General features: G+C 39.6%; 2 protein-coding genes and 3 long non-coding RNA genes across 10 annotated transcripts; 4 read left to right on the forward strand and 1 right to left on the reverse strand.

Moving 5' to 3' along the window:
- Positions 1-5,206: 5,206 nt before the first annotated feature.
- LOC124859066 (kinase non-catalytic C-lobe domain-containing protein 1) lies at positions 5,207-96,599 on the forward strand. Of its 6 annotated transcripts, none has more exons than XR_007036004.1 (31): positions 5,211-5,902; positions 14,493-14,691; positions 17,059-17,117; positions 21,965-22,111; positions 24,341-24,458; positions 24,552-24,685; positions 28,815-29,426; positions 29,921-30,035; positions 33,191-33,262; positions 33,373-33,692; positions 45,630-45,707; positions 45,893-45,977; positions 51,531-51,726; positions 51,911-52,590; positions 53,906-54,044; positions 61,255-61,514; positions 65,554-65,909; positions 68,191-68,287; positions 68,383-68,480; positions 70,984-71,168; positions 79,010-79,120; positions 79,196-79,343; positions 79,544-79,702; positions 80,996-81,202; positions 81,351-81,433; positions 82,480-82,633; positions 84,876-84,998; positions 87,805-87,864; positions 88,072-88,229; positions 91,870-92,103; positions 92,228-92,366. XR_007036004.1 is itself a non-coding variant. In XM_047351554.1 (31 exons), the coding sequence occupies exons 1-31, from the start codon at positions 5,312-5,314 to the stop codon at positions 92,454-92,456; spliced, it is 5,874 nt and encodes a 1,957-aa protein (XP_047207510.1). In that variant the 5' UTR covers positions 5,214-5,311; the 3' UTR covers positions 92,457-96,599. The 6 variants fall into 6 exon arrangements, 4 of the variants coding, with proteins under 4 accessions (XP_047207511.1, XP_047207508.1, XP_047207509.1 ...); XM_047351554.1 differs by lacking the exon at positions 91,870-92,103 and having other exon boundaries at positions 5,214-5,902; positions 33,373-33,434; positions 33,534-33,692; positions 92,228-96,599; XM_047351555.1 differs by having other exon boundaries at positions 91,870-92,370.
- On the forward strand, positions 34,607-41,230 carry LOC124859067. The gene is made up of 3 exons (XR_007036006.1): positions 34,607-34,893; positions 41,012-41,075; positions 41,163-41,230. It is a non-coding gene; the product is annotated as an uncharacterized LOC124859067 (long non-coding RNA).
- Positions 96,600-104,101: 7,502 nt separating the features above from the next.
- On the forward strand, positions 104,102-105,331 carry LOC124859554 (homeobox protein vent1-like). The gene is made up of 3 exons (XM_047352415.1): positions 104,102-104,585; positions 104,664-104,881; positions 104,991-105,331. Exons 1-3 carry the CDS (start codon positions 104,324-104,326, stop codon positions 105,240-105,242), a joined length of 732 nt encoding a protein of 243 aa, XP_047208371.1. The 5' UTR covers positions 104,102-104,323; the 3' UTR covers positions 105,243-105,331.
- A 2,178-nt stretch (positions 105,332-107,509) lies between these two features.
- LOC124859294 lies at positions 107,510-110,974 on the forward strand. The gene is made up of 2 exons (XR_007036061.1): positions 107,510-107,942; positions 108,042-110,974. It is a non-coding gene; the product is annotated as an uncharacterized LOC124859294 (long non-coding RNA).
- Positions 110,975-111,281: 307 nt separating this feature from the next.
- LOC124859293 lies at positions 111,282-112,273 on the reverse strand. Its single transcript, XR_007036060.1, has 2 exons — positions 112,119-112,273; positions 111,282-112,017 (listed from the first exon to the last, which is right to left on the reverse strand). It is a non-coding gene; the product is annotated as an uncharacterized LOC124859293 (long non-coding RNA).
- Between the last annotated feature and the right edge of the window lie 31,906 nt (positions 112,274-144,179).

The raw sequence follows: 144,179 nt of genomic DNA on the forward strand, positions 1-144,179 counted from the left end.
TAAAACATTTACCTCAAAAATGTTTATAGAGCGTGAAAAGAAAGTACAATACATTAATAAATTAAATAGTTATGAAATATGTTTCTAAATTATTGTGCTTGTGAGGTAAGGTAAGGTAAGTTTATTTATATAGCGCTTTTCAGTAACAAGACATTCAAAGCGCTGTACATGAGGAAGAACAATTACAATACAATCACAAAGAAAATAAACACAGATACAGACACAGAAAAAAAAAAAATCAAATGACACTAATAATCCTTGGGAGTAATAATAATGAATAATCCTTCCAAGTTTACCGGTAGAAATTGGTTCCAAGCCACTCTTAATAATAAAGCATCTTATGCTAAAAGAAGATGATAATATTGATAGTCTCATCATTCCACTGAATTCTAACAAGGGAAGCTGAGTCACTGGTACAAAACAGCTTTAATCCACGTTTTCAGGTGCTAATAATATATTGCTTTTATTGGTACTGGAGTTGAACTAAGTAATAACAGTCCATTGTAGTTTAATAAGGAAAGCTGGGTCATTGGTGTAAAAGCAGCTAAAGTCCAAATTAATAATGATATTTGGTTTTCACTGGTAATCCATCTGATAAAACTAAAAATCAATGAAAATGTAATGAAATACTAATAATAATTGGCTTTTGCTGGTAATTTTGTGAATCAAGAACAAAATGTCAACGTTCTTTTAATGTTTGAATTACCTCATATTTCATTTTGTCTATGTTTAAGCTGGCCTCTTGTTTTCATTTCTCTCCTTTTTAACTGCGTTTTTATTTTATTTCCTCACTCTTTCTCCATGTTATTGATCATGAAAAGTGAATGATGTACATTTAGCCTGAACGCTTAATAATAGGTAGTCATGCTTTTGCCATGACACATCTATTAATTTACAGTTTTTTGCAAAATCACAATATTTAATCCTAATGATCTAATGACCTCCAAAACAACTAGAATTTTAGCAAACTGTATAGTCATAATTTACAACCAGTACAGAAAGTGGGTCTTTCCAAAAATCTAACAGCTGTCTGAGAACAAAATTCAATTTAAATCTCTACATTCCCTTTAGGATGAATTCAGAGTGTGCTTTCGAAAATCAGTCTGTCACCACTTTTCTTTGTTTCTACCAGATGAGCCATGGGAGTCTCAGACTGCAAATGAACAATTTACTTTGAAAGGCTTTAGGAGTATGAACAAATGTCCAAGGTGAGCTTTGACATTTTGGACTATTTACAGAACTCTTTGAAGTTTTGCAGTGGAAGAGGGGGGTAGGCATGACACAAACTCCAACCTATGAACAAACAAGGATGTTAAAAGGGGATGTAATATACAAGGTAACACTAAAAAAAGAGACAGCTGATTGTCAGTTGTAGTTTTGCTGGCTATCCAGGATTGCCATCTAGTGTTTAAAAGCAGGAACTTATTCTAATAAAGAAGACACCAGTTTTATGAGTGGCGTTTGGAACAAGACAGGTTAATAGTCAATTTCAATGCATCAACTGGATTATATATGAGAAGATTTACTATGCACTGATCTAAAAAAAAAAAAAGGCGGCCAGGTAAAAGATATACCAATATGTGAATTAATGAAAGCATAATTAAATACTACCCTTGACAGATTTTCAGTAGGGCTGACATATTGGCCTTCACATATGCTTATTGTTAGCCTGCTTTAAGTAGACTGAACTCATATAATTCTGTTCCAGTTGTACAGACCACTCAAAACATTTTTACACTTGAGTTACCTTCCCCCAGATGTACAATCCCACGTGGATATCCAGATCAGTAGGTAACCTTGAAATAAGTGCCTTGCCCAAAGCTACATCAACATGTGGTGGAGGAAGTTGGAATTTAACTCACAACTTTCCAAGTGCCAAGTTCTTTGAAATAAGCTACATCTACCCTTTTAAACATTCTGAAATCATTTTTACTTTGCCTTTAAGACTATTGTTCTCTTGCAACATCCAGCTAGGCCCAAGATTTAACCATCTGACCCAAACTGGCTTCCTCAAATAAAAGTTAAGATGTTCAGGAACAGCTCAGGCTTTGTTAGTTTCGGGGTTGTTTCTGAAGGTGTGGCTTCAGCCACACCATCAGCGGTTCATATGGACAAGCCAAATGCCTTCAGGAGAAATGTTCTTTTGATCAGGTGAGATGAAGAATGATGGTTTTGGCAACAGAGACAAGAATTATGTTTAGATGGTAAGGCTTTCAAATCGAAAAACACTGTGCCAACTGTCAAGCATGGTGGTGGTAGCAACATACTGCAAATTTGTTTTTGCTTTTGTTCAGGGGTTAACATACCATTTTTTTACTAAATCACATTCATCTCTGAGATCTCAGAGATGAATGTGATCCAGAGACATTAAACTGTCCATTCCTATTCAGTTGGACCTTTTTCTCCAATTTTCTTTGAATTAACAATGAGTCAGCTCAAGTAATTAGAGGAGAATCACTAAACTCTAACCCAAACGTATGTGTAAACTTAATTAGGTCTTTGTTTTCTTTCTTCCTGTGTGACTGGGAAGTCCAAGGGCGAGGTTTATTAATGTTTGTCCTGCTCTAGCACACTTGACTCACTCTGCAGCAGCTTTGCAAGCACTGAGTTTGTGGAGTTACACTGTTTTGTCTGCAAGGCCTGATGAATATGCATCCCCTCCTCCCCCTTTGCTTTCATGCCTTCATGCCTGTTTCTTCACGCTCACAAACACACAGAGCACATTGCAGACATTTGCACAACAGACATTCATAAATCCTACAGATACTTTGGTCAACTGACCTTAGAGAACAAGGGCTGTAAAAGCTGAGATGTAAAGCAAGGCGAGGCCATTTAAAGACCTTACAATAAATAAAAGAATCTTAAAATGGATCAGAATTCAGTGAAGGGAACTCAAAACCAGTGAAATTTGCTCAAACATGATTGTTAATAGATGTGCATCATAATTTTGTACCATCTGCAGATGTGTGATTAAAGACCTGCTGACACCAAAACAAAGTGCGTTATAGTAATCCAGTCGTGTGGTCACAAAGCCATGGATTGCTGTCTCCAAGTGCTTTTCGTGAGGATGGGTTTTATCATCAGACACATCTTCTCGTGGTACTGGGGGTTGAGTACTGATTCTATGTTAGCTTTTGTTGCCTAATTCTTGGACGTTTTGTACAGCTTGCTCTTTTTACTATGGAACAAATTATTTGATTGAATTTAGATTTTCTTTTTATCAAAGAACTGGGAAAAGTTTTAGTTTTCAGATGTGCAAACCTGGTACAGAGATACGCCAAAAAACTTGCAGCTGTAACTTCAGCGATGGTGCTCTGAATAGAAACACAAGGCATATTTTCGAGATTTGCATTTGTAAAATGATTTGAAAAGTATGTATCTTTCTCATTCACATTTAGGCATTACTTTTTGCTGGTCTATTACATAAAATCCCCCAAAAATAGATTGAAGCTTATAGTTGTGACAAGACAAAATATGAACAATATCCTCATACTAATCCTTAGAGCATGAATGGTCTTGGCTCTAAATGCATCTCAGTTAACTTGCCAAGTATGGACCATCTGGACCCCTTTGGTCACAAGAGATGGTTTTCCTTAGTTTTCCCTCAGCTAGAATGGTACAAGAGAAGCATATTAAATTTCTCTGGAATCAATTCCCTGCAGTATGTCCCTTACTCTGCCACATAAGTATGGGGAAAAAAAAACACAACAGAAAAAATACACTTAATAAAAACTATCTTTCTAATTTGCTTCAACTGGTGCTTCACCTTAAGAGATTCAGATACTTATGGCAACAAGAAGTTTTGAGGTCTTTGTAGATTAGCAGCTAATCTGTGTGAAGAATAAACACCTTTTGAATGTATCCCTCTCTTAGCTGCTGGATGGTGCCAACAAAAATCCACCCACACTCCTTTGTTCTCTGTAATAAGTGATGAGAGGATACTCTAAAGGGTTTGTATGATCACAATAATTGCCTGGTTGCTAAAGGGAAAGTACTGACTTCTCTCAACATGGCAGTGGTCTCTCTCGTATGCATGGTCAGAGGCAGCCTTTTTATCACTTACTGACAGCATCACCTTTTAGAAAGTGGGATATATTAGGCAGCGATTGAACTCTTTGTAAAGTTAATGTCTTAGAAGAAGGAAAAATGGATAAGCATAAGGATTTGAGCGAGTTTGACAAGGGTCAGATCGCAATTGCTAAACAGCTGGCTCAAAGTATCTCTAAAATTGCAGCTCTTGTACGGTATTCCTGATCTCCTCTTGGCAGTATCTATCAAATATGGTCCACAGAACAAACAGCAGAAGTCAAGGCTGACTTTTGTGATCTGATTCAACTGATGAGCTAGACGAACTCAAACTGCTGAAGAAATTAATGTTGGTTCTAAAATAAATGGGTCAGAATACACAGTGCATCACAGTTTGCTGGGTAGGGGGGCTGCATAGCCGGAAACCGGTCAGCATGCCCATACAGATGCCTGACCACAGCTGGTCCGCATTTCAAGTTTTGTTAAACATTACATGGATGGGTCAGTCCCCACTTATCTGGGGAACACATGGCGGGGGGGGGGGGGGGGGGGGGGGGGGGGGGGGGGGGGGGGGGGGGATAGCTCCACCTACCCCTCATTGCTGCAGACCATGTACAGTCTTTCATGGAATCAGTGATCCCTGACGGCTATGGCCTCTTTCAGCATGATAATGCCCCCTGCCACAAAGCAAACAGTGTTCAGGAAGTGTTCAGGAATAGTACAACAAAGAGTTTGAGCTGTTGTCTTGGCTTCATCTCCAAGAGTTAAGGGATCTGCTGCTCAGACTTTGGTGCCAGATACCACACCTTCAGGGCTGTTTTGGCAGTAAAATAGGGGCCAACATATTTTTAGGCAGGTAGTCATAATGTTATGCTGAGAATTTTGCATGTTATTTCAGTGCATTTTTATGCCTTTTATCTAAATTTACAAAGATTTGTCTTACATCTCTGCAGTTATGTGGCTTTAGCCTAGTCTTAGAAGGATTTGCTCTTCTTGATTCGTGTGCCTCTTTAGATGTCATCAAGTCATTAGTACAGCACAGTATTAGCATTATTCTCTTTTTTAGGGCATTTTTAAAAAACTTTTCCTTTTGGAAAAAATTGCTGTGAAAATTCATTCTTTATAACCCAGCAGAGTTGTTATTGTCAGATAATATTTATTAAAGAAAAACAAACGAACAAAAAACATCCGTGCATATAATGCTTAGGAAACTTTGTAGAAAGCCCGTTAAATGTAAATGATATGACCAGTGGAAATGTTAATAAAATAAGACCTCTAGCAGAGCATGTTCACAGAGATAAGCGGGGATAATGGTCTAAGTGATAAATATGAGTCACTCAAACGAGGCTACTGTGAGCGGGGGCGAAGAGCCAACTGTGGCATTCAGGCAGCAGCGTTTCCCTCTCCGCCTCGTCTGGTTCTTGTACATGCAGGGAAAGATCCATCCGAAGCTCGGGATAGAACTGAATATTTTTGCCTTGATCTGAGCCTTGATCTGAGCCGTGACAGCCTCAGAGCCCGGCCAGCGCCCCCACCACCAGCAGAAGCAGCAGCGCGCTGCAGGCAGGCAAAGAGGACGCATTGCTGCACTTTGCATCTTCTTTATGGCGTTGCTTATTTGGACGCCAGTGTCCCGCAGTGGCAGTCGACCGGCATCGAGGGTTCAAGTTCCCCTACAAAGGATGGTGGTGTCCTAAGAGCTGAGACATGCCCTTTGTCTCTGCTGGAAACGTCGCTGGCTGCGCTCCTTGAGGGAATCAAAGTTGGTGCAATGGAGACTTCCGGGAGTGATGCTGCTGTCACATACTTAGAGAAAGCTGTGGAAAGAGATGGGTATTATGATCTGGAGCATCTCCCTCCACTGCTGGAGGATGAGGTGAGGCTGTAGATTTTACTGGAATAGGTTTTTAAGGTATGGTATTGTTCAGAACTGAATAAAAAATTTTCATTCTTGGCTGCTCTAGGTGTTCCTAGTAAGTAAATTTTACTTTTAAGAAGGTATTACTATATTCTTAAGGGGAAAGTCTGCAAAGGAGTGAAACATGAACCATTTATTATCCTTGACCCAATAATATGGAGGACCAGGAGAGTCACTGAAAAAGAAATACAACATTTTCAAATTTTACATTTAAATGATGCAATTAGAAATCCAATTTGAAGAGTTTTGTAATTGTAATAGAGGAATTGTAAATTATATTTATTAATCCATTATTAAATACTGCAATTTGAAAATGTATTTTCAAATCCTATTTCTAAATAGAGATTTAAAAAACATAATTCAAAAATCTGATAATAAATACCATTCCTTATCAAACATTTAAAAAGGTAATTCCTTTTTCACCTTACATTTTCAAATCCTTTTTGTAATTGCATTTTCTTTTTACTTCACCCTCTCCATTTAGCATTTCCGTGACCCTTCTAGTTCCTGAGTACATTGAAAACCAAATTAAACCAATCACAGTTGCTCTTCAGATGTGACCAGCTCTCTCATTGGTTAGATAAACAACATCCAAGTGTGGCTTTCTAACCAATGAGAGAGCTGATTACATCCAAGAAGCAACTGCGATTGGTTTAATTTGGTTTTCAGTGTGCTCAGGGACACGCAAAAGCTAAATTGAAAAGGGAAAGCGTTAAGAGAATGCACAGGAATAAAACTTGATTCATTAAAAAGTGATGAAGACATTTTAAATGTTTATTTCTGCACATTTTGGATATTATAGTGTACAGCTATAAAATTACTAACACAGACATTTTATGTTGCTGACTTGACAGTTATCTAAGAAACATAAAATGGCTTCTTTGGCTCTCCAAAAGGAGGGTATGCCACAAAAGACCATTCCTATAGATGATGGCTGTTTACACAACATAAAAATATGAGCAAACACATTAATGGGAAGTTGAGTGGAAGGAAAAAGTGTGGTAGAAAAAGGGCACACGAAGTAAGGATAACCAGTTCATTGAGAAAACTGTTAAGCAAAACCCATTCAGGAGTTTAATAGAGAGTCCCGAAAGCGTGGACTGTAGCTGGAGTCAGAGCTTCAAGAGCCACAACACACGGATGTATCCAACAACTGTCGATATACTGGTCCTTCTCAAAATATTAGCATATTGTGATAAAGTTCATTATTTTCCATAATGCAATGATGTAAATTTAACATTCATATATTTTAGATTCATTGCACACTAACTGAAATATTTCAAGTCTTTTATTGTCTTAAAACAGATGATTTTGGCATACAGCTCATGAAAACCCAAAATTCTTATCTCACACAATTAGCATATTTCATCCGACCAATAAAAGAAAAGTGTTTTTAATACAAAAAACGTCAACCTTCAAATAATCATGTACATTTATGCACTCAATACTTGGTTGGGAATCCTTTGGCAGAAATTACTGCTTCAATGCGGCGTGGCATGGAGGCAATCAGCCTGTGGCACTGCTGAGGTCTTATGGAGGCCCAGGATGCTTCGATAGCGGCCTTTAGCTCATCCAGAGTGTTGGGTCTTGAGTCTCTCAACGTTCTCTTCACAATATCCCACAGATTCTCTATGGGGTTCAGGTCAGGAGAGTTGGCAGGCCAATTGAGCACAGTGATACCATGGTCAGTAAACCATTTACCAGTGGTTTTGGCACAGTGAGCAGGTACCAGGTCATGCTGAAAAATGAAATCTTCATCTCCATAAAGCTTTTCAGAAGATGGAAGCATGAAGTGCTCCAAAATCTCCTGATAGCTAGCTGCATTGACCCTGCCCTTGATAAAACACAGTGGACCAACACCAGCAGCTGACACGGCACCCCAGACCATTACTGACTGTGGGTACTTGACACTGGACCTCTGGCATTTTGGCATTTCCTTCTCCCCAGTCTTCCTCCAGACTCTGGCACCTTGATTTCCGAATGACATGCAGAATTTGCTTTCATCCAAAAAAAGTACTTTGGACCACTGAGCAACAGTCCAGTGCTTCTTCTCTGTAGCCCAGGTCAGGCGCTTCTGCTGCTGTTTCTGGTTCAAAAGTGGCTTGACCTGGGGAATGCGGCACCTGTAGCCCATTTCCTGCACACGCCTGTGCACGGTGGCTCTGAATGTTTCTACTCCAGACTCAGTCCACTGCTTCTGCAGGTCCCCCAAGGTCTGGAATCGGCCCTTCTCCACAATCTTCCTCAGGTTCCGGTCACCTCTTCTCGTTGTGCAGCGTTTTCTGCCACACTTTTTCCTTCCCACAGACTTCCCACTGAGGTGCCTTGATACAGCACTCTGGGAACAGCCTATTCATTCAGAAATTTCTTTCTGTGTCTTACCCTCTTGCTTGAGGGTGTCAATAGTGGCCTTCTGGACAGCAGTCAGGTCGGCAGTCTTACCCATGATTGGGGTTTTGAGTGATGAACCAGGCTGGGAGTTTTAAAGGCCTCAGGAATCTTTTGCAGGTGTTTAGAGTTAACTCGTTGATTCAGATTATTAGGTTCATAGCTCGTTTAGAGACCCTTTTAATGATATGCTAATTTTGTGAAATAGGAATTTTGGGTTTTCATGAGCTGTATGCCAAAATCATCCGTATTAAGACAATAAAAGACCTGAAATATTTCAGTTAGTGTGCAATGAATGTAAAATATATGAATGTTAAATTTTCATCATTGCATTATGGAAAATAATGAACTTTATCACAATATGCTAATATTTTGAGAAGGACCTGTATTTGTGTTAAACGACTCCTGGACCAGAGACAATGTCACAACTGTCTTACCTGAGGAAACAAAATCCAAGCTGTTTGAGTAACACTTTCTACACGTAGTGATGCTTTGTGGTGCCCTGTTATTCGCTGGTCTGGATTGACTGTGTTTTTTCCAGTCCAACTTCAGCGCAGCCATCTATCAGGAAATTTTAGAGCACTACCTCCCTACTTTCCTCTGCTAAGGAGCTTTATGAAGATGCTGATTTAATTTTCCAGCAGGTATCAGTACTGACTTTAATGACAATGGTAATATTTAGTTTGATTAGCAAACTGGCCTAACCTGAACTCTACAGAGAATCTATAAATTATTGTGCAAAAGGAATATTAGCAGCAGCATAGATAGTAAACAATATATGCTCAAGGTCGCTGTTGAAGCAACCTGGGCTTTTTTAACCCCCCATGTCACGCAGCACTGATATAGCAATTCATGCAATAAGAGCATAGACTAAGTATTGAGTGCATAAACTGTACATTAATGGATATACGTTTCACTAGGCCAACATTTCTGTGTTGAAAATATTGTTTTATAAGTATCATCTAATATTTGAATTTTCTGAAAAACTGATTTGGGGTTTTCAAGAGATTATCCTCAAAAATTGTCAAATGGGTCTTGCGGTGTAACCCCTAATTGTGATTTTACACCAAAGTTAAGCAAGATCTTGTTCTCTAAAATCAGTGACTAGGCTAACTATTGTTTTTGATACAAGCCAATGACATATTTGTTTCTGTTTTTATGCATTCAAACTATGGAAGTAAAATAGTCTCATTAGAATCAGACATTTTTTAGACATTGAATTTATAACACTGGATGTTTATCCTGTGCAATTATGTATGTGAATTTTTTTTGTACTTAAAATTTGCCAGCAAAAATTCACCTGCAGAAATTCACCTGCAAAAATTCACCTGAAAAAAGTTTCCTGCAAACATTTGCCTGCAAGTGCGTTGACCTTCTGGTGACTCAAGCCAAAGCAATCAGCACTTGATCGAGTCGAGTCGAGCGTCTTTTAGCCAATCAGATTACGCTTATTTGATCACGTGACACTCCATTGCCTTGGGCAGAGGCGAGTCTCTTAACAGTTTGCTGGATAGTGGCTTACTGAAGATCAGTGATGAGATTCAAATGGGTGTTAATTACCTGGCGTTTTGTAATAATATATTTTTGGCAGAAAAATCTCATCATTTTTCTAATTTTATTTTCTTCCTACTAACGTTGTTTCAGTGTATATATACTGGTTCTACAAAGGTTTGGTGTTCACCAGCCAATAAGCCAGCTTCAAACTGTTTCATTTCACCACTAAAACATGTCAACAGTAAAAGTTTCATTTTCTTTTTATTTAATTTCTGCTACGGATCCAGTTTTTTATGATTAAGCGAAATATTCGTTTCTGTTTAAAATCGTTATTTTTGTAGATTAAACCTGGAACCTGAAAGGTTTGGGAGTTTCAAATACATCACTCACAGAATTGCCATGAGCCTACCTTGAGTTCTTGATGAAAGCAGTTCTTGCCTCCAGTCCAGCATAGACTCAGTGCTTGAGGTAGCTGAAACAGGAGTAACTGGTGAGCAACTGGCAAGGGTGTTGGAAAATTCCTCCAAGTATGCCAATATTTTAAAAAAGATACAAATAATTGTAAGTGCAAATAAAAAGTTTACTACCGTGCTTCTGGGTTCAAAATCAACCTACATGATTGATTTTGAACCTGGTATAATGTAGTAGCCTCCCTCTTTCCATGTCAGAGTTCCCATTTCAGATTGCACTCGATTAGATTTTTATTGGATCTTACTTACTGTTTTAACTTCTACATGAAAGACAAATTAAAACTCCAACTAAACAGTTTATTACTGTGCTTCACTGTGTTTTACATATTTAGCCGCAATATTAAGTTTGAACTCGGGGCTGCTTGAAGACATCTCACTTTCTTAATCAGAATTCCAGCTTCAAGGTGTGTGCTATTCATATTTCACTTTGAATATCAGAATTCCTATGTGTGCCAAAGTTGTACATTTTATGTTCTAAATTATTTTTCTGGCCTGAAAATTAAAACTTTGAGGATAAACACACCATTAATTTGCGTACAATTTGTAATCCAAAGCTTATTGAGCAATGAGGTCTGAGCATCAATTTTGGGCAGTTTTTTTTTCTGTGTTTGATTCACCTTGGAAGTCAGAATTAAGACCTGGGAATGACATCACACAGGAGATGCGTGTGTTCTCGTTGCAAATTGGAAAAGCAATAAGACTTGCCTCAGAAATCGGAAATCTGGAATAATGTCACCAATGCTCAGTGGCCAGACTATCCCGGTATCAACACAAGCCTAAAAAACACATTTCTTTATTGTTTGTATTCAAGAATACAAGGATATTCTCACAGATAGAAATTTTACAGTACTCAGTACGCAGTACTCTACCTGTTGAAGGACATACAATCCATCAGACTTGCTAATGAACTATTTGTTGCTGTGCTTTTTTTGTGCTTAAGAACATCAAACTTTATAATTGGCTTTGTGTGGGAAACCATGATCCCAAGATCAGTGGCCTCTCCTTTCACTTTCACACTTTCGAAGTTCAACGATTCAGAGCAAATCATGAGTCTGTTGAGAACCTTGGAGCTCTACTTATTTAGGCTAGCACAGTTAACTTGAGCAGCCTGAGAGAGTCTAGTGTTCCCCTGCTCTGTTCTCAGGGGAAACTGTCTATTTCTGGGGATGCTGCTACTTCTGCTGCATGAAATGGTTCATCTCTGCCCTGTAGTTTTTCTCTGCACAAATTGCACAAATTTATCACACAAATTTTACATTTCCTAACTACCTGGTGCCACTTTTCTGTAAATATGTTTTGTGTGGCACTTTGCTTACAATCACGTTATTCAGTTGTTGCCAAAGAAGACCTGTAGTGTAGGTGGCAGAAAATGTTATGTAAATTCCACTTATGAGATGCTTTAATTGCCAGTCTTTGAAAAATGTAAAATATATGTTCATGTACTGGATGAATTGACTGTGACTGCTTTGTTACACACCTTACACTCTAAACATCCACCCCTGTGTCTGAGTGACAATCAGCTTTTGTGTTCTGAGCCTACAGAAGATCCTGTAATAATCAGACTTCTGCATTATGCCAGATACTGTCTGGGATTTCTGGGATCATTGCGCCTGCCAGGGTAAATGGTGCCACTTGGTAATGGATCACAGATGATGCAGTGTGTTCAGTGTGGGTGTGTAGATTCACAGTTGTACAACTGTGTGTCTGCACTTTATGTAGGTGCATCATTTTTCTTAGTAGAACAAATATTGGCCTCTGCTGAAAATTTCCTACATCTGTTAGCAAATTCAGGTCATTGTTTCTTGGTGCTCAAAGAGAAATGGGAACATATACATTTCTATAAATTAGGAACTCTAACTCTTATTTTATTTACCAGAGTTAGTTTTTGAAAATAATGCTGTTGAACATTATCCATGGCTGAAATGTTATACTGGTATGAAATCTTAGTTTTTAATATTTTGGATATGAGGAGAGTTGGCGGAACCTCTATAAAACAGAATCTGCACAACCATATATATAAAGTGATGACAGCTGCACAATGGCTCAAGACTGGAAATAGAAATGATTTTTCAACAAAAATACCTTTCTAATAGCACTATTTTAAATGGTTGTGTGGCTACTTTACATAGAACAGGGTGGAGTGAGTAGTCTTACTTTCCTTAAAATCAGTATTTCTCTGTTGTCAACAACCCTTCCCACATGATAATGAAACACTGGGTGGAAAATAACTTGTGATATGTCAGAATATTGCCTTCAATGAAAGAAACAATTGAAGGGGGAGGGATGGATGCACAACCCAGCCAACATATGCATGTGCACCCAATATCGTTTTTGCTCAGGCTGGATGGGTTCTAAGTGGGCCTATGCACACAATGGGCATATCATCACCCTATACTGGTGCTGCGTGTGTGTCAAATGAGTTTTAACCCTTTATTATCATCCAGTCTGCAAATTCAGAAGTTGGCATGTGTCTGTGTTTTGGCCAGAAGCTTAAGGCATTCAGCTGAAATTTGGCTATACATGACTTATGTGTAGGACTTGTATGGTTCCCACTTTTTACCTGAAGTTGGTCTGCATCAAATCTGTACACTGAATTTATTTGGGACCGTAGTGTTAAATGCTGACAATCCCAAAAGGAGGACTATTTTTCAGTCTATTTATTGCTCATGTAGGCTACATATGTAAAATCTGGCTGGGAATGAAGTGTGTGCACCAGATAGCTTTGGCTGAGTCAGCAGCCAGAACATCGAAGCTACGGAGGGTGTTGATGGTCCGGCTTTTCTCCCTGTACCAACCTGTACCAACAATAATATGTAGCTGTAATGTTTGAGCCAAATAGACACCAAGTCAGCATTTTGACTTACCTTCAAACCACTTCATATGTAGCAGAAGCCTGATGTGATTTTAAGATCCAAACTGTCCACAAACTTATAGAGTTTGAGTGGTCTGACAGATGGTGTCCTGAGTTTTAAAGACTATGTCATTATAGTACAGGTAAACCCTCAGAAGTAAAACAAGGAATGATAATGTCTGTGTTTGTGTGAAAAAGTGTGGTCATTCAAGAACTGCTCCCAACAACAGAGTAACAGTATCTGTGAGAACCAGAGTAGAAATGACAATGTTTATCTAAATGCTGCCTAAATTTGCCACAAATAAATGTTTGCTTATGATGTATAAACTACTTTTTAACTGGTTGGGATCACTGCTGAGTGCTTTTAAATCCCTGACTACTGCTCTTTGACAAGATTGGTCCTCATCAACAGATTAATCACCACCATAATCTTCACCTTATTAACCTACATTTAAGTTGCAAACTTTGCTATCATGACTTCCATCTTTGGTGTTAAGTACGGTATGTATATTGTCACTCTTTGACAACCTTGAGTTGTGTGTTTTGATATCTTGTGCTCATTTTATTTATTTTCTGAAAATTATAGTGAAAGCTGCATGCTGTCACAGTTGGTAGCAAACTGGCTGTAGCAAGTTTTAGATAGATGTCAGGTCAGTCAGTCATTAATCAATCTGTTCAATATTGTTTGTTAATTCAAATCAGTAAAATTTCTATTAAATTGACTTATTAGTTCTGATAATTTCCTGTAAAATATATCCAGCACTCCTATGTAAAATACAAAAAGAGCAAACATTTTCTTATAATTGCTATCTTCTTTGTGCCTTTAAAGACAAATCCGGCTTCCAGCTAGAATACATACTATATAGGAGATTTTTTGAAATTCAGACTAAGGATTTGCTTTCATTGTGCATACAATTGACATGTAAGGAAATAAACTAAACAAAATTTTAACTGAAAGTTGTTCAGTTTCTGTTAATTTTGTATGGTACCATGCACTTTTTGCTAAGGAATTTTGCGTTAAGGCTTTCATACTTCATCTGTGCTGCTTCTGCAGGAAAATCAGCATTATTTCCATCCAACGAATCCTATGTAGTACCTAATTTTTCCAAAATCCAGGTATCAAGTTACCGTTAGTCTCAGCATCCATCTGCAAAGAGGAGTAACAAGCGTCATAGAGTTGTACTTTTCCGTTTTTAATGTACGTTTTTAGTTTAATTGATCAGTTATGCTTGAGTTAGCTATGAGGAATAGAATAAAACAGTGACTGTTAGGTGATACACTGTTGTATGCTGTACTCTGAGTTTACCAGAACATACTTGTACCGTATGTGTGTTTACCTCAACAGGAAAATGTTTCTCTGGCCGACATTCTTTCTTTGCGGGACAGCTGCCTCAGTGAGGAGGAGATGTGGGCCGTGTGTGCAGAGTGTGTCGTGGCCCTGCAGAGCATCAGACCCACCCACCTCTTCTACACTTTATGTATTACACCAGACACTCTGGCCTTCAATGCTCATGGGAATGTTTGCTTCATGGAGCAGCTTAGCGGTGAGTCAACAGAACACAGACACATCTTTGTCAAATGTAAGATACATTTTGCATGTGGTAATGTTCTTTGCACTTACTCAAAATATAAATACTTTATTTGGAAAATTTAAGTTTACAGGACAAATCCTACTCACTTACTGGATATAGTTTCCGGTTGTAGTGCAGCCAATATGTGGGCTTTTAAATCCTACGTGCTTGCTAGTGCTTAACACTTATACAAAAAATAAGCTTTATTCCAATATTACATAACAGACTTGTTCATAACTGCAACAATAAGTGCTCTAAATGTGGGTTTGTCCAGATTAAAAGCCAGTTTTTGATTGAAGGAGAACTGTATCAACATCAGTTTTCCAATTTCACCAGATATGCAGTTTTTTTTTTTTTAAGTTTGCTCGTGCTCTGATGTATAAATGTATAAAATGATGTGCAAAACACATTGTATCAAAAACATTTTGGTATTCTTCTTCTCTCTTCTTGTTCCTCGCTTATACCGGCACATTACAAGTGTTACACTCTGCTGCATCGACTTGTTCCATGACCCGCTTGCAGACATCAGAAAGTGATTAGTATTGATTCGATGATCTTAGGTTGCCATGGGAATTGTTGTTGTGGCAACAGCTTGGATAAAGCCTATCGGCACTCATACCGTGTTGCTTAGTCATCTTTTCATACTAACACACTGTATAGAAGAGATGGCACCTGTTGAAAGTAATACATCACAGATTTAAGATGCAATGTATGCACATTGAAGAGATCTTTTGAATATTTGGTGTGCTAAAATGATTAAGTGTTGACCCATTACATTGGGTTTATCTGTTGGATATCATTGAGGGAAAAGTTGAAGTTAGTTGAATCCTTTAAAGGAATATATTAAAATTTACACAACTTTTCCTTTTCAAATTTGTTTTAGCTGGTAGCTACTTATTACTTATATTCATTTACATTAGAGATAATGATAATGATATTGATAAAGCCTTTTCTGTGTAGCCAATAAACAACCATGGATTCATTCAACAGCAACTCTGTGTAATAACTTGACTTTCTATCTGCACACCAGTGGCCACAAAGACATGTCAGTACTGTTCATTTTAGCTTATTAATTACTGCAGTGACACCAGGAAGGTGGCAGGATGAGTATGTGGGTGCTGTGGCGATGTTCACATCACGCAAAGTGAGTCAGAGCTACAAAATGTCCTCTGATAGTCATCATGCAGTGATGATAACAAATAACTGTTAACTTTCCCCATAAGACCTGACATCGCAAGCTGTTCCGTTTTGGATGAAACTCCTACTGGCCGTGCTCTGTGGGAGAGATCTGATCGGGAGAGTGTGTTGAATCTGTGAGATCGCTCAGCTCATCCTACCTGTTGTGCTAAAGTGCCAGAGGCACACATGACTCACACACCATCACCCTAATATAAACTGCATCAAACATATTGGCTATTATTATTTCTCCTCTTTCATGCCTATTTGTGTTTGTTGCGATTTGTCCTACCTTTAATACCTTTACTACTTCTTTCTAGGTCATGTTCTTTGAAATGTCAACTACCTAGAAACGAAGTGAAAAGCAGAGGAGAGAATGAATGAGATAGGGGAGAGGACTTAAAAGACATGAAAGGAAGTGAAGAGACATGAGATTCCTGGAAATGTAAATTTAGGATGATCTTAAATGGTTGCAAAAAGAAGAGAATGGACCAAAGGAGGCAACTGTAAAGAGAAAAGAAAGGGGAGAAAAGTTGGAGGAAAGAATTATGAAATATTTAAAAAAAAGGGTTAAAATAAGCTAAAGTGAAAAAGCTAAAGAAGAGATTTGGGGAATAAAACACAATACATAGAAGAATATGAGCTCTTCGTAGCCTAGAGCTAAAAACAAACGGAGAATCATCATGACCCACTTTACTCCGTTATTCTTTCACTTCCTCCCTCCTTTTCTCCACACCACTTGTATCCTATTCCAGTTGAAATCTGCTTCAAAGTGTTTATCACAATGCTGCTTTGTACCTTCATGTACTTGTTGTAGCCAGTCTGAGCAGTGACCCATTTCAGAAGGAGGACAATGAGGAGGATGCATCCCATTCCCCATTTCACATTCTGATCCTGTAGATTCAAAGATAATCCACACGAATTATGCAAATAAATGAAAGCAGCTCCCTTTGATATTTGGACTGCAGTGGTTAAAAAAGCTTCATCTATAAATCTCAGATTGATGTATTGTTATACATAATAATCAAGAGTTGTATGAGTAGATTATTGAGTATGAGTTAATAAGTTGCTATATTTTCAAAAATGGCCATTCTCCTCTTGGTGCTTTGCAGTAAAGGTCAGACATGTTTACAAGTGACGTTTTTGGATGTTTTTGACTCGTAGATGATCCAGATTGCTCCTTTGTCCCTCCGGAGTTTGACAACATGGGCAGTACATTTGAGGTAAGACAGATGTGCTGTCACAGCAACATCCACATTCATCCACAAACACAAGTGCACCTTACAGCCAGGGGCAAATATATAACATTTATAAAGAAAATGGAATAGTTGATTTATTTTTCCTCACTAAAGCTATCATCCATTCTGCCGTATGTTTATTTCTAGGTGCATTCGACTAAGCAACCCTTAACCTACTTTTCCTGAAACCTAATTTTCTGGAATGTTTTATCTTACCCAGGCCATTGTGTCAGTGCTGTATACCCTGAGAGGGTCATCTCTCTTCTGCAAGAGCATTGCTTTTGTCTGAACACAATGCTACTAAAAAACCTTCACAGTCTGTTAATCTGTTAAATTAAAGTTGTACATCAGGAATACTTTTCATTGTTTGCAAACTCATTTTTCAGACTGGTTTATTCATGCAGCTTCAGTTATCGGAAGTGACATCTGCCACAGCAGCGTTCCGAATGGGGATATAGATCAGACTAATAAAGCATCAATCTCAGATTGTTTCGTAACAGTTACCCTTCAAAAGCTAAGTAAAGCTAAGAAATCTCTAACTTTGTAATTTTAAATTAATTTTGCCGATTGTGGAATCCTGTTCAGGTATTTTATTACTTTATTATATTTATTAAAGCCTGCACTATGTGTCCCAACGGAGCAATATAATTCCATGGAGTTGTGTGCCTCATTTGTTTTATACTTCGCATATTCAGTTAATGATAAAGACGTTCCAGAGGGGCTGTGGTGGTTTTACATTGTGTCTCAAAACATAAACGCTGTCAAACATTCTAATATCATTTCTCATTTTTAAAAAATAGCTTTGAGAGTGTTTACTCTTTCTGCCTCTACTAGGGTAATTTTGTGGAATTATTGGTTTTTACAGTTTAAAATATGGAGCAACAGGATCCAAGATATTTAGCCTGGTTCCTGCAGTCAAAGTGGTCCACTGTTACAGTCCGTGACTCTTCTGGTGAAAATGGTGAAAAAATGTTTTTCCTAAGTATAACAAAGAAAAGAGAAAAATAAGAGTTTGCATTAGTATATACCCTCACATGGTCAACACTTTGTGGAGCTCTGTTTTTGCAACAATTGCAGCTCCAAGGCTCCTTGGTTTTGTCTCTAAGTTTTACCCATGTAACTGCTTGGATTTTACTTCTTTGCTCAAGGAAAAATTGCTCTAGTTCTTTCAAGTTGTTACATTTTCTCTTAGGAGAGTTTTTGAAATTTTTACGACCCATGACTTTTCTTTTCTGAATGAGAACTTTACCCTTGACATTTTTGAATGACCTTTGAATGCGTGGTAGTAAAAGGAAACTGTAGAAACAAACAAAAAAGAAATCTAGGTAACTAATAAAGGAATTAATTTTATGCGCTAGACTCTCCCACAGTCACCAAACTGGCTGCCCTACTTGCTTCAGGGGGCCTCGAGTCCAGATGTCTGGCGCTAAAGTCAAAGGCCCTGAGATTTCAAATGCACTTGCTTCTAATAAATTGACATCATTACCTCTATATTTCATAGTATAGTTTTCCTTAATACATTATGCTCTCCTGTAGTATTTTTTATAATTCTACATTTTATTTCCTAACTTCTGTCCTTATTGGAAGGTTTTCTTTCATTTTATGACATGTCAAAGCCCACCTTGGTCTATTTTTAAATAAAGCCTTATCAAATATACACTTTGATCAGTGTTGTTATCCCTAGGAAAAAGCAAAACTGTGTTTGAGAAGATAACTGATAGACTACCACATACAGTTTTTTAATGGCTAGACTGAACATAACTCAAGAATCTAGCTTCAATTCATGCATGACAAAAAATCCAGTTTTCAATTTTTATCAGTAGGTGGTATAGTTTTACCTGTTTTTTACATTAATAAATCATATGGTCATCTTCCATCTTCAACCAGAAGATGGAAGATGAAAAATACTTTGAAAACTACATATAATTCAACAGTGTTACTGCTAGTTTCATTTAATCCAATTTAATTGCACTTCGGCTCTTTTAATATCATAATACACTTAATATTATGAAAACTATTTAGTTTTAACTGATACATTAGCATGTTTATAGATAAAGGTGTGCTTTACCACTGAGGCGGTACTAGTGGCATGTGAAATAGTGTTGTGATTATGAATCTGAGAATATTATTTAATATTTAATATTTATATTTTTATATTTTATCAGATAATATTTCGGTCTGTTAAGGGTTGTCCTGTGAATACCAGCCCAGTAAGGCGATGGTATTAGGACAAAATAGAAAGGTGTGAGACGAGCTCTGACATTATTGAACAGCATAAACTCTGCACACATGGAATGAATTCACACAATTTCGTAAAATACAAGAATTTATTAACAAAAATAAGTCAACTCAAAGTCAAACATATTTCAATCAACAAACTCTTTACTATGTTAAAACAATCCAACTAAACTACCAAGCAGAATTAAAGAATAATGAAGACTAATGGACTATGTACAATATAAACAAGTTGATCAAAGATGGTTGAAATTATGACCAAAAGAGTGATGCAACATTACCATGCAATGTTTATATTTGAGAACCAAGGATTATCTTGAAGAATCTGGAAATTAAGTCAAGTTAGGCTTAGAACCAATTTAGGCAATAATCAGCAAACCTTTAGACAACCATTCACAATGCAAGATCAGATAAAATATTATTTTTATAAAATAATGTTTTAAGAATGATTTGCTGAATATAACTAACCTTCCGGATGACTAATTATCAACGGTGTCTCATTAGCTGCCTTTATTTATTAAAATAATATTTAAAGAAATATTATTAAGGGAATATTTTGGAAAAGAGCCAAATCTTTCTGGAGAAATAGGGCTTAATGGTGTTTACTTAGTTATCAAATTTAGAAAAATTATGTTAGGGAAATATTATTTACTGGATTTAAAACTAAACCATTCTGGGTAAATATTATTTAGCAGCAAGCACGTGTCCTTAGCTGTTAGCTGTTGAAGCTAACAAAGGAAGCTGATAGCTTCGCAGCAGAATCAAACACACACCTTTAAAAATACAGTCAATAAAAGGGTTAAAATGCATAAGCGCGGACGGCGTGTTATGATCAATCTTCTGTGTTTAAAATCACCCTTCAAGTAAAGTTTGTCTTAACTTTAAAAACACACAAACAAAAAACAGGGTGGAAGAGATCGGACCATTGGGGTAAGTGGGGTTTTATGTGAACAGTGGCATCATGGGAAGTTCGCTGTTATCCCCAATTCCTAAGTTGTGCCGGAAGTAGGTTAATGTAATTAATTTTGAAAGTTCCCAACAATAGATTCTAATTATATACATCTAGTGTGTACTATACTGCAATGGTTGGCTTTAGTCTGTCAAATTGCAGTGTAAAACAAGTTCAACTAGTCCCTCTTCCTGTTCCTAGTCACAGAAATATATTTACTGTAAAACCGGCCATGCTTCACTGTCACTTTTCTTGTTATTATCTGAAGGGTGATCGATATGCAGTATAGGAAGCATGACTGTGTTGCATCTTAAGTTTGCTTTGTGTTTTTACACCCTAAAAACGGCTAAATTAAAAAAATCCTGGGTTATGTTGTTAACCCAATCCTGGGTCAAATATGTACCAATTAAGCTCCGGGTTGACTTACAACACGTTTGGGTTATAGGTTTCACCCAGCAAAACTGGTTGTCATCCCAAAATGGATGAAAGTGACTAATATTTAATATCAAAGCTAAGAGTAGGTTGAAAAGAATGACCCAAAACCTGGATTATTAGGTTACAATCAATGATAATGATCAGATAAAAAAGACACCAACCTCATACTGTCTAAAAGGTCTTTAACTGGCAAACAATTGGAAAAATAATTAAAAGTAAATTTATAAAAACAAAGGTGTAACGTCACAAGGAGGGCAATACATGAAACTGGGTTTAAAGAATGAGATGAAATTAGATTTTAGTAATATTTTGGGCAAAACTAAGAATTGCCCCGTTTTCGCTTTTACAAATAAAGTGAAGTTTTACAAATAATAAGCTGTTTTAGTGACTTTGTTATCAATGTAGAATATTCTGGTGAACGCTTGCACCAAAAGCATTGCAAATCTCCCCTTTTCCATATAAAATAAAGTGTTTATAAGTGTTATAGAGAAATTAATCTCTGAGGCAGAAGCTTACCTTTGCATTGTTATTGGCAGATGGCTAGCCCGTGGCTTTCTTACAGAGTTTCATTTTACCCCAAATACTGCTACGTAAAGAATTTAAAAGTGGTAGAAGCTTCTTCATTGCCTCTGTAACCATGCGACAAAAAGTCTTTATTAGCCATCTGTTAATGCTACAAGGCAACTCAGTTACTACTTTCTTTCTAACTTCAAAATAAAAATCTCAAACATAGATACAACAAGCTGTTAAAGAACTCACCTTTATGTCAGGGGTTCATGATAATAGCTTTTACCCACTTCACCAAAGTCCTTTTGAGAGTCATGTTTGGTCATGCTTCACATAATAAACTTCACTTTGATGAGAAATGTCTTGGTGCTTTAATATTGTGACATCTCATGCCACTAGATGTTGTAGCACTATTACAATATTGACCAATGCTTTGGTTAAAGTGTGAATGGGCAAAATTCACACTACTTGACAAAAGTAAACATTATCTTAAAGGAACAAACTCGTTTGAACTAAAGCCATTAACACAACTCACTAACATTAACATTATTTTACAGCATAAATGGGATTTAATTCAAAGATATTTGACTTAGATCTACTATCGGTATTGCAACCCTTGGTATATTCATTCCATTTCATCAAAAGGAATGATACAAGAGGATTCTGCAACATTTAAATGTTTCTGTTCCTATGTCTCTGGCTGCAGGGCCATATTTACTCTCTGGGCTCCACAATTTCCGCTGCACTGAACTTTGTCATTGAGCCAGAGCTTGAGGCTGAGCTGGGAGAAGAATTTCAGAATCTGTTGCAGCAGATGCAGGAGGAGAAGCCTGAGGACAGACCTGAGCTGGAGGTACAAAAACATCAACAGAGACATGTTGAAAAATCAGATGCCTCACTTCAACTACTATGTTCAAGTTTATGAAAAGTGAAAATTGCATCTCTAATTGATGGATTTTTACTGATCCAAGATGAAAATTACCTTAAATCAGTGGTACATCGTACAGAATCACTCTAACCTTTAACACAATGAGGAAGTTTTTCATTACTGTAACTAGGTCCACCGCCACTTTTTTCCTTTATTGTCTGGGCTTGTAGGCAATGTAGTAAGTCTATGCTCCTTAGCAGCACCAGGTCGAAATTTAACATAAGTGCAAATAAGATTGGGCCAGCAGCCTATGAGATGGAAATTCCTACACTCTAGTTCTGTTTCAGTAAATCACAAAAGTATGATTTAGCTAATTTGAGTCACAAAGTAAAACTCAGATTATGCATTACAGTAAAAAGGTCATGATTATATTTTATTTCTTGCTATAAGCTGAATTGAATGTATAATTATTTATATGTTCTGATGAAAATTAAAAAGAGAGATCATATTTCTCCTGTTTTAGCTTCCCTTCATTGGCTCCCTTTTAAATTTAGAATAGAATTTAAAATTATCCTCCTCACATATAAAGCCCTTAATGATCTAGCTCCATCATACATCAGAGATCTGATTGTTCCATATGTTCCTAACTGAGCACTTCGTTCTCAGACTGCAGGTTTACTGGTGGTTCCTAGAGTCTCTAGAAGTAGAATGGGAGGCAGATCCTTTAGTTATCAGGCTCCTCTCCTGTGGAACCAGCTCCCAGCTTTAGTCTGTGAGGCAGACAAATTGTCTACTTTTAAGGCTAGGCTTAAAACTTTACTTTTTGATAAAGCCTATAGTTAGAGTGGCTTAGTTTATCAGGGAGGGAGCCTTCCTCCTTCCCTGTTGGTTGGAGTAAGGGGGAGTCAGGTTTAGCCTAAACCGGCTCAGTTATGGTTGAGGTGCAAACACACCCTCCATTTCTGCTACCTGTATGACCCCCTCTCTTTTCCAATGGTTATAATCAGTCTGACAGAGAGAGGTATCCCAATCCTTGTGGTTTTTAGTATAACAATGACCATCAGTGAGCTCTAGATGGACAAACTGTCTACAATTAAGGCTAGGCTTAAAACTTTCCTTTTTGATAAAGCTTATAGTTAGAGTGGTTTAGGTTATCCTGAGCCATCTCTGTAGTTATGCTGCTATAGGCTTAGGCTGCTGGAGGACATAACGACCACTTTCACCCTCTTTGCTACATTCTCACACTACTCTCCAATTTTGCATTATTTGCTGTTATTTCAGCTTTTAACCTTGTTCTCTCTTTTCTCTTCCTAGAAGCTACACCTGGCCTGACTCTGTGTCTACCTGTAACACCTTTCTGGAGAGGGGCATCGTCCGAGCTTCTGCTGGCAACAACTTAATGCTCACCCTCTACCGATGATCCACATGGCCCTGTCTTTTAGTGTTTAACCCTTTCTCTCTCCTAGACATGGCGATTGACTGAGCTTTTACTGTAATTAATTATATGTGCTCTCTTTCAGACTCTAACCTTGAGTTTATCTGTTCTTTCTTTCTAGGTGAAACGACTAAAGGAGCTACATCCATTAACATTTACTTTTCCTTCCCATAGAAAGTACTCCTGGATCAGTGCTTCTGTGTTGTTTTGTGTCTCTGCTCTGTTCTCTCAAACCCCCAGTCGGTCGTGGCAGATGGCCACACTGAGCCTGGTTCTGCTGGACGTTTCTTCCTGTTAAAAGGGAGTTTTTCCTCTCCACTGTCGCTACATGCATGCTCAGTATGAGGGATTGCTGCAAAGCCAACTCCAGTGACTGTCCACTGTCTCTACATGCTCATCTGGGAGGAGGGAATGCTGCAAGTCACTGACTGGATGCAATCTGCTGGATTTCCTTAGATAGAAAAACTTTTTATCCAATTTGAATAAATAACTGAATCTGACTGCACTGTTCAATGGTTAGGATTATTTGGAATGTATGTACCTGACTTTTGTGAAGTGCCTTGAGACAACATGCATTGTGAATTGGCGCTATATAAATAAAACTGAATTGAATTGAATTAAATGTTGGTAATCTGTCCAGTTGACACGAACAGAAGTATGTTTTATAAGACTTAAAATAAAGATCCCTTGGAACACAGAAATATTACTTTTATGTTAAAAAACACAAAGGAAATGTGTTTTCTGAATGTTGCAGACCTTCTAGTCTAATTCTCCCATAGGACATTCTGTTGCTGGCTGAAGAGCAGCTGTCTCACACTTCTTCTGCAGCTGTGTGCCGGAAATTGTCTTCGATGGGGCGAAGAGTACTCTCGATTGAATCAGTTTCAAACATTCAAGGTTATTAGATTTATCATACCGGGGATAGCTGATAACATTCTGGTTTCCAGGGTGATTTTCATGCCTCTGATTGGTGTCTTTGTGCATTCACAGATGAACAAGAAGAATCCTGGGAGGCAAGATGGCAGTATTCCAAAGCTAGATGTCATTTGAAAAGACTAAACTCAGAGGATAAGACCAAAGACCTGTCGGACACCTTTGTGGCAAACAGTGTGTCCAGACAGCAGGTAGTGGTTTTTGCCCTGCCTTTGCTTTACAACCCTGTTCCTCCGATCAGTAAGCTCAGGATGATATGAATCCATGTGTGCACCTAGAAAACATAGCAGAACAACTTTAATTCAATTCAGAAAATGCTTAACTAATCCCAAAGGGAAATTAAATGTAGTAACTCAAACAGAAGTTTCTTTATAGAACCATTATAGATGGTGATTGCTGTGGGCAAAAAGGATTTCCTGTAGTGATCTGTATCACAGCACACCTAAGGAAGCCTCTGACTTGTTATATTACAGTCTTTTGAGAAGTATGCAGGGGATCCTCACCTATATTCTTCATCTTATGAATCATTTTTCTTTTCAAATTAATCTTTAGACCTTTCAGAGCAGTCCCAAGAACAGAGTCAGCCTTCATCATCAGCTTGTTCAGCTGGCCACTGTTTCTGATGCATCTACCTTAACAGATGACTTAAGAAGACCATGAAACTCAAAAACAGCATTTTTTTGTGGTTGATAAGGTTAGACGTGACAATAAATATCTCTAACTCAGTATCTGTGTTGATGGCTCCCCGTCCAGCTTGCCCTGTTTTCTGTGCCATCTTAGCACCAGTAGCTTTACCTGAGTTAGCCAAGCTTATTGGTATGGTGAAAGTCTCTTCTTTATTGAGAGCCGTTTCATTCAAAATTAAATAAATAAATAAATACTGCTATTGATAAATTATTAATAAATATACTAATAAATATTCCATAAATAAGTATCCCCATGAAATAAAACAAAATAGTTATGTTAAAAGAAATTTTTATTTTGTTTTATTTAATTCATTTCAAGATTTATTTAATTTACTTAAAGATTTATTTATTTATTTCATAATGCAGTTTTATTTTGTGACACTTTTATTTTGTAAAGCTACTTTACATATTTCAGTGACTTTTACTTTTTAACCCCGTTTTTCATTTTAACCCCTTTTTATTTCATGTTCTTATGTTCAAATGAGGGGTGGAGTTTTATCTGTGGGGCGGCACTGGGACAGCAGGGCCGAGCTCAATTCGTGGCTGTGGCCTGCAGAAACATGGCACTGCCTGCCAGAAGACAGCATGCCGGAGGGAGCCAGGGAATTTTGCGAGGAGGAGCCAGACTTGCCGTAGAAGCCTGCCACGGCGGTTTGTGCAATAAGTCTTCGTCATCCTTTCAGCACGTAGGGCTATTTATTTTCCATCTCAAGTAAATACAGCCACCTTATGTTATGGGTCTAACGCTTTTTATTAAATAAAAGCCAATAATGACATCATCATTTAAAAGTAATTACTGGCTAACAGGCAACAATAACGACAACCCGTTTGCCGATAATCAGCATTGGCTTTCACAAAAACAGTGGCATGTTAAAGGCTATTACAGCTGGTCTGGCACCCCATGGCAGCCTTGTGGCCAGGGACTTTCACAGAGTGCCAACGTATTTTTAAGCATTTATTTATAATTTTCTGAGTGACAATTCAGAATAGCCGCTCGTGCTCTATAATAAACCGACTGTTTGTGCAATAAGTCTTCGTCATTCTTCCAGCACGTCATACAAACACATAGTGCTATTTATTTCCCATCTCAAGTAAATACAGCCACACTATGTTATGGGTCTAACGCTGTTTATTAAATAAAAACCAATAAAGACATCATCATTTAAAAGTAACAGCCTGTAACAAAAATGACATCCCGTTTGCAGATAATCAGTATTGGTTTCCACAAAAACAGCAGCAACCACCGTGGCAGGCTTTTACGGATGGTGTGGCACCAGGGGAGCCAGGGGCTTCCTCGCAGAATCCCCTGGCTCCCTCCAGCATGCTGTCTTCTGGCAGGCAGTGGCTTGTTTCTGCAGGCCACTGCCACGAATTGAGCTCAGCCCTGCTATCCCAGCGCCGCCCCACAGATAAAACTACACCCCCTAATTAGGATATAAGAACATGAAATGAAAAGAGCTTAAAATTAAAAACAGGGCTAAAAAGTAAAAGTCACTGAAATACGTAAAGTAGATTTACAAAATAAAAGTGTCACAAAATAAAACTGCATTATGAAATAAATAAATAAATCTTTAAGCAAATCAAATAAATCTGGAAATGAATAAAATAAAATAAGATGAACATTTATTTTGACATAATTATTTTGTTTTATTTCATGGGGATATTTATTTCATGGAATATTTATTATTAATTTATCAATAGCAGTATTTATTTATTTGTTTAATTTAGAATGAAACGGCTCTCCATACTTCTTGCTTTCTGAACATTTTATCAACATATTTGTTCAAAACTGGCTTACAGTGTATTGGTTTCAGTCTGCTCACTGTTGAAAACATTTTGTTGACCTCCGGTAAGGTGCCTACTTATTTCAGAAATGTCATCCCCCTTCTTTTAAAAAAAGACAACTTGGATCCTTCTCTCCTTGACAGTTATAAAGCCACCTCTAATCCTCCATTTCCTGGTAAGATCTTAGAGAAGGTTGTGGCCCACCAACTAACTGCTGCTCTGGATCAGCACAGCATTCTTGACCACTTCAGTGAGGTTTTTGTTGATCTCATTCAGCTTAAGCAGCTCTTTTGAGAATATCAAATTACATTTTGATGCAGAGAGACAAGAGAAACTGTTATGTCCTGTTTATGTTGGACCTGACCTCTGCTTTTGATACAGTTGACCATAACAATCTGCTCAATAAGTTGATATGCCTGGTTGGTGCTCTTATCATACTATCTGACAGATATTTTTTTTGCCGCTACTTCTAGGTACAGATCTCCCCCTTATGCAGTCCATTCTGGTGCACATTCTGTTAACCTATAAGACATCTTTTATCACTGCTATGCAGATGCTATGCAGATGATATTCTGCTGTACACCTCATTTCACTCAAATGAAATGTCTAAATTCCACAGTTTGCTAAAGTGCTTAGATTCATTTAAATGGTGCCAGGTAGACAAATTGCCTCAATAAAATTAATACAAAACGGAAAGAATTATCTTTGCACAAGAAAAATGCATATCTATAAAGGAGAGACTTTGACCTCTTGGTTCTTTGGCAAAGTTCTCTGTTAGGAAAATTGGCATGACCTTTGCCTCTGCTTTTACTTTCGAAGCACACGTCAGATCTCTGATTTGTTCCATCTGAGAAATATTGCCAAACTAAGATCCATTGTCTCACGTCCTGAACTACAAATAATAATTCATGCTTTGTTTGTTGTTGCATTACGATTGGATTATTGCAATGCACTATAGTCTTAGCAAAACCTCTCTAGAATGATTGCATGTTGTTCAAAATCCCCCAAGTTTTCACATGTGATTCCAATCTGTTGTAACTACACTGTCATCAGCTTTATTTTAGAATGCAATTTAAGATATCTTTACTGACTTTGAGAGCTCTGTACAGACACCCAGTTAATCAGAGAGTTTCTGCATCCATATGTCCTTGGCAGGTCCCTGAGGTCCTGTGAAGAGGGCCTGCAGATGGTTCCCCATACTAAGATGAAAACAAAAAGGAGACAGATCATTCTGTTCAGTGGCCCCCAGACTCTGGCACTCTCTTCCTTTGGACTTGAGATCGGTAGACTCTGTGGCCTCTATTAAAAGCCAGTTAAAAACATATATTTTCGAAGCTGCTTTTTATTAATTTCCCTTGTTTTTTATGCATTGTTGGATCATGTGAAGCACTTTGTATTTTATATTGTGAAAGGTGCTATATAAATAAAGTTTTACTTACACTAATGTGCGGCCTCATACACATAACCTCGGGATTGTGCGGAACTTTTATAGCTTGATTCAAGAAAGTCAAACCCTTCTTTTATCATGAGATATGCAATGTCCTTTGAATAAAAACGGTCACACATTCTGTAGCCATATCAACAAATGATCATTAATAGTTCAGCTCTTTTTATTGTATGGCTGTTGCTTTGTCATTGCTGATAGTTATTACAGATGAAATCAAGTTTCAGTAGTGTTGCTTGGAAACTATACTATCACTATTATGGAGTAAATGTGCCTCTAAGACTTTTTAAAATACCCCAATAATAGAGAGCAATCTTTTCTCTGTCATTATGTTTCGCTGTTTTAATTTGTACTATTGATTCCTTCAGAAAGGTTGACACAAACAACAATACTCTCCTTCTGCAGGTGTGCGGGACATGGGACTCCTCTCTATGGGCTGAGGATATGGAAAGTGATGAGGCAGACACCATGGTTCTGACAGATGAGATCGATTGTCGGTCTTACAATAGCTCCCCAGTGAAGAGGAGATCCCAGCAGAAGGTCAGGGGAGCAAGGGGAGCCCTAAATCGCTCCTGCTCGGTGCCGGACTCCAACAACCCCCCCTGTGTCTCCACTTCACCTCACGGAGATATAAGTATTCCTGTTTCTGACCTCACAGAGATAGGAGCGGATGAACACTTGGGCTCAGGGTCTGTGTGGAGTAACAGACTTCAGAGGCTGAACCGGGGGAAGTCCTGTGAGTCCTACCCTCACAGTAGAACTCAGGACCAGGAGAAGGCATCACAGGGAAATGATAATCTAGACTGTTGCACAGAGGAAAATAATTATCAAGACTCTGGTAAAACCATGTCAAGGGGCAGTATTCAGGACTTTGTGTCCTCCTGTACTTCTTGCTGCAAACTGGAGATCGTGCAAAACTCCTCGGAGGATGAGGGCATCACAAAACCCAACCTTTCCATTTCTTATAACTACATGACCAAAAGCATGCTGTGCCTCAATGAAGAATCTCAGGATGAGGTTAGCTGCTGTTGCAATACACTTTCAATTTTCTGAAGTTGATGTTGCACCACTGAATATCCTTAACATATAATTTGACATATATTTATATACATTTTAAAAGCGTACTTGTTTGAAAGTAGAGCTTTTAGCCTTTTGGGGTATGTTGCAGTACCAATGCCTTCCTGCTTACATTAGTGTTATCTGTTAGTATTTTTAATGAAAAGACTGTGATGAAAAGACTGTGATGAAAATATATTTTCTTTTGTTGTTGTTTCAGTAGGCTTTCATCCCTTTTTGGACCTTTTTTTTACATTACCAATGAAGTACTCCAATTGCATTCGGATTAAGATGCAAATATATCAATTTACCTTTTTTTCTGCAGCCTTTACGTTCAATACCTCTTACATGACACAAATGCTAATCCTTGAGTTAATTAGGCCTGGCAAGGGAACAGGTTAAGCTCTTCAGTCATTAAGTCTTTGCTTTTTTGTTTGTTCTTGTTTTCCGTCCAGTGGATCTCTCTTAGGGAGCTACTGATTCATTGTGGACGGAGGCTTACGGTTAATGAGCTGTGGGCTCTGTGTTACACCTGCCTGTCTTCATTGCAAACATATACTGACTTTCCAGGTATTTTTTTTTCTCTCTCTTTCTGAATTCTTGTGTTAAGGCTTCAGCTCGTACAATAACAAGAAAGATGCTCCAATCCAGTTTTTTGGGGATTCTTAATCCATCCTGATATTTGAATCTGTCAATACTGATATTTGAAGTTTCAGATCACTTTAACTTCAATATTTAGCACTTTTTCAGTCATGATGTCATATTAGCTAACATGCATAAACCACACAGGCATTTTAAACTAAACTGTTGCATTTCGGGCCCTTACCTTTATATTTATGCAGGATTGATGATTACAAATTGAGCCTCATATTGACGATGTCTACAGGTCCTTCTCAAAATATTAGCATATTGTGATGAAGTTCATTATTTTCCATAATGTCATGATGAAAATTTAACATTCATATATTTTAGATTCATTGCACACTAACTGAAATATTTCAGGTCTTTTATTGTCTTAATACGGATGATTTTGGCATACAGCTCATGAAAACCCAAGATTCCTATCTCACAAAATTAGCATATCATTAAAAGGGTCTCTAAACGAGCTATGAACCTAATCATCTGAATCAACGAGTTAACTCTAAACATCTGCAAAAGATTCCTGAGGCCTTTAAAACTCCCAGCCTGGTTCATCACTCAAAACCCCAATCATGGGTAAGACTGCTGACCTGACTGCTGTCCAGAAGGCCACTATTGACACCCTCAAGCAAGAGGGTAAGACACAGAAAGAAATTTCTGAACGAATAGGCTGTTCCCAGAGTGCTGTATCAAGGCACCTCAGTGGGAAGTCTGTGGGAAGGAAAAAGTGTGGCAGAAAACGCTGCACAACGAGAAGAGGTGACCGGACCCTGAGGAAGATTGTGGAGAAGGGCCGATTCCAGACCTTGGGGGACCTGCGGAAGCAGTGGACTGAGTCTGGAGTAGAAACATCCAGAGCCACCGTGCACAGGCGTGTGCAGGAAATGGGCTACAGGTGCCGCATTCCCCAGGTCAAGCCACTTTTGAACCAGAAACAGCGGCAGAAGCGCCTGACCTGGGCTACAGAGAAGCAGCACCGGACTGTTGCTCAGTGGTCCAAAGTACTTTTTTCGGATGACAGCAAATTCTGCATGTCATTCGGAAATCAAGGTGCCAGAGTCTGGAGGAAGACTGGGGAGAAGGAAATGCCAAAATGCCAGAAGTCCATTGTCAAGTACCCACAGTCAGTGATGGTCTGGGGTGCCGTGTCAGCTGCTGGTGTTGGTCCACTGTGTTTTATCAAGGGCAGGGTCAATGCAGCTAGCTATCAGGAGATTTTGGAGCACTTCATGCTTCCATCTGCTGAAAAGCTTTATGGAGATGAAGATTTCATTTTTCAGCACGACCTGGCACCTGCTCACAGTGCCAAAACCACTGATAAATGGTTTACTGACCATGGTATCACTGTGCTCAATTGTCCTGCCAACTCTCCTGACCTGAACCCCATAGAGAATCTGTGGGATATTGTGAAGAGAACGTTGAGAGACTCAAGACCCAACACTCTGGATGAGCTAAAGGCTGCTATCGAAGCATCCTGGGCCTCCATAAGACCTCAGCAGTGCCACAGGCTGATTGCCTCCATGCCACGCCGCATTGAAGCAGTCATTTCTGCAAAAGGATTCCCGACCAAGTATTGAGTGCATAACTGAACATGATTATTTGAAGGTTAACGTTTTTTGTATTAAAAACACTTTTCTTTTAGTGGTCGGATGAAATATGCTAATTTTGTGAGATAGGAATTTTGGGTTTTCATGAGTTGTATGCCACAATCATCCGTATTAAGACAATAAAAGACCTGAAATATTTCAGTTAGTGTGCAATGAATCTAAAATATATGAATGTTAAATTTTCATCATGACATTATGGAAAATAATGAACTTTATCACAATATGCTAATATTTTGAGAAGGACCTGTAGATAAGGATTATTGTCAGTTACAGGGCAACAGTTATTAAGTTATTAATGAGCAGAGGTGATGTTACACTGTCTTTGCACATCTGGATAGCTGATGACCAGTCAGGGTTAACACGATGACCCCTGTTTACTACTGAGAGAGCTAAATGTGGGCATCTGAGATCAGAACTGGACCTGGGGCCAATGGAAGACAATGGCCTGGTCTGATGAATCATGTTTTCTCGTACATCACATAACTAGTTGGGTGGCCTGTATGTTGGTTACCTCAGAAACACATGACACCAGGCTGAACTGTAGAGAATAGGCAAGCTGGTGGAGAGACGGTAATCAATTGGTCCATGTTTTACTGGGAGACCTTAGGTGCTGCCATGCATATGGATGTTGCTTTGCTACTTCCCATCTGCCCAAGCATTGTTACAGACTATGTACACCCTTTCATACAAACAGTATTCCCTGATGATTGTGGGCAGCAAAATATTGTGCAGTGCCACAAAGCAAAAATAGTTCAGAAATGGTTTGAAGAGCACCTCAGTGAGTTTAAGGTGCTGATGTTACACACAGACTGAAGACAACATTTTATTTTCTTCTGTAACACAAAAGAGAGCTTTAGATGAGCAGTGGTGCAACACATCACATTGCTGACTGAGCTTCTCACCACTAACCTGCTGATTCTGCTGTAAAATGTCAGTTATATATTAGCAGTGTTCCAAAAGGTATAAAGTCAGACACAAGAAAATATATTGTCTTCTATATAAAGCAAAACACTGCTCTACAGCACAATTGCACCTACTAAACACAACAATATACTGTAACAATCAAAGATACAACACACACAGTGAATTAACTGTTCAAAATTAGTGGTGCCACATTACCTTGGCCTCCAAATGCCCCACATCACAATCCAATAAGCATCAGTAAGATGTGCCTAACAAAGTCCGCTCCATGGAATTCCCATGTGCTGCAAACAGTTTTGTACTAGATTCTACAGCACACCTTCAGGGTTCTAGTGGAGTCCATGCAATAACTGGTTTGACATGTTTTGACAACAAAAGGGAAATCAACACACTATTAGATGGGGTCATAATGTTATACATGATCTGTATATATGAAGAACCTGTTTATGTACAATTTATGATGTCCTGGTTTGGATCAATTCCATCTCTAATATGAATGGTAGTGAAAAAGTATTGTTCACCTTTATCTGTGTATATAATTTCTTTCTTTGTCACTAGCTTATTTATGCCTGGACACAGTGTATGTGAATTGCAAGGGAGAAGTGATTTTTCTAAAACCTAAAACCATAGGTAGGTTTAACTTTGTCAGTTTGTCTATGCTTCTTCATTTTTTTCATTTGTAAATGAGGGAAATATTGTTTGGAGTTCTGAATTGCTCTCTCCACCTCTCTTCTTCACAGAATCCCATGATGGGTTTTTTCTGGCACCTGAGTATCAGGAACATGGTATTGTAACTGAGAAGGTCTGTCTGTCAGAATTGCTTTTCCTTTCTTGTAAATTAACTTCTAAGGTTCGGCTGATTTTTGTTTTCAATATTTATTTATATCCTGTGAGTGCTCAGGTCTGTGTGTATGGAGTTGCTGCCATCCTCTGGGCGTCAGCCAAGTTCAGCTTATCACCTAATCAAAAGCTGGTGATGCCTCGTAAAATGAAGAGACTGCTTTTGGAGATGGCTAAAAGGACACCCATGGAGAGGCCGACCATCGCCACGGCTAAAAAGGTATTTGTTGGAATAACGATCAATTGGGCGCCAAGCAAATGTTCTTTAAGGTTTTCTGCAGGTTGAAGAGAAAAATAATGCTTTATTTGATACAGCATAACAAGGCAAGTGCATTTGTATTGCACATTTCAGCAACAAGACAATTCAAAGTGCTTTACATGATGACAATAAACATTTTTTAAAAGTACATTGCAGTGGCATGATAAAGGAAAGTAAAGAAATGTTGCACTACAGATTGAAATTAATGACCTCAGCTTTTTTGTAAAATCATAAAACTTAAAGAACCAGAAAAAATTTACATCTTTAACCCATTCATTGATCCGCTCGGTGCTTTCTTGGTCCATTTTTTTTCACCATAAAGTCAAATATTTCTCCCTGGTGGGGGAAGTAATTCCTTACTTTTTGGCCTATTATGCATCTGGGTAATGGAAGAGTATTCCTTTAAAACTTGTCCACATCTGGATCAAGAGTCAGAGCATTCTTGGCTTTCTGTAATGCCCCTTTTCCACTAGCTTGTTTTAGGCGCCACGGCTCCGCTCCACTTGGTTTCACTCTACTCAGTACAGTACCAGTTGTGTTTCCACTGACCCACTGACCGCTGCAGTTATGCCGGCTAAAGCCCCACCTCCAGCCATCACTGTAATGCGCTGTGCTGCTAAAAATTTTACTTTTTGAGATTTTCACATTAAAGTAATGTCATCTTAACGTTAATGGCTCTGACCCACATGCAGAAAGACTCAGGAGAATGTGAAACAGTTCTTAAGTTAGTTTATTTTGACACGAAAACAGGTCTTCTGGATCTGGGCTTGAAAGTGGCGGGGATCAGCTGCACAGGAAGAGAAAGTGGTGAGTTTGGTTGCCTTCATGAAAATAGTGAGGATTTATTAACGGAGTTGTTTGCTTACAGAGTGAAGACTTAGGAATCCGCCAGAGGAGGGAACGGGGCAGGAGGATCTCTCCGTATGGATGTGGTAAGTTCTCCGTTACATCACAGAGGTCCTTAAACCAAGGAATGGTTAGTGGAATTGAGTGCGGTGTTTGTTCAACTCACGTTGGAGAATGGGCAGGTTCGTTGGAGGGCAGCCAGCCTTAGTGGATCCGCGGAGTCAGCCAAAAAGGTACCGAGGACTGGATCGGAACCGGGGTCCTCTTCCAGGGCCAGAAAGCAAGATGCCGGGAACCTAGGAGGATCACACAGGAGGTGAGTACAAGAAAGCTTAAACTTCTAGGAAGATCACAACAAGAGTAATTCTTAGGAGGGCCAGAGTAGTTACCACTTAAGGCAAACACTCTGGTGAAGTGCAGGCTGCATCTCCCTTTTAATCCCCAGAACCCCAACATTAGACCCCCCCCTCTAAACGACCGCCACCTGGCGGCCCAGAAGACGTAGAGGGTAAGGAGGACAAATAATCAGAAACTAGTGAGGGGTTGCAGATGAAAGAGCGAGGCACCCAACATCTGTCCTCGGGACCATAACCCTCCTAGTCCACCAGATATTGCCAATTGCTGCCCTGCCAACGGGAGTCCACAATCCGTCGGACTGAACATACAGGGTGTCCTTGAAAGTCCCGGGCGGGTGGAGGGGGGTCGGCTGGAGGGCACAATGAACTCGTGAAGACCGGCTTTATTTGTGACACATGAAAAGGTAGGGTGAATGCGCATGGTAGCAGGAAGATGGAGACGGACTGCGGTGGGCCTGATAACAGCATCAATGGGGTAAGGACCAATGAAACGAGGGGAAAGTTTACATAGCCTTAAGGGGAATGTCCCTGGATGAAAACCAAACCTTCAGACCCAGAGTGTAATGGGGGGCAGGTCTTCGTTTCCTATCAGCAAAACGCTTATTCTGAGCTGCTGTCCTGTGGAGTTCCTGAACCGTGACGTCCCAGATGCGCCTACAACGGCGAATGTGGTGACGTACTGTGGGAACAGCAATCTCCTTCTCATCAGAAAGGAAAAGTGGGGGCTGATAGCCTATAGATGCTTCAAAAGGAGATAGACCAGTTGCAACCGAAGTGTGAGCATTGTGAGAATATTCCACCCATGGTAGAAACTTACTCCAGTCAACTGGGTTAGTTGAAGTGAGGCAACGGAGGGCCATCTCGGAGGACCGTCTCGAGCTCCTGGTTTCGGACTGACCATTTGACTGGGGATGAAGACCGGAGTTTAAAGAGACCTTGGCCCCTAATGCTAGACAAAACTGTTTCCATACTTGCTATGTGAACTGCGGGCCCTGGTTAGAAAGGATGTCCCGAGGGATGCTGTGGAGCCGAAAAACATGTTTAACAAGCAGCTGGGCTGTCTGAAACACTGATGGTAATTTTCTGAGGGGGATAAGGTGGCAGGCTTTAGAGAAACGGTCAATGATAGTGAGAATGGTGGTCATACCTTCAGATCTGGGAAGGCCTGTGATGAAGTCAAGGGAAATGTGAGACCATGGGTGTTGAGGGATTCCTAAAGGTTGAAGCAGACCCATAGGAGGTTGATTCTAGATCTTATTCCGGGCGCAGACCGCACATGCTTGAATGTAATCTCTGGTATCTTTATGCAATGACGGCCACAAGAACCTTCTGGAGATTAAGGCCACTGTGCGACTGATGCCAGGATGGGCTGAGAATTTAGCAGTGTGGAACCAGTGAATGACTTGTGAACGTAGTTTGAAGGGAACGAAAATTCGGTTCTTGGGACCAGTTCCGGGATCAGGTTCCTCCTGCTGAGCTTGTTTTACTCTCTCCTCAATCTCCCACGTAAGAGCACCCACAATACAACTGGGAGGAAGAAGGGGCTCTGGCTGTCGGTCTGGATCGTCAGAGGCAAACTGTCTGGAGAAAGCATGCGGCTCAATGTTCTTTGACCAAGGTCTGTGTTAGGTTTATGATTATTAATTGATTAATCTTGATCAATAATTATAATTACAAATCATAATCTGACAAATTCAATTTCTTAACCAAAAATCCTCATTTATGAATTGAGACCAGAGATGTTTCTGGTGTTGTAATTGTGGCTCAACGCCTCTAACAATTACAACCGTTAAATACTCCGTAATAATTAATAACTATTGCCGGAGATGTCACTGTTTAATCGACCGTTTCTGCCGAAACGTGTGGAACTTGAACCTTATTTTGACTGACACATCACTTTTTGCACACAATGAAACACCAAACGCTCTCTCTTTATCTATGTGAATATTTATTCATTTTCACCTACTCAACATGCAAAATTCTACAAACACAGGGGTAACACATCTAAATAAGCAAAATCAACAAACGGTAGTGGGTATGTATTGAGTCAGCCAGCAGTTTATGGCACTACAGACGAAGGAAAATGAGGATGTGAAAGGGGTGTGGTGGCGAGTGGTGGGGGTTGGAGCGCAGCTCCGACTGTCCTTATGGTCTTCTGATCATAAAACTTCCCCCTAACTCCTGAGCACAAAGGATTCTAACTTTTGGCGGCAAGCTAGCACAGTGAGATTGAAGACAAAGGGAAATGGAGGATTTTACCATGAGGTCGTTTTAACAGTCCAGTCTTGCAACGCACCCGCGTTCAGATAGTAAACACAAACAGCTCTGGGAACGCGGCGGATCCCAATATCAACATAACACATCAAAGTTCAATAAGCAAGGTTACATGCACATATTATTCAGAACACATGAGATCCTAACCAGCGATTCTGATCGCTTCTACAACCTCTGACCCTGCCCAAGCCTTCTAATAAAGAAATAAAAGATAACATAAAAAGATTGGTTTTACTTGGTGTCGTCTTCTTCCTGAGTGAGGGAATTCGAGCGAGGAAAAGTGGGGTTAAGTTAATTGTACGTCCACAATCAACTTCAGGGGAGAGGTCAGTCTTCGTCGAGCGGTCATTTTTGGTCTTCTTGACAAAAATGAAAAATATGATCTGACCATCAAAGTCGACTTGAAAATGAAACACGATAGCGGTTTGTCTCTCCGACACTCCGTGTTCTCAGTTACGTGTTAACTCACGTCTTCGATCGGCAAAGTGAAATCTCTGGCCTTCTTAGTCCAAAAACCTCAGTTATGAATTGTTCGTTGTCCAACGAGAGAGAATGAATGAACTCTGCAAAGAGCTCTTCTCTTAAAGTGGTGCGCTTCAGTCACTAGACCGGTTTTCTAGCAGAAGGCAAGTTTTCAAACATGAACCTATATAGCGCCCTGTGACGTCAGACTTGGGACGCCCAGTCTTATCAGTCGCAATGCTCGATGGGATATGTAAGAGCGGGCTGTCCTGGGTGCAAAATGGCCGATTTCATTGGAGGGGCACAGTGACGTCCAACACCGTGCAGATAATCCAATACTCAGCAAACAAGTGGTCCAACATCTGTAAGAGATATGCAGGCGAAAGCGGGAAAAGAACAGAGACCAACAGGACTGACGAGGGTCAAGGCGATTGGCTGTCTGTAAATAAGCTAGATTCTTGTGGTCAGTCCATACCAGAATAGGGTGAACAGCCCCCTCAAGCCAGTTCCTCCATTCCACCAAGGCGAGTTTGATGGCCAATAACTCCTGGTCCCCCACGTCATAATTGCATTCGGTCTGCGTTAGTCTGTGAGAAAAGAAAGCACAAGGGTGAAGCTTATTATCCTTTTCAGTTCTTTGAGATAGTACAGCTCCAACCTCGGTGTCTGAGGTATCAACCTCTAAAACAAACTGTTTAGTGGTGTCAGGATGAACCAGGATCGGGGCACTGGAGAACAGTTCCTTGAGAGACTTGAAAGCTTGGTTGGCCTCAGGTGTCCAGTTGAAGGTGGTTTTAGTGGAGGTAAGAGCAGTGAGGGGGGCAGCAGTTTGACTGTAGTTCCTGATAAATCTACGGTAGAAGTTGGAAAAACCTAGGAAACGTTGAAGCTTCTTGCTTGTGTCTGGAGTAGGCCAATCCAGAATGTCTCTGATGTTCTCTGGGTCCGAACGAACCTGCCCACCCTCGAGGATGAATCCCAGGAAGGTTACTGATGACTTGTGAAACTCGCATTTTTCTGCTTTAACAAAAAGGCTATTTTTCAAGAGGCGTTGGAGAACGAGTCTTACATGGTGACGGTGCTCCTGTAGATCCTTTGAATATATGAGAATATCATCTAAATAGTCAAAAACAGAAATGTTCAGAAAGTCCCGGAGGACATCGTTAACCAGGGCCTGAAAAACTGCGGGAGCATTGGTCAAGCCAAAAGGCATTACAAGATATTCAAAATGACCTAGGGGGGTTTTAAATGCAGTTTTCCATTCATCACCGTGGCGAATTCTGACCAGGTGATATGCGTCTCTGAGATCCAACTTAGTGAACAATTTGGCGTCACGAACGGGTTCAAAGGCTGAAGCGAGGAGAGGTAGGGGATACTTGTTTTTAACAGTTATGTTGTTTAGGCCACAGTAATCAATGCAAGGTCTCAGAGAACCATCCTTCTTTCCCACAAAGAAAAATCTGGGTGCTAACGGAGATGAGGACTGACAGATAATACCTGCAGCAAGTGAATTGGAGATATATTTCTCCATGGCTTGTTGCTCAGGTCCGGAATCATGATAGAGGAAAGAGTTCAATGGCGTAGTCATATGGTCTATGTGGTGGCAGGGACGGGGCTTGTGACTTACTAAACACAATTTTCAGGTCATGATACTCTGGGAACTGATTAAAGATCTGGAGGCTCCTCCTGTCCCTCCTCAGTGATGGCTGCTTGAGGTGCAACAGCAAACTGTAAACAATGAGAGTAACAGTTAGTTGACCAGGCTTCCACCCGGTTTTCAGCCCAGTTGAAATGAGGATTGTGTTGTTTCAACCAGGAGAAGCCTAAAACTAGGGGATTATGTGTAACTGGAAATAGAAAAAAAACAATACTCTCGCGATGGTTACCTGAAAGAATCAGATCAAGGGGTTTGGTGCGATGTGTTACTTTATGAAGTATTCGTCTGTCCAAGGCCACTACTTTTTGGGGAGAAGTGAGCGGTTCAATTTCAATTCCTACTTGTTTAACTAGTGATGGATCAATAAAATTTTGCTCAGAACCAGAGTCTACTAAAGCTGAAACCCCCAGGGCCTCCATATTGCACAGTATGGTGGCTGGAAGAACTAGTCGGTGCGTCTGAGTGGGATTGTTTAGGTCCACCGGCTCTCCCACTAGTGTCGGCGGACTCTGTCTTTTGGGCGCACATCACAGGAGGCAATGAAATGTTCAGCTGAACCACAATAGAGGCATAGATTAGACAATCTCCTTTTTAAACGTTCCTCCGGGGTTAATCTGGTTCCCCCTACTTGCATGGGTTCAGGTTCAGAATGAGGATGAACATCAACAGGTCGTCCTATAGGTTGGACCCAGGCTGTCTGGGCAGGTCTTTGCATGGCTCTAGACCTGCATCTTTCCCTGATTCTTCCAACTATTCTTGCCAACAAGGCAATGTAGGCATCTAATCCCTTGGGTTCCTCAAGAACCGCTAATTCATTCTTTAAAGATTCATCTAATGACTGGAAGATTGAAGCCTTTAGGGCTTCTTCATTCCATCCAGAGGCTCCGGCTAAAGTGCGAAATTCAATAGTGTGCTCCGACAAGGGGCGATTCCTCTGTGTTAACGACCAGATTATACAGGATACGCTAGTCTGATCGGATTCTGTGGAAAAGGTTTGGCGAAACTCTTGAATAAATTTATCAAAGGTGTATCCAAACTGGTTATAGTTAGTGAATCGTGCCTCAGCCCATCTTAAAGCCTTTCCAGTGAGAAGTCCGAGTATAAATTAACTCTTTATATCATCGTGGGGAAAAGAATTGGGTGAACGGTTGAACACTAGAGCACACTGTAATAAGAACCCAGCACAGTTATTTCCCTCACCAGAAAATTTGTCTGGATTAGGGGATATGATGTCACGTGAGTGAGGAAGTTGTTGGGTTACTGCTGAGCTTGCATCGCCCCCGATAGGGGAGGAGGAGGTACTGCTGAGGTCTTTGCTGCAACACGGAAGCCATCTGGTCAATCTGTTGGTTTGTTTGTTTCTGTTGTTCGAGAATAGAGCGCAGGAGGTTTTTGTGGGATTGGATCTGGAGGGCATGATCAGACAACGTTCTCCTGAGAGGATCTGCTGGGTCAGTTTGGCCTGAGTGTTCTGTCATCTTAACGTTAATGGCTCTGACCCACATGCAGAAAGACTCAGGAGAATGTGAAACAGTTCTTAAGTTAGTTTATTTTGACATGAAAACAGGTTGTCTGGATCTGGGCTTGAAAGTTGCAGGGATCATCTGCACAGGAAGAGAGAGTGGTGAGTTTGGTTGCCTTCATGAAAATAGTGAGGATTTATGAACAGAGTTGTTTGCTTACAGAGAGAAGATTTAGGAATCCGCCAGAGGAGGGAACGGGGCAGGAGGATCTCTCCGTATGGATGTGGTAAGTTCTCCGTTACGTCACAGAGGTCCTTAAACCAAGGAATGGTTAGTGGAATTGAGTGTGGTGTTTGTTCGACTCATGTTGGAGAGTGTGCAGGTTCGTTTGCTGGCATTCAGAAGTTCCGGAGCTTGGAGGGCAGCCAGCCTTAGTGGATCTGCGGCTCAGCCAGAAAGGTACCGAGGCCTGGATTGGAACCGGGGTCCTCTTCCAGGGCCAGAAAGCAAGATGCCGGGAACCTAGGAGGATCACACAGGAGGTGAGTACAAGAAAGCTTGAACTTCTAGGAAGATCACAACAAGAGTAATTCTCAGGAGGGCCAGACTAGTTACCACTTAAGGCAAACACTCCAGCGAAGAAGTGCAGGCTGCATCTCCCTTTTAAAGCTCCAGAGAAGATTACCAATGGGAAAGACCTGTGCCCACCTCACCAAGGTCCTTGGGTCCACCTAGTGACTGAATGGTTAATGACAACTAACAGGACAGAAATCCCCAGAACCCTGACAAGTAATCTGAAACAATTAAAAATAAATAAATAAATAATTAGAAAAAAAACCATAAATAAATTAAATACTAATGTTTGTATTATTGTACATGCATGTCTTGTATATGTTTTTCATGTATAAATTGATCCACTGGGATAATTATCTGGACCACAGCCCAGCCAGAACTTATAAAATAAGGCTCAGGGGTTCTGATGTGAGGGAGGTGTGGTAGGAGAAGCAGAGAGGAGAGACACTGCTGTCTGGACTCCAAAGTTTGCCAGAAGAAGTTTCGATTTTTGGCTTTATGAGGAAGCTTTTGTTTCAGCCATGGCAATAAAGGGCAAGGACTTTAAAGTGCAAAATCGCGGGCTTTTGATCGCAGTGAAGTTAGTTTTAGATCTTAGTTAGTTTTAGGTCTTCCTCCTGTTTAATTCGAATAAGGCCGTCTGATTACGGGCAGTAAAATTATATTTCGATTTGGTCCGCTCCAGCAAATGTGGTCCTTAATATTATTGTAATCGCTTTTGAGTTTTATCAACTTTTCCCTGCACTATTAGCCTTCTCATTTCTCCTGGTCCCATGGCCAATCAGTGAACAGCAGTCTGTTCACTTCACATGTAGTCCAGACTCAGCTCCGGCTGTATCCGCTCAGGAGCATGGACCAAAAAAGTAGGTATAGGTACAGAAAAAAACAGTAATGGAAATGCTTGCAAAGCGAGCCGAGTGGAGTCAAGTAGGGCCAAATCGAGCCAGTGGAAAAGGGGCATAACATTCCCTTAACTGTTAGGAGAGCCGAGCTCAGCCACGGTCTGTCGGGGAGGGGTGAACCCCCTCAGGAGATTATTCACAGCACATCACTTTTTCCACAGTTAGAATCAGAATCAGCTTTATTCATCAAGTTTGTGCACACAAACAAGGAATATGACTTTTTTTCCACTTGTTCACAATTAAGACATTAAACATATAAATATATATTAAAAAAATTTTAAAAAACGCCTTTCTCACTTAACGGGTCTCTTTATTTTCATGACTATTTAAATTGTGGATTCTCACCAGAGACAATAAACCTGTGAATGAACAGATATGTAATTATATGGTAAACAAAAAGTGTATAACTTTAAAAATTTTTATATTTTAGGTTCTTCTAAATATCCACCCTTTGCTTTTGTTGTGATAATGAATCTGAGAAAATTATTTAATATTAATATTTTAATATTTTATCAAATAATATTTTGGTCTGTTAAAGGTCATCCTGTGAATACCAGCTCAGTAAGGCGATGGTATTAGGACAAAATAGAAAGGTGTGAGACGAGCTCTGACCTTATTGAACTGCACAATTCTGCACACACACGGAATGAATTCACACAATTTCTTAAAATACAAGAATTTATTAACAAAAATAAGTCCACTCAAAGTCGAACATATTTCAACCAACAAACTCTTTACTATCCTAAAACAATCCAACTAAACTACCAAGCAGAATTAAAGAATAACGAAGACTAATAGGCTATGTACAATATAAACAAGTTGATTAAAGATGGTTGAAACCGTGACCAAACGACTGATGCAATATTACCATGCAATGTTATTTACGTTTGTGAACCAAGGATTATCTTGAAGAATCTGAAGTGAAGTTAAGTCAGTCTTGGAACCAACTTAGGCAATAATCAGTACACCTTTAGACAACCATTCACAATGCAAGATCAGATAAAATATTATTTTAATAAAATAATGTTTTAAGAATGATGTGCTGAATAAAACCAACCTTCTGGATGACTAATTCTCAACGATGTCTCATTAGCTGCCTTTACTTATTAAAATAATATTCAAAGAAATATTATTGAGGATGGTAAAATATTTAAGGAAGTATTTTGGAAAAGAGCCAAATCTGTCTGGAGAAATGGGGCTTAATGGTGTTAACTTAGTTATCAGATTTAGTAAAATAATGTTTAGGGACTATTATTTACCAGCTTGAAAACTAACAACCTTTCTGGGTAAATATTCTTTAGCAGGCAAGCACGTGTCCTAAGCCATTAGCAGTTAAAGCTAACAAAGGAAGCTGATAGCTTAGAACCAGAATCAAACACACACCTTTAAAAAATACCGTCAATAAAAGGGTTAAAATGCATAAGCGCGGACGGCCCGTTATGATCAATCTTCTGTGTTTAAAATCACCCTTTAAATAAAGTTTGTCTTAACACAAAGCTGAGCACGTGTGCTGCAGATAGTCTGCTAGCACCAAGATAGCTGAGTTCAACACAAACAAAACCAAACTTCAGAAAATGAAAAATGTTTAGATCATTTCATTCTAAATATCTCTCTGCCCAAACCCTAACCTTGTTTGAATTGTGTTGAGGAGGAGTTGTCCGGGCGACGACGAAGTTTGAAGAAAGCTCTGTGAACAAAGGGTAACCTCCGTAGCTGTGTCTGCCAACCAACTGCACATTACCGTAACCACGGTGATGCAGGGCCGTTGTCCTTCCTTCAGACTCGGCTTGTAGAGACAGCTCTCTACTGGGGACTTCACTGGAACACAGTTTGCTTCTGCAGGCCTCAGAGAGAGAAAGTCAAGCCAGGCTTGTACCTTAATTCCCGTTCATGAATGAATCTACCGGAGACAGTGATTCATTTGTACTTATCTTAGTGCATATGATCGATGATCGTATGACACTCTCGGATCCAGTTGAAGAGTTTATGTCTTTTTGCCAGCAAAGAGACATTAGCGCCTATCCGATATACAGCCAGTGGCATCATGGGAAGTCCGCTGCAAACCCCCCCCCCCCACACACACACACACACGTTTTCAACGCCTGTATCTGGACAGTTTGTTGCCCTGCACTCACCTGTAAGTAAGCACTGACAATAAAAGAAGGAGGTTTCTCACTGATCCTACTCTGCTCTCTCTGTACTTGTCTGCCTCTGGTCCATCACAAAAATACAGCGCTATGACAGTGTACTGTATGTCTCTACAGCCTTGGCACACTGATTTTGGGGAGTTTGGGGTATTAAGCTCAGTCAGGTAGGATGGACATAGTAGTTAGTGAGTAATTGTATAAATTATTTCCAGAGATGTTCAATTGGATTTAGGTCTGGGCTCTGGCTGTGCCACTCAAGGACATTCACAGACTCTTCTGAAGCTGCTGCTTTGCCATTTCGGCTGTGTGCTTCGGGTAATTGTCATTTTAGAAGATGAATCGTCTCCTTAGACTGAGGTCAAGAGGAAGCTAGAGCAGGTTTCTTTCTATATTTGGCTGCTTTAATCTTACCCTCTATGCAGACTAGTCACCCAGTTCCTGCTGGAGAAAATTGTCTCCACACCATGTGCTGCCACCACCGTTCTTAGCAGTAGGGATGAAGTTAGCAAGTTGGCCTTGTCTAATCTGATGTGACTATTCCCCAAAGAGCAGTAAAATCGATATTTTTCTTGCTTTTTACTTATTTACTTCCAACACCCACTTTATGACACTAATATAATTTTTGTTCCAAATATGACTCTTGGAAAACACCAGCTTAGAGGGAGCTTTAAAATAAATTGTCTCTAATTTCAGTTAAATAATTTTACACACATTTCTTTATCTAACCTTTAATTATAGCCACACATATTGGGACCTTCCAAAATTGCTGCAAAATAAATGTAAATGGAACAATTTTAAAATTTATGTTTCCTTTTATAAATTGATCAGTGACCCCCAATAAGTAATATGTTTTCTTGGATAATTTTCTTGGACAGTAAATATAATGTGAAAAAGGTCAATTTCCCTTTGCCACTCTTTGAAATAAGAAAAAAAAAGGACATGCATTTCATGTATGGCAGATGTGTGTTGATCATAATAAAGCAGGACATGGTTGACAAAAAAGTGCTTGCTCTCTTGAACTTCCTCATATCTACAGCCAGAGCAGTAATTTACAACTGGAATTGGAATAATTTAGAACTGAAACAACTGGAACTGTGACAAGTAAGGCATCTTATTTTGTGTGGGGTTCAATTCCAGCTTAAAGTTTTGGACTGCAGTACTGAATATATTATTAATCCTGTATTGTTTCGTGTTTTGTTTTTTTTTTTCTTTTTCCAGAGCTGCCTCTGTAATCTGTCTCTTCAGGGGATTAGCCCTGAGACTGTCTGGGGCAACCTCATCAGCAGAGTTCACCCGGTAAGCTTTTCTGCACATATAAATCATCACTGTTTAATTTATATTTATTTTTTCCTGGGATTATATAAACCCCGGAGTCAGAGCCAGTAAATCCCTGTATCATGCTTGTCATACTTGATCTATTTTGTATAATTAAGAGATAACATGGTTCTTTATTGTGATAAAGTGTCGTGTCTTTTTTTTAGCCAGCTTCAAAAGGCCACGATGCAGAAGATTTGATTGAGAGTGATAATCACCAGTGCTCAACTGACGAACCCCAAAAAAACAGTGGTATAAAAGTCCTGTTTAAGTATGAATGACCCTCATGCAATATACAGGATTTAGCTTATACCAATGTAGCAACCATGGTTGTACCAGTGTACAAACCATTACGGTGTCCTTCAAATCTATTCATACCACTTTTTCACATATTGCTACATTACAACCACAATCTTCAGTTATTTTACTGATATTTTGTGAAATAGAAAAAAATTCTTGCACCATTTCCGCTTTTTTGTTTTTACAAATAAAAAACTAAAAAGTGTGGCAATAATATGTTGTTAAAAACTAACCCTATATATCAGCCTGGACACACTTTCCCCAGTGTGAAACACGGTGGTGGCAGCATAATGTTGTGGGGATGCATATCTTTAGCAGGGACATGGAAGCTGGTCAGAGTTGATGGCAAAATCCTAAGAGCTAAATACTGGGTCATTCTGAAAAATTAACTTAGAGGCTGAAATAGACAGCTTTAAAAGAAAGATGCAGAGCTTTACCTTCTAGCAAGACAATGACCTGTAAAGCTAAAGCCAGACTTACAAAAATATGGTTTAAATCAAAGCATATATATATATATATATATATATATATATATATATACAGGGGTTGGACAATGAAACTGAAACACCTGGTTTTAGACCACAGTAATTTATTAGTATGGTGTAGGGCCTCCTTTTGCAGCCAATACAGCGTCAATTCGTCTTGGGAATGACATATACAAGTCCTGCACAGTGGTCAGAGGGATTTTAAGCCATTCTTCTTGCAGGATAGTGGCCAGGTCACTACGTGATACTGGTGGAGGAAAACGTTTCCTGACTCGCTCCTCCAAAACACCCCAAAGTGGCTCAATCATATTTAGATCTGGTGACTGTGCAGGCCACGGGAGATGTTCAACTTCACTTTCATGTTCATCAAACCAATCTTTCACCAGTCTTGCTGTGTGTATTGATGCATTGTCATCCTGATACACGGCACCGCCTTCAGGATACAATATTTGAACCATTGGATGCGCATGGTCTTCAAGAATGGTTCAGTAGTCCTTGGCAGCGATGCGCCCATCTAGCACAAGTATTGGGCCAAGGGAATGCCATGATATGGCAGCTCAAACCATCACTGATCCACCCCCATGCTTCACTCTAGGCATGCAACAGTCTGGGTGGTACGCTTCTTTGGGGCTTCTCCACACTGTAACTCTCCCGGATGTGGGGAAAACATTAAAGGTGGACTCATCAGAGAACAATACATGTTTCACATTGTCCACAGCCCAAGATTTGCGTTCCTTGCACCATTGAAACCGACGTTTGGCATTGGCATGAGTGACCAAAGGTTTGGCTATAGCAGCCCGGCCGTGTATATTAACCCTGTGGAGCTCCCGACAGACAGTTCTGGTGGAAACAGGAGAGTTGAGGTGCACATTTAATTCTGCCGTGATTTGGGCAGCCGTGGTTTTATGTTTTTTGGATACAGTCCGGGTTAGCACCCAAACATCCCTTTCAGACAGCTTCTTCTTGCGTCCACAGTTAATCCTGTTGGATGTGGTCCGTCCTTCTTGGTGGTATGCTGACATTACCCTGGATACCGTGGCTCTTGATACATCACAAAGACTTGCTGTCTTGGTCACAGATGAGCCAGCAAGACGTGCACCAACAATTTGTCCTCTTTTGAACTCTGGTATGTTACCCATAATGTTGTGTGCATTTCAATATTTTGAGCAAAACTTTGCTCTTACCCTGCTAATTGAACCTTCACACTCTGCTCTTACTGGTGCAATGTGCAATCAATAAAGACTGGCTACCAGGTTGGTCCAATTTAGCCATGAAACCTCCCACACTAAAATGACAGGTGTTTCAGTTTCATTGTCCAACCCCTGTATATATATACTGAGTGTGGAGCGGACCAACCCGGACTCCTTAGTAATCGTCGTTGGCGACTTTAACAAAGGTAATCTCACCCACGAACTCCCCAAATATAGACAGTTTATAAAATGTCCGACCAGAGAGGACAACATTCTGGATCACTGTTACACCACCATCAGAGACGCTCATCACGCCGTCCCACGTGCTGCACTGGGCCAATCCGACCACATCATGGTCCACCTGATTCCTGCATACAGGCAGAAACTAAAGCTCTGCAAACCTGTTGTGAGGACGACAAGGAAGTGGAGCAGTGAGGCTGTGGAGAATCTCCAGGCATGTTTAGGCTGTACAGACTGGGATGTGTTCAGGACTACTACCAACAGTCTGGACGAGTACACAGAGGCTGTGACTTTCTACATCAGCTTCTGTGAGGACAGCTGTGTACCATCATGCACCAGGGTGAGTTACAACAACGACAAACCCTGGTTCACAGCTAAACTCAGAAGGTTAAGACTGGATAAGGAAGAGGCCTTCAGGAGTGGGGACAAAGACATATACAGAGAGGCTAAGTACAAGTTTGGCAAGGCAGTGAAAGAGGCCAAACGACTGTACTCTGAGAAGCTCCAAAACCAGTTCTCAGCCAACGACTCTTCGTCTGTCTGGAAAGGGCTCAAGCAAATCACCAACTACAAGCCGAAAGCCCCCCACTCCATCAACGACCGACGCCTCGCCAACGACCTGAACGAGTTCTACTGCCGCTTTGAAAGACAAAGGGAGAGTCCTGCAACCAACCCCACGACGCCCCCCAACAGCTGCAGGCACAATCCACCACCCCCACCTCCCCAACCTCAAGAGGGGCCTTGGCACCTCCAACCCCCACCCCGAAGTTCCCCACCACCAGCCCCCTACCCACGCCGAGGACGGCTCTTTCCATCCAGGAGAGGGACGTCAACAAACTCTTCAGGAGAGAGAACCCCCGGAAAGCTGCTGGTCCGGATTCTGTCTCACCAGCCAGCCTGAAGCACTGTGCTGATCAGCTGATCAGCTCCAGTCTTCACAGACATTTTTAACACCTCACTGGAGACATGTCATGTGCCAGCCTGCTTCAAGTCCTCCACCATCGTCCCTGTTCCCAAGAAGCCAAGGACCACAGGGCTTAATGACTTCAGACCCGTCGCCCTGACCTCTGTGGTGATGAAGTCCTTTGAGCGCCTTGTGCTCTCACACCTAAAAGACATCACCGACCCCCTCCTGGACCCCCTGCAGTTTGCCTACAGAGCCAACAGGTCTGTAGATGATGCAGTCAACCTAGCCCTTCACTTCATCCTCCGGCACCTGGACTCCACAGGAACCTATGCCAGGATCCTGTTTGTGGATTTCAGCTCTGCCTTCAACACCATCGTCCCAGCTCTGCTCCAGGAGAAGCTCTCCCAGCTGAGTGTGCCCGACTCCACCTGCAGGTGGATCACTGACTTCATGTCTGACAGGAAGCAGCGCGTGAGGCTGGGGAAGCACGTCTCTGACTCCCTGACCATCAGCACCGGTTCCCCCCAAGGCTGTGTTCTCTCTCCTCTGCTCTTCTCCCTGTACACCAACAGCTGCACCTCCAGTCACCAGTCTGTCAAGCTTCTGAAGTTTGCGGACGACACCACCCTGATCGGACTCATCTCTGATGGTGACGAGTCCACGTACAGATGGGAGGTGGACCATCTGTTGGACTGGTGCAGCCAGAACAATCTTGAGCTCAACGCTCTAAAGACAGTGGAGATGGTTGTGGACTTCAGGCAGAACCCAGCCCCACCTGCCCCCATCACCCTCTGTGACTCCACAATTGACACTGTGGAATCTTTCCGCTTCCTGGGAACCATCATCTCCCAGGATCTCAAGTGGGAGCCAAACATCAGCTCCCTCATCAAGAAAGCCCAGCAGAGGATGTTCTTCCTGCGGCAGCTGAAGAAATTCAACCTGCCAAAGACTATGATGGTGCACTTCTACACAGCCATCATTGAGTCCATCCTCACCTCCTCCATTACCATCTGGTACGCCGCTGCTACAGCCAAGGATAAGGGCAGGCTGCAGCGTGTCATTCGGTCTGCTGAGAAGGTGATTGGCTGCAGTCTACTGTCGCTCCAGGAACTGTACACCTCCAGGACCCTGAAGCGGGCAGGGAAGATTCTGGCTGATCCCTCCCACCCCGGTCACAGACTTTTTGAGACTCTCCCCTCTGGCAGGAGGCTGCGGTCCATCCGGACCAAAACCTCACGCCACAAGAACAGTTTTTTCCCATCTGCCACCAGCCTGGTTAACAAAGCCCAGAAACCACCCTGACACTCTCCCTTTCCCCCACACACCCTTTTTTTGCTGACAGGACACCTGTAACTTGTAACTCTATGCGTTACATTAACGCTCAGCTTGGACTCCTGCTTTACTTGCACTGCCATACTTGCACAATGATCACCTGCACTGTTGTATTGCTCTTGCATCTTATACTGCTCTATATTTACTCTCACTCACTTAAAACTGTGCACATATATTTATATTATATTGTAGATATGTTTATACTGTTTAATTTGTACTGTATTGCACCGACTACGCCAAAACAAATTCCTTGTATGTCCAAAAACGTACTTGGCAATAAAGCTTTTCTGATTCTGATTCTGATTCTATATATATCTGTTTGAATGGCCCAGTCAAAGTCCAGACCTAAATCCAAATAGGCTAGAAAATTGAAGTTCACTGATGTTTTCTGTCCATTCTGATTGAGTTTAAGCTGTTTTGCAAGGAAGAATGAGCTTTCTACCTGTGCAAAGCTAGTAGAGACATACCCCAAAAATATTAATAATAATTAGTAATTGCAGCAAAAAGTGGTTCTACAAAGTGCTCACACAGAGGGCTGGAGACAAATGGAGTTCAGACGAAAATTCAGAATGAAAGACTCACCTTCACTGCCTCCACCTTCCAATGACTCTTCTGTGCGTCTCCCGGCCTTACAGTCAGCATCCTGTCTGCCTTATTCTACATCCAATCACCTTCCGATGCCTTGCTTCATCCTCATCTTGTCAGCTGAGCTCATCCCTCCTCCACCCCACCTCCACCATCTTCGTTCCCATCTCCTCCCACGTTCCTCGCTCCCTGGCCGCCAATTCACCACCAGTATCGTATCGGGGGGAAGACATCTCTAAATCTAAACCTTACAAAAGTTCATATTAGTTCATGTCATTCTCAGCATTCATGTCTTCCTCCCAGGTCAGAGCGCCAAAGAAATAACCATGTTTCACATTATTAAAACTTTTCTAATTGCCATCCCTTTTCTTTGTGAGTCTTTTCAGATTGAAATGCATGCCACACAAATCTTTATCTATAAAAAAAAATATTTATTTACTTATCAATTATATGCTACTTCATGTCAGTCTATCAAATACAATTCAATGAAGTTGTGGTAAGGTGATGAAATGTTAAAAAGTTTGAGGGATATGAAAAGTTTTTTAAATCACTGTATACACTACATTTATATCAGTGCTTGTTAGCAATTTAAGCACAGTGAGAAATTTACTACTTCATATCTTGCCTGTGGATACATTATTGTGTGTAGTTTATAGGTTCATTTCCCTGAGTGTTAACATTACAAAACACTTTGTAATTAAACAGTGTGTATTGCATGAGACAATATCACTGATATTGTGTCTGGGATTGTTGTAACCACGTATAGGCTTTGTGCCCATGGCCACTGAGAGCCGACTGGCTCCTGTGCCTGGCCCTGTTCCCCACAGCTATCCAGTCAACATGGAACTCCAGCTCCCAGAGGCCTTCATTTCCACTGCCACACACTTCACCCCCATCATCCTGACCAATGAAAGGGAGATGGAGGAGCAGGAGAGCCAGCATCTAGGAACTGTCACTATAGGGTAGGACATCAAAATACAGTACATGAGTATAATCATGATAATCTAATACAATAGGGTGCATGTATAACCTTCACTTTATATTAACATTTGTTGCAATACTCATTACAAATCCATAAGGACAGAAAGGACAAACTAACAAGATCACAACATGCTTCCTAACTTAGGTAAGTTGTCTCTTTTACAGGACAGCACACAGACTGACAAGGAACAGTGCTCATGATATGGAATGCTGCCTAGATGCCCCTCAACATCAGCATCAATCACCTTCCAAAGCCAATCGACATTCACAAAAGCTGACTGACTGTCACACAGTCATGAGCACTTCTTCCAAAACATCCAGCTCGATACCTGAGGACTCTCCTTCAGTTCTCTCTGACGTTTCCCTCTTTGAAGTCTCTCTTCCCAGCCTCTCCTCCCCCTTATCCACTAACCTCAACAGCTGTGGCATTTTCAACAATTACCTCTTTTGGCAGGATCCCATGACAGAATGTCTTTCTTTGGTGCCCGTCAAGGTCAGAGCTCCTAAGTCTCTAAATAGGTTGGATATAACCCCCTCTTTGATCCCACAGTCTTTGAGAGGGCTGATAACAGGTCAGATGAGCAATGGGGGTCTGTTTATTGACCCTGTGAGCGGTACTGTGAGGTCTGGGACTCAGGATCTATTTTATTTAAGTGGTAGCTCCGACAGCTCCCTGGATCATGCTTCACATCAAGCGTGCTGTGGACAGACAGACACTAAAACACAAGGTGAAAAGGAGGCTCTCTTCAGAGATCAACCTGCCCTGCAGGACGTGATTGACCTGCTCAAAGGACAGTTTTCAACTACTGGATGCTTAGACAATGGCTGTCAAGACATAATCATGGGTATGTATACTTGGAAAGTGCAACACAATCCTTTTATATAGGGAGAAAAACAACTTAAAATATCTGTGCATTGTTGCTGATTGAAATTGTTGTTTTCTTGAAAAGTATAGAGTGTAGTAATACGGAGCTGTCAACACGCCCTGGCCTCCTTGAAGAGATAGATGTAAAGATACCCTCAAAACCTCAAAATACATTTTTACAAAATAACTTATTGGCTCATTTAAAAACTCCTATAAAATAAATGTAACTAAATCTCTTTGATCATTTTACTTCGGCATTCTACATCTCTTGGGTATAAATATGAGGTTGGGTACTCATAGCCAGTCTTCAAAAAAGGAAAAACATTCAAATAATGCAGATGTTACAAGCAGAGAGCCACTTGAACTTGTTGAACTTAATCCTACAGGGAACCTGGGAGGTGTGCTGAAGAGAAGAGAGCATTAGTAAGAACTCAAGATTCTGGGCAATTGTGCAAAACAATGTGCAAAGAGGAAAAAGTCAACACATGGCAAAAATGTGGCTGTATGGAATATTAAAAGTAGAAATGACAATTTCTACTTTTAATACTGGCGATTTTTGCCCACCGAATAGGCAGATATTTATTTTAATTTCTCATCAAGAAATTATGCTACTTTAATAAATGACTAATTTATTTTACAGCTTCAACCAGATTCAACCAACATTAATTCAGAATATGCCTTTTGATAGTTAACATATCTTCAGATGCATAACATTATCACTGGCATGGGCAAGCTGATTGGTCTGCGGTTATGCAGTCCATAAACTACAAACTGTGACTTAAAGTAAATTCTGACACCTTTCTTTCAAAACTAGCTTTAACATCTTCAGCAATTTTAGCCACAGAAGTTCATCTATTGAACAGGACCTTATGACCCAGCCTGAATTCCTCAGGTGCATTAGTGACCCTATGGAGGGTTTACTACCATTTTTGAGCACTGCAGACTGGGAACACCCCACAAGAGTTGTAGTTTTAGTGTGCCTTCGTAATTTAACCCCAGTTATAGTCACTCAAATCTTTATACTTGTCCAATTTTGATGCTTGTCACACATTAACGTTGAGGTCAAGATGTCCATCTGCTTATAAATATATCCCACACACCTCTCCAAGTAATATTATGTTATACCTGATTGGTGTATACCTGTAGTTTTCGAAAAAAGTAACAGTCCATTGTTTCTGTTACCCTTATGTCCCTTTAAGATCACTTACCTTTGAACTGAGTTTGAAGGAACCTCTTCTTGAACTCTTTGAACATTTTTATGTGAAGATAATCTTGTTTTTATTTATTTTTCCCAGGGAAGTACCTTTTCACTCTGAAGGGACTCCAGTGCCAGCAGTTTGCCAGTGTTGTGAAGAAAAGATTCTGTGATTTGCATTGGGAAGATGACTTGCTGGGTGTGTTACATTGCCTGGTGAACTACAGCTGTTCAACACTGTGAGCAGATCTTTTCTTTGATTATCTTTTAACAGTTAAATACTTGGCTGCTCATATGAGCAGGGCCGGTGCCTGTTTGCTTTATTCTTGCTGCTCTCCTCTGCTCTGTTGTCTTAGTAGATTTCGATATGAGTAATTAATTCTTAGGCATAAATAAGTCATTTATCAAAAGGCATTTGACCTCCTGCCACATATATTCTATTTTCCGGTGGCAGAATCTGTTAAGAGGATAACTATTTACTGTGCCCTACTCAAATCTGGCCTTAAGAGAAGAGATGCCGGAAGAAGGCATTTGTTGGCCTCAGAAGTCAGGTTTGCAGTTTGCCATAAGCCATGTAGGGCACATAGCTAATATGTGGAAGAAGATGCTCTGCTCAGATGAAGCCAAACTTCAAACCGGGCCAGGCCGAGCACAACCCGCCAGCCACCCCAAGGCAGGTACAAGGCGTGCTCCACCGCTCCATCCACCCGACAACAATCGCAGCCCGGCACTAGGCCGGGGCCCAGAGTCACAGAAGGAAACATTGGAGGACGTCCACCACAGCACGCCAAAGAATGGGGACCTTGCCAACCCCACACCCAAACTCCAGAGGCGCTCAAGCATGCCGGCTGCAAACACTCCCGCACAGCATATGCTGCCGCACCAACCAGGCCAGCCAGCCCCTCCACCAAGGCGAAGCCACATCCCAATCACCGCAAGAAAAATATTTGGGGAAGAGGGTCAGCCAGCGCCCGGGCAGACTCCAGCAGGCACCCCCGTTCGCCGAGTTCTAATAAAGGAGGGAGGCACAGGCGCGTTTACCGGGCCCCGAGAGCCGACCAAAAACCAGGACCAACACCCCTGCCCCCCAAGGAACTGCCCATACCCTCATACCCTGATCTCCAGCCCCGACACCCAGTCCCCCGCCCATAGTGCATGGATGTAATTGTCAGGCATATTGCCTGTACACTGTAAGCAAGTATTAGATGGTGCAAAACCCATCCTGAAGACCTGTTGGTCTGTATATTGTACTCTAAGAAGGATTTTATATTGTATTAATGTATTAATTGTAAACTGGGGTTAGTCATTTTAAAAGTTCTTAAACATATATGAGACGAGAATGTTTGCTCGTTATTGGGCCTAAATTTATTTTTTATTATAGATTTAATTTGTTGATATGTCAGTCAGTCATTTTCTACCACTTATTCCATAGTGGGTTGCGGGGAAGCTGGTGCCTATCTCCAGCAGTCTATGGGCGAGAGGCGGGGTACACCCTGGACAGGTCGCCAGTCCATCACAGGGCAACACACGAACAGCCATGCAAACACGCATTAATACACCTAAGGACAATTTAGAGTGACCAATCAACCTAACAGGCATGTCTTTGGACTGTGGAAGGAAGCCGGAGTACCCGGTGAGAACCCACGCATGCACGGGGAGAACATGCAAACTCCATGCAGAAAGATCCCCAGCCGGCAATTGAACCCAGGACCTTGTTGCTGCAAGGCAACAGTGCTTTGTTGATATGTATTCAACAAAATGTATTATTGTCCATCCCATATTGTATAATTAATCTGTTAAATTAGATGAACTGAAATCCTTTCAATATATGTTCCAGGTTTTCAATTCCTTTCCTCCTCCAATCTGGGAAGTTTATCATATTATTTTTTTGTAGGATGTCAGGGTTGTTCCAGGTGGTTGTACGTCTGGATGGGATTAGTGAGGGCCCTGTCATTTTTAGATACTCCCACCATGCTGAGAGAGGAGCTGATATTGAGGCTTTTAAAGCAAACATGTCGTTTTATATTTGAGCTACTAAATGGTAGGTCTGAAATTTCAATATTATTGCATGATGTCTGTTCCTCATCTAGCTAGGGTTCATCCAGAGGACAGTGTTTAAACCATTTTGAGATGTATTATAGCCTATTAGCTATGAAGTAATGGTGAAAGTTAGGCAGATCTAGTCCTCTTTTATCTCCGGTCTTCTGTAGCATTTGTAAGCTAATACGCAAAGATACGTAAATAAATTTAGTGATGGAGGAGTCCAGAGATCTAAACCAGTCAGATAATGGTTTATTTTGGATAACTGAGAATAAATAATTGATTTTTGGCAAGACTATCATTTTTATTGAAGCAACCTTGCCCATGAGTGATATGGGTAGAGATTTCCATCTAGCAAAATCATCTTCCACTTTTTTTTTTTTAAACGCGGGATATGGTTTAGTTTTGTTAAATTTGCTAATCTAGGAGAAACATCGTCTCTTGGCTCGTCGTTTTCCGCTTTATCCGGGACCGAGTTGCGGGGGCAGCAGACTCAGCAGAGATGCCCAGACGTCCCTCTCCCCAGGCACCTCCTCCAGCTCCTCCGGGGGGAGCCCAAGGCGTTCCCAGGCCAGCCGGAGAGACATAGTACCTCCAGCGTGTCCTGGGCCGTCCCCAGGGCCTCCTACCAGTGGGACGTGCCTGGAACACCTCCCGAGGAGGCGTCCAGGAGGCATGCGGTATAGATGCTCGAGACACCTCAACAGGCAAACCAGACCCCCTCCGGCCCTTGGCTGCATCTAGAAATCCTGTCCATAAAAGTTATGAACAGGACCGGTGACAAAGGGCAACCCTGCCGGAGTTCAACATGCACCGGGAACCGATCCAACTTAGTGCCGGCAATGTGGACCAAACTCCTGCTCCGCTTGTACAGAGACCGGACTTCAGGTACTCAGGGTGGATCTCATCAACCCCAAGTCCACAGCCTCTGTTTCCACCAGGGAATGCGTGATGGCAGGATTGAGGAGATCCTTGAAGTACTCCTTCCACCGCCCGATAATGTCCCCAGTCAAGGTCAGCAGCCTCCCACCCCCACTGTAAACAGGCGCCAACCAACTGCACATTACCGTAACCACGGTGATGCGGGGCTGTTGTCCTTCCTTCAGATTCTCAGTGTCTCTGCAGGGAACTCTCTGGAGCACAGTTTGCTTCTGAAGGCCTCAGAGAGAAAGTAAAGCTATGCTTATACCTTGATTTCCCTTTTATGAATGAATACCGGATTCTTTCAACAGTAATTCATCAGTACTTAACTTGTGCATATGATCGCATGATCTTATGACACCCTTGGATCCAGTTTGAAGAGTTTATGTCTTTTTGCCAGCAAAGAGACATTAGCGTGCTGTTCCCCCCTATCCAGTCCCTCTGGAGGCCGTGTGGAAGAGGCAGGATGCAGCAAGAGTGGTGCTTTTATTTGGACAGTAATGTCACAGGAAATCCGCAGTTACCCTGTTTCCTGGCTGTGCCGGAAGTAGGTCAGTGCAATTTATTTTGAAAGTTCCAGGAAAGTGTACTGGCCTTTCACGTTGTAAACATAGCTGTGGTCCCAACACCGGAATCTAGTCAAAGCTCTCCCGGAGGTGGGAGTTGGGGTGGGTTTGCTTGTTGCCCACCAGCTCAGCCGTCTTGTGTTGGGGTTTACCCCAGTGGATGACAGGGTGGCATCCCTGCGCCTTCGGGGTGGGGACAGGTCTCTGACTGTTGTTTCGGCCTACGGGCCGGGGGGTATTGGGGAGTCCCAGGCCTTCTTGGCGTCCCTGTCGGGGTTGCTGGATAGTGCCACTCCCAGGGACGCCATTATTCTGCTGGGGGACTTCAACGCCCACATGGGAAAGGACAGTGACACCTGGAGAGGCGTGATCGGGAGGAATGGTCTCCCCGATCTGAATCCGAGTGGTGTTTTGTTATTGGACTTCTGTGCTAGTCATGGATTGTCCATAATGAACACCATGTTCAAACATAAGGGTTTCCATCAGTGCACTTGGCACCAGGACAGGAGAAACATTAATACTTTAAGTCTTCTCCTGGTTTTAACTGGAGAGTAATGTTGGCAGAATTTATATTTGGCGGAAGTTTGCCATTTTCCTCGGTTTCCTGCAACATTCTGTTGAATATTGGAGCTAAAATATTCCATAATTTTTGCAGAACTCTGTTGGAAATCCATCTGGTTCTGGAGCCTTTTTAGTGGACATGCTTTTGATGGCTTCCTTGATTTCAGCTGATGCCAGTGGTAAGTCCAGGGCCACCGCTTGATTATCTGTCAATTTAGAAAGTGTTACTTTATCCAGAAATTAATCAATGTCATTATCTGACGGGTCTATCTGTGGTGAGTATAAAGCTTTGTAAAAATCTTTGAAAGTGCCATTTATTCTTTCAGGATCATAAACTGTATTGCCTGTCGAGTCTATATAAGCAAATGTAGTTGTCTTTTATTTATTTTTAGCTAGTTAGCTAAAACGCTACTTGATTTATTGCCATTTTCAAAGTCTTTTTACTAAGAATTGGGTGTTTTCGTCAATAATTTCTGTCATGATTTAATTTCTGTGACTGGAAGTGACACAACCACGAGGACCAAAACAGCGTTTTAACAGTTTATTTAGAAACACTGGCTGAAATGAATCAGAGCTCGGACTGGCTCTGCTGAAGGAATCTGGATTGCCACTGAAAAAGGAGAGGGGTTGCTGAGGCTCCAGGGAAGAAATGGCGAATAGAGCAGAGAGGTTCTGAGGCTGACTTACGGATGACGAGGCTGGAGACTTGCTGGGGAAAAATAAGTCTTTTCCACAGTGGCTGAGGTTGGCAGAGAGTGAGGAACGGAGAGGTGAGATTCTTCAGTTCCTGCTGTTTGTTTCTTGGGTAGCTCCGCTGTGTTCGGGTAGGCAGTGTTGGAGAGTGGACAGGCAGGTGAGCGAGAGTCAGGTGTTCCCAAGAGGAGGCTCTTGAGCAGCTGGGCTGGAGGTTGGAGTGAAATGGAGACTCACGGCTGGATCGACCGGGCTTGGGTTCAGATGCTCGTCTGAGCATGACACGAAGAAAACAGGAACTCAGGAATCCAAAACTGTCTCCACAGAATCAGATCTGCAAGGCACGGTAAAACAAGGCGATCAGAAAAGTTTCAGGAGAACTGCAGAGCTGCAGATCATGGTCAGTTTACCACACTGGTGGAGACAATGAGCTGATGCCTCTGTCCAGGTTCCAGCTCCTTATGAAGCCCAGCTGATTACACTCAGATGAGAAACACCTGTATGGCAGCACCTGCCAGTCCCACCCTGAGCAGAGGGAAAAACACACAGCCACCGTGGATCTGACAATTTCATTTAATTCTAGTTTTGCTTTACATAGTTTACCCAGCATTCCCTCTTCCTGGAGAGCTTCTAATAATTTAATTGTTTCTTCTAATTCCTGAATACATTTGTTTTCAGTGTATTTTACCTCTCATTACTGCTTACCCTGCCTCCCAGAGAACAGGTGTTGATGTCCCAGGGAGGTTGTTACACTCCAAATATGAAGTTCAATCTTCTTTAAAATTTTTAATAAAATCTTCACGTAATAAGCCTCCATCTTTTGCTTTGTGAGTTTTTTTTCCTATTTACTAGAGTTAAAGAGACAGGAGCATGATTGCTGACGGCTGTACGATGTATCACAGTGTCTGAAATGTAAGTCAACGAGCTGTAGAAGACTTTTTATCATAGGTACTCTTGAACAGTGAGTGATGGAATCTAAAACAAAAATCCAGAAAATCACATTGTGGGATTTTTAAGTAATTAATTAGCATTTAATTGTATGACATAAGTATTTGATCACCTAACAACCAGGAAGAATCCCGGTTCTCACAGGCCTGTTAGTTCTTCTTTAAGTTCTCCTGTTCTCCGCTTATTACCTGTATTAACTGCACCTGTTTGAACTCAATATCTGTATAAAAGGCACCTTTACACGCACTAAACCAAACAAACTCCAACCTCTACATAGTGGCCAAGACCAGAGAGCTGTGTAAGGACATCAGGGATAAAATAGTAGACCTGCACAAGGCTGGGATGGGCTACAGGAAAAATAGACAAGCAGCTTGTACTTGTTTTCAAAACATTCATCCACATAGCTCTCCAGGCTGTCCAAGGTTTCCTCGTCCAGTTTGTTTTATTGTGAAAAGTGGTTAGTATTTTAAAATTTTTTATGGCTTGTTTTACTTGAGTTTGTTGTGTTTGTTTGTTTACTAGTATACCGCCATATTACTTACGCACAGCAGATCTCAGCCGCTCATCACCTTCCTTCACCAATTGTTAATCTTTAAAGAGCAGAATGGTAAAAAAGGCATTATTTTCTGCATATTAAGCACTTTTACTTAAGAATTACCATTGAATTTAAAAGGTTTACCATAGATGTTTGCATAATTCTATCAAAGTAAAACAAAATAGTTAGATAACATTATAAATTCAAATTTCAATATGTTTTATAACAGCAGTATAACTAACTGGTTGTTTTATGTTTTAAAGATATGGTGGTGATTTTATTTTCATGAGCAGATGTACCCTGACAATAAAAACACAACTGGGTAAGAAATGCAAAGTTTATGACTGGAATAATTCTGCTTTGGTTGTATTTGGGTTGATGACATCACAAGAAGCACTAGAATCAAGCCAATCATCTTCAGTGTATTCATTCATAGCAATAACAAGCATTTAAAGAGGTTTTGACATAGTATGCAAGTAACGCAAGCACTAAACTCAACAGGCTAAATTGTCACTATGGTAACAGCGGAGTGGTTTGTAACATGGAGCAAAATTTCACTCCACACTGGAGACACACATAAACCACTGCTTCCTTTTGTCACTAATATGCTTCGAATAAGCCCTTGGCAATTGGCAGAACTTAAGCGTATGAATGCAGACAAACGTGATATGTGATAGACAAACAGGGAGATTAGCCTCTCAGTTCCCTCAGACTCCTTTTTATCCATCGTTGCCATGATCTTGTGCTCAGGGCAGCATGCTAAGAGACTCTTTAATCTGCTGTGTTAAGGAGATATAACAGCTTTGCAGGGAGATGGACATGCTTTTCCTCTGGCTGTAGGCTGGTTCACAAGACTCAGCTGTGGAGGGATATTTTCTGTGATTTTTCCAGCTCTTTTTTATGAGTCGACAAGGATGACATTTTGATAAGCTGCAGGATGGTTGCAGTGATATATGTTGCCTGTCTTCTTGGAGTTGTTTCAGATCCGTATTTTACGGATTAACATGCTTTAATTCCTCCTTAAAACATTTATGCTCAGTGCTTGATCTTTGAACATCCTATTGATCTTTTTGTTAGTCTTTCAACACTACTAAATGAATATCATTTTGTAATATTTGTTTAATCATTAATGATTATCAATTCACTAATTTCCACCATGCGCTGTATGTTATCTGCCTCCTGAAGCACCCCATGCCGAGATTGTAATGAGTACTCTCCATCAAAGGCTGTGAAAAGGGCAGCCTTCACTACCGCTGCCTGCAGAGGGAAGACAGAAGTTTGCCTGCGCAGCTGTCTCGATCTGAATGGGAACATTCACACATCTCGCCCTGTTGCTGTTGGAGTATGGGAGGGAACAGAGGCCCTGACTTTCTGTGGGGAAGATGGGAAAGCACTTGATGGTGCTGAAATAAGATTGGAGAAAAGCTGGCACTGGATAAGTCAAGGTAGGAAACTCACTTATTACACACATTTAACTGGTTTGGATTATAATGCAGGTATCTGTTTCAACATTTCAATTTTGGATGCATTTGTGAGGTAATAAGATTTGTTATTACATATTCTAATTAATATCTTATTAAAAAAGTCCAGATATATTTTTGCATTATCTGTCAGTTTATGAATCTGAAAGCATTCAGTATGCTAAATAATGACAGCAATTACGACAATAAAATAGAGTACATAATTTTACAATTAAAATCAACCTACTGTCTTGAAAAGGTATAAAACAGTTTTATAAGATTTTTATAACCAATTAACTAGTATTTTATTCCTGTATTTTACAAATGCACTTGTGCCTACTTGCATTCATTACCGCATTGTTGATCAAAGTAAAGATATTTAAGCATTAATGTTATTTTTCATTTTCAAAATGAAATATCTTATCAAGTTTTATTGTTGTTTAATCTTCATATTTATAAGTTCAACATAAAAAACCAAGACAGTTGTTCAAATACGGATTATATTTACCACTAAAACTTTGTCTATTTGAAAGTTTTTTTGTTTGTTCAGTTGTTAAAACAAGAGTAATAAATCCTTGAATGTTTGCATGTTCACTCTTCTGCTGTAGTCACTCAATGTTCTTTATTACGTTTTTGTTTGTTTTTATATTTCCTGTGTTGGAATTATGATTATTAATAAATTAATATTTATCAAGAATTATAATTAACAATCATAATTTGACAAAATTAATTTCTTAACCAAAATCCTCGTTTATGAATCAAAGACCAGAGATGTCTTCTGGTGTTGTAACTGTGGCTCAACGCCTCTGATAATTACAACCGTTAAATACTCAGTAATAATTGATAACTATTACCAGAGATGTCACTGTTTAATCAACTGTTTCTACCAAAACGTGTGAAACTTTAACCTTATTTTGACTGATGAATCACTCTTACACAAAATAAACACAAAACGCCTTCTCTTTATCTATGTGAATATTTATTAAATAACAGCCTGATTCAATCCACTCTTCCGATTTAATAATCTTCACCTACTCAAACATGCAAAGTTCTACACAAAAAGGGGGTAAAATATCTACCTAAACAAAATAAAGCAAAACAGCAGTGAGTGCGTATGGAATCAACCAGCAGTTATGGCCAAAGTGATAATATGACAAGGGAATATGGTGTTGAACGAAGCTTTGGGAGCGCAGCCCGCCAGAAAGTGTAGCTCAGTGAGATGCACAGTCATAAAACATCCCCCAACTCTGGGCAGGGTGAGCACACAAAGAGTTATAAAACTTTTGGCAGCATGCTAGTAAGCAGTTAAGTTGAAGACAAAGAAAATGGTGAATTTCCTCATGAGGTTATTATAACAGTTCAGTTTCACAGCGCACCTGCGCACAGGTGTTTGCACGGTAAAGACACACTTGCGAGACACAGCGGTCTCCAAAAGTACCAGCAAGTTTCAAAACGATGGCATGCACATACAATTCAGAACACATTAGACTCTAAATGGCGACTCTAATCGCACTAAAATGTCCTACTCTATCCTGCCCACGCTATCCTTAATAAAGAAATAAAAATAAAAAAGGATGGGTTTTACTTTGTTGAAGTCTTCCTTCTGAGCAGAGGGAGAGAGGAGGAAAGGGGGAAGTTGGAAGTTAACGTGCGTCCACAGTTAACTTCGGGAAGAGCGGTCAATCTTTGTCCTTTGTCCTCCTTGGCGAAAAGAAAAAATATGATCTGACCGTCAGCAGTCGACTAGAACCAAGCAAGGAGGGAAAGTTGCGTCTCCTTGAAACTCTGTGGTTTTGGTTATGTGTTAAACTCACGTCTTCGATCGGCAAAGTGAAATTTCTGGCCTTCTCATTCCAGAAACCTCGTTCATGATTTTTTGTTGGCCAAGGAAGGAGAATAAATGAAAACCACTTGGGACTCTTCTCCAGAAATGCGCTTCAGTTGCTGGTCTGGCTTCCAGCGTGAAAAGCAAAGCTTCTTTCAAATTTTCCTCCCTATATTCCCTCCTTGCTTGGTTCTAGTCGACTGCTGTGATGTAATAAATATTCACATAGATAAGAGAAGGCGTTTTGTGTTTATTTTGTGCAAGAGTGATTTGTCAGTCAAAATAAGGTTAAAAGTTCCCCACGTTTCGGTAGAAACGGTTGATTAAACAGTGACATCTCTGGTAATAGTTATCAATTATTACTGAGTATTTAACGGTTGTAATTATCAGAGGCGTTGAGCCACAGTTACAACACCAGAAGACATCCCTGGTCTTTGATTCATAAACGAGGATTTTGGTTAAGAAATTCATTTTGTCAAATTATGATTGTTAATTATAATTCTTGATAAATATTAATTAATCGATAATCATAATTCCAACACCTGTTAGAGAGCAAAGATGTGAACTGCAGTACCATTGATCAATTGCCTAAACCTGCTTGTTCTTACCCAGGCGAGAGGTGCGGGACACCATATAGAGGCCAACATATAAGACAAGTACCCTTTACCCTCAAATTGCCTAAATTTTGAATCTCCAACCAACCTAACGTTCAGGTTTTTTGACTGGGAAGTTAATTTTAAGTACCAGAGAATACCCCCACATCCACTGGGAAAAAAATACCAACTCCACGCAGAAAGGCCTCCCCTAGAATGTGAACCCAGGATTTTCTAATTATGCAAACAATTTGTCCACTGTGAAGCCAACTGAAAACACTGATAAGCAATGGCATTGCTCAACTTTCAACAAAAATGAAAATTTTTTAACACATTTTCAGCATTGTCCAAGGTGCATGAAGAAGGACAATAATCTGGTGACATGAGATCTCAGCAACACTTGTACTGGGAAATCCACTTTATTAACAGACCAACACATTTTGTCATGTGGCTTTCATCAGGGTCATCACAAAATAAATTGCTTACGTTTAAATGAAAAAGGTGTAGAGCAGAAAAAAAATTTAAACAACCATACACACACATACTCTTAAAAGTGACTTAAATTAACAAGAGATTTATAAAGAGCTACTGATGTTAACATAAAAACTTAAACAGAGGGTAAAGATTTCAGACAACTTTAATAATTCATAAATTTGAAGGCAACTTTAAGGGTGGATCTAGCATATTTTCTCTTACATGCCACGAAAGAGAGAAACATTAATTTGGTTTTATTTTTCTTAGCTTTAAAATTTGGTTTATTAAATTAAATCCCATACACTAGTTCTCTGTTTTCATGTTCAATTTGCTACAATCACCTGGGCAGATCATGCTTGGATTCCTTTTTAGAGGATCATTTTCAAAAGGGGATCTTCCCAAAAATGGTATGACTAAAATGGTAAAGCGGGTTCATGAGTGGCTTGATGAGCCTTAAATGTTGCAACATATCCTTCTAGACAGTGAGATTAAAACTCTGATTGCAGAGTGTAACAAAGAGTACAAAATAATTCATAACATCCATTCATGGTTGTTTGTCTTGAGGTTTTTAGGGGTTTTGGAGGTTTTCTGTGCCAAAAAGAATCAGTGCTGCTTTTAGATTTGAAACCCTTCTGTGATGTTTTGGGAAATCTCGCTTTCAAAGTCTGCTGACATCAAGCTGTTCTTCAGCTTTTAGCACATTCATAAGGGTCCAAGCCATGCTCACAAACTCGCAACAGAGTTTTTTTGGGGGAACTAATTCTTGGCCAATGACATTCAGCAACATTTCTGTAGTTTCTTTGCTGTTAAAATATGCTAGAAAATCTTGACTACAAGAAAGATCTATAAAAGGTATTTAGAACAAAACCGTTAGTGATAGAACTAGTGGTTAGTTGCTTGAAAACAAATTTTTGTAAACAGTAGGTGCATTGTGCTGCCATGACAGGGTTAGCAACAAATACCCCCAGCACCACTCTGGGGTATCTCACTGTGTTTGTTGCACAAATCCAGTCGTTCTTGTTGTTTTCCATGTGATTCTGACCCCCTCTTCTCTCCTTTGCTCCTCTCCTCTCTTCTCATCTCCTGTCTCTCTTTCCCTGCTATTGCCTTTTTGGTCTGTTTACAATTCGAGGTGGGAAGACAAACAGTTTAGAGTCTGGGGTTATGGAGGCAGGAGGTCATTCAGTGGGTGGCAGCGATGAAAGCCCCTATGAAGCTGAGTTTCTGTCAGGGAGAGAGGAAGATCTGATGGGAACCCACGATGAACTGATGAGTCCTGACTGCTCGGAGGACATGGAGGACAGTGACTCGCTGGTGTCGGAGCGTCTCCTTTCACCCACATCCAGAACAGCCTGCATAGGCCTCAGCTTCAGCCCAGCCTGGTCTCTGGCTCTGTTTGGAGAAGATTGTTTTGGTCAGGAGGTGATTGAGTATGCATTGAATCTGGGAAAGCACACAGGATCGCCGGGCCTGGAAGTGAAAGTGCAGGTGGGTAAATGCTGCTGGCAGTGAGTCATCTTTGACCTTATCTTAGTTTGTCTGAGCAAACAGCAGACTGCATGATTTATTTATTACATATACCAACTTGCTGAGATGTATTATAAAACAGGGTTTAATACATTGCATTTTGCATTGGCAAAGATACATATATAAAGACACAAAACATGTCAATGTTTTAAAATGTTAAACTAGATTTTTAGCCATAAAATAGGGTTGGGCATTATTCATTTTAAAATTCCTTTAAGCCGTCCTTGACCAATGCAGAGGTATACAGTATTATAGTAAAGTTTTTGACTTTTCTTTAGATATTTAACAACACTTTATCAAAGTAGCATCAAAAGAACAGTTTTTTAACTGAAAGAACATCACAGAATAATCCGTTCTCTTACAGTAACTTTTAAGAATCAACATGTCACACCTAAATGTTTTTTGTCATAAATCAGCATACCGGTATTTTGGCCACTACCAGTCAGAGCAGATGGGGGAGCAGGTTGAAAACTTTCCAACTGAACATTTATTCCAAAGATGTGCTCCTGGCAAATGGAAAGTGGGGGTTTATTTCCAAAATCTCCCTGATTCTAAGAATTTTCATTAGTTACAATTTTTTTCTTCCATTACATCACCCACCAACAGCTGCTCAGTCATGAAAGAAAATTGTAATCACAAATATTTAAACCCATTATTCACTCAGTTGAAGAAACGAATTGCCACAAACATGAAGTTTCCCCTCTAAATAACAGGCAAAATATCTATTCAAATGTGGTATGTTTATATAAATAACTCAAATAAAATCTGTAATTTTGATTTACTTCAACAGTTTCTGGAAAATAAACTATTAAACTGATAAAAACAAATTACACAATATTCAAACATCAAATATTCAATTATTTTCAAAATGCATCAATTAAAGATGAAGTATGCAAAGATGACATATTAATAACTCAACTGACTGATAAAAATAGTTAATAGGTTATTCAACCAAAGTTTGCTCACATTTAATGCAGCTACTAAAAGATCCTATAGATTTATATTTTGGCAAAATATGCTGCATAAATTCCAGTCACTTTCTGCATTCAACTGCGTTCAACTTTAAGTTTTCAGGTGGCTGCACAGATTTGTTGTGTTGCCAAGTGGTAACACAACAAAGCTGTTTGTTACCAGATTTGTTGTGTTACCAAATCTTACACATTTTGGGTTTTTGCAAGTGGTGGTTTTTTCGCCCCTTCCTTTTTCCATAACTTTGAGGTTTTGGTGCTCGACTTTTTCCAAATATGAAAACATGTTTTCTACCCTAGACGATCTCCAACCATGCCTCAATTCAAACTCACCAGGAGAAGGTTTTACCACTTCCCCTCATCTCCTGCAAACTTTATTGGACTAATTCTAAATTCCTGGGGGGGCTAAACATTAGTGAGTGTTTTATCATCTTTGGGGAAAGGCCTTTCTTATTTCCAGATACAAACTTCTTGACTTTTAATCTCTTCTTCATATGTTTTCAGTTTAACAGGACTGTGTTTGGTTCTGATTTGTTGTATTAATATTTGGTGCATTTTAAATTGGTTTAAATTGGTATTTCATGTCATTCTTCTTGAAACGTTTGTTTTGAGAAGTGCTCTAGGAATAAAGCTTTACTTAATTGTGCAACACAGCAAGAATGGCAGCAGAACAAGAGTAAACAGGAAGGCCTGCCTTCAAACAGAAACAAATATAATGCATTTAAACTTATCTTTGCATGACTGAAAATATTGAATGCCCTTTTATTTTACTTTCACATATTGAAGTTTCATTCAGTCCATTTACCCAGTCAGGTTATTTTATCAAATACGGGTTTTATTTTTCTATTCTCAAAGAAAAAAGGGGTCACGGTCAGGCTTTAGGGTAAATAGAATGGTAACGTGGGGGACTTGAAGATAATTGGCATATTATCCCATTCTAACTGGATCTGAATATTAATGTGTTGAGCTTAGCCCTTGGCAGAGGAAGTTATCATTTGCAAAGGAATATTAATGAATAACCTTTGTGTTTTCCCACTTTGTTGGAACTACTGCTCTTTCAGACAGTTTGTGTTGGAGTTGATAGAGCACCTTAATAGCTGTCCGATACTGCTACTTCTACTACTCGCTCATTACACTTCAAAAGAACTGTTGCCATGGTGAGCACAGAGAAAAAAACATGCTACCCTATACACGATGGAAAACACCCGACGGCCTCTTCCAGTGGAAGGCATGTGGTGTCATTCCTGTTATTCTCTGTGTTTTCCTTTGAGCAGGAAGTGCAGCAGCAGCTGGTAATTGAGACGAGGAATCTGAAGAAAACCAGAAGTTTTTATCAAAAGCTGAAGAATCAACAAGAGAGAAAAAACAAAGGTTTGTGTGCTCATTTTTATAAATTATATAAGATTCTTTTTTTGGTGTTTCCAGTCTGAATACATACATATTTATACATGTGCTGAATCCTTAAGGTCCTGAAAGCAAACTGATGCTCTCAAAACTCAAGTCACAGCTTGAAGAACTCAGATCCAAGGTGGCCTTTTTGGATTGTGTGAAGAAATACCTTGAGGTACTACCTGCTTCCAATGACATTTCTTTCCCAAGCAAATGAAAAATTGTAAAAGAACTTTAAATATGTTTTGAATTTTAGATTGCTTAAAGTAGCTGCCCTTTGCTGTGGGGACTGAAATATGAACCTTTGGCAGTCTCTGAGAAGTTATTTCAAGATTTTTTAGAAAACCATTTCAGGTGACCTCATGAAGCTCATGGAGAGAATGCTAAGAAAGCAAAACATTAATCAAAGCAAAGGGTGGCTATTGGAAGAATCTAAAATTTAGAATTTTAAACTTCTGGTTTACTATATAATTCCATCTATGTTCATTCACAGTTTTGTTGCCTTTGGTGAGAATCTATAATGTAAATAGTCATGAAAATAAAGAGACCCATTAAGTGAGAAAGTGTTTATAAAACTTTTGACCGGTAGTTTATATGCTGCTTTAGGTACAAAAACATCACCTTTTTCATTCATTCATTTTCTACCGCTTATTCCATAGTGGGTCGCGGGGGAGCTGGTGCCTATCTCCAGCAGTCTATGGGCGAGAGGCAGGGTACACCCTGGACAGGTCGCCAGTCCATCACAGGGCAACACACATACAACCATGCACACACTCATTCATACACCTAAGGGCAATTTTGAGAGACCAATTAACCTAATAGGCATGTCTTTGGACTGTGGGAGGAAGCCAGAGTACCCGGTGAGAACCCATGCATGCAAGGGGAGAACATGCAAACTCCATGCAGAATCGAACCTAGGACCTTCTTCCTGCAAGGCAACAGTGCTACCAATTGCGCCACCGTGCAGCCCCATCCTGTGCAGTCCCATCCTGTGCAGCCCCATCACCTTTGCATTCATTTAAAACTGTAGCATATGCTGCTGTAGATTTTTGGGACATGTCAAAAGATTTTGTGGTATTAGCATCTCTACTTAGCAACAACTTTATTCCCCTCAGCATACTGAATGCTTGGTTTCAATGACAAGGCAGCCAACCTGTTTTCTGATTAATTCAGCTAATAACTATTGGACACCTTGGGGTTAGTCATGGACAACGTACAGGGCAGGGCAGAGCAAAAAAACAAAAACAGTGACATGGTGACATCACAGCAAGTTACTTATTCTCTTGTGATGCTGTAGCACAATATACATTTTGCACTTAAAAATGTATATTGCGAATGTTAAATGCACGTTAAAATATGCAATAGGATTACATTATTAATGATACATATACGTCATACCTGACAGGAGTTTGACACATTGCACATAATTCCTTTGTGTTTAGATGTGTTTTAGTTATGCCAACATTCAGTATCTTGAAAACGTTTCTATACTCCTTGAACTTATTTAGTGAAATTTTGTCCAATGACAACCATAAGTGTCGATGTATTTTTACTTCACAATTATGCACTATTCCATTGCAGCTCTGCCTGTATGTTTGGGTTTTTGTCTGCTGGGAAATAAACCTCTGTCATAGTCTGAAGTCTTTTGAAGCTTCTTCTTCTCAGATTGCCCTTTGTATAGCTCCATACATCTTAACATCAACTCTAGTCAGCTTCATTGCCCATGCTGAAGAAAACCATTCCCACAACATGATGCTAACACCACAATGTTCTATGGTGGTACCATGTGTTTAGGGTGAGGTGTGTTGTTAGTTTTCTGTTATAAATAGCGTTTTGCATGTTAGTTAGTACACCCTCTTCCACTTTCCGGAATGTGTCCTCCACCTGTCTTGTGGCAAACTGCAAAGAATGCTCCTTTTCATTTTCCTTTTAAAAATTGCCTTTTTCCTGATACTCTTTCCTAGAGGTCAGTTTTATGGAGTACACGACTAATAGTTGTCCAATCGACAGGTACTACCAACAGAGCTGCTGATCTCTGCAGGTCCTTCAGAGTTACCATTGGCCTCTTGGCTGCTTCTCTAAACAATGCTCATCTTGTCGGGTCTGTCAGTTAGGTGGATGTTCATGTCTTAGTGGGTTTGCAGTTGTGCCATACTCTTTCCATTTTCAGATGATGGATAGAACAGAGCTCTGTGAGATATTTTCAAAGCTTGAGATGTTGTTTTATAACATAGCCCTGCTTTAAACGTCTCCACAACCTTATCCCTGACCTGGCTGGTGTCTTCATGGCGCTATTTGTTCACCAATGTTCTCTAATAAACCTCTAAAGCATTCAGAGAACCGCTGGACTTATAGTGAGATTAAAACACACACATAAAGGCTTTATTTCCTAACTGGGTGATTTCCAGAGGTTACCGGTTGCACTGGAGTTTAAAAGTATCAAAGTATCAAATGTTTGCCACACTTTTCAGTTTTTTAAAAGTGGAAAACAATTAATCATTTTCCTTCCACTTCACAGTTATGCTTTGTGTTGTTTTGTCACATGAAACACCATTAAAATATTTTGTTCACTGGGTGTGAATATTTTTGCAAGACGCTGTACATGGCTAAAAACGAAACAGCGAGACAGCAGCTTATTATACTGAAATGTTTTATAAACATGTCTGTACTTACTGCAGGTTCTCTGTGTTGATCAGTGGGGTCTGGAGGTTTCTTTACTGCCCTCTCTGGCTGTGTGTGGATGTCATTCTTTGAACCTTCAGTCCACTGAAGACCCCACTGTTCTGAGCTTTGGTACCACTAAGGGGAAGAGGACTCTGCAGACTGGGTCTCCTCTGGGACTTATGGCTTTCCTTTATGCCAGGTACTGTTCATGCAAGGGTAAAAATATGAAATATGTAAACAGCCTTTGTTCACAGAAAGTACTTTATTAAGAAAACAACCAACATCCTCTACTTTTAACAGGTGTTTCTGTAAATATGAGGCGTCTTTTTGCTGTTTTCACTCAAATATTCAGCCTAATTAGTACCAACAAATCCGATTAGAGGAAAATAGGCTTAATATGTCTATTTGGAGCAACATGATCATGTGCACTGTTCATTTGCTGCAGGTCGGGGATCTGTGCCTCAAGTGGTGGAGTTTTGGTATCTTGGTATCTTTTACATGGGTGATGGTAGGATGGAGTGTGAGCTGGATAGATGGACTGGGGCACTGACAGCAGTTTTGGGAGTGTTCCTCTGGTCTTTTGTGGTGAAGAAAGACCTGAGTCAAAAAACATAATTTACTAGTCCACCTAGGTTATACCAGTCCATCTAGGTTATAATCCTTTTTCAATTACATGTGGGTCATGACCGAACAAATAAGATCCCAGATAAAAGAGGTTGTAGTAAACTTTCTCTGTTGGATGGCTGGGTTCTGTCGGACTTCTTCTGACTTCTGCTCTCATTAGACAAATCATGGAGTTGATTATAGTTAATGTTATGACCCAGTCAAGCCAAAGGGCAATGAACAACAACCAGAATGAAGTTTCCCGTTACTTTAACCCATTCGTTGTCGATCCGATAATGTTCAACCCGAATTTAAACACTACTTCAGGCGGATAAACCCGCATAAACCACTACAATGCTCACTGCAAACTTAAGATGCACTCGATTCACCCCAAATGATCTCATGCAATCCAAACTCAAGATCACACCAAACAAGATCGGGTCTCAGATATTTAAGATTAACAGTGACATGGGATATACAGGTCCTTCTCAAAAATTAGCATATTTTGATAAAGTTCATTATTTTCTATAATGTAATGATGAAAATTTAACATTCATATATTTTAGATTCATTGCACACTAACTGAAATATTTCAGGTCTTTTATTGGCTTAATACGGATGATTTTGGCATACAGCTCATGAAAACCCAAAATTCCTATCTCACAAAATTAGCATATTTCATCCGACCAATAAAAGAAAAGTGTTTTTAATACAAACAACGTCAACCTTCAAATAATCATGTACAGTTATGCACTCAATACTTGGTCGGGAATCCTTTGGCAGAAATGACTGCTTCAATGCGGCGTGGCATGGAGACAATCAGCCTGTGGCACTGCTGAGGTCTTATGGAGGCCCAGGATGCTTCGATAGCAGCCTTTAGCTCATCCAGAGTGTTGGGTCTAGAGTCTCTCAACGTTCTCTTCACAATATCCCACAGATTCTCTATGGGGTTCAGGTCAGGAGAGTTGGCAGGCCAATTGAGCACAGTGATACCATGGTCAGTAAACCATTTACCAGTGGTTTTGGCACTGTGAGCAGGTGCCAGGTCGTGCTGAAAAACGAAATCTTCATCTCCATAAAACTTTTCAGCAGATGGAAGCATGAAGTGCTCCAAAATCTCCTGATAGCTAGCTGCATTGACCCTGCCCTTGATAAAACACAGTGGACCAACACCAGCAGCTGACACGGCACCCCAGACCATCACTGACTGTGGGTACTTGACACTGGACTTCTGGCATTTTGGCATTTCCTTCTCCCCAGTCTTCCTCCAGACTCTGGCACCTTGATTTCCGAATGACATGCAGAATTTGCTTTCATCCGAAAAAAGTACTTTGGACCACTGAGCAACAGTCCAGTGCTGCTTCTCTGTAGCCCAGGTCTGGGGAATGCGGCATCTGTAGCCCATTTCCTGCACACGCCTGTGCACGGTGGCTCTGGATGTTTCTACTCCAGACTCAGTCCACTGCTTCCGCAGGCCCCCCAAGGTCTGGAATCGGCCCTTCTCCACAATCTTCCTCAGGGTCCGGTCACCTCTTCTCGTTGTGCAGCGTTTTCTGCCACACTTTTTCCTTCCCACAGACTTCCCACTGAGGTGCCTTGATACAGCACTCTGGGAACAGCCTATTCGTTCAGAAATTTCTTTCTGTGTCTTACCCTCTTGCTTGAGGGTGTCAATAGTGGCCTTCTGGACAGCAGTCAGGTCGGCAGTCTTACCCATGATTGGGGTTTTGATAGATGAACCAGGCTGGGAGTTTTAAAGGCCTCAGGAATCTTTTGCAGGTGTTTAGAGTTAACTCGTTGATTCAGATGATTAGGTTCATAGCTCGTTTAGAGACCCTTTTAATAATATGCTAATTTTGTGAGATAGGAATTTTGGGTTTTCATGAGCTGTATGCCAAAATCATCTGTATTAAGACAATAAAAGACCTGAAATATTTCAGTTAGTGTGCAATGAATCTAAAATATATGAATGTTAAATTTTCATCATGACATTATGGAAAATAATGAACTTTATCACAATATGCTAATTTTTTGAGAAGGACCTGTAAGTATTCAGGAAGTGACCCCAAAACAAACGGAGAACAAAACAAACAAAAAAATGGAAGGTTAGCCCGCCCTCACAAGCACTAAAAGGAGACAAACAATCCAAACTGGGCGGACTAACAAAAGAGAAAATCTATAAAAGGACAGCAGGAAGCAGTGATAAAACTGTAAAAACAAAAATACAAAAACTACTAAATGCTTATTAAATCACTTTAATCAAATCAATCTAAAAACACATTAGAACCACTGCATACCTGCATCGCATAAATCAGCACTCTGAAGTCAACCTTGATGTAGTAGATCTGGTGCAGCCCTGCAGTGTCGAACAACCACACGCCCAGGTAACGCTACCACCAGAACGTCATCAACAATGCGGCCCTATATAAAACACCATGTCAGCACAGACTTATTAAGAAGATCGATTTTAAAAAATGTTCCTCCAAATCTGCCACAGCCAGCAAACAGTGGAACGCGTGGGCCCAACACACACCTGGTCTCACACACAGGAAATTAACACTTGGCCACCACCCTTTCAGTTTCCCTTTTATGGAGGCTCTGGCTGTGGAAGGTGCGACACCTGGTGGTGCCACCTGTTACTGTTACGGTTTACTTGATATAGGACCCCAGAATGCAGACGAGCAGGCATCGTGATGGTAAGTAAAAAAAGGTTTAATTACAAAAACTCACACTCAGCAGGAGGCAGGAACAAAACAAATGGACAGGCAAGACAGGCATGGCATGATCAAAATGACAAGATTTGGTTAGAGAACAAGACATGAGCATGAGAAATGTTTCCGCGAAGAACAACTGAAAGGAAGTGTATATATGGAAAGTAAACCAGGTGGAGCTAGGAGACAGATTAGTTTGGGCAGGTGAACCGAATAAACTTAATTGACCGACAGAACAAAATGTGGCTGCGGCAAAAACAGAGACTCTTGAACACAAACTAACAGAAACTAGAAAAAACATAAAACAAAAGCATAACCAGATCCGAAAACCAAACTTGACAAAACATGAACAAGACGACAAAGCTAAAGCATGACCAGAAAAATAACAGAAGCATGATTCAAAATCTAAGAAGAATAATAACAAAAGAACGAGTCAAAACCTTAACTGTGAAAAACATAAGAAAAAACCAGAAACCAAAACCCAAACAACCCCAAATCATAACAGTTACATTAACAATATTTTATATAAAAATCAAAATTATTTTGAGATCATCACCTTTATCCTCCTCTGGTCTCCAGGCAATCACAACACTACAGTCTCTGTTTTGTTCCCAGTGCTATAGGAAAATCCCATTAACAAAATAGATAAATGGTGTCACAACATGGTGTCAGGTTGTGACATCAGGGTTTCGTACTCGTACTCGTCGTCCTCCGCTTTATCCGGGACCGGGTCGCAGGGGCAGCAGACTCAGCAGAGACGCCCAGACGTCCCTCTCCCCCGGGGGGAGCCCAAGGCGTTTCCAGGCCAGCCGAGAGACATAGTCCCTCCAGCATGTCCTGGGCCGTCCCCTGGGCCTCCTCCCGGTGGGACGTGCCTGGAACACCTTCCGAGAAAGGCCTCCAGGAGGCATCCGGTATAGATGCCCGAGCCACCTCAACTGGCTCCTCTCGATGTGGAGGAGTAGCAGCTCTACTCCGAGACCCTACCGGATGGCCGAGCTCCTCACCCTATCTCTAAGGGAGTGCCTAGCCACCCTACGGAGGAAGCTCATTTCAGCTGCTTGTATCCAGGATCTCGTTCTTTCGGTCATGACCCAAAGTTCATGGCCATAGGTGAGGGTAGGAACGTAGACCGACCGGTAAATTGAGAGCTTCGCTTTTCGGCTCATCTCTCTCTTCACCACAACGGACCGGCACAGTGCCCCCATTACTGTGGCATTTCCCGCTCCATTCTTCCCTCTCTCGTGAACAAGACCCCGAGATACTTAAACTCCTCCACTTGAGGCAGGAACTCCCGTCCAATCTGAAGAGGACAAGCCACCCTTTTCCGGTCGAGAACCATAGCCTCGGACTTGGAGGAGCTGATTTTCATCCCTGCCGCTTCACACTCGGCTGCGAACCGCCACAGCGCGTGCTGTAGGTCTTGGCTAGAGGGGGCCAGCAGGACCAGGTCATCTGCAAAAAGAAGAGACGAAATCCTCTGGTCCCCAAACCAGACCCCCTCCTGCCCTTGGCTGCGCCTAGAAATCCTGTCCATAAAAGTTATGAACAGGACCGGTGACAAAGAGCAGCCCTGCCGGAGTCCAACATACACCGGGAACAGGTCCGACCTAGTGCCGGCAATGCGAACCAAACTCCTGCTCCGCTTGTACAGAGACTGTATGGCCCCTAGTAAAGGGCACCCGATTCCATACTCCTGGAGCACCCCCCACAGGGCATTACGAGGGACACAGTCGAATGCTTTCTCCAGGTCCACAAAACACATGTGGACCGGTTGGGCAAACTCCCATGAACCCTCGAGTACCCTGTAGAGGGTATAGAGCTGGTCCAGTGTTCCACGGCTGGGACGAAAACCACACTGCTCCTCCTGAAGCCGGTGTTCGATAATGTCTCCAGTCGAGGTCAGCAGCTCCCCGCCCCCACTGTAAACAGTGTTGGCGAAGCACTGCTTCCCCTTCCTGAGGCGCCGGACGGTTTGGCAGAATTGCTTCGGGGCCAACCGGTAGTCCTTCTCCATGGCCTCACCGAACTCCTCCCAGGTCCTCTGTCACCGCCCGGGCGGTGGCACGCTTGGCCCCACGGTACCCATCAGCCGCCTCAGGAGTCCCACAAGCCAACCACAGCCGATAGGACTCCTTCTTCAGCTTGACATCGTCCCTTACTGCCGGTGTCCACCACCGGGTTCGGGGATTGCCACCGCGACAGGCACCTCAGACCTTACGGCCGTGGCTACGGGCGGCAGCATTGACAATAGATGCGGAGAACATGGTCCACTCGGACTCTATGCCTCCAGCATCCCTCGGAATCTGGTCAAAGCTCTCCCGGAGGTGAGAGTTGAATACATCCCTGGCCAAGGGGTCCGCCAGACATTCCCAGCACACCCTCACTATGCGCTTGGGCCTGCACAAGCTCAGGCTCCTTCCCCCCCAGCGAGGTGACATTCCACATCCCTAGAGCCAGCCTAAGCATCCGGGGATTGGGCCGCCGAGGTCTCCACCTTCGTCTGCTGCCCGATCCTCTTTGCACCGGTCCCTCACGGTTCCCCCTGTAGGTGGTGGGCCCACTAGGGGATGGTCTCGCGTCTCTCGTTCGGGCTTGGCCCGGCCGGGTCCCGCTAGGAGCAACCCAGCCACCAGGCACTCTCCAACAAGTCCCGACCCCAGGCCTGGCTCCAGGGTGGGACACCGGCTCCGCAGTACCGGGCAACGTCACTTGCCTCGATTTTGTAGTCGTCATGATGGGTTCTTGAGGGTTTCCTTTTCTTTATTTGTAAGGGTATCAATGAGTGCTGCTTGCACGTTTATGGCAATAAAAGCAAGTCCAGAATAACACCTTTTAGATTAAACTGTTGATTCAAGTAAGCAGAGACGATCTTGATTAACGATTGGAGTCATAGCTCACATGAGATCTTTAGCAGTGCTGTGATATTGTGGGACACAATGACATCATTGCACTCACTGAAAAGAACTATTAAAGAAAACAATGTTTGCCTTTTTACAAGTTAAATGAAATGTCTGCTAAGTGTCAATATCTTTTTAAAAGGGCAAAGTTATTTGTAAATGTTCTCTGACAAGGAAAACTGACAGTTGAGGAAAAATGTACTTGACTAGCAGTTTTACTCTACTATTGATACACTGTCTGCAATTTGTCCATGAAAAGGTATGATTTATTTCCTACTTTGCATACAGTCCTGCCAGATGTCATGCAAGACATAGTTGCCCGTACTTGACTCCATTGACGTCCCCAACCTTACTGTTTAGGCTTCTATATTGTGGATGAAACCAATGACTGCCACAGCCCATTCCTCCATGTTTGTTTTAAAGGTTATACTGTCCTATTTCTGGGGTGGGTAATTATACTCAGCGTGTCTGAATTTACCTAGTAAAATTTAGATTTAAAAATCCACTAAATTAGGAGAGGAGTTTAATTACCTTGGTATCTTGAGGCCTCATCTACAGTAATGAAGGGGCTGCTTCAGTCTGTTATTATGAAGAATGACATGAACTCAAAGCTGGCAATGGTCATGAGACATGGACCTTGGCCAATGCAATCAGATTTAATGTACAAGCAATTGAAATAGGCTTCTTCTGTTGATTGGCTGGGCTCACCCTTGGAGCTAAATTGAGAACCACAGTCATCATCAGGAGGGAGCTCAGAGTAGCCATCCTTCTCCTTCCATCTCCCTTTAAAAGGTTTTCTGGGTACATCCCACTAGGAGGAAGCTACATATCCCTTCTGGTTTTGGAAAACCTTGGGATGCATCAGAATGAGCTGGAAAGTGTCACTGGGAAGGAGGATATCAGGACCTGTTACCCTCTTCACCCTGTCTTGGAAATAAATGGTTAAAAGCCTGCACTTGTATAGCGCTTTATCAAGTCCCCAGAGACCCTAAAAAAAACACTACAATCAGTCATCCACCCATTCATACACTGACAGTGCCCAGGGGCAGACTGACGGAAGTGAGACTGCCATACAATCGACATCACCATCAGTAGGCAAGGCAGGTGAAGTGTTCTGCACAAGGACACAAAGACAGACAGAGCAGGGCTTTGAACTGGCAACCGACTGGTTACAGAACGAACCCCTACCACCGTCGCCACCATCAGAAGTAAGTCGATAAGTCAGTAAGTAAGAAAGGAAGTAAAGAGAGATGGATGGAAGGCAGACAGGCATGCAGGAATGGGGGTATTTTGAGGACTCTTAGATGTTCTGCAATTCTACAGAATAGTATCATACTTGATCAGATAGCACATTGTACCAAATACCAAGTCTACTCCATATTTCTTTTCTTTAAGCTGTGTGTGACATTCCTCCTAATAGCAAAGCAAATAACAGAAGTGTTCAAATTTTTCTTTCCATCTGCATGGAGAATTTGATTTGAAGTTATGGCTTCGACAGGAAGGACATGAAAGCTGCTAGTACAAAATGAAAGGTTCCTGCTAATATGAAAGGCAGAGTTTTAAGCTTCACTCTAGACACCCAAAGGCATGCTCTTAAGTACAGAAAATCTATTTTTTCTCTCTCTCTTTTTGCATGTAAATGGAGGCAAGGAAAGAAAAAGAGAGAGAAATTACATTTTGCAAAAGAGCTCTTTGGTGGAGGTCACATCGACTGTCACTCAAACTTTGGCCACCAACAGTGCAAAGAACCCATAAAAACAACATGATTTAGTATAATCATATTTTCCACCAACAGTCAAACGTCTTCTTTCTGAACTTGTTTACAGAAATGCTGCTGCAGAGGGCTACATTCAACAGTTTCTGTACACGTACCGTTTCTTCTGCACTCCTGAGCAATTACTGCAGTTTATCATGGATAAGTTCATCAGTGCTGCAAGGTATCATACATTCGGTAGCTCACTTCTACACAGAAAACAAAATTTTATATAGTTTTGTTATGTTGTTTTTGCCAGGGAGGGCCCACCGATGTCAGGGGACAGTCAAAGGATCTTCCGTCGCAGTCTGGACCTTCTGCAGATCTGGATGACGGACTGCAAATCAGTGGACTTTACACCAAAGTCAAGTCTTGTGGATACGTTAGAAACATTTCTAAATACAGAGGTAGACACATATACATTAACGCCTTTCTGTAGTTTAAAAAAATTACATTTTTCTGAGGGCTGACGTCCTACATATTTTAAGCAAAAAAGTTGGCACCATTCATATAAGAACCACCACTGGATGATGTTCAGTTACATGATTGCTCACCGGCTTTAAATAATTTTAAAATTCCTTAGGTTTTACACTTTAACTTTCCACAGGTGATTCCTGTTGACAACCAAGGTGAGGCCCTTCTTGCTATTCTCTACAGCCACCCAAACACCACAACATTAAGTCAAGTGACAGGAAATCTAACCAGCCTGGATGAGGAAGATGACTCTGTGTGTTTGCATTCATCTAATGAGGATCTTAGCAAGAAGGTCTGTATTTGGCTTCTTGGTTATTTGTACTTTACGTTATTCTAACTTATGTCACAACACAGATCAATTACTGATTTTTATAAAAATCCAAATTCTTCAAATGGCAAATTATTTACTGCAAGGTGTTGTGGAGTCATGGAAAACCAACAGATCAAGTTGTCCAGATATGCATTGCCTGCACAGAAACAGCAGAATTGCTGTTTCTGTGAAATTCATGAACTGAAAGGTTGTGTGTTCAAAATAATAGCAATTTAGAGTTCAATCAGGGGCTCATTCATTCTGTGAAAAACCAGATGTCAAAGTGGTGGCCCTTTTTTTAAAGGTCCATGCTGGTTATAGCGCATTTCTCAGAAAATCTGAATAAAAGGGCTCATTCCAGACATTTTTCAGAAGAACAGCACACTAAAAAGCTGATTGGAGAGAGGAAAACTTATAAAGTTCAGAAAAAAATCATTGCTCAGCTAAAATGTTCTCAAATGCATTAAATTAGGGACCAAAATCGCAAAGATATGAAAGGAAAAGGTTTGAATGATTAAAGAATTTCCAAAATGGTAAAGACTCACCCATAATCATGCTGTAGGATGATCAAAAAAGTTCTACAGTTACTCTACAGTTAATTTTAACTGTCATTTTATGTACACTTCTATGTTTTGTGTATATTGTTTTGTATTTAGTGATATTCTTATCTGGTAAAAGCCCATATAGATAACGTTTCTGGTTGTCAACTCCATGCAAGACGGATGTGAAGCAGTTCTCAGAAACGGTGATGATGCAACTAAACATTAAGTCAGTGATTCACAGTAAAGTTAAATATTGAAGCATATTTTGTTTATACAATAACAATTTGAGTTTATAAAGAAAAATCCAGGCGGTTTAATTTTTGAACACTCTAACATCCTGTTTTCATCACTTTCTGGTGAGTGAAAAAAATCAGATCATTGTTTTCCATTGTTTTTTATGTGGAATAGAATTTGCAGTGTTCCCACTGCATTTACCTTTATGCAATTTAAACTACTATAATTAGTTTAAGCTTTACTTACATTTGTAAATAAATTTATATTTTGAACACAATTGTATTTTACTGACTCTCTTTAGGCCCATAAATCAGTACATTTTCTAGCTAAATCCTTATCTGAAGTAGAGAGAATATGTTGAGAAATTTTGAAAATATTTTTACAGCTTTGGGAACAATCTATTAGGTTGGTAACATTCTACCAACATGTAATTTCATAGAATCTGGTGTTAAAATGATCATGTTTTGCCACAATTTCAACTGTAATGTGAACTTTTTAGTGGAAGATTTCACGAGTGGTGGAGCCTCCTCCTTCCATGTCTAAAGAGAAGGTCTTCTCGATTGCTGCAGCCCTGCCTGCACCTTGCTATGGCTCCCTGATGTACGACTTCTCCAACACTTGTATGCAAAGTGAGGAGCGACTCCCATTTAGCCAAAAGGAACACAGTGCACTGCACATAGCCCAGCAGCTGACACTTCTGGAGCAGGTTTGCTAATCCTTGATGCACTGTCTACACAAGTTGGTGTTGTTATTTATTTCAACCGCTAGATGGAGATGTTTCTGCAACAATACTCAAAGGCACTGGTTAATCTCAACCATATTAAGTTTTGAGTTGTAATTCTCCTGCATTGCAGGAGGTATTCCACGGATGTCATCCAGTTCATTTCCTCAAGTCCAGAACACAAGGAGTCAAAGACAAACTTTGCAGCCCGAACAAGTGAGTGTTAAAAATAAAAGGCTGCATTTTTATAAACCCTTTTTTTTCCTATTTTGACACGTGCCTTGATAGGCAACAGTTCTCTATAGGATTACCTCTAGCAAGCTCTGAAAAATGACTGGTTAAACGTGTTTCTCTCAGCCATTCGAGATATTTTGTGATTCACTCCATTTTCAAACATCATTAAACATTTAAGCAGCAACATGTGTTCATGTCAGTACTATTCTCCTCTTCTCTCTGTTAGAGCTGACTTTCCAGTCAGTGTTTGGTCTATTCGAAGCAGGGCACAGGGTGCATCATATTTATTAAACAGATGTATGATCACATAAAATATGGATTTGTTTTATTTTTTTTACTTTTAAAGCTGAAATCAAACTATTTATAAATATAGATAAAAAACCATTAAGTGTAAGTATGGCTTAATATTTAATAGTGTGGCCACAGGGTTACTGGTTACTTTCATAGGTACATCTGTTCAATTGCTTAACACAAAAGGCAACTCTGCCAGTCACATTGCAGTAACTCAAAGTATTTAGGCATACAGATGTGAAGAAGAGTATTACAGAAACTGTTGATCTACTGGGATGTGAGCAGCAGTCGCTTGAATAAAAATGCTGTGTTGATGTCCAAGGAGCTTGGGTAGAATGATTTGAGATGACAGAATCTCAGAAGCTGCTCAAATAATCCATTCTTTCAACTATGTGGTATGTGGAGTACTAGCTCTAAACTCAGTTCAGCCAGGTTAAAATCGACTGATAAATGTTTATAGTTCGCCACCTAAATATTAAGTTCACTGCTCCAACTTCAAATAATTGTCATTCGTTTCTCCTACTTAGTCTTAAATAGGGTTTAAAACTATGCACATTCACTGAACCAGCCAAGCACTGAATGATTTTGAGTTTTTGAATTTTAAAAAGCTAATGTGTAACTGTGTATGCATAAAAAGATCTATTTAGACATTAAAATTGTTAACGACATTGTATTTATTTTTATATACCACTGTCACAGGTAGTTTCTGACGTTTTTCCATTGGTTTTCCCACGTAGGAACGTGTCACAGCTTTTTCCGCCATCAGAGGGCAGCAGTGGACTTGGACATGAGGGAACCCCGTCAGACAGTTTCCTTCAGCAGTTGCTCACATACGCTGAGAGTGTCACTAACTGGATCTCTGCAGAGATAGTTATCTGTGACTCTGCAAAGGTGAGAGGAGCTGTAACTGATGAAAGTAACAGGTACAAGTGAGATAGACATTTGTGGTAGTTTCAGTGTCTTTTCTGGTGTCAGGAGCATTGAAGCAGCATCAAAATAGAAGTCTCCCTTGAACAGTTCTGACAAAGTCACTCATACTGTTCAGCATCTTCTGACAAGAAACCTAAACTATACATTACACTTAAACGTCCTCCTAAATTACTCTTGACAGTTCAGCTAGTTTCAGTGCCTACTGTTTATGTCTGGAGTGTTTTAAGGTCGATTTCTGTTGATATGAAACTTTAAGAACTTTAAATGATTTAACAGTAACTTAAGCTCCCATTTAACATAAGATTAAATTACCGCAATTTCAACAACATTTAGAAGAATGTTCTGTTTTTGTATTTCTTCTTGTATAGTGACTTGCAAAAAGAAGCAAACCTCTTGATCTTTTTCACATTTTGAAACATTACAATAACAAATATTAGTGTATTTTATTGAGGGTTTATGTAGTAGATCAACACAAAGTTGTGCATCATCTCCATATTGGAAAATGGTGGTGGCCACATCATGCTTTGGGGATCATTTTGTTTCAGTAGGGACAAGGAAGCTGGTAAGAGTTAATGGGAAGATGGAAAAACCTAAAAACAAGGCAATCCTGGAAAATGGACTGGACTTATATGGTGCTTTTCCATTCATACCAACCACTCAAATCACTTTACACTAGAGCCACAGCCACCTAATTGCTCTCACTAACTTAAGCATCATTATGCAGATCAGTAGGCAACTTGAGATTAAGCAGGAATTGAACCCACAACTTTTGGTCTACATGACAACGACTCTTACCACAGCCATCAAGTGGCCATGTTCATGTATTAGAATGGTCTAATCAAAGTCCAGACCTTATTCCAATTGAGTCTGTGGGAAAACGTGAACAAAGATGTTCACACACTCTGTCCATCCAGTCTGACCGAGCTTTTGCACAAAACAAAAACTTTAGTCTTCAGATGTGCAAAGCCCATAGAGGCACACAATTAAACTCAACCCAGCTATTTATAACACCGATTCACAGCAAATGCTGTCCCACTCCACTTTGCATAAAAGATAAACCAATTTATAAACATAAACATATTAGTTCATTAAATCCAGTCGACCAGGGTGATGGTGGCTCAGGTGGTAGGGGTACATCATGTGTCTGATTTGTTGTGTCCTTGGGAAAGACACTTCACCCACCTAGCCTGCTGATGGTGGTCAGAGGGCCCGGTGGTGCTGATTGTATGGCAGCCTTACTTCTGTCAGTCTGCCCGTTGGCAGCTGTGGCTACAGTTTAGCTTACCACTGTCATTGTGTGAATGGGTGAATGACTGATTGTAGTGTAAAGCGCTTTTGAGTCCTCGGACTTGAAAAAGCGCTAAACAAGTGCAGGCCATTTACCAATTACATATATTCAACCCTAGTTATAAAACAAAGCAAAGCAAAAAAATTCTACTAGGGAAACCTAGGTGATTGCATGATTTTTCACTGACTGGCAGCAACCCCTCCTCCTGAAGGAGCATGTTGCAACAGTGGACAGTCGATTACAGCTATTAACTTTGCGGAAATCCCTCATACTATACCATAATACTCCAGCAGAGCTTGGGTCATTGTGACTGGCCATCTGCCACAACTGACTGTGAGGTTGAGTAGATAGAGCAGGCATCCAAAAAACACGGAAATAAAGATGTAGGAGTACTTTCACAAAACTTAAACATAGAACGCTAAACATAGAAGCTCAAAGTCAGCCGTAAAATCTGTGCCATGAAAAACAGAGCACATAACAGAGTTAGTTAGCAATAGCTCCTTCGTTTGCTTTGTCTAGGAGACGAGACAGGGTTAAACACAGAAAGAAAGAGTCAAGTGTCTTATCTATAGAAAGAAAATTAGAAGTAATTGGCAGCAATAATTAAGCTGATGGCCCCTTTCAGACACTCGGGGCCAGGTGCAACTTCCATGAAGAGGAAAAAATAGAAAGTATAAAGTTGTTGGATTAAGTGGTTGCATTCACTGCAGATAATGCATAACTGCCTGAGAGTAATTGAGAGTAGTAGATGTGCTACACACTTATGCACAAATATGCACTTCTTTGTGGTTCTTCTTTCAGATAAAATTCCCATAAAATACAATGACGGTTGTAGTTTAATATGACAAAATTTGGTAGTATGGGATTTATTTTCCTCAATTCTTTTCCTTCATTGCACATCCTCCTGTCTTGCAGACTCAAATTGCCTTGCTGACCAGGTATTTGTGGATAGGAAAGTACTGCTATGAAATGAGGAACTTTGCCACAGCCATGCAGGTTCTCAGAGGCCTGGAGAACGTGATTGTCAGGCAATTACCAGTAAGGCTTCAATCTTATAAACTTCTAACTTCGTATAATAAATCTGGTACCTTCGAGCTAAACGTTTTATTTTTCTGCTGTGATTGAGTTTGGATGGTATTTAATTAGTTTCACAAATGAGAAATTATCATTCCAGTAAGATGCAGACAGAGTGAGCTCAGTGAGGGGAAATGTAGGCATGAAAAGTAATTAAAAGAGCTGAGATAATCAAGCAAATTTCCATATTTTCTCTTAAAGATATTATGTTCCCTGACTTCAACTGGTATTATAACGTTATTAACACAAATATTTAAAACTAAAGTGTACAGGTCCTTCTCAAAATATTAGCATATTGTGAAAAAGTTCATTATTTTCCATAATGTCATGATGAAAATTTAACATTCATATATTTTAGATTCATTGCACACTAACTGAAATATTTCAGGTCTTTTATTGTCTTAATACGGATGATTTTGGCATACAGCTCATGAAAACCCAAAATTCCTATCTCACAAAATTAGCATATCATTAAAAGGGTCTCTAAACGAGCTATGAACCTAATCATCTGAATCAACGAGTTAACTCTAAACACCTGCAAAAGATTCCTGAGGCCTTTAAAACTCCCAGCCTGGTTCATCACTCAAAACCCCAATCATGGGTAAGACTGCCGACCTGACTGCTGTCCAGAAGGCCACTATTGACACCCTCAAGCAAGAGGGTAAGACACAGAAAGAAATTTCTGAACAAATAGGCTGTTCCCAGAGTGCTGTATCAAGGCACCTCAGTGGGAAGTCTGTGGGAAGGAAAAAGTGTGGCAGAAAACGCTGCACAATGAGAAGAGGTGACCGGACCCTGAGGAAGATTGTGGAGAAGGGCCGATTCCAGACCTTGGGGGACCAGCGGAAGCAGTGGACTGAGTTTGGAGTAGAAACATCCAGAGCCACAGTGCACAGGCGTGTGCAGGAAATGGGCTACAGGTGCTGCATTCCCCAGGTCAAGCCACTTTTGAACCAGAAACAGCGGCAGAAGCGCCAGACCTGGGCTACAGAGAAGCAGCACTGGACTGTTGCTCAGTGGTCCAAAGTGCTTTTTTCGGATGAAAGCAAATTCTGCATGTCATTCGGAAATCAAGGTGCCAGAGTCTGGAGGAAGACTGGGGAGAAGGAAATGCCAAAATGCCAGAAGTCCAGTGTCAAGAACCCACAGTCAGTGATGGTCTGGGGTACCGTGTCAGCTGCTGGTGTTGGTCCACTGTGTTTTATCAAGGGCAGGGTCAATGCAGCTAGCTATCAGGAGATTTTGGTGCACTTCATGCTTCCATCTGCTGAAAAGCTTTATGGAGATGAAGATTTCATTTTTCAGCACGACCTGGCACCTGCTCACAGTGCCAAAACCACTGGTAAATGGTTTACTGACCATGGTATCACTGTGCTCAATTGGCCTGCCAACTCTCCTGACCTGAACCCCATAGAGAATCTGTGGGATATTGTGAAGAGAACGTTGAGAGACTCAAGACCCAACACTCTGGATGAGCTAAAGGCCGCTATCGAAGCATCCTGGGCCTCCATAAGACCTCAGCAGTGCCACAGGCTGATTGCCTCCATGCCACGCCGCATTGAAGCAGTCATTTCTGCCAAAGGATTCCCGACCAAGTATTGAGTGCATAACTGTACATGATTATTTGAAGGTTGACGTTTTTTGTATTAAAAACACTTTTCTTTTATTGGTCGGATGAAATATGCTAATTTTGTGAGATAGGAATTTTGGGTTTTCATGAGCTGTATGCCAAAATCATCCGTATTAAGACAATAAAAGACCTGAAATATTTCAGTTAGTGTGCAATAAATCTAAAATATATGAATGTTACATTTTCATCATGACATTATGGAAAATAATGAACTTTATCACAATATGCTAATATTTTGAGAAGGACCTGTATAACACATCAAACTGTATATTACACACACACACACACACACACACACACACACACATCCTTGTTTTACCATCTTTATGAGGACTTTTCGGTTACTTCCATTGACTTCCATTAATTTTCCTTGATTTTTAGTGCCTAACCCTAACCCTAACAATAACCCTAACCCTAACCAGTTAATACCTAACCCTAACAATAACTCAATTCATACCCTAGTCCTAAATCTAACCCCTGTCCCAAGAACGGAATTTGAAAAAGTGAGGACCAGGAAAATGTCCTCACTTTGCGATAAAAATACGAAAAATGGTTCTCACTCAGCAGCAAGTACAAGAACACACACACACACACAAATATAATATCTAAACATTTTTATATTTTAGATTCTTTAAAATAGAAACCATTGTATGTGTTAACACACAAAGCTGTTCATTGCTTGCCAACTCTATGGGGCTACAGTTTTACGTAAATCAGTCATGAGTAATGAGTTTCGCTCATTTACTTTCCACACCATAGGTGTTTATGTTCTTCTCGAGAAGCAATATTTCCAAACAGACAAATTTTCAGTTTTGTAAGTGAGGGGGAAGTACTGTAACCTTCCTTCAAGCCAGCTTACCATCAGTGTGCAGCAACAGGAGGAGCACTTTGTTACTTTGTGCTTCTCTTAGGGACAGAAAACTTAGGTGAATCCAGCACTTTCTTTTACATCTCAATGAAAGGACTTTCTACCAGGAATGGCATCATGGTATATTTTTATGGGTTTGAAACTAACATTTTAAAACTTTATTATACCTTGATAACAGAAACCAGCATATACCTTTTCTTTTTAACATTTCCTAAATAGTAAAATTTTATAAAAGTAATGCTAAAAGAGTAATTTCCTCTTCTTGCCGACAGGCTTGGAAACATCTGACTTCCAAAGTGTACGAGATCCTGGAGGAGCTACGAGCTGTGGAGGTATGTGTGAGGCTGAGAAAGCTGAAGGTTTGAATGGCTACAGGGCAAGTAATACACTGGAACAAAACCCTTTAAGCAGGAGAGTCAGAGAGTTTACAGCTCACTCTTCTTCTGGAAGTTACCTATAAAATAACCCAATTTTTAAAACATCCAACACTTTGCTATTTGTCAATCCTGGCATCAAATCTTTGCTACCTAAAACTTCAGGTCTTTCTGAAGAGTGATGACCTGTGTCTGATGGGGGCAGAGCACAAAAGGACGAGGCCCACACTGCCATCCATTCACATCCTGGCTATGCATGTACAACAGCTGGAGATTGGTGCATTCACACTCACCACTGGGGCTTACAAGTGGACCAAACTCAGGTATGCTGTTGTTGTAAAATGGGAGTTTTTACTCTCTCTCCTCCCTGTGCACCACTGGGTCCATTTCTCTCGAGTTCCGAGACCCAACCAGTAAAACAAGCAAAGAAATTACCTTGTGGAATAATGAGAAATGGTTAAGTATAAAATCAAGATTTAATGCCAAAATGATCAGTGTACAGAGTATACAATTAAACAGATACAGAGTGACATTCACCTTCGGTACCGGGCCCCCCTCAGCCCATCTTAGGGATGAACCGAGAGGAGCAAAGAATGGAGCGTGAGTCCTGCTTTTATCTATGCCTGTTCTTAACCCTCCTAAAGGGTGTCATCCTCTTGTATCAGTTTATCTTTGACTATGTGTTGCGTCTTATGTGAAATAAACAGTTATGTTGTGTAAGCTGTAGCAGTGAGCGGTGTGGCAGATAAGCAACAAGGGCAGATTTATTTAATTAGGGCAGCAAAGAGATGATTGGAAAAGGCCACAGAATCATATATCCATAACAATCCCCCTGTTGAGGTGGGAAAAACCCACATCACATCAATGTCGATGCAGAAAAATGCCATTTTAACCAAAGTCCAAAGGTTTTTCAGTTCTGCCCAGGCAGGATGGGGCTGGTATCTTTTTAGAAGTTACAAAAAAATAGGAAATAAAGGAAAAAAAACACAAGACTGGGTAACTCAAAGTCAAACTGTGTTGCACAACAAATGACCAGGGTTCCTTGCATTCACTGAGTCCTTCATGAACTCCTTTCTCTACCTAAGTATTCTAGAGTTGAACATGAGAAATTGGTCATCAGCAGGACAACTATCTCAATCACAGCACCTCATCTACAACTAGATGACTGAAAGTTTCCCATTATCCTAAACAATTCTCCCAAGGTCAGAATATAATTCAGAAAAATCTAAAAGCTCCATCTCAAACTGTACAGGCCACATTTTGCATGTGAAATGTCAGAGCCAAGGATGGTTTTCAGCCACAGTATCAAAGCACCTTGCAGTCATTGACCCCTTTTAGATCCCAGTGTCATGATAGCCATGAAAACATGTTAGTGTTAGAAAACATGCCGGTTTTTTCACTTTGTCATTCTGATCCTAAAAGTGGATCCAGCAAGATCACTGGGCTGTGCTTTTAAAACATGCAACCAGGATCATGGACCAAAAGGGCATGGGCAATAACTTAGCATCAAATGTGTACCGGGCCTTTTTCTTCCTTTGACAAACATCTGTTGTATCTCTGTGTCACAGTGGATGAAATATAGTGTTTTGTGCATCATCATCAGTATGATATCTGCATCACACTCTGCCCAACAGCATATTTCTCAGCTTGGATGTAAAGTGGCTGAATATTGCTACATGAAATCCTCCAACAATGTGAGAGACCAATAGTCAGACAGAAAACAATCACTGAGAGTTACTTTAGCAGAATGTGGCTCTACAGTTTTGAATCACTGGAGTTAGTTTTTACACCACTTTATGTGTTTCAGTTTGTCATCCTTTGTAAACAAAACTGCACACTTGTGTTTTCTGGCTTTTGGTAGTAGTGATTGGGAAAGTTGCGACTGCATGCTTATGTTTACCTTTAACATTTTATTTTGACTACTGGTACAGTAACACCTTTTCTGTTACATGATTTTTTAATTTCCACCTTTAAATATATGAAAATACAACACAAGAGGCTGTGCTGATCACAAAATATAATTCAAAAGAATTAAGAAAAAAGTTATTACATATTAGAGAGAACTGTAAATTTAAGTGAATAAAATGTCTAAAGTTATTGACACAAGAGACAAATAATTTCTTATTTCGAGTGCTTCTGCTAATCACCAGGTGACAACATTTAGCATTAAAAGTCTCCCCAGATTAATCATTTTTCAAACATGGGAAACGTTCAGCGGCTTTCTTGTCTGTTTCCAAACTCCAGCTCCACGTTCACGAAAACAAAGAAAATCTCTGTTTGGCTAATAATTGCACCAATTTATTGAGCATTTTGTTAATAAAACACATTTTCAAGTTCAGTCATTTTCCCAGGCACACTGGGACACATATAACTTCAACTTCATTAAAAAAGGACTGTATAAATGTTATATATGTTATACAATATAAGTTAAATTGCTGAATACAAGATGTACGTTGGTTAATGATACACTACAGAGAAGCTCTTCACCCTCAGAAAAATTTGAAGCCCTTTAATTTATATCTTCTACGCAATTTCCCAAAGAGATTTTGAAGTCATCTAGGACTAATGTGTAGTAGAGCTTTAGCTGTTATTAATAAAAATGCACTGCTACATCTTAATAAATCAGATTAGATAATTAAATCGTTGAAAAGTTTATTTACTTCAGTAATAAAATTCAAGATTAAAAACATACTGTAAATGCATTGCACACAGAGGAAAATGTTTTGAGCATTTATTTATGATAATTATTAGGCTTATAGTTGGAAAATTCTGAATTCATTTTCTAAGAAATTTAGGGATAACTCCCAACCAGTCAGTTTTCCAGTGAACGGTCATTGACACCCTCCACAAAGAGTGTAATCCTCAAATGTCAATGCTTTTATAGAGGCTAGCAGTTGACAGAGAGCTGTATTCAATCATATTATTGAAAAGTTGAGTGGAAGGAGAAATGTGGTAGGAATATTAACAGGGATAATTCAGACAAAAGTAAATGTTGTATTTAATTTTGAAAATAAAGTCCCACAATCTCAAGGAAGAGTGGAGAGACAAAATCCAGGTTGATTGAGGTCTGTTGTGAGGATTTCAGATTCAGTGATGATTTGGGTAGTCATGTCATCTCCTGGTGTTGGCCCACTGTGGTATATCAAGTCCAAAGTCAGGGCAGTCATCTAGCAGGAAATTTTAGATATCTTCAGGCTTCAATTTGCTGACAAACTTTATTGAGCTCCTGATTTTATTTTGCGACATGACTTTGTACCTGCACACAATGCCAAAACATTTCTATGGTTGTGTTAGACTGGCCAGCAAAGTCACCCAACCTAAACCCAACAGAGAATCTATGGTGGATTGTCAAGAGGAAGATGAGAGACACTGGAGCCAACAATGCTGTACACCAAAATCATCAAAATGTTCAGAAAAACATGCTTGAAAAGTATCACTCTATACATAATGAATCTATATGATGTATGAATTTAATATTTAGAACTGAAAAAGTGACATAAGTGTTTTTATTGAAATGAAACATTAGATCCATATGATTGTGTTACAACAGCACACTCATTTCATTTAACTGTATGCCTGTGAATTGTGTTACATATTTCGAAACTGTATTTGTTCAAATGTATGTTAATACTTAGGATCCACAGCCGATGTTTTCCCAAGTTCTAGAAATGACTAAATGTAGATGATGGCACTAAAATGGGAGCGTTATCAACCTGTTATGATATTTCTGCTTGAAATTGCACCATTAAGTGACTGGTTACTGTTAAACATGTATTCAGTCAGTAAAATAATCCTTGCATCCATCACTGCAGTGGCACAAAAAGTGAACAGTTAGTATCATTATATGAGAATTTCCTTTCCTTCCCCCTCATTCTGCAAATCAGTTTATGACAAAGTCGGCCAACTCACAAAGAGGACATATTTTTCTGTGTCCTTCTTTTCCACTCCAATATGGCTGACCAGATGCTGAGGTCAGAACAAGTGGGGCTCGGATGGTGATGGCACAGCTGTTGAATTTAGGTTGCTGGTTGGGGTGCCAGTGTTGCTACAGATGGTGCCTGTGGGAGGGGGGTTGATTGGAAAAAAGGTTTGTGACCAGATGCTGAGAGGTGACCGTGTGTAGCCAGATGATGAGGTCGGGAGAAAAAACAGCTGGTTACCGTGGACTCTGGGTTTTCTCAACTCTCTCCAAATCAGGTCAGACACAAAGCTGATGATACTGTGAAGAGCAAAAACAGATATAACATTTATTTTCTCAGTACACTCCTTACTTGCTTTATCTGTTTTTCTGAACATTTCTCTGGATAATTTTTTGTTTCAGGAACATCGCGAAGGTTGTGAGCCAGGTCCATGCCTTCCAGGATGTTCTGTACCCCTACAGCTCAGATCAGGACCTTCAGGCCTACCTGCGCCGCCGGATTACCCGGTTTGCCACCACAGACATCCACCTGCTGGCCACTGACAATGATGCCAACTTTCAACAGTCCAGTGAGCGCCAGACACGAAGGATCCATGACACGCTAAGGAGAGTGAAAGCTACCTTCCAGTAAAGCACGCCTTGGCAGATTTTACACCACAAGGATGCACTACAAGTCCAGGACATCACCATCTGTACAGATTGCTTATGTTACAAGGCTGTGGAAAAATATTTGCTCCCTTACAGATATCTTCTGTTTTTTGCTTCCTTGTCACAGATGCATGTTTCAGATCATCAAACAAATTCAAATATCAGACAGAGATAACTTAATAATGATTTCATTTATTTTTGGATAAAAAGCTTAGCAACCTGGCCATAAGTGAAAATGTAACTGTCCCCTGTGTAACTTAAATAGAACCCGTGTGAAAACATGATGTAGATAAAAAGATCCTACATACCAACACATGAGGCCCTGATTCAAAGAAATTTAAAAAAAAACGTTTGCCCCAAGAGTTCATCATTGACAGATCCAGGAGTTCACAAAAGAAACAAGAACAACTTGTAAAGCACAGCAGGCTTCATTTGCCTTAGTGAAGGTCAGTGTTTATGATTCAACAATATGAAATAAACTTGGCTATAATGGCATCTTTGTGAAAGTTGAAAGGTAAAACCCATTACCCAGCAAAAAAGACACAAAGCCTCATGTTATATTTCCTAGAAAAAACATCTTAATGATCCCAGAGACTTTGGGCAAAATATTGCATATTGCATGTAACTCGTTAAATCTGGTTTGCAGCATTTCAGAAAAAGAACATCCTACCAACAGTCAAAGACCGTGGTGGTGGTAGTGTGGTGGGACTATTTTCTTTGCTTTGTATCATAAATTCTGCTCTGCAGCTGAAAAATCTAATGAAGAATGTCCAGCAAACAGTTTGTGAGCTTACACTAAAGTGCACTTGGGTTATGCAGAAGGACAGTGATCTGAAGCACTCCAGGACGTTCACCACTGAACGTCTAGAAAATAAATAAATACATTCATTAATTCATTCATTTGTTAATTTGTGGTGGGACTTTAACAAATTCATCTGAAATAATGAATCTCAAAAGAAAATAATGCATTTAATTTCACTGTGAAATGTAAAACTCTATGCCATCTGAACTAGTGCTTGAATAAGTAAATAATCTGTAAGATGTTTAAGTGCAAGTGAATGCAGCACATGATGATCTTTGAGCTACGTAGCGCTCCTCCGACTTGATCTGTTTGGCTGTTGGTGGGGTTCAAGCGAACAGGGTTGAGGGCAGTACCATTTAATGACAACATTATGTGGAGTGTTAGTAAGGTTGCACATTGTTTTTGAGAGTAAACCTAAAGAAGGATTATTCCTACAGAGTCCCAACATTTAACATCTAAAGCCAGAGAATATATGTGGCAGACTGAGACATCCCAAAGAGGTGAAAGGAAAAATAACTGAACATGTGTCACTGTTGCTATGCCAGCATGTTTTTGATCAGGCTTGTGTTTTTTTCTGTTTCACTTTATTGACTACTAAAAATCAGGTTTCTACTAAAATTCAGTGACTGTAAAAAGTGACACAGAAAGAGGTTGAACACTTCTGAGAAAAAGACATTTTGAAAACTGCATCTGGATCTTAATGGATGAGGAAACCACAGCATGAAAGCAAAGCCACAGAATTCTAGTTTTCACTAACTCAAGGTGGAAATTGTTCAACATCTTGATAGAAATTTTACAAATGTATTTATTGATTTAGTTACTAATCAATATTTACTGAAATTGACAAACGCTGCTTGTTGTGTCAAATATTACTATTTGATTAAAAGGTGATAAGTCTTCATTAATTAATTACAAACCCTCTAATTAATTTGATAATTTTTTTAAATAAATAAATACAAAATGAAGAAATTTGAAGTGGCTTAGCTAAAGGTCGAGAGCTAAATCAATTGGGATGTTGTGGCATGACCTTAAACAGACTATTTATGCTCAAAGATGCTCCAGCAGGGCTGACAAAGATCTGAAAGAATTGCTGTCATTTGTCGTAACCGCTTGATGGCAGTTGTTGCAGCCAAGGGTGGTACAACCAGTTATAAGGCTAAGAGGCATTCATTTTTTCACATATTGACTGTTTGGTGTGGATAGATTTTTTCCTCAGTAAATTAAATCATTATTCAGAAACTGCATTTTGAAATTATTTTGTTTATTTTTGTCTAATCCTATTATTTTAGATGATCTGAAACATTTAAGTATGGTAAAAAAAAAAAAAAGTCAATACAGAAGAAATTTGCAAATCATCAGTACGAGTTTAAGTTCAAGGCAAAGTTAAATTCAAACTCACACTCTTATATTTTTACAATTCATTTTGATTTGTATTTTTTTGTTTGTTCTCAGGCTGCACAGTGGAGCAATTGGTAACACTGTTGCCTTGCAGTAATAAGGTCCTGGGTTAGGCTTGCGGTCTTTTTGCGTGGAATTAGTATGTTCTCCCTGAGCATACATGGATTTTCTCCAGGTGCCCCGGCTTCCTCCCACAATTGCTTAATTGGAGTGTCTAAATTGTCTTTAAGTGTGAGTGAGCATGTGTGTGCATGGTTGTTTGTCCTGAGTGTCTCTGAGTTGCCCTGTGATGGACTGACGAGGTCCAGGGTGTGCCCCGCTCCTCCTCCAGTGACCGCTGGAGATAGGCACCAGCCCCCCCAATGATTCTTCTGCAATGATTCTTCCTCCCTTATTCATGCTCATATCTGCATATTTTTGTATAGTGTATTTAATTTGTTTAGTATGCTCTCTCTGTAATCTAATGTGGACTAAACATGGCAGCATTGTGAAATGCATGTGGAATTAAAGGATACTGATGCCCAAAAATCACACCTTACTCATGCAGTAATGTAAAAGTATGACTTTTGCTTGGGATTGACTCAGCTAAAGCACAATATCAGCAGTTATGTTTTTGTATTATGCATTTATAAGCTATGCTTTAAATGGAAATGGCAGTTTGTTCAGCAGTCCTTCACTTTTTCCATGAGCATCTGTAGAACCATTGAGCACCATTAAACCAGTTTTGTGCTATAGTGTGTTTTGCAATGCATGATTTTTGCCATTTTTACTTCATGTTTTAAATTAAAACTCACAATGGAATGTCATTTCCTATCACTATGTGTTAATTGTTGGATGAGCTGCAACCTCTTTAACCTTAAGTCAGTCTTTAGTTTAATCAATATCTTGTAGATATACACAGATTTTCTATCTCCTGGTTTTTGAAACTTTGACCTGTTGATACAGATTTTAGTTGATAACATTTTCTCTTAAATGCTTGTAATTCACAGATTTCAAATATTTTTCTTGTCTTTGTGCAATGACAAGATGGACATGGTGTTGAGATTTTAAGCTGTGTTTAGCATCTTATATTAGCTTGCCTAACTGTAAACTGCAGTCTCAGCCTGAAGAAACAGCTGACACGTTTCCATAAAAACTAAATTTTAAGTTTAAATAACTTACAATTTTTGGGTTTCCTCTTAATTAATCTTAAACACCTTACTAATACTGAAAAAGGTATAATTAAGGCTTCTTTCTTTACTGACAAATTCCACACTGAAGAGCGTTGCTGCTAGCCTGACCTGTTGGTATGATGCGATCTGTGACTTGAATAAAGAAGAGGGGATTTTTGAGTTTCTAATGACCAGTCAGATGACATTTTAGATGTTACACCAAAAAGTGAGACTATCTGGATATTATGACTCCAGAGGGCGCTGCTGCTTGTGTATGACCTAACCTGTGCTTAAAGCCCCACTGACAGTAGATAATAATAATAATTTAGACTTTCTTGATCTCACAATGGAGAAATTGATGCAGAACTGAAAAAAAAGATTGCCCTGTATTCTAACCTGTATATGAAAATGTGATCATACTTTAGTTTAAAACAAAAGTTTTAGTTATCAAATCAAACAAATTAGGTGTATAAAGTCCCCCAGAAATACAAATTGTCTATTAACATAAGAAGTTCAGTGCTTGTTGTCATATCAGTGATATAATGTTGTATAGGCAGGAAGCAGAGACTGGGAAGTCACAAATAGGATAATTTATAGTATTGTCACATTTTCTGATAAGAGCTATCAGACCATGATCTTGCCTGTAATTTACTCCCACTCTTAATGTCAGTTGTAAACGTTTTTACATCATGTTAATAAAAGAAAGTCACATGACAAATCATTGGTCTAAGTTTAAAGGAGTCAAAATTGACTCATTATTAAAATGGTGAATGTACTGTTGTGTTATGTAAGCATGCTGGTATCTGTTAGCATAAAGGGTGGGTGTTTTGGGTTAGCTTTAAATAACTGCAAGCTTAGCTGTCATTCATTATTTTCTAATAACTGGAAGCTTCTTTTATACATAATAACAACTTGTTTTCTGTATAAATTGCTCATGATAGCATGATTTCCGGTAATAAGCAAACTAGCAACAGTTAGCCCTAATGGTACAAAAGATTTTGCTCTGGGTTTTTGGGTTTGTTACATTGGTTTGGTTTATATTTTGGAGCCTGTTCTCTGAAATGTAGGTCAAAAGGTTCTCAAATCAGGGGTTTTGAGTAAAGTGTGACACAGTAAAACTAATCAGCCTCTCCTGAGTGGCTTCGACTCTTACTCTCTACTATATACACCAAAACTGACAGAAAGAGTTATTCAATAAAAGCAGATCCTATCTCCCCTCTTCAGACATGGTCAATCACTCAGTGAAGTGATTGTCAGGTTATTGGACCTTCTATCATTGTTTCAGCTGATATTGTGCTTGCAACACGGCCCTCAGGTTAACATTTTTAAAACCTCTTAGTGATTCTGGCAGTGTGTTACGAACACTATATGGGCAAAAGTATTTGCTTGTCTGCCTTCACAAATATGAACTTGAGTAAAATCTATTTATTAAGCCATACAATTTAATATGATGCTGGACCACCCTCTTATCTCAACTCTTCTTGAAAGGCTTTCCACAAAGTGTAGGAGTGTTTATAGGAATTTATGGCCATTCTTCTAGAAGCACGTTCCTGAGGTCAGACACTGATGTTGGACAAGAAAGCCAGGCCCAAACTCGCTCATCCATATCTCTATGAATTTTGCTTTGTGCATTGATGCACAGTCATGTTGAAGAGGCCATCCTCAAATTGCTCCAACATGAACTTGCCCAAAATATGTTCACATTCTAAGGCATCTAGAGTTCTTTTCATTGGAACTAAGGGTGCATTCACACTGCTTGTCCTGTCCAGGGATCAGTCCAGGGATCAGTAAAAGTGAGATAATTCACATCCTAAGTTGGCCCAATTTGCTTTCATTGAGAGATTTTCTAGACCGGACCAAACAAAGTCATGCAGTTTGGTGCAGATTGAGATGAAAAAAAGCCCAAAGAAGAAAGTCTGTCTTATCAGGGTTTCTGTTGCTACTTTGGTGTTCAAGTGTAGTTGTGCGCCTACATCTCTTCACTACTCCACGTAGCCCCACAAGACATTTTCAAACTCTTTTGTCTTCTGATTCACGCTCCTTTTTTTTCCTCTACCTCTTTTGCTTAAATGCTCTTACAATACATCCTCTCTTCCTGCTTTTGGTACACTGGCCCAGCATGCATTCACACTGCAAGCGAACTGTTCCAGGGTTCACATAAACTGTGCCGAGACCGGAAGTTGCAACCGTTCCAGGGTTTGGTTCTGTGGTCCGTTTCAAGGTCCCGGGTTCACACCAGCATGATCTGCTCCAGAAACCGGACTCTGGTATGGTACAAAGCATTCCAAAGGTTTGGTGTGAAAGCATTGTATGGCTCCTGAAAAACAGCCCCACACCATAATCCCTTTGTACCAAACTTTACACTTTACACAAACTGTAGTCTGGTCTCCTGGCAACTGCCAAACCCAGACTTGTTCATTGGATCTACAGAGAGGCAAGATTTTTCATTCCAGAGAACATGTCTCCATTGCTCAAGAGTGCAGTGGTGCTGTACTTTACACCACAGCATCTGCTACTTTACACTGTACTTGTTAATGTAAAGTTTGTATGTAGCTGCTCGGCCATGGAAAGCCATTCCAAGAAGCCCTATATGAATTGTTCTTGAGCTAATCTGAAGCCATGTGAAGTTTTGAACTCTAGCTATTGACTCTGCTAAAAGTTGGTGAACTTTGTGTACTACGCACTTGAGCATCCACTTAACCAGCTCTGTGATTTTACCTGGCCTACCCTTTTGTGTCTGAATTGCGGTGAATCACTTCCACGCTGTTACAATATTACAGTTAACTGTGGAATATTTAACAGCAGTGAAATTTCATGATTGGTCTTATTGCACTGGTGGCATCCAATCATGATAGCACAGTGGAATTCCCTAGGTTCCTGAGACCAATCCTTTTTTTAGCTAATGCTTGTTGAAGTAGTGTGCATGACTAGTTCCTTTATGTTATGTACATGTGGACATTGAAGGGATTGGAACATCTAATTTAATGATTTAAGTGGGTGTACTTTTGGCAATGTAGTCTATCTGTGGACAATGCCATTATATAACCTTGGGTAAATTCTGATAAAGAAAACAAAACTCAGAGTGCAGAAAGTATTATTTGATTGACCACAAAATTCGCAATCTACATAGTATTACTCAATTTCTATTTGCAAATCAGCTAGGAATCTAAATGTAGAATAAAACACCTCATTATAAAATTATATCTAACACTAATCACATTTACAGCAACAGGTTTACAAGTTTACAGTGATGGCAAAGTTTTATCATTGCAGAGCAAATTATGGAACATGAAACACCTAATGTGCAAAATATTCTTTGAGTAATGATGTTCAGCCAGTGACCATTTTTTTCTGTTTCCCTGCCAGCTCTCCTCCTCACCATGGAGAGGGAATGTGACATCCAATGAAGATTTGCTTAAATTAGCTAAAGAAATTAGATTTTATAGTCCCTCTCTTGCCAAGGTGTATAGTTGTCAGACAATAACTGATGGAATGGTTATATAACTTAGTCCGTTTGTGTCATACAGGGAAGGTAGGCTCAAGTCTGGGCTTCTCTTCTACAGTTGAAGTATTTATGCCAATAGCTGTGCAATAGCTTTTCTAATTTTATTCCAACAATATGTGCTATGAGTAATTTTAAGGCGGTATGTTTGGAATCTGGCTATACGTGCTGTTAATTGCTTTGTCATGGATATATGCTTAAACTATATCCTGGCTAGAATTAGGTATAGAAATTTCTGTATAATTTTAAAAGTCTGGGTGAAATTATATTGATATATATTTAAGAAACAATAAAGGCTTCTTTTTTTCTTTCAAATTTAATTTACAGTGCCTTGGAAAAGTATTATTATCCATTGAACTTTTACACATTTTGTCACAGTATTATGGCAAACTTCAGTTTAATTGGGTTTTTATGTGATACAACACAAAGTAGTGTGTAATTGTAAGGTGGAAGGAAAATGATGAGTGATTTTTAAACATTTGTACAAATAAAAATCGGACAAATGTGCAGCTGCGAGTCTTTCGGGGTATGGTTCTGACATTTAGAGACTGAAATGTGGATAGCGAGCATCTGTAACAACATATTTCATGTGACAAATTCTTATTCAGATTTAGGTCTGGCTGTATGTTTAGTGTCATTGTCCTGCTGGACCCTGTGCCAGTCTAAATTATGTTACTACCTCTAACATGCTTGCACTGTGTGTAGCCATTCTGATTAGTGCTAAGGCTGCATGGTGGCACATTTGTTAGCACTGCTGCCTTACAACCAGAAGACCCTTGGTTCGAATTTCTGCTTGGCATTTGCATGGTGTCCCAGTGCATGCATAGGTTCTCTCCAGGTACTTCTGCTACCTCACACATTCCAAAAATAGGCCATGTTAGTGTGTGCTTGTCTTTGTGTTGCCCTCTGATGGTGACATAATCTAATCCTGCAATAAAACTCCACCCAGCTTTCTTCATGGCCCATCTTCTGTCTTCCATGGGTGTTTGTTCACTAATGTTCTGGCTTTATTGTGACAATAAATTACACTCAGGTGGGTTCTAATTACAAATTAGGTTGTGAATACATACACATACCACACTTTTTAGAGTTCTATTTGTAAAAACATTTTGAAAACCATGCATCATTACACACAATTTTGCAATGGTCTGTCACAATAAAATCTATTAAAATACATTGAAGTTTGTCTTATGACCAAATGTGAAAAAGGTCAGACTATGAATAGTTTTGCAATTCACTGCCATCTTATTCACTTTGTCATGTTGAAATTAACCATATAAAAATATTAAAGCCTGTATGGAAATATGTGGAACTGAATTTAGGTTGCTGGTAAGGCTTTTATTTTAATTAGGAAATAAATGAAGACCATTAAACATGTACTGGAGCTTAAACTTCAGAAAGTATTAACTCGTGATTATGGATTAACTTTGGTATTAGAACTTGTTTTGGGTCTCATAGATTTCAAGAAGTAAAATGCATCATTGCGTGTTTTGTTTAAAGCTGTTAGCTGAGTTCGACCTGTGGGTAGAAAAAGTGGAATTCTTCCTTTATAATCCACTTCTGCACTGGACAGAAATAAAAACCCACTATATGATTTATCTGGTTCTGACTTCTATAAGACCGAATCCAATAAGAGAAACCTCTGCGCTCGGGACAGAGACCAACCACACAGCTGAGGAAATGGGCCCAGTGTGAAGGCGGCGTCCCTGGTGGTTTCTTATTGTTATCTAAAGGGATCAGAGCGCATCTTCAAAGCAGAGGAGATGAAGTGCGCCAAAAGGCTGAAAGGACTCCTCCCTGGACAGCAGCAGATCACCGATTAAAGGAGACAACTAGGCCTGTTTTGGAGCATAGCTAAACGTTCAGCTCAGTGACAGGGTATCCCTCACAGCTCAGGGAAAGATTGGAAGTTGTCTTGGGATTTGCTTGGCACATCCTAAACATGATCTCGTTCAGTTTTACAGATTGGACTTTTAAAAAAAAAAGCGTATTTAAATCAGTTTTTATTCAAGACTTATTTGAATTTGATGCTTGCAACCGCTGTGAAGCTCTCAGTATTTTTCTGTTAGGCCGTTTGCGCTCTGGGGCTCTTCACGGCTTGTTTTAACATATTAACAAATGAACAATCAGGCATTAAAGTTTGGAGCGCTTGTGCCAAAAGCTGGTTGTTGGGTAGCTGGCGTCGACGCACACCGGGAGGAATTAAAGCATGTTAATACAAAAACCGACTGGATGATGATTCCCATTTAGCTGCACAAACTTAACCGGGATTTTTACTTGATTATGGTTCAAACACGTGATCATACACTGACAAAACAAACTGTTAGAATTGAACACAAAAATGAATGCAACGCTTTCTCTACTTTTATTTTGGTAGATGAGCATTCATGTTAGTAGAATTGATGTACGGTGAAGCTAAATAACGCTAAAATTAAATTCCCACTCATTTTTTATGTACTTATTCACCAAACTGGGGGAAATTCTAAACATTTCAAAGATAATTTTACCCTAATGAATAACTGCAAACTACTCAAATAATTCAGTTAAATTTTAACTGCTCTGTGACATTACAAGATGACTTTACAAAAGTCATCTGGTTTGTCCTCAATCCTGGAAAGAATCACAAGTACTGGTTTGTGAATAATTCATAAACTGTTGTCATTAACAACTTCTAAATAAGTTGCATTGTGAGCCTTTTACCTGACAACCACAGCTAAGTTGTACATTTATTGTCAAAGACTGCCTCATAGTTAACAGCCTCAGCTGGCACACAGTTCAACTTTAGTATTGGGGCTGATTCTAAAATAAGCCCCAATTCAAGGCAGGACTAAAGACGCTTTTAGCTACCATCATGTGTTTTGTGAAAGGACAGAGGAGGCGAGAAGGGTAGAAGTCAGTCTACACCCTGATTCGCCCTGCGCAAAAGACACAGACCTTGTATAGGTGGAAAGCTGGCTATGTGGGTCGAGGGTGTGATGCAGTGATGACAAATGCTTTGTAAAACCCGCCAGCAGCACGATTCCCAAATCTGACCAAGACTCTAGAGTCTTTTTTTGTGGAGGGGGTTTAAAGAGGATTAAAACAGTAATTAATATCAAACTTTACTCTGACTTGTTTATAGCACTAAAGGTGTAACCTTTAAAATGAATTAAGTTTTAAAGAAATAGAAATATCTAAGAAATATTTAGTAGAATGTTGGTAAACAAATTGTGAAGAAATTGTAAGAAACAGAAGACAAAGTTGCAAAGTAAAAATTATATCAAAACATATACAAAATGAATAAAATTAGTTACGTTAATGGTCAAAAATGTATCACTTGGTTTGTTTGAGTCATTTCTCATGAGGACATTGGTTTTTTTTTAATGTGTTCTCCATAATATTTGGGCAGTCAAACAGCAATCAATCCTCTGGTGGTTTCTTTATCTACATGGTATATTCCCCCAAGGTTTGTTTGCTGCACCCAAGAACCAGCGTTTGGCATAGGTCCTCACAAATGCATTTAAAATCAGAATCAGAATCAGCTTTATTGCCAAGTTCGTACATACAAACATACAAACAAGGAATTTGACTCCGGTACACTTTGCTCTTTGGTTTTGTTTTTGCATTACAGAATATACATATTTACAATGTACAATATTCACATATATAATAAAAAAGTGTATTTGCAACATCTGTATGCTGTTGTTTTGTACTCTATTGAATGTTCATCAGAGAAACAGCCTGGGGGAAGAAACTGTCTCTGTGGCAGCTGGTTTTAGTGAACAGTGCTCTGTAGCGGCGGCCTGAAGGTAAAACTCTGAACAGTTTATGTGCAGGGTGTGTTGGGTCTGCAGAGATTTTAGCAGCTCTTTTCCTGACCCTAGACCTGTATAAGTCCTGGATGGAGGGAAGGTCAGCCCTGATTATTCTCTCTGCATTCCTGATTATTCGTTGCAGTCTGGACCTGTCCTGTTTTGTGGATGAGCCAAACCACACTGAGATGGACGAAGACAGGACAGACTGAATGATGGCAGTGGAGAAGATGACCAACAGCTCCTGTGGAACGTTGAACTTCTTGAGTTGCCTCAGGAAGTCTCTGCTGGGCCTTCTTTCGAACAGTGTCTATGTGTGAAGACCATCTCAGGTCCTCAGAGATGGTGGTTCCTAAGAACCTGAAGTGGTCCACAACTGCTACGGTGTTGTTGAGGATGGTGAGAGGGGTTTATGGGGGTGATGTTCTCCTAAAGTCCACCATCATTTCCACAGTCTTGAGTGGGTTGTACAACAGTTAAAATATTAACTGTTGTACAAATAAAGTACAAAACGGAATATTTAGAATATCACTGCACTTGCGCAACTAAACCAATTAACTTAAGTAAATTATCTTTTTTACAGTGTAGGCTAAGGTGGAAGTATGTGGAAAGTAACTGTCACAATCTGAGCGTTTAAAGTAGCAACTGTTAATTATTTTAATGATTGGTGTTTAATCCCTTCAGAATCCCATTTTCTACTGTACAAAGTTTATACTTAAAATAACTCAATCAAAAAGAAAGCTTGTGGAAAGTACACCTCAAAATCTTTAACCTTAAAAGTGAGAGCTGTCAGTCAGGTATAGCAAGGCAGTTATAATTAGATTCAGTAAGATGAGTCTTTAAAATACAGTCCTTAATTTCCCTGTCCTGGTTTCAGATTCCCAAGGATGCGACTTTATTGTATGCAGCTATTTAAGGAATCTCATCCCCTTAGTTTCAATCTCAGACAAATGTAAAAAATTCAGGACGCAGACGCGGAGGCGCCAGGTCTTCACACGCTCACAGGGCTGTAAAGACTTCAATAACGAGCCATTATCCCCCAATCATCGGAATTGATCGGGTGTTAACAAGGGGCTCTACATATGCAAATGAAGCAAGTGGCCGGGGTAGCTTTAAAAGCTTGGCTGCATGCCACAAAGCTGCCACAGCACTCTTCTTTCGTGTGACATTTGGTGAATTTACAAGTCACTGCGCTGCCCTGTGGACATGGTGAAATACTTTTCTGTGGACTGGCTGGCGCTGAGCCACCAGAGCAGCGCAGCGGAGGAGTGGCAAAGAGCTGCCCTGGCCCTCAGACCTCATGTTGCCTGCATGGTCCAGCCGAGCGCACCGACTTTTGGCAGGGGTTACCTGCAGCCAAAACCCAAGCTGTCAAAGGCCGCTGAGCAGGGAGAGCCCGATAAGGCCAGGGAGAAGCAGAACTCGATCGTGGGCTCACCTTTGCATGCAGCAGACTGCTTTTCTCCAAGTAAGTTTCTGAATTAATGAATACTGTTTATTTTTTGTAAAAGTTACAGATTTGTAACTTGTTTTTTTCTTGCTTCAGTTGCAGAAGTGAGCGAGTATTCCTCCGGGTACGAGAGCGAAGCAGCATCCGTGGATGAAGAGAATGAGGCGGAAAAAGACGCACCGACGCGCCGAGTGCGCACAAAGTTCACTCCGGAGCAGATCAGCAAGCTGGAGAAGATATTCAGTGAGCACAAATACATGGATGCAGGGGAGAGGGTAAACACAGCGCAGAAGCTGAACCTCACAGAAACTCAGGTGAAATGCAAACACAGCTTGTATTATAGGATAATTAATGAGGATGATGGACATGCTTTCCAGTGGGAAGTCTTCTGGATGTTAAATCAATTCCTTCGTATCTCTGCAGGTTAGGACGTGGTTCCAAAACAGACGGATGAAGCTGAAACGAGAGGTCCAGGACTACCTCGCTCCTAGGGTCCCGTCAGTCACCTTCCAGCCTATGCATCCGATTAGGTACCATCCCGTGGTTGCGCAGCAGGCCCACTACACCACACCCAGCCAGGGTCTTTCCCCGCTTTTCCCGCATCTGGTCCTGCCGCAACAGCTTACTCCTCACCCCGCGCCTCAGCTCATGATTCAGTATCCACATTTCTACTGAACAAACTGCCAAAAGAGACTATTTATTCCGACTTAGACACTTATAATCGCCAAAATGTGCAATCCGATTTGTAAAAATTTGTACAGAAGTTGTATAATTATAGATCTATTTATAAATTAATAAAGTTATTCATCTTTATCGAAGCAAATTGACTACGATGTTTCTTTTGCTCTGCACATGTAGCTATATCTGCAGCTGAATCTCAGAGATAAAGCTGATGATATAATCTTTATTACTGGATTATCCTGACATGAATGGATCATCCTGTCTGTCATCACTGATAAGGATGACTACAGGTTCTCACTGTATGGATCTCTCCTTTAGCCTCAGATAAAAAATGCCAGTGTATATAGTGGATTACTCAATGTAAATAGGATCAAACATAAACGTTACAACGAGGTTTCAGTGCCTTTGTCAACAAAAAGTGACAATCCTCTGTACCTGCTTTCATAGAGCCTGTTTGTGCCCATTCTTACACTTCAAAGGCCAGCTAACTGGGAGATCGTGGTTGACAATTAGGCCTAATTAAACCACTCATTGATACGTTTTTACGTTTAACACAGGAGTCCACATACCTGGCTCCAGAGAGTCTGGGATTTTGTTTGCCCAGAGGATCTAAGAAGATCTATGTGAGCTCCGCAGCCTCCAGTAAAAAAGTTGATTGTTTGATGAGATTCTACGATAAAAAGCTGAATTTGCAGCAAACCTGACATCACATCACAAAAAGGTAATAAATTATGCATCAGTGGGACAAACATTTACTTTGGCTGGTTAGATTTTCTTATATCTTATGGTGCTTTTTCACATTTATCACACGGCAACCACTAATAAAATGTGTTTTATTTGGGGTTTTATGTTTTGGACCAATAAAAAGTAGTGGACATTTGTGAAATTGAAGGAAAGTGACAATACTTTCAATTTCTATATACAAAAATCAAAACGTGTGGCATAGTAAGTAGAGTCCATCTGTCCAAATTAAATTTCACTATAAATGCATCTGTTCTGTGAAAGTGGTAGTGGTTTTTTAGAGAACAATAGTAAACAAAGAAGACAGGTCAGGAAAAAGCTGTAGAGAAATTTATAAAACAGCATCCCAAGCTGTGAAAATCTCACGGATGATGCTGTTCAATTCGTCATCTGAAAATGGAAATAGTGTGGTACTGCAAACATTCCAAGACAAACCTGCCACCTAAACTGACTGTTATTTAGAGCACTGCTGGCCAGAGCTCACAAGCAAAGGAATAGAGTTAAATACAAGGCAAACCTGAAAGGAAACACAGCAAAAGACTTGAGTCTCAGGCCAAGGTTCACCTTACAGCAGAACAGTGATTCTAAACATACAACCATAACTACAACATAATAGTTCAGATCAAAATAAATTCATGTTAGAATGGCCTAGTGAAAGTACAGCCCTAAATTTGATTGAGAATCAGGGACAAGACTTGAAAATTACTGAATCTGACTGATTTTGCAAAGAAGACACAAAACCAATTTGAATAATAAACGGATTTTGACTGCATTGTTTGATATCTAGGATTAATTTAGCAATGTATTCAATTCAGTTGGAATTGGTCTGGGTGATTGGACTGAATTGACTTTTTTTCCAAAAGGTCTTAAGACAACAATTGTCGATAATTGGTGCTAAATAAATAAGTTGAATTGAAGTGAATCCAATGACATTCTTTAGATGTGCATAGCTCGTACAAAAATAACCCAAAAGAATTGCAGCTGCAATTGTAACAACAGTTGATTCTCCAAAGTATTGACCCGATACAACAGTCCACATCTGCCACCCAAACACATTTTCGTTTATAAGAAAAGTGAGCGTCTTGTCTCTTTCCATGCACTGTCTGCTTTAAACATAACTACTTTATGTTTGCCTATCACATAAAACCTCAATAAAATGTATCTAAGTATTTATTTGTAACGTGACAAAAATATGGTAAAGTTCAACGGGTGTGAATGCTTTTGCAAGGAATTGTACGTGGATGTGCAAAGGGGCAGGGTGATGGAGGTTAGGGGGCCCTGAGGCAAATGTCTCCTTTAAAAAGGTAGACAAAGAAAAGAAAGGAACTTTCTCACTTATCGTTGTTTTCTGACCCTCCCCTTCCCACAATAATAAGGGTTTCACCACCAGGTTGCCTGATGGGCAAACAACTGGGCGCTTTCATCTGCGTCTTTATCCACAGCGTCCCAGCGTGGGAGAAGATTCAGGGGAAAATCTTTAAATAAATAATAGCTGAACTCTATCCAGGGAATAACAAAAAAGTTTATTTCCTTTTTGTGGGGCAAACGTGGGGGTTTCTTGCAGATTTTACGATCTTAAAGCTCACTGACCAACACATCAGGCGGATATACACTTCAATCCATCTATGCACACAGCATTCAATTTGACATACCAGGCAACTGATAATCAGACTCACTGGCGCCGAGAAGGTGAGAAAAACTGCAGCCCAGCCTCTTTTAGGCCGTTACAAGCAGCAGCGAGTTTCCCTCGTTCTGCTGAGATCCCTTTGCATATCCAAATAAAGAAGCGTGGCCCTCCCGTATAGCGCTCACATTTATACTACTGTTTGAATGCATGATGGTAAGCTCCTCTGTGGAGTGGTTTTCGATAAGACGTTATGAGATAAATGCAAGCAGAGGACGCTGAAATGGAGCACTGGATAATTAGCCAACACTCTCCGACCTCAACTGATTGTAAGTTACCTGATAAACTTTGTCTCTGGCAGGATCAATCAGACCTATTGTGGGCGGATTGATTTTAAGTAAATTAATTAGCTGGGGTTTCTGTTTCAGACAACAGAGACTGTGCTTCTGAGGGATCTGAAAGCGAAGCAACAAGTATGAAAACAACTCAGGAAAAACTGGAGAACACCTTCAGGAAGCACAGATGCCTGGCTGTAAAAACCTGGGGTGTTATCTTTTCTTAAACACATTTAAAAAAATGACAAAGGTTGGGTGTCTTAATTTTTTGTTAGTAAATCAGTGTAATACGTTGTGTTTTAAACCTCTGGTTTCACTGAAACGGAAGCTCAAAGACCCGCGTCGTGACTTTCTCTCGGTTCTGTTTCTGCACCCTATGCTGAGCTCCAGGTCCACTTCTTCATTCTACCGCAGCCGCAGCCGCTCCACAGAGCGGGTCTGACCCACCACCGCGCCCACTCAGCCAACCTGCTATACAGTCACTCTTCTGCTGAGTTTGAGATCGCTTTACTGTATCTAGAATCTAGGTTTATTTTAATATTTATAAAACTATGTCAATAGTTAATAATATGGGCACAAAGTGGTTTATTTACAGGTACGAAATGAACGTAGGTCAGGACAAAATGGCAAAACGTTAATAAAAAACGGGGTTGCGAAGTGACAAAGGGATGAAGGGACCCTAGCCAGTATTGACAAACCTGAAATATTCTACCTCTACATGCTGCTGCAGGTGAATATTTTGACCTCGGCTGTGTTGTAAATTTGCATCGTCAAAGCGACGTCAAAGCCAAGGTAACTGCTCTGTTGAAGAGTTTACTTGAAAGACAGCATGGGGCAGTGCCCTTAAGTCTGCCAGAGGTGTATTTTGCATCACTTTAAAGTCATTATGTGGCTCCAGCTAAAAAGGTGATTGATTGAGTCCCTCTGCTAGGTTTCTTCGTCTGTTTCACTCATATCCGTTTTTCAGCTTTGGAAAAGCAAAAACCTGCTGCTAATCATGCAAGTTATCTGGCACCACATCTAACCACACATGTCCTCCAGTGGCAGATGTTGCACTATTCAAAAGCCCTCTTACGCCTCCTCCTAAACCCCAAATTATTCTTACCCATGGGAGATCGAGAAACTGACTGCCACTCTACCAAGAACTTTGATTTCATTATTATGAAAAATGGGCTTTGCATGACAAGCCTCTCAAAGCTGTGGTTATATCAGTTCGTGTGCACCCTTGTTCTGCCTCTCTTTGTCCTTCCACTCAACATTTCATTGAAATGCTTGAATACATTACTTTATACATACCCAGTTTCCTAAGGAATAATTTCCCCTTAACACCATACCCCTGAGCAATTAAAGAGGATGTGGAAGTGACTGTGACACATTTGTGCACACACTCCTGTGGTTCTGACTTGCTGTCCAATCAGAAACATTGCTTCTTTCTCTGCAAAAGCAATGAGACTTTCCACAGGGGACAGAATGATAATAAAATACATGTTTGATTAGTAAATTAAACTGGAAATAATTATAATTAAAAAAAATATCAATGTCTACTTCTACTTCGCACCATCTCTGTATTTATATAAATTCTAAGATATTGTAGTTACAACGCATTATCATCTTTTAACTTAAATTTACAGTAAAAATATTTTTTATAGACCACCAAGACTACGTTGGCATGCACGGCTTAATGAGGCTTGTAATGTGAATTTCCTTCAGTGTTTAACACTTAAGTCAATCAGTTAATAAAACTTTATTTTTAAAGCACCTTTCTCACACCGAAGTTGTAACAACACCAATGCTTTACAGAGGACAAAAAGGTGGACAGATTTGAAAAATAACTAAAACCACTAGAGACACACACTGGAAACATCAGTAATCAATCAATCAACAATTAATTAATTAATTAATCAATTAATTTTATAATTAGAAGATAAAGAAATAAAATAATAATCAGTTATAGGTGATCAGGAACTGAGAATATAATTTGCCAAAACTATTAATACATTGTATAGAAATACAATAATTAAACATAATTATACATAATCATGCTCATATTGTTAATAATTAAAATTGAATTAAAATAATTCAATAATAAAAACAACCATACAAAGACAATAAATATGCATAAATTTCAACTAAAGACCAACTAAATAGATTCACCTTTAGTTTGCTTTGAAAAAGATCCAAACTCTCCTCCAAAATGGTTTACTAGGAAATATGTGCTAAATGTGTTTAATTTTTGTAGCTTTTCTTTCTGTTTGGCTAAACCAGGAACTTGCATCAGGGCCCCCAGGGTATGTTTCAGATGTCTGTAAGCTTCTGTCCCTAAAAAATTACTTCGGCTTCTTTCTAGTTTTATTTTAGCATTATAAACGATAAATGAAGATGTATATTTTCTGACTTTATTTTTATTAGAATAGCATGATGATGTACTGAGATTGCTTATTGAGTTTCTTTCTTCTGAAAGCAACCCCACATCACTCCCTAAAGTTTAGAAAGTACTTTAAGATGCTCTTACTTGTTTGTAATGCTCTTAGTTCACTCAATGGATCAGATTTGCTTTTATCCTACACATCTCTCGGTTTTCTGTTAATATTTTCTGTTAATATTTAAAGACTTGAGGGTATCTGAGAGTTTTCATGTTGTTGTGAAAACAAACCAGCGATGCATTTTTTTAGTCTAGATTTTAGTTCAAGTTAACAGTTATTTAAATATTTATTTTTTATGATTTTATTTTCATTTTAGTTGTTACCAACATTTTGCTATCTGTTTGATTGTATTGCATTGCCATTACTTAAGATTTTATCACAAATATTCTTATTCAGGTTTTTACACCATTTACCAACAGTACACATTAATTCTCTTATAATTAATTTATATAATGTCCCATTTTAGGTTTACTTAGTTTACAGTTTTCCAGGGAGTTTTTATTATGTCTGTCCATCTTTTTTAACCTCTGTAAATCATTTTGTGCACCTGTCTGTATAAAAACTGCTGTCTAAATAAAGTTTGACTGATTGATTGATTTTGAATATTTTGTTTTTTTGCTGTTGTTCAATTGTTGATTTCATTCTACTGTCTACACACACCTTTCTATATTATTTGAAGGTTCCACAAGCCTCTACTGGGATCTGAATACTTTTTTATTTAAAAATGACAATGAAGATGAGAACATTTTGAAACCTGTCTTCATGGGTTTAAAGCAGCAATACTGAGGCAATTTTCTGGGCACCATTGCCCTTTAGAGTTGCCCAAAAAATTGCCTAGTGTATCACCACCCCAAGTCATAATAAAAAAGATATTCCAAATTATGAAATACCAAATATATCAGTGACAACATTTAAAGACACAGACTTTTATTTAAAATAAAAAATAAAGCAACAACGTCAGAGACAAACAAGACAAGATGAATGATTATTCAAAACCATTTGTTCACTCCATATCCAAAAAGTTGATTTTTAAATATAAAAGCAGTTTTTAGAATCAACAAATTACAGACTCCAAGTCAGGCTGGATGCAACTCACTGCAGAATTAACGTCTGCTGTCTTATGGAGAAGAGGTTGAGCTCAGCTAGGTGGAATACCTCTGCAGCCCCATTTTCCCATGCCTTATGCCTCTTTAAAGTTACATCTCAAAGAAGTATATGCATAGGAAAAAGGAACAGCGAGTACAACAAGCCCTGCTGCCATGCTGCAACATGCAGAAACCTAAAAAGCCGACATAAAGAAAAAGATTATGTGTTAAACAGAACAAAAAGCTTAAAATACCTGGTCTGCTTGACGTCTTTGACAATATAATGTGCATAATCCATCTTTGAAATAAAACATTGATGAAAAATTAGGGAAAAGTTTTCCAAGTTTGCAACATGTAATTTCTATTAAAATGAATAGCAAATGGTGTGCAGAGAACTTACCCCTTGAGCATCCAGATGGGTCTGTTCTGGGAAAGCACCTTCTGTTGGCCATTTATCTCTCAACAAAGACCTTGAAGATGTTTAGCAGAGACAGAATAGCTGTTGTCTGCGCTCACTCAGCAGTTCTCCTCTCTCTTCTGTTTGCAGTCATGGGAGCACACCTGGAGGGCAGCAAACAATTGCCTTGTTACAGTTTTATCTTCAGCTCAGATTTCTCAGAAAACTTCTCATTATTCTTCTAGTTTAACAATGAAGCTATTACAGTTATCTCCTATTTGATACATTCTGTAGACGCCAGACGCAACCAAGAAGAGAAACACTAAGGACAACTTGTTCCGGCAGTGGAAAAGTTTCTTATCTGTTCAGGTTTTTTTCTTCTTGTCCTTTCGTTCCTCCACTCACACATGCCTTTAGCCCTCAAGGTCTCCAGACAAGGACTCTTAGAGCATGCAGAAGTGAGACACTGACACAGGCACGCACGGACTCTCATGCTGCGTGGGGTGCAGCAGGAGTGTTTTAGCAAGTCAAGGCCAGTGCAGCCATCTGAAGATGGAACTCTGCTCTTTTTCTCTAGCTGAGGTCATGTCATATCATAATCTTCAAAGCTGATTCAAATAAAAATTCCACACAGAATTAAATGTAATTTAAAGTGTGAAGCTCCAAATGTCATTCTAGTATGTTGTAATGATATGTAGGCTATAATGTTGTAGCCTCATTGTTTTTAGCTTTAAGGTAGCACTACAACAAAATGAGAAGTTAACAGTTTATAATGCAAGATAATTATAACTCAACAAAATCAACGGTAGGTGAAATCCAAAACTTTGCTGAAACTGTTCTTGGGCTTAGACACATCGAGCATCCTTATTGTCATCACAATACAGTTTAATGTCTACAATGGCCTGTAGTGGTGCTCCAAATGTAAAAATGGGCTTTATAGAGCAAAAAATCAAATTGCATTACAGGGATATACAGTTACACAAGTATTCATTGATGTTTGTTCACATTATGTCCACATCACAGCCAAAAACTTGAACAGAATGAGAAGCAAAAAAAAAATGGTTAGCAATTTTTGGCCTCCCCTAGCTGCAAGTCTTTTGTTGGTATGTCTCTACCAGCTTCACATAGTTTTTGCCCTATCTTCATTGCAAAACAGCTTTAGTTCATTCAGACTGGATGGAGAAAATCTGTTCTGGACTTTGACTGGACCATTTAAAACCGTGTTTGTGCTTTGATCTAAATCCTTTCATTGAAGTTCTGGCTGTATGTTTAGTTGTTGTCCTACTGGAAGGTCAGCCTCTGCTCCAGTCTGAAGTCCTTTGCAGCCTCTAATAGTTTTTTTTTTCCAGAAAACCCTGTATTTGGTATTTTAACCCAGCATTGCTCATTTTTCACTATATTAAGCATAAACACAAATTCCCTAGGCCACCCCTTGGGGGCAGTAGTCTCAAACTTGGCAGTTGACTGAGGTCAAACATCTTCTGTATAATACTGTAGCCTTTCAAAGAATAACAAAAACTATTTGATCAAAGTCTAATGAGCAGTGGCTTATTTGTGCGGTGTATATGTAATATGCATCCTTTGCTGCTTTGGAAAAAAATGTTTTAAATAGGATGTGAAGCATTATACCTCTGTTCCCTTCTGCAAAATAAATATTTAAAAAAGTTACAAAGTAAAAAAGGCTGCTGTTTCAGCTACTGCAGCAGTGCTCCCCACAACAACCAACAATCAACTCACTTGACCTTCATCTCAGGGGGTCCAGCTTTTAATTGGAGCCTCTTCAACACACAGCTTTTAACATCCACTCTTGTTTTGCTGCAAAGTGTATCATTTGAGTGGCAGCAAATTTGCAGAGTAAAGCAGAAGTGTCCCGCTGTACACAAAAATAATACAAAAAGAGGCAACAATAGCTGCTTGTTCATCTGAACACACCTGCCACTGAGCCGGAGAGAGTTCACTCAGCAGATTTCATTTGAGGGAATGCAGTCTGACAGGACAAGAGAACACAACACGCTGAATCACAACACAGGAAAGAAATTGTAGATCGTCTTTAAGCTTCAATTGGCAATTTGGGAGATCGGTCATGTTCATTAGCTGCAAGCAGGGGTTGGGGTGCTTTCTACACACCATGTCTGACTGGTGTTGGATAAATAAAAATACATTATGCTTGAACAGAATATCAGTTGTTATGAAAAAGTACTGTTTATTTCTGTTTACTGAGATTGTTACAGCAAAATGTTGCTTAAAAAAGCCTTGAAAGAGGCTGTTTACCATGAATGCTGCAGCTCCCAGCAAGTTTAACAGAGCAGAGAGGCAATTCCTTTATTTCTGCTGAACAATAACAACCCTTAGGGTTGACATGAAAGATGAAATAAAAGCAAGACCTGAGCAGTTCAGCTTTTATTTCCAGATAGTTACAGTGCTAGCCACATCCCTGATAAAGATGTTTAAGAAACCTTCAATTAAATCCTGCTTTCATTGCAACAGTGTAATCTCAGACTGAAGAATTTTTTGTCAGTACATTTATTCAGTGGTAGGAAAAATAAATCCCCAAATTAAGAAAACAACATGGGGAAAACATCACAAACCCGTTTTGCACTCATTAGTCTTCTCCAATAACATTTTACAAGATTGGTCCCTGCAGAGAAGGATCTTTGACTATTCCTCTTGGGACAATCTCTTTAGATCAGGGGTCTGCAACTTTTGCAATCCAAAGAACCATTTTGGCTCTGAGTTTAGCTAAATAAAACTCATTTAGAGCTGCAAATGTTACATGGCCTTTTGAAAAAAGACACCACATAATTTTTCATAAATATCTACAATAGGAAATGTGTTCTCCTTAAAAAAAGAATTTTATTTATCTAAAATTTAAGATTTTTGCAAAAAGACGATTGATACATTTTCTTCTGTGGGATGTTGATAACAGTGGGAAATGATGTATGAATAGCACATAGTTTCCAACCTTATGAAAAGAAAAATAGATCTGGAAAACATTACTGGTGCTTTTAGTGTCATTCTTTTATGGAAATTCAATGCAATTCTTCTGTGAAAAAACTGCTAAAACCTGCATTATTTATTACATCTATATTTAAAAACAATAGTAGATTCCCTATCCTTGTTAGTTAAATTATTCAGAGCCATTGTGTTAGAGGATATAGTTTCCAAAGGTTTTCTCAAGTTACTTTCAGAAGTCACCATTTTAGTAAATTGAGTGCACCTATGCATAATATAATCTTACCAATGCACTGTGTTGTGAAGGCCTCAGAGGTTTTTTTAGAGAACATTGGTGAACAACCAGCATCGGGAAGACCAAATAATACTGCAGGTAGGTCAGGGAGGCACAGTTGGAGGCACGTTCACTTACTTGGCTTTTGAATATTGAATTTATTACAAAACAAAACAAAAAATCTTCACAAAAAAATCCTTTAATTGATAGAAAACACATTGACCATCACTAGCAGTAGCGATTTGATCCAAACCTTATCCTTTATCTGTTTAAATGACTCAGAAGGACGTTCACTCCCTTTCAGCTTTAAAGTGTAAATCATAGATATCTAAATTCCAAAATGATTGAATATTTAGACAAAGAAATGTGCAGACAACAGTAGGACAATGGAAGATTCAGATTTCAATAAATATGTAAAATTATGCTGGTCCAAGGCCATGCAGAGACAGAATGCCTTCAATAGCTTAAACTGCTGTTTTTGATAACATTCTTCTCAGTCATGAACATTTTTCTTCATTGCTGATGGCCTTCATCTATGGGATTTCTATCCATTCATTTGCTTCTTTGAACACTTGGTGAATTTCAACTTCCCTCCCTCCATGTCCCTTGTTGTGATGCTAGAGACACAGTTTAACAGATGGAGATGGGGGGATAGATGGTGGAGGGAGAGGGGGTTAGGGGTGGATGGGTCCCTGAGCCCACTGTAGTAGGGGGCCAATCTGCATCAGGCAGAGGGACTGACAGAATAAGGCCATTGGGGGGGGGGGGGGGGACAATTGCATGAGCTGGGCTCTGTACAGAACTGGACACCATAATGTCATATGCTGCCAAACAGAACTGTGGTGTGTCTAAATGCTCAGTGGCTAAGATTTCTAAAGATGTTGTTTTTTATCAAAATGTGTCTGTTTTTGGGAAGAAGAAAAAACAAAGAGAAAGAGAAAGAAAGTTATAAGATGGATGAATAAGCCATCACAGAAGATTACCTGAACGTTTCTGCCGCATTTTGAATTTATGGTTGTAATTTGCCCTTTTCTCTGTACAATGTGAAGGAATCACTACAATTTAGGTTGTTACATTACTCTTATCAATAATATCATGAGTGAAAAGCTTTGATTAGCAGTGGAGTCCATGTTCCACTTGTCACTCTCTGAATGGAAGCAATAAGCAGCAGTGATTTCAGTGAAATTACACAAAATTAATCAGCAAAGTGGCTCCCCTTCTTTGTCCTTGTGAGTCACACTCTCATGGTCTTTCTGCCTTTCTCCACCTTTCTCTGTGCTTAAAGGTGTCTCAATCAGACAACAAGTGTGGCTGTCTGTTGTTGTCAAAAGACATTTCAATTTGGCCACCCTCCCTGGAGTCGGTGCAAATTACCACTTCAAAGGGCCCAGGTCGCTCCCGGTGGGGTAGGCCTTGTATGCTTTCTCCCCCTCTCCTCCCTCTGTCTCTCGCTCCGGCTGCTTAGCAATTCAGATGAGAACCCGGCCTCCCTGTGAGCCTGCCTGTCCCTCCATTCTAAACTAACTTTGTGCAGGAAGGAATAGAGGGCGCTTCAGTGTTACTCTGAACAGGTCTAGTCTTTCATTGGTTGAATGTTTTGATGGGATTCCACCCAATGGAAATGGTTCATTTAGAGTGGTAACAGACTTAATTTCCTATTAATTTCTTATTTCCTGCTTGTTTTAAGCTTTTATCATTTTATTTTTATGATGGCGGCAAGAAGGGGGCAAATAGGAGCAACAGCCAACCAAAATAAATAAATTCACTCATTCATTCATTCATTCATTCATTCATAAAAACCACAAAGACCCATTCAGTGATATTATTTAATCTCTTTTTTTATTTTGGTAAATAAATTGATTGCACTTGAAAAAACTAAAAAATTACCATTTTGCTCAAAAAGATACCAACAAAACTGTATTTTCCAGCAGAGGAAAAATTTACCCCATAAAAGCATGTTTTACTCCTTTTAGCTTTAATTACTTCAGTGAGATGCTCCTTGTAGCCATCTGCCAGTTTCTGACATTGGTCTGAGGAAAGTTTGCCCCACTCTTCACTTTCAGCTGTGAAGCGTTTGAGGGGTTTCTTGCATGTTCAACCTGTTTCATGGACTGCCAGACCTAGGAATATTGGCAGTTGTTTTGAATGTTCACTCATAGACTATTTTCAGGACAGTGGGATTGCTGATTTTGAATTGTTTGAGACTTATTTAAATCCTTTACCAGACTCATAAGCTGCTGCAGTCTTCTTTCAATCTCACCATAGTGTTTACTTCCCCTTCAGCAGTCAGAAGCACCCAAAACTGGCAAAGGTTTAAAGGGCAAACCTACCTGAAAATGCTGAGTAATGATGTTCTAATCACATGCGCCGGATGTGGTAAACCTTCAGAGCCATTCGATAAATTAGAATACTATTAAGAAGCTCCTTTATTTCACTAACTCCAGGAAAGTGAGACACATTATATAGATGAACTGCACGCAAACTGATGTTTTCAAGCATTTATTTCTGCTAATTATGAGGATTTTCTGCTTACAGCTAATGAAAATATGGCATTTAAGATTAGAATATTACATCACACCAATAAAAAAACTTTTTTGTGGGTTTTTGAAAGTTATGTTTTATACCTGCTTAAAGATTGTTATTTAAAAAAATCTGATAAACAAGCCTCATTGTAACACTGTTTTATTGAATATGGCTGTATATGTTTTTTCAGCCACTTTAAGCAGGAATAAAAATGGGGTGTTATAATCTATTCTTTATCAGAAATAGATTTTTCTGCCACCTATCTCAAAAGTTTCTATGTGTAATACAAAGAAAACAGACATTTTGTTCCTAGAAAGAAGATTTATTATTACTTTTACAAATGTCAACCAATTATTTATAATATTTTCCTTTCCTCTCTCTGGTACTCAATAATTAATATTTGCTTCAAACAGCTTTCAAAATACTTGTCAGTTTAATTTTGTAAGCCCCTAATTTGGAAACAAGCACAGCATGCATCATTTTGTTCTGTGTTTCTGTTACTTTTGTTGTTTAAATCTGTGGAAATAACCGTCTTTCAGTTGCACAGCAGAACTTCATAATACTTCCAACAACAGTCATTAAATGGCATTCAATCAAGCAGCAGCAACAATCAATCATTTGTCATTCAAGCCTGTCTTCACTTTGTTCAGAATATTGCTTTTTTATTGCTTTACAGTCTATTTGAAGAAACAATTAATTTAAAGTTAATAAAGTTTGGTTCTAAGAAATTATTGTGAAGAAAGTCTTTCTCCCTCAATTAAGGGAAAAAGCACATTTGAATCATTTTTTCAATTGCCATTAAGAAAGTTTAGAAAATTAGTGGACAAGACAATTCAACCTGAAAAGACTCACGAATGAGAGAAACACAGAGATGGCAATTGGAGAAGTTTATTAGCAGATCTTTGTTTTCTTTTGGTGCTCGGATCCCGGTGGAAGACATGGATGCTGATGATGACGTGAGCTTAAATGAACATCTTAGGGTTACAATTAGAGAAGTCTTCCCCCTGGGATCCTGATACTGGTGGTGGAGTGGAGGCCTGAGGAGATAAAGGAGTCGGAAGGAGCTTGAAGCCTGATGGTGGAGATGGGGTGGAGGAGGGTCAAAGCTCAGCTGGAGGGCAGGAGATTCTGCGTATCAAGGTCTTTTAAAGCCAAGACTTGAGGGATGATTGGCTGAAGAGGAATGCGGACCAGAAGCTGATTGGTTGGAGTGGAGAAAGTAGTGGAGTAGTTAGACGGAGCCGGAAGTAGAGGTGAGTCTTCCAAGTTGAATTTTCGTCTAAACTTCATTTTTAAATGTTACAAGAAAGTCAACAAACAGATGTGGACAGATTTGTTGGTACCCCTTACAATAACTTTTTTTTCGATGTGAAAGAAAATCGTTTCTCAATAAGTTGTTTTTTAAACAACTGTTGCAAAATCACTAGTGCCACAATTAGTGGTATTCCTAACAATCCCTATGCAATAAATGCAGATGTATTAACTGTTAAAGCATATAAAAATGTATGCTTTAATAAGTTGGTCAATGTTTATAGGAATTTTGTAAGTAGTAGTTCCTTTGTTTTTGTTTCTGTGATATCTAAAGTGACACAAAGGCCTTTTTTTAGCTACTGACCACTAGCCCAGATGACAACATTACTTCTAACCGCTCTTCAAAATATGAAACATTTCATTCAAGTACGCCATCAAGGCAAGGTGGATGTGTGTTTTTCTTTTTGTATCTTTTTAAGTAGGGACATAGTCATAGATTATTGTTTTTAAGGACACAGATGCAGGGAGGAGGCTGGTAGATTTTTTGCGTTGTGATGTAAAAGGAACAAAATTGAAAACTTACAAAAACTGAGATAAAAATGTAAAAGAAAACATCTTAGAACAAAGTCATAAAGCAGACTGGACAAAAGCAGGGTCTGGCAAACAGCTAAAAAGACTAGTGACCACACATATATGGATGACCCATTGCAGAATATGAACCAGGTGTGTGTTTAAGTGAGAAAAGAAGAATGGTCTCAAGAACTCTTTGACATACCAGATATGTAAAAATAAATAAAAACAAACAGGGGCGTCCACCAAAAAAACTGAAAATGGTTTGTCATTTGGGCTTTCAGCAAGATAACGATCGAAAACATATGGAAAAATCAACACAGAAATGGTTCAGCAGACACAAAATCAAGAAGGCATAGATTGCAGAGAAGTTGGATCAGTTGGATTATGTTCTTTAAATGTAAACATATGGCAGGCGAGGATTTATACAGTAAAAAATAATTTTGTGTCACCAAAAAACAATTTAAACAAATCAAACTCTTTGTTGTATATCTTTAAAATACTGGAAAAACAAACAAAATGAATTCAGTAAAAATATTGAAAAATAATTAATTTTTATGTACATAAATGTTAAATTTAAATTCTTTGGAGGACAATGATATTATGTTTTAAAATGAGCAAAGCAATTAATATACATTGTAAGTATATTGTTATAAGTTACAATTTTCACTTCTGCAACAAAGAATGAACCTCTTGGAATTTTTCTACACCTTTTTACCAGGTGTGCTGTTGTGATTATGAATATGAATATATTTTTTGTAATATTTAATAATAATACTTTTATATTTTATTAAATGATATTTTGGTCTGTTAAGGGTTATCCTGTGAATACCAGCCCAATAAGGCGCTGGTATTAGAGCAAAATAGAAAGGTGTGAGATGAGCTCTGACATTATTAAACAGCAAAACTCTGCACACATGGAATGAATTCACACAATTTCTTAAAGTACAAGAATTTATTAACAAAAATAAGTCAACACAAAGTCAAACATATTTCAACCAACAAACTCTTTACTATGCTAAAACAATCCAACTAAACTACCAAGCAGAATTAAAGAATAAGGAAGACTAATGGGCTGAAAACCATGACTGAAAGAGTGATGCAACATTACCATTCAACATTTATGTTTGAGAACCAAGGATTATCTTGAAGAATCTGGAATTGAAGTTAAGTTAGTCTTGGAACTAACTTAGGCAATAATCAGCATAACTTTAGACAACCATTCACAATGCAAGATCAGATAAAACATTTCAGAAGAATGATTTGCTGATATGCTGAATAAAATCAACCTTCTGGATGACCAATTCTCAACGGTGTTTAATTAGCTGCCTTTATTTATTCGATTAGGGCTGCTTCTGGAGCCCTCAGAAGAAAAGTCAAGTCAAGCTTGTCTCTTTACACCCTTTATATCAATGAATGCTTGCTACTCGAACAGCAAATCATTACTTAACTTTGTTGCATGTGATCGTAGTCACTCTAGATCCAGTTTGAAGAGTCATGTCTGTTTGCCAGCAAAGAGACATTAGCGTGCTGTGTCTCTCCTTCCAGTTTCGATGTGGACCTGCGTGGACGACGCCTATTTGTTGGAACGTGGTTTTTTTATTCAAACAGTGACGTCGCGGAAAGTCCACTGTTAACCCTCTTGTTCCTCTTCCTGGCTGTGCTGGAAGTAGGTTAATGAGATATATTTTGAAAGTTCCAGAAAAGTTCTTACTGGCCTTTAATGTTGTAACTCATGGCTGGGGTCCCAACAGTGCCAATATATGTGGTCAGGGCTGTATAAGGAAATGAGAGATGACCCAGAGTATTTATATATTACTTTAAGAAAACAGTTACACAGATTTTCTTATTTCTTTATTCTTACCCAGAATGTGAATCTGGATCATTAGGACACTTCTGCGCTTCATTTGTATGTAAGCTTCTGTGAGAATTTCATTCATTTAAGCTGAATACGGTGAGCACTAAAACCCAACCTGCTCACACATTGTAAGTCACCGTGCATAATGACATAAGCTGAGACTTTATGATGCGAAATAAAATATAAATGGATGGATTAAGTGTGGCACAAAGACATGAACTGCAGAACAGGCGTCCTTATGCAGTGAAGAGATTGATTTGTGTTAACAGAGATTTGAGTAATGCGTGGGCTGTTCTGCTTTGTAAGTTTCGGTTCCGCCGACTGAATAAATGATGACAGTCTATCTCTTCGGCTATGCTATTGTTGGGACTGTAATAGGGAGTTAAGCAGACATTACTGAGCCTTGCACGGAGCTGACAGAGAAGGAAATGCATCATCATCTAAATCTGACCGACCCTCCAGAGTCCTGATGCATCAACAAGGTGGAATCATACAGCTGCTGAATAGCTGCTCTGGCAAGGACCGTGCCACAACAATGCGAGTCTGAAAGTGTTACTGGAGAAGATTGAGGATGTTGTAGGACAATAGAACTGGGGAATTTTAATGGAATCATCTGCGGAGAATAGTTGTTGGAGGCTTCGGAGACAGATACTCAGAGTAGGGGTTTGGCATCAGGACATCAAATCCTCCAGCCAGATTTGTAACTTACAGCAGAGAGTTGAAAATATGTGAAATGGACCAGAGGGAGAGGAGGATGAGGGATGAAGGATGCAGGGATAAATAGTGATGGATGAGGGAGAGCTGGTGCCTAGCAAAAGTTCTCATACCCCTTGGACTCAGTTTTGTCACATTACAGCCACCAACGTCAAATTATTTTATGTGAACTTTTATTTGATAAACCAAGACAAAGTAGTACATAACTATGAAATGAAAGAAAATGATACATGGATTTCTAAATCTTTCATAAATGAAAATCAGATAAGTTTGGGGTGCATTTGCAGTCAGCCCCCACAAGTCAATACTGTAGATAAACACTTTTCTGAAATTATCTGCAAGTCTTCTTGGACATGCTGCTACCAGTTTTGGAAGTCTAAAGACTGAAACTCCCCAACTCCCCATTCTTTGAAAAATAGCTCAACTTCAGATAGATTGATTGGAGAGTATCTGTGAAGGCCATGGAACATTTGTAACCCTTGTTCACTTAAGTTCTTCGGGCTGACTATTTAGAGTCAGACATACTTGAATACTATTATTCCGTAGTATAAGTTGAAAAACTGGAGTCAAGTGGTCAAAAATATCTTCTAGGAACAGCAAGGTACAAGCAGGTGTATGTATTCAGGAGAACAAAAGACAAAGGCAGAACAATGCAGTGAGACTGACTGATGAACTCTCCTGAAGCTTCTATTTACACACAAGAAGAGGTATCTCCTCAATTCTCCTCTTCTCTAATTTTACTGTTAGCAGTTTTTTACTATTTTTCTGTCATTGTATTTCATCCTTAATTCCCATATTTTAATATAATTTCACAGATTCCCATTTATGCTGACTATTTCAATCATTGGTTACATTCTACTATCCACTATGAGCCACTCTTTTTCAAAATGCCATCCCGGGAGCAGACAGCTTACTCCCGCTATATTCAGTTTTACACACACAGACATAGCCAGCATATTCTAGTTCCACACATATGGTGAATTATGGTTAACACACGCTTAAAAAAGGACGTCTACACTTTGAAGAATACCTTAGGTTATTCTCGTAATGAACATGCATTGTCAGGTCTTGCTTCAGAATTTGAATTGGATTTAGTTCTGGACCTTAGTAATCAGCTTCCCTGTCTCTGGTGAAGAAAACCATCCCCACAGCATGGTGCCGCCACTACCATGTGCCTCTATGGGGATGGACAGTTCTGGGTGACGTTAGTTTAAGTGACACACAGTTTTTCATGTAGGCCAAACAGTTTAATTTTGATGTCAGCTCACACTTTCTCCTATGTAATTGTTGCGTCTACCATATGGTTTTGACAAACCTCTTCTAATTTTCTGTTTTACATAGATTATTTATTGCTCATGTACCAACCAGATAGCTTTTTCAATTGTACTGGTGTCAATGAACTAAAGGATATTCAGATTCTGATTTCAGCATTTTATGAGTTTCTTTTCATCACTCTTCCAGAGAGGAAAAACTTAGGTTCATTTTCCTATCTGAGCTGTCCATTTCTGTAGCTCCTCCACAGTTATCATGTGGTTTTTGGCTGCTTTTTTGATCATTGCTCCTCTTGCCCAATCTATTGGTTTAGGTCGGTCGCAATGTCTAGGTTTGCAGTTGTGCCACACTCTACTACCCTATGTTGGACCACTTGTTGCTGAATATTAGACTACTTGCACAGACACCAGGCCTCCTGATGCTTGCGGCCATTTTGTATCCCGGACGGTGCACGCCTTCATGTCCCGTCGGGCATCGCGACTGTTATGACAGGGCGTCTCAAGTCTGACGTCACAAGACACTATATAGGAAGGCGGGCATTTTAAAACTTGCTTTTCAGTTGGCAATCTTGACGGGGTCGCCACGCAACTGGAGCGTCCTTGGAAGTAACAAAAATCCCACGTGGAGTTTCCAGTTATTTCTCTCTCTCGTTGGACAACGAACAATTCATAACTGAGGTTTTTGGACTAAGAAGGCCAGAGATTTCACTTTGCCAATCGAAGACGTGAGTTAACACGTAACTAAAACACGGAGTTCGAGGAAACGAACCGCCATCGTGTTTCATCCCTAGTCGACTGCTGATGGTCAGATCCTATTTTTCCCTTTTGTCAAAAAGCAACAAAGGACAGGATTGACCGCTCTCTTGGTGTAACTGCGGACGCGCAACAACACTCATACCCCCCTTTTTCCTCCCACTCGCTGCCCCGAAGGAAGCTTCAACAAGTAAAACCCATCTTTTATTTAATCTTTTATTTCTTTATTAGAAGGCCTGGGCAGGGTCAGAGGTTGTAGAAGCAATCAGAATCGCTGGTTAGGATCTCATGTGTTCTGAATGAAATGTGCATGTGCATGTTGCTTATTGAAACTTTGATGTGTTATGTTGATATCGGGATCCGCCGCGGTCCTAGAGCTGCTTGTGTTTTACTATCTGAGAGTCAACGCGGGTGCGTTGTAAGACTGGACTGTTAAAACGACCTCATGGTAAAATTCTCCATTTCCCCTTTGTCTTCAATCTCACTGTGCTAGCTTGACGCCAAAAGTTAGAATCCTTTGTGCTCAGGAGTTGGGGGGAAGTTTTATGATCAGAAGATCATAAAGGACAGTCGGAGCTGCGCTCCAACCCCCCACCACTCGCCACCCCACCACCACTCATATTCTCATTTCCTTCGTCTGTTGTGCCATAAACTGCTGGTTGATTCAATACATACCCACTACCGTTTGTTGAATTTTGCTTATTTAGATGTGTTACCACTGTGTTTGTAGAATTTTGCATGTTAAGTAGGTGAAAATTAATAAATATTCACATAGATAAAGAGAGAGCGTTTTGTGTTCATTGTGTGTGAAATTGATTCGTCAGGCAAAATAAGGTTAACGTTCCACACGTTTCAGCAGAAACGGTTGATTAAACAGTGACATCTCCGGCAATAGTTATTAATTATTACGGAGTATTTAACGGTTGTAATTGTCAGAGGCGTTGAGCCACAATCACAACACCAGAAACATCTCTGGTGTCGATTCATAAATGAGGATTTTGGTTAAGAAGTTGATTTTGTCAGGTTATGATTTGTAATTATAATTATTGATCAAGATTAATTAATCAATAATCATAAACCCAACACCTACATAGGGCTCCGTGAGATGTTTAAAGCTTCGGATATTGTTATAGAACCCAACTCTGCTTTAAACATCTTCACAACCTTCTTCCTGGCCTGTCTGTTGTAGCCCATTGTCTTCCTGATGCTGTTTTACACAAATTTTCTTTAACCAAACATCTTGATTAAACAGCTGGATTTTTACCACGTTTACATTACACACAGCTGGACTGTATTTACTAACTAGGTGACTTTTAAAGGTGATTAATTGCACTGGATTTTATTTAGGGGTGGTACTGTAAAGGGGTCTGAATAGAATTGCTACCACATCTTTCAAATTTTTATTTGTTAGAAAAATGCTGAAAATCATGTATTTTTATCACTCCACTTGACAATTTTGCATTACTTCACCAATAAAAACACTGAGCTTTGTGGTTGTTATGTGAAAAAAGGAAGTGGTGATGAGGGATGAGGGGTTGTACAGTCCAGGATGAGATGGGCTGGGGTCAGAAGAATGGGACAAAAAAAATAACTAGTCAGTCATTTTCTATACCGCTTCTTCCATAGTGGGTTGCGGGAAATCTCCAGCAGTCTATGAGCAGGAGGCGGGGTACACCCTGGACGTGTCACCAGTCCATCGCAGGGCAACATGCACACACTCATTCACACACCTAAGGGCAATTTAGAGAGACCAATTAACCTAACAGGCACGTCTTTGGACTGTGAGAGGAAGCCGGAGTACCCAGCGGGAACCCACGCATGCACAAGGAAAACATGCAAACTCCATGCAGAAAGAACCCCGGCTGTGAGTTGAACCCAGGACCTTCTTGCTGCAATGCAACAATGTTACCAACTGCGCCACTGTGCAGCCCCATGTATGTATGTAGTTAAAAAACTACATTTTTTAAATCAAGACGAATGGTTCAATATACTCGGCTGTTGCCCTGGTTGCCGTATGTGTATTTACAGCTCTTTACAGGTCTTGAGAGAAAAGAGAAATATTTAAATCTGGAGATGTGAAATATAATACTAGTTGTTGAATAAACTGTGAGCATGAAAACAAATGCAGGACCAAGCTGACCTACCAAGAGGCCTGAGACAGAAAATGAGGCATGGGAGCTTGCTGAATAACAACACAAGCTTTGAACAAATTTGCTGTAATTTGTCATTTCTTGTATTTGGGGTCTTTGGGATTTTCACCAGTCTGTGTTCCCGGGGCAGCTGTCAGTTTACTTACACTGTAATTGTGCAACATTTTTTTTTTTGCCAGGAGCTTTCCAACAGCTTTTATTTGGTGGATTTAGACTGCTATTTATCATGTATCAGACATGCTAGAATCTTCACTTCAAAACATAACCTACATTTGCAATGTTTTTCAGATGTCTCCTTTTTTCGGCGTGGACTTTTGTGTCTAAGTAGCATTTGCAGTGACATAGCTTGTAGTGACAGAAAGTCAAAGTTGAGCCCTGTCATTCTTTAAAGTGTCAAAGAAATGTTGCGTTTTATCTAACGTGGTGTCACTGAACACCTTTAATCCAGTTTGATGTCTTCTCTGAACTCCACTCAATTCAAGTCTGGTTTGAAGTCTACTGACATGCTGACACACGGTGCATTCACACAAAGAAAATCAAATTTTAGACTGCAGTAGGAAAACTAATGCTATCTAAACATGAGGTGTGTGGTTAGGGCAGACACAAATACATTAGGAAAGTTGATAGAAAAGGAAAGTGTGAGCTCTGGTTCTATATTTAAATTTTTAAGCTTAAATGGAGGCCATAGTGTGGTGGAGTTGTACAGAGGGGATGTGAGAGCTGTCAAGCTGCTTTTTTTTTCTCTCCCTCTATCCCTCTCTCCCCAACCAAGGTGTGATCTCTCTCTCCCTAGGTGCCGCACCCCGGTGGGACTGATGATCAGACGTTGGCATGGGAAAGCTGGGCTTTGGCCTTCTACAGTGGGAGCTCTGACCTCCTGCTTCCCCCTTCCTCCTCCTCCCACCTCCTCTCTCCTTTGGTACAGTGATAAGAGGCAAATGAAAGGCCTTCCTTTGCGCAGTTTGTGGGAAATCAGAGATAAGTTGGGCACTGAGGCAGCTGCTGGGCCTTCTGCAGGGAACAGGGAGATCCCAGACATGAAAATATTGTTGTGCACTAGCAGGAAAGGTTGAAAAATATGTTTTTGAATGTGTTGAAATAACATGTCTGTATCCATTTAAGCCTGTACCCCTGACTGTGCAGAATGTGGTTTTAACGCCACATTATCACTGAATCACAGTTTTAATTCAGTTAATTCAGAAGTTTATATCAACTCATCTTCAGCATAAAAGTCATTTTCAGTTAAAACTTTTTATGATTTATTTGAACTGCTTGTATTTTTCTTTAAGATGGAATGATTAAACAACATACAGCTTTGAGAGTTAGTTGCACAATACGTCACACAGGGTCAAAATTGCACATCCAAGATAATATCTAATATCTCTTTGGAAATCCATTTCAGGTCATCATAAAGCTCATGGAGAGAATGCCAAGATCAAAGCAGTCATCATAGCAAAGGGTGGCTATTTTGAAGAATCTAAAATATAAAAATGTTTAGAGTTATTTCACACTTTTTGTTTAATACATAATCACATGTGTTCATTCATACTTTTGTTGCCGTTGGTGAGAATCTGCAATGTAAATAGTCATAAAAATAAAGAGAGCCATATATATGTATTAAAAGTTAGGACTGGAAAAAAAACTTTTTAAATAAATCATTAAAACTCCATAATTTGTATTGTCACATTAGCATTGAGGCATTGTCACATTTGAGTATCTTGTAGATGTAGAACAACAACAAATGTTTGATTAAATTGAACCAAAGAACCAAAACACAGGTCAGGGCGACCCTTCTCAGAGCAAGCTGCCTCACCCTTGACTTAACGTCTCTGTTTTTGGAGGGAAGCAGTGTGGAAAAAAACAAGTTATATATTTTTCTTTCCATAATTTGTTTTTAAAGTCAAAAGATCGTTCAAAGTAATTACTAAAGTCAGAGTGAATGGTAAATTTAGTTTTCTAAAAAAAAGTCTAACTCGTATTTACCATTCAATACCAAAGAGAACAGTCAGGGAGAAAAGGTTGGGAGTGATCCATTGTGTGGTCCAATTAACAAAAATAGGGAGGTTGCACATTAATTGTACTTCTATATTAAGTAAATTCATGTTAATGAACATAAAAGTCAGCACAATACCTAACAGTACAAATGCATTCCACCTCTGCGATGCTTTCATGCCGAATTCCATTTCTTTTTCTGTCCCTCAGTTTCCAAGGTTGCTGTCTTTGTAAAGAGGAGTGTAATGAGCTGCCAATCAAAGGACCCAGGTTTGATTCATTGTTAGCTTCCAGGGTCGACAGACTTGTTTTTCCACTGAAACCTCAAAAGCAGTTGACAGCTGCTGCATGCAGAACAAGAAACAAACAGACACATTTACATCGCCATGGGTTTATTTTTCCTTCCCCAAGCTGCCATCGCCTATTCAATTTGACAGAAAATGTGATTATCTACCCCTCATATGGTTTATGGTAGGGCAAAAAGAGACACACTGCAAGTAAGTGCATTCAGTGACTGCTCGAGAGAGGAGTCTGTGGTCGTCTTTATGCTCCACTCCCAGCTGTATGCTCCTCGAGTGCTTGTGACACTTTCTCTCATTATTAGATACAATGCTTCCTGCTGGGTAGGCCAGGTGTTGCTGGGCCTGTCATAGATATGCCTCCAATCAGGGTATCCTGACTACACACACACACACACACACACACACACACAACCACACACACACACTCTTGTTTTGCTATATGTAGTGAGGACCATGTGTTGACTCCCATTGACTTCCATTGATTTTCAGTCATTTTCAACCCTTTCTATGCCCTAGCCCTGACAATAACCCTAAACCTAGTCATTACCAGTGCATGCCTAACCCTAACCTTAACCTAAACTCAGTTCACACCTTAGTCCTAAACCTAACCGTTAGCGAAATAGGTCGTGAGGACCAGCAAAATGTCCTCACTTTGGTACAAACGGTCCTCAATTTGATGGTGAAATTGGAAAAATGGTTCTCACTGTGATGCCAAGACAGGAACACACATACACACACAATGGTGGTTTCAGGAGCGTGCAGACTTGATATATTTATCAGTTCTTCTCTACTTCACGGAGGAGGTGTTAGATTGTGGTCCGAAGAGGTGGAACTCAAACTCTAGTGCCCACTTTTCAGCTAATAGCTGTCCACACTTTGTGAAACATTAAGATCATGAGGACAGGTGTGAATGTACTGTTCATTTTCCCTGTACCACGAGTCAAAAGAGGGCTGGAAATACAGCTAATATACCATCACTTTTACAAAGGAAAGAGAAAGGAAAGCTTAAAGGACCATACACAGTCCTGTTACTGGAGATGATATTGCATTATAAAGTCAGTCATATTCACAAGCAGTTCAACAGAAGTTCAGAACAAGTAAGAAATGCTGCATGTTAGTCAGAATCTCTACTCTCTGAATGGGCTACTGGTTATACAAAACAATCATGCTTTGCTGAGGAGACTTGAAACCTGTAATTTAAACAATTTATTTACCATTAACAGATAACACATTTGCATATTTACTACTTAAATGTATATTTATTGTTTGTACTATATCTCAATTGACTATTGCTATGTAATTTGTACTCAATTTAGTAGATAAAAACACAACTTAGTTATTTTTTTATGATTGTAAATAATTCATCAAATATTTGTGTATATATTAATAAATTAAAATGAAATCTGGGTTTGGATTTTCTCTATTTTTAGACCTTCTCCTTCAGTGTGCCTTCATGTCCAGCAATGACCCTGAGAGCCACAATAATGCAACTAATAACCTGCAGTTACAATAATGCAGTTGATGAAAAAAAGCTGTATTTAAGTTTTGCACAGTTACATTTTTTATTAAATACTTCTTTTAACACCCAGGCCCTCTGCTACACTTTGTGACAGCTTCATGTAAGTTTAAATTCTGAGTTTGAGGAGACATCACCATTCGGGACCTGTACCGAGAATGTTCAGATAAAGCAGCAATGGTGGCAGTTGTAACAACAGTAAGCCAGTGTTATTTAAAATACATGGCCAATGTATATATTAACTCAATATGTTTCACTTGAGACCTAGGCACCTATTAAGTGGCATCGTAAGCATATAAAGTAGCTGCATTTCACAGAATGATGCTAATTGTACTATATAAAATATTTATGAAGGCCTGGGGTTCAAGATTCAGCTCATCTATCAAAAATTAAAGTCAAATCAAACTTTATTGTTGTTTCATGGTATACAACTCAGGGTTTTCTGGGAAATATTATAACAAATAAAATAATAAAAATAGACAAAGCAGTTAAAATAAGTTTAATGGTGAAAAGTACATAATCTGAACACCAGTTCATTATTATAGCAGATTAGGCCAGAAAGCTGTGTAGCAGTGTGGTAGTTCTGCTTTTGATGCTGCATTGCTTGCCTGATGATAACTTCTAAAAAACTCAATTGAAAGCTTGTGAGTAGTCTCCAACAGTCTCTATGTCCTGTGGCATGTATTTGGATTAGGAACCAAACATATCCCTAATAAGGTAAATTCAATTACCCTTTCAGCACCCCTCACAACCCTCTGCCATGATCCAGCTGGAGTACTACATACAGACCAGTATGTCCATGCAATACTAAGTGTTGTGAGGATGGAGACTGGGAATGGTGTTTGTTTCATCATCATCATCAAGAAAGGTGAAGCCTGCTGTTGGACCTGTCTCACAAGCCTATGTTTTGATCCTTAACATAATAATTTATACTTTGAGATTTATACAACTCAATGATCATCTCTTTTTTTTGGTCCATGCTGAGTACCAGGATTTCTCGGCACCAGCCTTTCAGCTTGTTGTCTTCCTCTTTGACTTTATTTTCCATACCGATGATAGTCCCAGTACTGTTTTATCAGCCACAAACCTAATTAGCATTTTTACTACAGGTGGGAATATGCACAGTCTTGTGTTAGCAGTGTGAACAGCAATGGACTGAGCACTTAACCTTGACAGATCCCTGTGCTCAGTGTGATGTGAGATATTTCTTCCAAGGGAAACTGACCGGGGTCTATCAGTCGATAAGTTAAGAATCCAGAGCCAAGTGTGTGCAATGCTGTGTTCATGTCCGGCATGGATAATCGCCCATTCTTCCACTCCCTCAGTGTCACAATGATGCATTTAGATACCAAAACATGATACCGTTTGATTTTACGTGAGTTGGTACACAGTAGTACTGACAGAATTTGGTCGGTACCTATAAAAATACCGAATTCGGACCCCATCCTTACAAGTCAAGCCAAACAGGAGAGGTTTCTTTGTTACTCTTTGGGGAATTGATGTATTAAACAAAAATAATTATCAGGGTTTTGTGTCCTTCTTATATGAAAAATGAGTGCTTTGTGTAGTGTGGTGGATAATGTGTCCTGTTACTGATCTAGTGATCTATGAAGGCCCGCTGGTATGCTTGATTAGGCAAGGTGTCATTGCTTCAATATTATTGTGGTAAATTCAACAGTGCTCCAGGAAAAGAAAATAACAAAATGTAATTCAGACATGTTTAAGTCTGAACTATACAATGTAAGATTATATTCAAGTAAGGGCTGCATTCTCTACTTGTCAAACTAACGGCTTTTGAAAGTTGTTTCTGCGTCAGAAATGCTTGAACTATTGTTAAAAGCAAAAAGAAAAACCATGACTATAATCCAAAATAATACATTTTGTATCAGATATAACAATGTTTGTCAAAGACTGCACATATCTTTGGAGATAAAAAAACAACAGACTCGTAAATTGTTCCTACTTGAACTGATAATCAATTACTTTATTGCTTAATAGTTTCATATTGCAGAGAAAGCAAGAAGTTATAAAAAATGTTTTGCACAACTCTGAGCCGTCTGAGATATGCTTCACTGTGGTGACTGGAGTAATTTGCATATTTTTGCTGTAACAGCCACAGTAAACACAAAATCACAACACCCTGTTTGCCATCCAGCTAATTATCTGGACTTTTTCTTGGAATGATTACAAATATCTCTGGGGGTTCCCAGTGGAGCAACAGTTTAAAGTGGCAGGCAAAGTCAAATAGTTTACTGAAACAACATTTTGACTTCTGTAATTATTTCTTTCTTTTAAAGGTCATTTTCTATCCAGCTAATGATAATCCCTGATTACCCCAACTTGAATTTTGGGCTTAGACATTACTGATTATCTGAAATTCACTAACAGACCAGATTGTACTGTTGGAGTAAATATGCTTCACAACCTGCATCCTAGTAATGTATTGTCAGGTATAATCTTTTTAGGGACCCTTCAAATGGGCAGAAACACAAACTTGGGTTAAAAAAACCTAAGTAGTGACATGTTTCTTAGAGCATATGTATTTAAAGTATAATAACGATTCAAATGCTTTCTTCGATTGCAGAAAAGAAAGAACTTTAAGATTCTTTAGTTAATTTTGCCCAGAAAAACTTGATTGTGACAGATGAGTCAGATGCTAAATGGTTCCCCTAACCGCACTTTCGCTTTTGCTGCAGTGAAAATGGTCTTGATTCTACGCTTTACTCACTATCCCCATGAATCAATTTTTTGAGAGTACAGGTAAGGTCACAGGCAGGGGTGAAAGTAATTTTAAATTCAATTCAGTTTTTTTTTTTTTATTTATATAGCGCCAATTCACAACACATGTTGTCTCAAGGCACTTCACAACAGTCAGCTACATACATTCCAATTAGTCCTAACCATTGAACAGTACAGTCAGAGTTAGTTATTTATTCAAATTGGATAAAAGGAAACCCAGCAGATTGCATCCAGTCAGTGACTTGCAGCATTCACTCCTTCCGGATGAGCATGTAGAGATAGTGGACAGTCACTGGTGTTGACTTTGCAGCAATCCCTCATACTGAGCATGCATGTAGCAACAGTGGAGAGGAAAAACTCCTTTTTAACAGGAAGAAACCTCCAGCAGAACCAGGCTCAGTGTGAGCCGCCATCTGCCACGACCGACTGGGGGTTTGAGAGAACAGAGCAGAGACACAAAGAGAACAAAGAAGCACCGATCCAGGAGTACTTTCTATGGGAACGAAAAGTAAATGTTAGTGGATGTAGCTCCTTTAGTGGTTTCATCTAGGAAGAAAGAACAGATAAACTCTGAGCCAGTTTTCAAGGTTAGTCTGAAAAAGAGCACATACAGTTAGTTCCAGTAAAGCTCAGTCAATCACCATGTCTAGGAGAGAGATGTGTCAACATGAATGTTAAAATCAGCCACTATAATAACCTTATCTGTATTTAACACTAAATCAGATAAAAGGTCTGAAAACTGATCTAAAAATTGAGAGTAAGGGCCTGGTGGACGGTACAAAACAACAAACAGAAGTGGTTTTAGTGCTTTGCAATTTGGATGAGGAAAACTAAGGATTAAACATTCAAAAGAGTTGTAGCTATTGATTGGTCTGGGACTAATCAATAAATCGGAAAGATGGTTGCTACTCCTCCTCGCCCGGTATTTCGAGGAATGTGAAAATTTTAATAATTAGTAGGAGTTGACTCATTTATAGTAACATAATCCTCTTGCTGCAGCCAGGTTTCTGTAAGGCAAAATAAATCAATCTGATTGTCACAAATAAGGTCACTAACTAGCAATGTCTTTGAAGAGAGAGATCTTATGTTCAGTAAGCCACATTTAATTGTTTTATTTTTCTTTTCGGTCTGAGTTGTGTTTATTTTTATGAGCTCTTCCTGATGTCCTCCTGAATTCTTGCCGGTACTTAGGGGTGGAGCTAGAGGGGGGGCTGGAGAGGCACTGGGGGTAATATATATATATATATATATATATATATATATATATACACACACAGTACAGACCAAAAGTTTGGACACACCTTCTCATTCAAAGAGTTGTCTTTATTTTCATGACTATGAATATTGTAGCTTCACACTGAAGGCATCAAAACTATGAATTAACATGTGGAATTATATACTGAACAAAAAAGTGTGAAACAACTGAAAATATGTCTTATATTCTAGGTTCTTCAAAGTAGCCACCTTTTGCTTTGATTACTGCTACGAACACTCTTGGCATTCTGTTGATGAGCTTCAAGAGGTAGTCACCTGAAATGGTTTTCAATTCACAGGTGTGCCCTGTCAGGTTATGTGGTATTTCAAGCCTTATAAATGGAGTTGGGACCATCAGTTGTGTTGTGCAGGAGGTGGATACAGTACACAGCTGATAGTCCTACTGAATAGACTGTTAGAATTTGTATTATGGCAAGAAAAAAGCAGCTAAATAAAGAAAAACAAGTGGCCATCATTACTTTAAGAAATAAAGGTCAGTCAGTCTGAACAATTGGGAAAACTTTGAAAGGGACACTGTTGGGGATTTATTTAAAATATAAGGCACACTGAACCAGCATGGCTACCACAGCATCTTGCAGCGGCATGCTATTCCATCTGGTATGTGTTTAGTTGGACCATCATTTATTTTTCAACAGGACAATTACCCCAAACACACCTCCAGGCTGTGTAAGGGCTATTTGACCAAGAAGGAGAGTGATGGGGTGCTGCGCCAGATGACCTGGCCTCCACAGTCACTGAACCTGAACCCAGTCGAGATGGTTTGGGGTGAGCTAGACTACAGAGTGAAGGCAAATGGGCCAACAAGTGCTAAGCATCTCTGGGAACTCCTTCAAGACTTTTGGAAAACCATTTCAGGTGACCACCTCTTGAATCTCATCAACAGGATGCCAAGAGTGTGCGGAGCAGTAATCAACGCAAAAGGTGGCTACTTTGAAGAACCTAGAATATAAGACTCAAAGTTTTCCCAAGTGTTCGAACTGACTGACCTTCATTTCTTAAAGTAATGATGGCCACTCGTTTTTCTTTACTTAGCTGCTTTTTTCTTGCCATAATACAAATTCTAACAGTCTATTCAGTAGGACTATCAGCTGTGTACTGTGTCCCCCTCCTGCACAACACCACTGATGGTCCCAACCCCATTTATAAGGCTTGAAATCCCACTTATTAAACCTGACAGGGCACACCTGTGAAGTGAAAACCATTTCAGGTGACTACCTCTTGAAGCTCATCAACAGAATGCCAAGAGTGTGCAGAGCAGTAATCAAAGCAAAAGGTGGCTACTTTGAAGAACCTAGAATATAAGACATATTTTCAGTTGTTTCACACTTTTGTGTTCAGTATATAATTCCACATGTGTTAATTCATAGTTTTGATGCCTTCAGTGTGAAGCTACAATATTCATAGTCATGAAAATAAAGACAACTCTTTGAATGAGAAGGTGTGTCCAAACTTTTGGTCTGTACTGTATATATAATTTCAATTGTTAAAGAACTGCCATACATCAAACAATGATAAACCATTTTCTGATACATGCATACTTTTCATCTTCAGTTTCCGTCTTTTCTTTTGAAAAAATAAGTTATTGTTCTCTGCATTATGGTCAAGTTTTGATTTCATTTAAATTAAAAATTTGACATTTCAGTTGTTTTATTTTTTATTTAAGTCTGTAGATGGTCATTAATTTATTGTTCGTCCTGTCCTAATGCAAGCGGCAGTTTTTTGTCTGTGCACCACCTGTGCAAAATCTCCCTGTCCATTAAATCGAACGCACCGATCTCATTGCCAACCGTTCTGTTTGGAGTTAAGCGCGCATGCGCTCTCGTGTAGTGTATGTGAAATCTCTGGTCATAAGCGGTGTTTTCAAGCTTTACTGTGTTGTAGTTCAGCAAAATAACATGAAACACAACTAGTTTATCTTCCTTTGCTTTTAACTGGGGTATTTAGCAGCGACCAGACAGACATTAATCGTAGCGGTGCTCGTTTTAAAGGCTGGCTGTTCTCAAATGCCTCGAGCTCGGAGGAGAGAGATGCAAAGCAAGAGCATTGAGGCTCCAGCATAGCAGAACAGTTCAGAAACAATTTGAATGAGGGGAAAAATAGCTATATTTATAAACAGATTTAGTTGTGTTTTAGACTGCCTATTGGTAGCGGATCTGATCTTCTGTGTGTGCTTGTGGATTTTTGCAGCCGTAGCTGGTTCTGGATGACTGCTTCATAGCAGACCCGTTCTTCCCGGTACTGCGTACCGGCGCAGAATCTTTTAGTGGTACGCAGTACCGGACCTTACCGGCTCACTTTCACTCCTGGTCACAGGTCAATTTACAAGGGGTGGAAGGGGCCTTAATTGGAAGACTTCCCAATCAAGGCATGGAGGTTCCAAAAAGAGGTCAAAGTAACAAGTTGGGAGTTATAAAACATTTATACGTTCAATGATATTTGATCATGTCTTTACTTTAAGCTCTGGCCTCTTTCAATTAAATTATGTGGTTTTTCCATCAGCAGCAACAACACTTGCCAGTTACTTATAAATCATACATGTCGCTATGTCGTCAATAAACATTTAAACATTCAAACATTAATGTTACCTATTATCTTTACAAAACATATTTTTAATTAGTATATCTGTCTATGACTTACTTTTATTACTTAAACTAAAAGTTTAATAAAAGAATTATAAATGTTTTTCCCCCCATATTTAAAAATTGTGATGTCTGAAGGATTAAATGAATGGATAATTTTGTTATCATAGGGAGGAACCGAGCTGCTGTAATGCTGTTTAGTAGTAACATCTCCCTCTTTTTCATGTTGATGGAGATTGTATTGATGTAGGCCACTGTGGAGGTCTCCTTGTTTTCTGGCAGTTTTGCGTCACCATAAATGTGTGACATTTAATTACAAATTCTATTGTCAGCTTCATGTTCTTTGAACTGCTGGACTAAATTTAATTCACAGTAAATAATATTAACAGCAGAAATTACATTAAAACAAAAAATAATTCTGAAAGATGTTCAGAATATTGCTCTGTGTCAAGAGCATTTTTTGGGAAAGTAATCAACCAAACACTGGCTGGTTAGAAGAGTTAAGGTTTTCACTCCTCTGGCTATTGAAAAAAATATCGATGTGTTTCAGAAGGACTTAAGAAAATGAGACAAATGCAGTCATATGTGAATTAGTGCTAAAGATTTAGTCAGCCCATCTTTCTATCCATTAAGGTGAGGGGGTAAAATGTCCTGGAGTGTTTGCAGTCTGCCTGTGGATCTCCTCCTGGTGGGATGTGTCCTGTACATTTCTATAGGGAGGTGCGCAGGAGACATCCTGATCAGATACCCAAACCCCCTTTAACTTACTCCTTACAATACAGAGAAGTATCAGCCCAGTCCTTGTTTTCCTGAAGTGTGAAGCTTCAGTTCGCACATGGCACCTGAAATGCAAACATTGCCTTAACAAAGATCCCAATTTACTACAGCATACAGAGTCTTGTGATGGATTTTACCATCAGTGTTTTTGTCAATGGCTGCACATTCTGTACAGTTTATTTACATGACACCAATTTACAGATGTACATTTAATCAAATGCAGGCAAAATTCAGATCAAATTAATCCAGTTAATTTAAATATGACACATTTGGTTTAATTCAACTCCCATTCAAATACAGTATTTACATTTAAGTACAAATCTGTGTTGTAGGTACTTCCACATTCTGTAAAAGGGCAATAGTATAGTAATTCCAACACTGAATGAGACTAGAAGATAGGAGTCCTCCTTCATGCCATCATTAAATGAAAAAATGAAAATTATCAAAACAAATTTGAGAAATAGAGCAACATTCTTTTCTATTTAATCACAACATAGCTTATTAAGCTAAACATCAACTGCTAGCAGGCTAAAATGTCACTGTTTGTAAACATGATCACTTTATCATATATGTACCACATTAAAACGTTTATAGATAATACAGTTTAAAATAAAATAGGACTGTTCAAAAAATGAGCTGTCTGAATAGATGAATTCCGATGCTCTTACTGAGGACAGTGCATGAAATGGTATCTTTTTAGCAGCCTCTGTGTCTATAAGTAGAAGCAACCTTCACGTAAATATCTACAGGCCAACCATTACAATTGACTGTTTGCCTTCTTTTTTCAGCTATAATGACGTGTCAGAACTGCTGGACCAAAGAATAAAGAACAGCCGTGAACCAGCAAAGAAAACGGCAGCAAAGCTGAAATACATTAATTTGTTATTGGCCACAGAGTTGTTTTGCAAAACTGAAATACTTGGGGGACGCTATCTTAATCAACATATGGTCACACAGTTAAAATATGCTGAAATAGTTAAAAGTTATGATTAAAAGAATTTGACTAATCTCACATCCAGCAGTTAGGAAAACTCTTGACAGATTCATAGCTGCTGTGTTTAATGTAGCCTTTCTGCAATAAACTGTGTCCCTGAAAGTGTCTGTGGATGCCTCTGGCTGATTGAATTTAAAGTGCAGCAGACACAGTATTTGAAGTGTGTTTGTTTTAGATTACTTCCCAAACCAGATGGTGTAAAGAAAAAAAAAAAAACATCAGTCTCAGTTTAACAATTCCAAGACAATTCTTTTTCACATGAGGACCAGAGAAGATTGAAGAGCAAGTGTGAAATTGTACGTTTGCAACAACAATTTCCAATGTCAAATTCCACAAGAAAGAGAGTCATAATCTTGGACTGTACCGTCTTTTACTTCAGAGACAAGCTGTACTTATAATCCTTGCACTCATTTTCTAAAGCTGCACGAAGCATTGCAGGAATAAAAAAAAAACAGCTGCTAGGAAAAACATTTCTTTCCTCCGCTCTCTCTTTGTTTCTTCTTAATTGACTTTTTAACAAGGCTATGTTCAGGCTGACCAGCAAGCCAACCTTCATTTCCAGCTGCTACTTACACACATATATACTTCTTTTATTGGCTTGGGTGGGGGAAGTCATTAAAATTGTGTGCATGCAAATTGCTCCCCATTTCTGCATCAATGAGCTATGAGCGGAGGAGTTTAAATGAGCAACATGTTTATATGAATAATAATGCCGACCCGTTGGTTTGCTTCCTAGGGGAGGTCAAACTGAATGAAAATACTTTTGGGTGCAACTGAATGTAAGAGTCTGTACCAAGAGCAATATTTGGAAAAGTAATCAACCAAACACTGGCTGGTTAGAAGAGTTAAGGTTTTCACTTGGCTCCTCTGGCTATTGAAGGATTTCAACTTTTTCAGAAGGACTTGAGAAAATGAGACAATGATGAGGGGTGTAAAAGTTCAAGGACTGTTTGTAGTCTGCCCTTGGGTCTCTTCCTGGTGGGATGTGTCCTGTAAATCTCTATAGGGAGGTGCCCAGGAGACATCCTGATCAGATGCCCGAACCACCTCAACTTACACCTTGCAATACAGAGAAGTAGCAGCCCAGTCCTTTTTTTCCTGAAGTGTGAAGGTCCACAGTTCGCACATGGCACCTGAAATGCAAACACTGCCTTAAAAAAGATTTCAGTTTGCTCCAGCATACAGTGTGTTGCAATGGATTTTCCCCTCAATGATTCTGTTAATGGCTACACATTCTGTACAGTTTATTTACATCAATTTACAAAAGTCAAATATCCTTTTACAATGAATCCAATTCAATCAAAATTCAGTTTAAATTAGTCCAGTTAATTCAAAAATAATACATTTGGTTCAGTTCCATCCCCTTTAAAACACAGCAGTTACATTTGTTTTATTATAAAATGCCACTTAAGCTGTCAAAGTGAGTTCAACCAATCGCTTGAAGTTGATGACTTTGCAGCAATCCCTCATGTAAATGGTAAATGGAATGAATTTAAAAGGGAGTTTCCAGTCATTTTGACCACTCAAAATGATTTACACTAGAGCCACATTCACTCAGTCACACTCACACGCACACATTCATACAGTGATAGGCAGTACGGATGGCAACTTAGGGTTAAGTGCCTTGCCCAAGTCATTCTGGGAATTCCTGCTTCATTTTAAAATACTTCTGGAGCTTTCTTGTGAACACTTTAATCTTACTCTCAAAAATGTAATTGTATTGATGATATGTAATATGCCTTAGAAATGACCAAATAACAAAAAACCTCCCTCATATATCTTTATTTTTTTCTAAATAACCCCAGAAAAAAGGTCATGGTGATGTTGTGTAATGCAGTTTTTTCAGTAAACTATGAGAACATCACAACAGTGTCCAGGGAAAGATGTTGTTCTTTCATAGGCTCTTATTTTTATTTATTTATTTTGTCTCTGCGCAAGGTATCTACAAGCCCTGTTTTGAATGAGATGTAATTTTCCAGCAAAACAAACTTGTTCCATAAACATTAACCAGGTTATTATTATGCTATGATTCTATTCTAAGACTTTTAAAGGGTTGCTTTTTGATATTGTGTATTAAGAAAATGTAGCTTGTAGAGAAGAATTGCTTCTTACATCTATTCCGGTTGGATGTTAATTAAGAAGTTCCCTCGCTCATTGTATATTATATGCCTTTTCCTGAAAATAATCTTCGTTATGCTCAAAATGAATTAAAAATGCTGCTGATCTGATAATATGATTACTATAATACATCAAAGCAACCAAAGATGCGCTGATTAGTAAACCTAATTTACATAATCGCACATCATAAATAATATGTCAGTTTGTACGGGAGAGAGAACGAATTGTTTTGGATTTTAACGGAGAAAAGTTGATCTTGTTGCATACAATTCCAAGTGTGTGAGAAGGTGCTGATAGGATGAAACTGTAATGTATTTAGTGGTTATAAGCCAGTTTTATAAAATCCAATATTTGATGCTGAGAGATTGTTTTTTGTTTTTTTTTTATCTTTTCCAGTTTCCCAGTTCTTCAGTTTAGTTTACTAACCTGTTTGAGCTGTCACAAGTCGGGTGGATCAGCAGCCCCCCAAAGGGTGTGTTCACCCGGACCTCTGGGGGACCGAGCTGATGCTATCATTCCCTGTGAAGTCTGTGCTATGCCTTTGAACATACTTTATCTTCCCATCTTTTTTCTCCAGCAAAGTGCAAACAGAGCAACACAGAGGCTCTGCTTTGAAATTAGTCACCTACAGGGTAATGCTCAAGTCCCGGTTAAAGCACAATTCATTTTTAAAAAACAAAGTAATACCCCAGAAATAAAACCATCATCCAGCATCTGAGCTTGAAATAACAAAATCCAAAGAGAGATGCATGCAAAATTAGAGACAAATTGTCATCTTATGGATTGAAGTACTGCAGAAAAGTAGGCAGTGAGCATCCAACTCTTTTTGGAATCCCAGATGAGACCAAAAGCTAGATATATTGCTGGGTTCCTCTGCTCTTCTTCTTGGTCTGTAAATAGCATTTGTGTGACACTTGGCTCCTGTGGGCCCTGGATGCAGTAAACCAGCACTAAAATATGATCCTTTCTGCCACGGCTGTGAACTCCAACTTTTGTTGTTGTGTGACTGTTGACGAATCAGAGCAGGGACTTGGGGTTCTGCACCCAAAGGAAATATTGCAATGCCTTCTGGCACTTTTCTGCCAGCCCTTGATTTGAATAGACAAGAGCTGCTGGGGAGGATAGAGAGATAAAAGAGGCTGAGGGAAAACGGTGGCAGGAGCTTCAAGGAAAGACACAGTCTACAAGATGGGAAGCTGCTGTGTAGTGTGGGGTTACACTAGGAGTGGAAGATCTCTCTGGTTAGGTCGTAGCAACAAATATTCACTTATGGCTTTACTCAGTAGCAACTATCACCAAAAGTTTCAGCCTTCAGTTTAATCAAAAACAGCGGTGTCCTTCTGGTATTGAGATAAACTTCAATTTATCTTGACCTGAAAATTTGCAGCATCCTTAGCACTTAGGATCATGATTGCAGGATCAAATATGCAAGCATTTGGAATTAGCCAATTAAACAAGGGCATAATGACAACACAAATTGCTTTATTGCTGTGGTAACGTTTTGTCAAGGAGCAAAAATCAACTCTTGGATATATAAAACATAAATAAATCACAATCAGCATTGCTGCTGTTTTTCAAAGCAAGTAATTTTGATAAGCAAGAATACATGTTGGTATACCATACTTTTTAGTTTTTATGTTTTTATGTGTCTATAATTACCTTCTATCATTACAAAACTTGTCTGTGGATTGCATTATTAAATTTAATAACGGCTCTTTAAATGAGTCCTCCTTCATGTTAATCCATGATAGTCAGCTCCAGCAGCTTTTTTTTCTGTCTGAACAGAATGAACTACCGATTGTAAATCAGTATTTTCACTTCCCTTCCATCTACCTCGTGTGTAGCAATAGATTGAAGTGACTTTTTAGGTCCAGACAATGTCTTTTTGAAATACAAATTATGTCTCAACTGTGTCAAATTGTAGGTGGACTTGGCTCACCACAGTGTTTTTAAATCCATTGACAGCATGCAGGTTTCTTAGGTCTCCAAGCTACTGCATCAAACAACATTTGTCCTGTCTTCTTCCTCCTCACTGAATAAATTCACATATCAATGTTCACTGTAAGAATTCATATTTGAGTAGGAAATCTTCCTGCCTCTACTTTCTGCTTGTGCGGCTTTTGTGTTATGCAATGATGGCCGAGTTTGGTGATAAAAGTGTAATGTTATTTCTCTTCAGCAGCTTTCAGCTACATGCTCAGCTCATGCTCATTAATATACTGCCTGTAGCTGTCCTGAACCTAAAGCCCAAGCACAAGGAAAGGTTGTAAAATTTAAAACATATGCCCTCTAAATTCAACTTGACCTTTGAAGACGGTCTGAAAATCCCAACATGATGTTTCAGGACCCACAGTGAGATTAAAAAAAACTTTGGGAACCACTATCCTGGGATGTGGTGCACTTCTGACAGTGGATGTGAAATTCAAATGTGAATACAGATGTCCTCATTCAGCATGAATCTTTTGGCCTGGACAAAACAGAACACCTTTTTATCATCTTAGTATGAATGTTGTGGTATGATGGGTGAAGTCCTGCACCTACTTCCTTTTATGCCTCTGAGGTATTCACAGTTATAACCAACAGTGACGCTGTTACTTGCCAGCAGCAATTTCAGTTTTATTCAGGATAGTTCACATCATTGTGGACCATGGCCCACTCAAGTGATAGACTTATGAAAGTCAGAGACAGAGAAAAAAGGGGCTCAACTTTGCAGCCATATTGCACGGCCATCTTGAAAAATGTGTTTATTTCAGAACTGGTTTTAGCTAGAAGTACACAGCAGTAAATGAACACTAGAGAATATGCTAAAGTTAAATTGGAATTGATTTTGACATTTTAAGGCAATTCATTTGTGTAACCTAATCTCGCCTTAAATACTAAGTCAGTTATTCTGTATCAGAGAGGTAAAGCACTACTGTCCCTTTGAAATGTTTTCTTAAAATAAAAGGATAGAATTTAGATAATAATTGGTTTCAATGTGTTTTTTTTTTTTTTTTTTCGAATAGAAAGTAGCCCTTGTGTTGGTTCCTGATACAACTGAAAACTGCACCACCATCCCTCTATTGACATTCTGTCTCCTGAAGAACAAGAGGTCAACACTCACAGCACTTTCTGGAGCATCAGCTTCCTTTTCCCACACATGCCAACCTTTGTTTTTTTTTTTTTAGAAAGAGCACTTCACTAAAGGTCTGAGCTCTTCATTTTTTTAAGTCTTTTTTGCCCACCACCTCAAAGGATTAATCAGAGTTTTTTATAATTCAGCTGCAAATAGGCCGACAAGTCTCCTTCTCCTCCCTTTGACCTGAATGTAGCAGCAGCCGCCCTCTGTCTTTAGGAAAGGCTGCGGTGGGATCAGATCAAACACATGCCCTCTATGCCCAAGGCAATGAAAAGTAAGCCAACAAACAAATGAATAAGTAATCACAAAGGACATTCAACACAAGGAGCCTTTAAAACAAGTGCAAGAAACTCATTTATTAGAGCCGTTCGTGTTATTTCTGAGCTTTTTTTGTTCGGGATAATCCTGCACGTTCTGGGAAACACATCAAGTCCCTGATCTCATTAGATCCACGGTTGTTTTGATTTTACTGATTTAGAAAGATGTAAAAAGGCTTGAGTAGGTTGATTTTTGTATGTAACTTTTTGTGCATTATTCTCTACAGACTGGTTGCATCTAAACCAATAATATCAGACTGAGAACACCTCATTTTGTCTTGTT

This window comes from Girardinichthys multiradiatus, chromosome 22 (genome assembly GCF_021462225.1).
Source record: "Girardinichthys multiradiatus isolate DD_20200921_A chromosome 22, DD_fGirMul_XY1, whole genome shotgun sequence".
Classification (NCBI taxonomy): domain Eukaryota; kingdom Metazoa; phylum Chordata; class Actinopteri; order Cyprinodontiformes; family Goodeidae; genus Girardinichthys; species Girardinichthys multiradiatus.

Bases quoted from the DNA above. Each gene is read 5' to 3' on its own strand.
- LOC124859554 (XM_047352415.1), top strand. From the start codon at position 104,324: ATGGTGAAATACTTTTCTGTGGACTGGCTGGCGCTGAGCCACCAGAGC. The intron at 104,586-104,663 runs GTAAGTTTCTGA...TTCTTGCTTCAG, and splicing joins AGCAGACTGCTTTTCTCCAA to TTGCAGAAGTGAGCGAGTAT. The intron at 104,882-104,990 runs GTGAAATGCAAA...GTATCTCTGCAG, and splicing joins TGAACCTCACAGAAACTCAG to GTTAGGACGTGGTTCCAAAA.
- LOC124859066 (XM_047351552.1), top strand. From the start codon at position 5,312: ATGTTCACAGAGATAAGCGGGGATAATGGTCTAAGTGATAAATATGAG. The intron at 30,036-33,190 runs GTATTTTTTTTT...CTTTGTCACTAG, and splicing joins AACATATACTGACTTTCCAG to CTTATTTATGCCTGGACACA. The intron at 81,203-81,350 runs GTTTGCTAATCC...CCTGCATTGCAG, and splicing joins AGCTGACACTTCTGGAGCAG to GAGGTATTCCACGGATGTCA.